We start from the raw sequence: 144,179 nt of genomic DNA on the forward strand, positions 1-144,179 counted from the left end.
ACAGTTCATTTGATATCTGTTGACACATAATGCCATTCGGGAGTGAGTTCCAAGATTTTAACCCAGCAATACAACAAGGAAAATAACGTACAAAGGCAGGAAGCCTTCTTGTAAAATACAGAGCATCGCTACAACCATTTCTGTTGACTGTCATGATGACAGACACTAAATATTTCTTTATTGTCTCTGCAACCTCATTATTCTGTTTTATCATTTCCCTAGCCCCTAACGTACCTGCATTTACTACAATTGACTGATGCCTCTTTAATTAATAATAAATTTTAACTCAATATAAACCAAGAGTTACGAGCTACCTCCTGTCGGTTTTCATAAAATGCACATGGTTCCTCAATACACTTTAGGGAAAGAACTCTAGCACCTTGCTGATCTAGCCTACATGTGACCTCACAGCAATGAAGTCAAAGAGGTCTACAGCACAGAAAAAGTTCCTTTGGCACATCGAGTCCGCGCTGGTCAAAAACAAGTGCCAAGCTGTGGGGTTGACTCCTAACAGCCCCCTGGGCAATTGAGGTTGGGCAGCAAATGGCAGTCTAGCCAATGACACCACCATCCAGTGAATCGATTATACAGTCAGCTGAAGAGCTGGGTTACAATTTGCTGAGAATCATGGATTTCTTCCTTAATCTAAGACTATTTTTGACTCTGCATGTTAATCGCAGCTAGACCATTTTCTCACAAGCTATAAATTGCAAAGGGCATTCGCATTTGTCTGCAAGTAATGCATTAATTCTTTAAATGATAACTAGTGCTTGTCCATCATAATATGTTTTTGTGTGTATTTTTTTTTCCCAATCTACTTTAGCTAGTTTGCCACTCAGATTTCACTTTGTATTTTGTATTTGAATTTGAAACAGAATCACAGCAAACTTACCATGCAGAAAGGGGCCATTTGTCTCATTGACTGACTCTCCAAACAGCAAACTAACCACACCCACCCCCTTCACCACATACCCATAGACCCCATAGGGTTTTTACCATGGCTAACCTACCTGTACATCGGCTAACGCTACAGAGCAATCCACTTTTTGGCCAATCCACTGACCTGCAAATCTTTGGACAGTGCGAGGAAAGCCATTTGCAAACACCACAGTCTGGAAATTGTTGGACTCAATGTTGAATCCTGAGTGCTGTACTCACCCATTGCAGGAATCGAACTTGGGTCCCCTGGTGTGTGAGTCAGCATGGGAACCGGACCTTCAGCCCAACTTGTCCATGCCGCCCAGTTTACACAATTAATCTAGTCTCACTTGCCTGCACATGGTCCATATCGTTCCATACCTGCCGCATCCATGTACCTGTCCAAATGATTCTTATATTACAAATTTGTACTCACTTCCACCACGACCTTTAGCAGCACATTCCAAAAGCTCAGTACCCATTGCATGAAAAAAAATGCTTCTCTGGACTCTTTTGTATCTCTCCCATCTCACCTTAAACCTGAGCCCTCTAGTTTTAGACTCTCCTACCCTAGGCAAAAGCTCCTGGCTACCTACCTTATCTATGCCTCTCGTGATTTTACAGACCTCAATAAGGTCATCCATCAATCTCCCATGCTCCAATGAAAAATATTCCAGTCTATCTAGCTTCTTTTTATCACTTAAACCTTCCAGTCCAGGTAGCATCCTAGTAAATATTTTCTGTATTCTTTCTAGTTTAATTATATCCTTTCAGTCGTAGGGCGACCAGAACTGTACACAGTATTTCAAATTCAGCCTTACCAATGATTTGTACAGGTGCAACAAGACGTCCCAACTCCAATACTCAATGGCCTGTCCGTTGAAAACAAGCATGCCGAAAGCATGCTTCACTGCCCTGTCTACCTGTGACTCACTTTCAAAAAGCTATGAACCTGTATCCCAAGATCTCTTTGTTCTCTAACATACTATAGGCCGCTACTCAGTAAGTCCTCCCAAGTTTGGCCCACCAAAATGCAACACCTTAACTGAAATTAAACTCCAGCAACATTGGCAACTGTTCAGACTTAACAAATTTATGTTCAAATTCAATCTGAAATTCTATGTTTTTTTAATAGTCTCTCTTCCTTGGAAATACCATTGCTACAATTAATCCTCCCACACTTTGCAGCACCACGGTGAAAAATGAATTGGTATAAATAGATGCTCGTTTTTGATTTGATGGTCGAAAAGCATTTTGCTGTGTGTACATCTCTGTGATGAGGACCAAAATAGTCATATCCTTAGTTGCTAATTGCATGTATTAATGTGTCAATATCTGCAAACATGACAAAAATGATTTCCTCAATCATTACAAAGATCAAGAATATGGTAATTACAGTATTACCCTTAATACATGAGCACTGCATTTCCTAAGTTGTGCACTGCCCAACATTATAACTACCATGTGGGTACTGACTTCCATGTCCTTCCAAAACTCACCCCTTAACAACCCCTTCATCTTCCAGTGGCCTGTCAATCCAACACAGCATTATTCTATCCTATGTCTACAGTAGTGTCCCAGCAAAGCCCAACACAAGATGATGAAGCAGTAACTCATCGTCCAGTTACAGCATTCATGACTCAGAATTGAGTCCAACAATTTCCAAGCATGCGTTCAGGAATCCATTTTGATTACCTCCCCATTCCTCTCCCAGTGCCTTATCTGAAATTGTTTTCTCTTTGCAGGGCTCACATATTCTCTGCTGTTAACACCTACTCTTCATCTATATTGCTCCTCTACAAAATTAGTTTGTTTTTCACAGTGGGCACCTTGCCTTCTGTTCCACTTATTCCTCCTCCCCCTTTTGCAACAACATAAAAACCATCGCTTTCCCAGCCCTCAACAGTCTTGAAGGATGCACAACATTAACTTTGTTTCTCTTTCCGCAGATGCTACTGGACCTGCTCAGTTTCTACAGCACTTTCTGTTTTTGTTCCAGCCTTAAAAAAAATGAGCCGGTGGAAGCCATTCATGCCTGCCCTGCTAGTCTATCAGATGAACTGCCCGTGTCTTCAACTAGTCATAAGAGTCCTACAGCACAGTGAGAGATCTTTCAGCCCAAAATGGTCAATGCCAACCAAAATGTCCATCCATGCTAACCCCATTTCCCTGCAGTTGGCCCTTACCCTTCTAAACCTTTCCTGTCCATGTATTCACCCAAGTGCCTTTTAAATATTGTTGATATCCCCTCCTCAACCACTTCTATTGGCAGCTCATTCCATATGCGTACCAAGCTCTGTGTAAAAAAGTTGCTTCTCAGTTCCCATGTATTCTTTCCCCTCTTATCTTAAGCTGATGCCCTCTAACCCTCAATTGCCCAACCCTGGGAAAAAGACTGAGTGCACTCACCCTATCCATGCATCTCATGATCTTACACACTTCTACAGGATCCCCCCACAGTCTCCTACACTCATGTCATAGCTTGTCCAACCTCTCCCTATAACTCAGTCTCGAGTCCTGGCAACATGTAAATTTCTTCTGCCCTCTTTCCAGTCTAATAACATCCTTCCGATAGCAAAGAGACCAAAACTGAACACAATACTCCAAGAGCGTCCTCACTAATGTCCTTTACAACTGCACCATAACTTCCCAATTTCTATACTCATTGCCCTGACTGATGAAGGCCAGTGTGCCAAAAACTTTCTTCACTGCCCTGTCCACCTGTCACTCCACTTTCAGAGAAACGAGCACCTGAACTCCAAGGTCCCTCTGTTCCACTACACTCCTTAAGGCTCTAACATTCATCATGAAACTCTACCTTGATGTGACTTTCCAAAAAGCAACACTTCACACATCTATATTAATCTCCATTTAGCATTTCTCAGCCTACTTACCCAGCTGTTCAAAATCCTGCTTCAATTTCTGATGACTTGGCACATTAAGCTGCCAGTCTTGTCCCTCCTTTAGAAATATTTCTGTAATGGTTATAATATCCCAGCCCCATGTGCCTATCTACACCCTGAGTTCATTGGCCTTACCTGTCAGCCCTAAAAGAGGTGCAATTTAATTTAATAGGCACTCCTCGCTCCCTTTCTTGTTCCAGCCTGATCTGTCTATTTCTGATTTTTGTATCTCCTTTTAGTCTTGCACTTACATCCCTGCTATTAAGGATCTCTCTCCTCTTCCCAATCCAGTTTAAACCCTCCCTTGCAGCGCTAGCAAATTTGCCTGCCAGCATACTGGTCTCCCTCCAGTTCAGATGCAATCTGTCCATCTTAAACCGGTCACCTCAACCCCAGAAACGATCTCAATGATCCAGGTCCTCTGCACCAACTCTTTAGCCAAGCATTCATCCGCTATTTCCTCCTAACCATATCCTAATCTTTCAAGCCAGCTTCTAAGAGCCCCTCAACTGCCAAATATTTCAATAAATCTAGCTGCCTCCTGTCTGAATATATTCAGTGACATAGCCTCTGCAACTCTCTGGGGCACAGAATTCCAAACATTCACTCCTCTCTCGGAGAAAAGATTCCTTCACATCTCAGTTGTAAAGTGAGTGTCTCCTCATTAGAATCCCAACAGTGTGGAAGCAGGCCAATTGGCCCATCCCACTAACTCTGCATTTCCTGTGGCTAACCCACCTAGCCTACACACTATGGGGCAATTTAGCATAGCCAATCCACCTAACCTGCACATCTTTGGACTACAGGAGGAAACCAGCACTCAAACACACACAGTTGCCTGAGGTTAGAACTGAACCCAGGTTCCTAGTGCCCTTAAGGCACCAGTGCTAACCACCAAACCACCCCATTCTGTAACTATATCCCCAGGTTCAAGATTTGCCTGATACTGGTAACACTGTCTCAACATCCACCCTGTCAAACTCCTACAGAATCTTGTATGTTTCAGTAAGATCACCCCTGATTCTTCTAAGTTCTAATGTGTAAAGCTCCACACTGTTTATAGGATAAGTCCACTCCTAAATCCCAGGAATTAGCTGAATTCTTTCTCCTTCATGATGCATCTTGTTGCATCCTGGCCCTTGCGTTTCTGACCAGTTATCCTCTCACTCTGCTGTTGTGACCCCATGTCTATTTAACAGAGTCCATAAAACCGTAAAAAATAGGAACTGCAGTAGGCCATTCTGCCCCTTGAGTCTGCTCTGCTATTCAACAGGATCATGACTGATCTGACATTCCTCGCATCCACTTTCCTGGCATTTTCCCGTAACCCTCAATTCTCCCCGCATCTGTGTGGGTTTCCTTCCACAGCTGTGCAGGCTAGGGTGGATTGGCCAGAGTAAATTGCCCCATAGAGTCTGGGGTGGAAAATGCAGGGAGAGGATAAGGAGTGGGTCTGGGTGGGATGCTCTTCAAAGAGTTGGTGTAGACTCAGTGGGCTGAATGGCCTGCTTCCACACTGTAGGGATTCAATTCTGTTATATCAAGTTGGGGCACTGGAAGCAGCTTGAATATGTGTGGCCAGCTCTCACTGAATCAGATTTCAGGGGTTTGTTTTTTTCAGTAACTCTCAGAAGCTGCTGGGGTCTCAAAACAGTTGAAAGCTTCATTGAGTGTTTCCTGGCCGAATTTTCTCTGGATGTTTGTTCCTCCTGGACTGGAGAACTGCATGTAAGAATCTGCAGAGATAGTAGGAACTGCAGATGCCGGAGAATCTGAGATAACAAAGTGTAGAGCTGGACGAACACAGCAGGCCAAGCAGCAACAGAGTTGAAGGAGGGCTTACATTTTGGGCCTAGACCCTTCTTCAGAAAATTCTTTCCGAATTCTTTCTGAAGAAGGGTCTAGGCCTGAAACGTCAGCCTTTCTGCTCCTCTGATGCTGCATGGCTTGCTGTGTTCATTCAGCTCTACACCTTGTTATGTAAGAATCTGCATCTAAATTTACATTTCTGCAAAGGGGTCTGTTTATGGCATGATAGTATATTGAAACAATTAATTAGTAATAGCTACTGTATCTATTATTTGATTAAGTTTTCCAATGGTTAAGTTATTCTAAATTCCTCTTTCTTTTGTTTGTTTTTTTTTAACTACAGCATTTAAATAAATCATGTTTTTCTTAATGTCAAGTAGTTTGGCCAGTCTCATTGCATCTGGAACACTGCACTTCACATCTATCTTTAAAACAAGAAGGAGACAAGAGTCTAGGCTACACTCTTAAAATATACTGAGGGCGTGCGGTCTGGTCCATAACAATATCCCTTCTAAGAGATAAGTATCTTGGAAACTTTCACTTGTGTCTCCTTAATGACAAGAAGAGCAAAACAGTCTGTGCTACTAAACTCAGGAACAAGGGGAGACAGATTTAAGGACAAATGAAAGCAACATAAAGAATACGCTGGAGATCTGAAATAAAGAAAACAGAAAGTGCTGGAGAAACTCAGCAGGTTTTGTGGTATCTGAGGAGAGGAGGAACTGAGTTAATGTTCTGAAAAAGATTTAAGAGTACGGCCGAGAGCTGCAAGGAGGATGTAGGTTGGAGGCAGAACATTTTGATGTAGCAAAGTGATAGCGACTCGAAAGCCAACACTCTTGGCGCCTGGTGGAAAGTGAGCCAAAAGTCTGATTTAAAATGAACACTTGTTGGACACTTGAAGAAAATAAACTGTGAGTGCTGGAGAGATGGAGCAGCTGATTGAAACTGTGTGAGTTGCTCCCAGAAAACCAACCCCAGATGCATATGGGCTTCATCTTGTGCCATTCGCAAATTTAGACACTGTGTTTTTCTCAAGTAGCTCTAATTAGGGGCTGCTTCTAAATTTGAAATCTGGTTCGCTACTTCCTGTTTTAAAGGCAGTGCTGTCAGCTGAATCGCTATTGTTGATAGCTCGATCTACATGCTAACAGCAACATGTCCCAAATGGCTGAGGAACACAGGGAACACGGAGCACAGGGATCTCTGGGCAACTGAGGATAATCTGAGGATAAGACAGGTAAGAACAGAACCTTAAAACCAAGGTCATTGATCAGATCAATGCTGCACTGAGACGGATGATGAAGATAGAGATTTTTGCCTGCTCAAGATGCAATTCAAATTTCTTCTAACAGCCCTTGAGAGATATAGAGGCTTTTTGGAAAATTCATTGACCGTCCTCCAAAGGGCCATGTTTGTGGGAAGCAATCCTGACTTACATCTTTGGGGGTTCTTAAGTAAATTTCATTTGTACACAAACTGATTCTGACCCTGCTTACTTCCAATGATATGCTGCCACTTAAACCTCCCTTAGCTCTGCAAGGAATCATAGAAGTCAATAAAAGTGGGCAAATTTTCGGCTGAAAAGTGTTGACAGGCTAAACATATCTTATTTCCCCATACACTGTGAATTACGAGCCATTCGACAGTGTATCTTGGCTGACAGCAAACTTCTTGAACTCATTGTCTTGGGAAATATCCTGTTCTTTCTCGATGATGTGCAACAGGGGTAAACCGCAGAAACACAGTTGGTCAAACAGGAAACCAGCTGGTGGAATTCTTTCAGGACGTCTGAGATAAGATGGGCGATGTTTGATCAGTCATATCCTTCAGGTAAAAAAAGACAAGGCAATGCATGTAAGTTGTCTTGGTACATAAAGTGGGGAAAATGAGCTCTTGTGAAAAAGTGGTAGTGTCCCTATCTCTGAGCCAAGAGGCCTGGGTTCAAGTCATAGACTCATAGAGACAGACTTTTCTGTCCAACTCCTCTGCGCTGACCAAATACCCCAAATAAATCTAGTCCCATTTGCCAGTGTTTGGCCCACGTCCCTCTAAATCCTTCTTATTCAAGTACCCATCCAAATGGATTTTAAATGTAATAATTGTACCAGCGTCCACCACTTCCTCTGGCAGCTCATTTCGTACACGCACCACTCTCTGTGTGAAAAAGTTGCCCCTCAGGTCCCTTTTAAATCTTTTCCCTCTTACCTTAAACTTATGCTCTCTAGTTTTGGGCTCTCCTAACCTGGGTAACAGACCTTGACTATTCACCCCATTTATTCCCTCAGTATGAAACTCTATGAGGTCACCCCTCAAGCTCTGATGCTCCAGGCAAAATAGCCCCAGTCTATTCAGCCTCTCCCTGTAACTCAAACCCTCCAACCCTGGGAATGTGCTTGAAAATCTTTTCTGAACCCTTTCAATTTTCACAACATCCTTTCTATAGCAGGGAGGCCAAACTTGCATGCAGTAAGGGCCTAAGTCTTACCTATTCCAGAGGTATGTCATAGCATACATTAACAAGTTGATAGTGAGTATCCAAGAATAGGGAGCAACTGTGTCTCCACAGGTGGGAAGTCAGTTGTAAGATTGAGGGAGTCAACAAACTCTTTTCCCCAAAAAAAGTTTAATTTTTAATTTCGCCCTCATAGTTGGCTTGGCTTGGCTTCGATTGACAGTGCAGCAGATACACCATACATGGACCTTTGAATGCATTTAGAGTGGGCATTAAGGCTGGTATCCCAGCTGGATGGTTGTTGGGTAGTACTCACAGGTTAGCTCCTGTCCTGGAATGTCAGATCCTTACAATGATTTTCAGATAGGGTCAAAGTTAAGGTCCAACTGCAGACTTAACACAAACCGAAATGAGAAAATGATGCTGTGGATCAGAGCAAGTCGAATGAGAATGCTGATAAGATGGGGCATTAAGTGACAAGTAGCATAACAAGTGTAAGATAACATAACTTGGTGCATAAGAGTGGTGACTTATATTTGAATTAGGCAGCTAAGTATTCTGTAAGGGTAGAATTAGTGACAGGCAATAAACACTGCCAGGGAGGCCCAGTGAGAAAAAGCAGAAATTGGAACTTCAGACGAATATGATGTAAAAAAAATAAAAGAAAAACTAATGGATTACTGACAGTACAGTAAGATTGGATGGTAGATAAGGCTGCAGATTTGTGCTTGTAATTTTGGGCTTTACAATATAGAAAGGTTATTGTGATAGAGGTTGTGAGAGACAAGCGCATGGAAATCGCAAACAGGCGGCGAGACTCATCAAAAGCTGCTCCTGTTAGCATCACAAATGGAGAGAAGTGGCACAGTGATTAGCTCTGCTGCCTCACAGTGCCACGAGCATGGGTTCAATTGTACCCTTGGGTGACTGGGTGGAGTTTTCACGTTCTGTCCATGTTTGCTCTAGTTTTTTCCTACAGTCCAAAGATGTGCAGGTTAGATGGACTGATCAGGCTTAAACTGCCCTGTACTGTTCATCATGTCCAGCGTGAATGGATTAGCCATGGTAAAAATGTTAGGGCAGAGGGGTGGCGTGGGGCTGGGAGAAAGGGTTGGTGCATTCTTGATGGGCTGAACAGCCTCTTATTGCATTATAGCGATACTATAATTCGTTCAACCCATTGTTTCTGGGTTAGAAATTTGAATGCGATATCCAGAAGCAACAAAAACCACGCCTTTTACCTTTCATGTCCAGTAGCTGTTGTTGTCTATCCCTAAATGCCCTTTGAACTGAGTTGCTTGCTCAGACCATTTCAGTGGACAGTCAAGTATCAGTCCTATTACTATGGTTAGGATTCACATGCAAGTCCAGGCGGTTAAGTGTGACACATTTCCTTCACTGAAGTGCATTAGTGAACCAGATGGGTCTTTTTTTTTCTTTAGCAATTGATGATAGAGACCGTGAAACTATCTCTAGTCCTAGCTTCTACTTCTACACTAACATAACTGAATTGAAATTCTATTAGCTGCTTCAGTAGAATTTCAACCTACATCCCCTCAAAAATCAACTAAATTCTTAGTGAAATTACCACGGCATGACTGACCCTTCTGTTGTTTTGCAAATTGCTCCAAATCTATTAACAGCCTGAAATACTGCCTGTAAATGTTCCCCCAGCCTTGATAATATGCTGACAGACAAGTGGTTTTTCAGTTTTTCTCCTGCTTTTGTTGGATAAGGAAGAAACATTTTCAAATCTCCAGTCCACTAGCATTGTACTTTCATGAACATTAGACAACGGTGGTCAGAGCATTTGTATATATCCACTTCATCCGTAATCAGTCATTCAGAAAGCAAGCAAATTGCACTATTTCTTTGCTTGCTCATTTATTATCCATACATCGACTTGTTAATGATACATTTGAGCGCTGAACATCACAAAATGACTGGATAAAGGCAGTGTGCTTGAGTCTGTGTGTATTATGTGTGTGTGAGAGAGAGAATCTGTGTGAGTGTGAAACTGTGCATGTGAATCTAGGAGTGTTAGCATCTCGCATCTGCGATTATGTGGATCTGCAAGGCATGACTGTGCGTTTGTACATGTGTGTCTATTTGTGTGAATGTGTATCTGGGTTGTGTGTATGAGCATTTGACAGTGTACGTGTGTACGTCAGAATGTGTGTGTATACGAGAGTGGACATGTGAGTGCACGTGTGTGTGTATGGTCAGTCTAAGTGTGTGTGTAAGTGCATGTACGTGAATATGTGTTTATGCATCTGTCTGTATGTGTGAAGATGTGAGCTTGTTCGTAGGTGTGAGCATGTCTGTGCATGTCTGCATGCCAGAGCGTGTGCATGTTTGCAAATATGTGAGTGTCTTTCCTCCACTACGTTTGCCTTACCCAAATCATTACCACCCCCCACCACTTCTCTAGATTGAATTCCATTTTCAGCTCTTCCACTCAGTTCATCAATACCATCCTGCTATCTCCAACTTCCTTCTTCAATATTAACTATACAGTTACTCTGTATCCACTGCAAACTTCTTAATCATGGCCCTTCATCTAAGTCTAAATCATGGGTATCCATACCAGAGAAAGCAAGGGCCCCTAAATTGAACCCATTGAAAATCATGTCCAGTTGGACACTGGCTGTAACCCTTTCTTGATCCACAACTGAACAAAACTTGCATTCAACATGCCCCTGCATTCCATGGGATCTTACTTCCACAAAGAAATAGAAAATATCAGTTAGAGCTCTTGTTATCTCCTTCCTTGCTCTTCTGAGCTAAGTGAATATAAGAACATGTGAAATAGCTGTAAGAGTAGGCCGTTCGGCCCCTCAGTCATGCCCTACCAATCAATCATTTCACAAATCCTTGATTGTGATCTGAACTACACTTCTTTGTCAACCAAAACCTGGTCTAGCTTTGCTTTGATTATGTTAATTACCCCTAGCCTCTAATAGGAGGAAAATTTCATAGACTGGCGACATTTTAAGAGTAGAAATTCCTCTTCATCCCAGTCTTAAATGGGAGCTATGCCTACGTTCTACATCTGGGCCATGACAGAAGCTCCCAGCGTCTCCCCTGTCAAGCCCTCTTAGAATTTTAGCATCATTTTAAATGGCACGGCACTTTGGCCCATTTGTCTGCACTGGTCAAAAACCAAACTATTCTAATCCCATTTCCTAGCGGTTAGCCTATAGTCTTCTGTGCTTCATTGCCCACCTAAATACCCCTTAAATGCCTTAAGATCTCCTGCCTCTGCCACCTTTTTAAGCAGTGATACCATCTCTGGGTGTTTTTATTCTAATCAAATCCTATCTAAATCTACCTTAAAGTTGTACACCCCTGATCACTGACCTCCCCATTGAGCAGAAAAATCTTCTCCCTATGTGTACGCACCTCCCAACTTTGTACACCTCAATCAGATCTCTGCTCTAAGTAAAGTTTTAAAGTGTTCTTTAAGGCCATCTTGTAAGGGTCTTCTAGCATCGCCTTATGTAGGATATATAGGCCTTGGAAGGTGTACCAGATAGGTTTACAAGAATGATACCTGGACTTCAGGCGGTTTATGTTATAGGGATAGCTAATCTCCAAGTTAGAACTGTTTTCTCTAGAATTTAGAAGGTTACGAATAATTTGCTCAAAATCTTCAACAGGACAAAAGATAAAGGTAGATAAAGGCAGATAAAGATAAACTGGATAGGCTGAAGATCAGCCAGGATCTCACTAAATGGTGGAACAGGCTGTAGGGGCAGAATGGCCTACTTCTGTTCCTATGGAAGCTGGTGATTTATGCAATTTCAATCCCTTTCATATTTTCGATGTTGATCTCGTTCAATACTTCACATTCTTTGGTACAACGTCTGCGCCAGTCCTTATCTTTAGACTAGACCCAGATGTACATAACTTGTTAAAATCTGAAACAGAAACAGAAGTTGCTGGAAAAGCTCAGCAGGTGTGGCAGCATCTGTGAAGAAAAAAAATTCAGGTCCGGTGACCCTTCCTCAGAACTGTCTTTTTTTGGTTTTTATTTTGTTAAAATCTGAGCCCACATATTCACTGTCCCTTACCTCTTGGCTCTCTGGACCCTTTGTTTAGAATCATAGAATCCCTACAGTGTGGAAGCAGGTCATTCAGCCCAATAAGACAAAAAAGAACCTCCAAAAAGCATCCCATTCAGACCCTTCTCCCTACCCTAACTCTGCATGTCCCTTGACTAATACACCTAACCTACGCATACTTGGATACTATGGGTAATTTAGCATGGCCAATCCACCTAACCTGCACATCTCTATGCTGTGGGAGGAAACCGGAGCACCCGGAGGAAACCCACACAGACACGGGGAGAATGTGTAAATTCCACACAGTCACCTGAGGGGGAATTGAACTGGGATCCCTGGGGCTGTGATGCAGCAGTGTTAATCACTGAGCCACCACCTTTATCCTCAAGATGTATATTTATAAACACTGAAATATTGCAATCAGTACAAATTGATACATCGGCTGTTTTTTTTTATTATTCACATGTCAAGGGCATCGCAGGCTGGACCAGCAGTTATTGCCCATTCCTAATTGCCCCTGGAGAAGATGGTGGTGAGCTGCTTTCTCGAATGACTGCTGTAGGTTGATCTGCAATGCCCTTAGGCAGGGAGTTCCAGGATTTTGGCTAACAACACCGAGGGAAAGACAATATAATTCCAAGGCTGGATGGTGAACTCGTAGGGGTTTTCCCATGTATGTGCTGCCCTTGGACTTGCTACATGGAGGTGGATGTGGGTTTGAACGGTGTTTGTAAGGACCCTTGGTGAATTTCTGTAGTGCATCTTGGAGATAGTACACACTGCTGCTCTGAACATTGATGGTGGAAGAATGGATGTTAATGGTAGTAGCGCCAATCAATGGTCTGCTTTGTCCTGGATGGTGTCGAGATTCTTGAATGTTGTTAAAGCTGCACCAATCCATGGAGCATTCTTTAATACTCCTGACTTGTGCCTTGTCGATGGTGATCAGGTTTCAGGGAATCAGGAGGTGAGTTACTCGCCACAGTATTCCCAGCCTCTGGCCTGCTCTTGAGGTCATTGTATTTATGTGGCAAGTGCAGTTCAGTATCTGGTCGATAATAAACTCCAGGATGTTGATAGTGAGTGATTAAGTAATGGTAGTGCTGTTGAATATTAAGGGCAATGGTCTGATTTTCTGTTGTTGGAGATGGTTATTGCCTGCTGCACGTGTGGCACAAATATTACTTCCAGTTGTCATCCAAAATATAGATATTGTCTAGATCTTGCTGTATTTGGACACAAACTGCTTTCGTATCTGAGGACTCACAAATGGTGTTGCACTATTGCTATCCTTTCATAAATGCACATCTCAGAATTCTACTTAATTTACACTCCACACTCTCGCGGGTCATTTGGGAGTCCGTAGCAATTTGATTGTCCCAGCAGTATGATTGTTCCTCCTTCTGAGGTTTGACTGTGTGTCCTCATTTGATGACATTTCAAACCTTTGGACCGCAGAAAGGTTTTACATCACAGAAATGGATCATTCAGCCCCTCAAATCTGAATGAACTGTCCACCTGGGCTCATCCCAATTTCCAGCACATGGTCAGTAGCCCTACAGGTTCCAGTCCTCCAAGGGACATCTCAGGTTCCTTTTTAAATGTGTTGCTTGTTTCTGTCTCAACCATCAGCACCTTTGGTTATATTGCTCATTGTCACACAGCAATACTCACTTCAACTGTTAAAGTAACTCTCTCAGTCCATAAGTGTTGACACTATATCTTGACAACAGTCCCAATAAATAAATGTGAAGTTTGAACACCACATACAGGTAAAGACAGTACATTTATGGAGAAAAGAAACAGACACAGAAGCTTAGCTCAGGTATTCTTAGATGTTCTTAAAAAATAAAGATGGAGATCTCATCTCCATTGATGGTATTCGCAACAACCTTCAGCCATGCCCGATAACCCCACAAAATTGACACGTACAGATTATAGATAAACATTCACTTATACTTAAAAACCATACACTTCAGAATGAACGCCACATTCATCTACAAGTTGCACATCAGTCTGCAGCCACTGATTGAAAGGCATTGCAACATGATTAAACTGACCACTTCAAACTTACCTGGGAACATGAGACAGTAACCAACATGGTCAGTTGTAGTGTTTAACACACCAATCAAAAATTACCAATTTAGCCAGTCATTGAGAAACCAGTACAAACAGTCAGTAAGGAACCAGTATAGCCAGTCACTGAGTAACGAGTATAAACAGTCAGTAAGGAACCAGTATAGGCAGTCACGCAGTAACCAGTAATAAACAGGCAGTAAGGAACCAGTATAGCCAGTCACTGAGTAACCATTATAAACAGTCAGTAAGGAACCAGTATAGCCAGTCACTGAGAAAACAATACATTCCATCACTGAGGAACCAGTACAAAAAGTCAAGAAGGAAGCAGTACAACCAGGCACTGAGCAACCAATCACAAAGTAACAAGTACACCCCTCATTAAGTAACTAGTACAATCCTTCACTGTGTAACCAGTACAACCAGTCATTGAGTAACCAGTACAATCCTTCGCTATGTAATCAGGACAACCAGTCATTGAGTAACCAGTACAATCCTTCGCTGTGTAACCAGGACAACCAGTCATTGAGGAGCCAGCACAATCCTTCACTGAGTAACCAATACAACCAGTCATTGAGTAACCAGTACAACCAGTCACCAAGTAACCAGTACAATCCTTCACTGAATAACCAGTGCAGCCAATCACTGATTAACCAGTACAACCAGTCATTGAGTAACCAGTACAATCGATCATGAAGTAACCAGTACAATCCTTCACTGAGTAACCAGTACAACCAGTCAGAGTAACCAATGCGGCCATCACGAAGTGGTCTGAACTGATTTCTGGTTTGAAGTCTGTCATGTTTTATTCAATTTTTGTCATATTCTTTTCCATTCAAAGGGAAACACCAGTGCTGAGCAGCAATGGTGGCCCAGTGAATTCTGAAAGTGGAGATATTGTCAGTGGCAATGGGGGAATGGCAGACATAACTGAAAAAATTACTTTGCCTCAGTAGTTACAGTAGAAAAAGTGGACAGCTTACAGGAAGTCCCAAGGACATGAACAGCAGACTGGGGACAGGGAATGGATAAAATGACCATAAATAAAACATAGTTATTGAGGAAATTACTGGAATAGTGACAAATTTCCAGGACCTGACAGTTTCCATTTGAGGGTGTTAAAGAACATAGGGGAGCACATTGTACACAGCCTAATTACAATCTTTAAGAATTCCCTAGATACAGCAGTCGTCCATCTGGATTGGAAAATTACACTTTACTCCGCTACTTAAGAGGAAAACCAAGGAATTACAGATGAGTTAGCCTACTGGAAATTGTTGGGGTCTATAACAAAGGATAAAGTAACTGAATACCTTGGAAATTTTCAGTTAATCGGGGAGAGCCAGCGTGGATTCATGACACATCTGTGATGCTTGATAAGTCTCAGTGAACTTTTAGAAGAGGTGCGTAACATAGCGGACAGGGCTATGTCAATGGTTGTTATTTATGTTGACTTCCAGAAGGCATTTGATACAGTCCCACATAAGAAGCTACCAACTAAGATGGAGTTTAATCTGGGTAACTGTGAGGCACTGCACTCTGGGATATCAAATGTTAAGGAAAAGTGTACAGTTAATGGCAGGGCCCTGAATGGCATTGACATACAGAGTGATCTTGGGATTCATGCCTCCTGTAGCTCCATGAAAATGGCTGCACAAGTAGATAAGATGGTAAAGCAGGCATAGGGCATGCTTGCCTTTATCATTCGGGCAACGGAGTACAAGAGTCAGAATGTCATGTTACAGATCTATTAGACTTTGGCTTAGCCACACAGAGTATTGTGATCAATTCTGGTTGCCACATTTCAGGAAGCATGTGGAGGCTCTGGGGAGGGTGCAGAAGAGGTTTACCAGGATGCTGCCTGGATTAGAGGGTATGAGCTATAAGGAGAGACTAGAAAAACTTGAGTTATTTTCTCTGGAGCGGCGGAGACTGAGGGGAGACTTTATCGAAGTCTATAAAATTATGAGACACATATATAAAGTTGACAGTCAGAATCTTTTTCCCAGAGTTGAAATGTGTAATACTAAGGGGTGTGCATTTAAGGTGAGAGGGGGTAAGTTCAAAACAGATGTGAAGAGAAATTTTATTTTTACACCGAGAGTGATAGGAGTCTGGAATGTGCTGTTGGTGCGGTGGTGAAGGCAGATACGATAGGGATATTTAAGGGACTTTCAGACAAGCACATGGAGGGATATGGACCAAGGTTGGCAGAAAGGATTAGACTAATTTGGCATCATCTTCTGCACAACATTGTGGGCCAAAGGGGCCTATTGCTGTGCTGTACAGTTTTATGTTCTATGTTCAACTCCTAAGAAAGAAGCCCATGGAATTGAGGGGAAATACTGATGAGGCTGGGAAATTTGGTGACAGACAGAAAGAGGGATAATTGGTAGGTATTCAAACTGTGACAAGTGGTGTCCTACTAGCGTGTGTGCTAGAATCTCAATTATCCAGCTTCTTTACTAACGGCTTGGGTAATGGCACAGAAAGTCGTATATATCCAAATCTGCTGATGACGATAAAGTTAGGTGGCATTACATACAGTGTAGATGATAGCATAAAATTGCAAAGGGATATTGACTGACTAAATGAATGGGCATGGTTGTGGAAGATGGAGTTCAAAGAAAACACCCGTGAGGTTATCAATTTCACACCGAGAAAGGATAGATCAAGGTAGTTTCCAGTTGTTATCAAGTTAAAAACAGGGCAAAGAGACTGTGGGTTAAGGTGCATACATCTTTAAACTACCAATAACAGGTGCCGACAGCACTCAGGAAAACTAATAGAATGCTGGCCCTTTTATGTAGAGGGCTAGACTATGAGGATGCAGAAGTTAATCTGCAGCTGTACAAAATCCTAGTTGGATTGCACATGGAGTGTTGTGAGCAGATCTGGGTGCCACACCTTAGGAAGGATGCATTGGCTTTGGGAGAGAACACACTGTAGGTTTCCAATGATACCCAGACTTCAGAGGTTACATTATGAGGACTATCTCCAAATTAGGCCTGTTTTCTCTAAAACTGAGAAGGTTTTATGGGCTGATCTAAACAAAACTGTAAAGATAATAACAGGAAAAAGCAGAGTAGATAAAAAGAAACTATTTCCATTTGTTGGAAATTCTAGGAAATTCTAGGAAGTAGTCTGAAAATAAGGCAAACAGTTCAGGAGAAATGTTTGGAAGAACTTCTACACACAGTGGATGATGGACCAGTGCTTTCCTTTAAATCTGAGAGAGATCATTTTATTGGATAAGCAGAGGTATTAAGGGATATGGGTCAAAGGGTATGGAGTTAGGCTACTGATTAGCCATGATCTCATTGTATGGCAGAACAAACTCAATGGGCTGAATGACCTCAGAGATATTAGGAACTGCAGATGCTGCAGAATCTGAGATAACAAGGTGTAGAGCTGGATGAACACAGCAGAACAAGCAGTACCATAGGAGCAGGAAAGCTGACGTTTTGGGCCTAGACCCTTCTTCAGAAAATTTTACGAAAAAGGGTCTAGGCCTGAAACGTCAGCCTTCCTGCTCCTCTGATGCTGCTTGTCCTGCTGTGTTCACCCAGCTGTACACCTTGTTATCTCGGTTGAATGACCTACTTTTCTTCCTATGTTTTACATGAACCCTTACATTTATCAGTTTAAGAATGACTGGATTTGTGGTGAAGGCTGTTTGCCAGTCACTCATTTAGTGACGGGTTATTATCAAATTATTTATGAGGGCGCAGGGCATGTGCATCACCAAGATGATGGGCATATCAACCAGTCAATTGCTGATATGTTTTGTGGTCTCCTGTTACCAGCAGTGCCTCCTGGCACATGGCTAGTCACTTTGACTAACCAGGTGAAGCACTAGGTTATCCTCAGAAACAGCTAGGCTGAGAAATGAGTTCAAGAAGGCAATAAACCACTGCCCAACTTCTCCACTGCAATTCGGGACGTGGCCTGAATTCTGGGCCAGACAATAAAGAAAATAAATTTGTACAATGGAGGTTTAAATTTGGTCTAACTGAAACCACAATGACATTTTTAACTCTCCCGTGATACATGGGCAACAAAGCTGGCCCAGCATTCATTACCCGTCCCTAGTTGCTCCTTGAGAAGATGGTGGTTGAGCTGCCTTCTTGAACCACTGCTGTTCTCCTGCTTTGAGTTGACCCACAATGCCATCAGGGAGGGGATTCCAGGATTTTGACCCAGCAATGGTGAAGGAAAGGCAATATATTTCCAAGTCATCACGGTGAGGGGCTTGGAGGGGATGTTGCAGGGGTCGGTGTTCCCATGTATCTGTTGCCCCCTTGCTCTTCCAGATGGAAGTGGTTGTGGGTTTGGAAGATGCTTTTTAAGGATCTAGGGTGAATTTCTACAGCCTATCTTGTAGATGGTACGCACTGCTGCTCCTGAGGTTTGGTGATGTAGGGAGTGGATGCTTGTAGATATGACGCCAATCAGGTATTCTGTTTTGCCTTGGATAGTGGCACGCTTCTCAAGTGTTGTTGGAGCTACAGTCATCCAGACAAGTCTATCACACTCCTGACATGTTCGCTGTAGACGGTGGCCAGGTTTTGGGGAGTCAGGAGGTGGGGCACTCGTCGCAGAATTCCTAGCCTCTGATCTGTTCCGGTACCCACTGTATTTGTATGGCAAATCTTTTTAGTTTCTGATCAATGGTTAACCCCAGGATGTTGATCATAGGAGATTTAGTGATGTTAATGTCACTGAATGTCATGTGGTGGAGGTTAGATTGTCTCTCATTGATAACAGTCATAGCCTGGCATTTGTGTGGCGCAAATGTTACTTGCCACTTGTCAGCTCAAGCCTGGATATTTTCCAGGTCTTGTTGCATCTGAACTGCTTCAGTATCTGCCAAGTTGTGAATGATGTTGAATATTGTGCATCGGCAAACTGCCCCATTTCTGATCTTATGGTGGAGGGAAGGTAATTGATGAAGCAGCTGAAGATGGTTGGGCCTAAGACACTACCCTGAGGAACTCCTGCAGAGATGTCCTGGAGCAGAGATGACTGACCTCCAACGATCATGACCATCTTTCTGTGTCAGGTATGACTCTAATTGCTGGTAAGTTTGGCCCCGATAACCATTGATTCCAGCTTTGCCAGGGATCCTTGATGTTACACTTTGTCAAGAGCAGTCTTGATGTCAAGGGCTGTCACTCTCACCTCACTTCTGGAATTCAACTCTTTCCGTCCATGTTTGAATCAAGGCTGTAACGAGATCAAGAGCTGAGTGGCAGTGGCAGAACCCAAACAGCGTCAGAGAGCAGGTTATTGCTGAGCAGATGCTGCTTGATAGCGCTGTTACTGACATCTTCCATCACTTTATTGATGATTGAGAGTAGACTGATGGGGCGGTAATTGGCCAGGTTGGTTTTGTCTTGCTCTTTATATACAGGACATACTTGGGCAATTTTCCACATTGTCGGGTAGATGCCAGTGTTATAACAGTACTGGAACAGCTTGGATAGGGAACAGCAAGTTCTGGAGCACGAGGCTTCAATACTATTGTCAGAATATTGCCAGGGCCCATAGCCTTTGCACTATACGCCTCCAGTCATTTCTTCATATCACGTGGAGTGAATTGAATTGGCTGAAAACTGGTATTTATGATGCTGAGGACCACTGGAGGCAGCCAAGATGGATCATCTACTAGACAATTCTTGCTGAAGACTGTTACAAATGCCTCAGCCTTATCCTTTACACTGATGAGCTGGGCTCTTCCATCATTGAGGATGAGGATATTTATGGATCGTCCTCCTCCAGTGAGTTGTTTAATTGTCCACCACCATTCGCGACTGGATGTGGCAGGACTGCAGAGCTTAGATCCAAACCGTTGGTTGTAAGATTGTTTAGCTCTGTCTATCACTTGCTGCTTATTTTGTTTGACAAGGCCTGTTTGGTAGTTTCGGCATGTCGATGACTCATTTTTAGGTCTGCCTGGTACAGCTCCTGGCATGCCCTCCTGCACTGTCCATTGATATAAATGGTTGAAAAGTTCAGTATTTGACAGGAGGTTGGAGGCACTTGGAAGAATATAGGTTCTGTGGAGTGTACATGAGGAACTTTAGCCCTATTAGAAGTAGCTAGAAACATACTGGCCATGCACTAAATTAAAGGCTACGGGAGAGGACATGCTTTCAGAATAGTTGGGATGGTATCTGAGTATATACTCGAAGAATAAGGAACCAAGTGTATCTGAGCAAGTTCAGTTACAGCAAGCAGTATAGGAGGTATGCAGATGGGAATAAATTTCAGAAGTCAGCAGAGTTCAGGCACATGGTAGTTTATCTGAGCAAGGACTGGTATCTTGCAAGGAGAGGAATACTGAGATACAGGCTACTAGACTAGGTGGGATTGAGGTTCACAAGGAAGAGTTATTAGAAATCCTTCAGAAGGTGAAGCTAGATAAGTCCCCTGGGCCGGATGGGATTTATCCTCGGATCCTCTGGGAAGCCAGGGAGGAGATTGCCGAGCCTTTGGCATTGATCTTTAACTCGTCATTGTCTACAGGAATAGTGCCAGATGACTGGAGGATAGCAAATGTGGCTCCCCTGTTCAAGAAGGGGAGTAGAGACAACCCTGGTAATTATAGACCAGTGAGCCTTACCTCAGTTGTTGGTAACGTGTTGGAAAAGGTTAAAGGGATAGGATTTATAATCATCTAGAAAAGAATAAATTGATTAGGGATAGTCAGCACGGTTTTGTGAAGGGAAGGTCGTGCCTCACGAACCTTATTGAGTTCTTTGAGAAGGTGACCAAACAGGTAGATGAGAGTAAACCGGTTGATGTGGTGTATATGGATTTCAGCAAGGCGTTCGTTAAGGTTCCCCACAATAGGCCATTGTTCAAAATGCGGAGGAATGGAATTGTGGGAGATATAGCAGTTTGGATCGGAAATTGGCTTGCTTAAAGAAGACAGAGGGTGGTAGTTGAAGGGAAATGTTCATCCTGGAGACAAGTTACTAGTGGCGTACCGCAAGGGTCGGTGTTGGGTCCACTGCTGTTTATCATTTTTATAAATGACCTGGATAAGGGCATAGAAGGATGGGTTAGTAAATTTGCAGATGACACTAAGATCGGTGGAGTTGTGGATAGTGACGAAGGATGCTGTAGGTTGCAGAGAGACATAGATAAGCTGCAGAGCTGGGCTGAGAGGTGGCAAATGGAGTTTAATGCAGACAAGTGTGAGGTGATGCACTTTGGTAGGAGTAACCAGAAGGCAAAGTACAGGGCTAATGGTAAGTTTCTTGGCAGTGTAGATGAGCAGAGAGATCTCGGTGTCCATGTACACAGATCCTTGAAAGTTGCCACCCAGTTTGACAGGGCTGTTAAGAAGGCATACAGTGTTTTAACTTTTATTAATAGAGAGATCGAGTTCCGGAACCAAGAGGTTATGGTGAAGCTGTACAAAACTCTGGTGCGGCCGCACTTGGAGTATTGTGTACAGTTCTGGTCACCGCATTATAAGAAGGATGTGGAAGCTTTGGAAAGGGTGCAGAGGAGATTTACTAGGATGTTGCCTGGTATGGAGGGAAGGTCTTACGAGGAAAGGCTGAGGGAATTGAGGCTGTTTTCATTAGAGAGGAGGAGGTTGAGAGGTGACTTAACTGAAACATATAAAATAATCAGAGGGTTAGATAGGGTGGATAGGGAGAGCCTTTTTCCTAGGATGGTGACGGCGAGCACGAGGGGGCATAGCTTTAAATTGAGAGGTGAAAGATATAGGACAGATGTCAGAGGTAGTTTCTTTACTCAGAGAGTAGTAAGGGAATGGAACGCTTTGCCTGCAACAGTAGTAGATTCACCAACTTTAGGTACATATAAGTCGTCATTGGACAAGCATATGGACGTACGTAGAATAGTGTCGGTTAGATGGGCTTGAGATCGGTATGACGGGTCGGCACAACATCGAGGGCCGAAGGGCCTGTACTGTGTTGTAATGTTCTATGTTATCTATTAACAGTGGACCACATAATGTAGGATTAGCCAACAGCACCCCACCCCACCCCACGCCCCCCCACCCCCTCCCCCCCCCCCTCCCCCCCCCCCTCCCCCACCCCCGAGGGAAAAGACTGATCGTTTTCAGAAACACAAACTCATCACTAATTTCTACCAAAACAAACAGCTCTCAAAATTGTTTTCACTGGAATATCCAGAGGGTAGTAACTGAATCCTGGTTAGCGTTCCCCATACTTCCCTTCCTCCCAAGAATCAATCATTTAAGACTGAATTAATAATCACTTAGGAAAATGTAGATGAGTTGGCACGGGATCGTCCAGGGAAATTGTGTCCAATGAAATTTCTGGAGACTTTGGAAGAGTTAATGGAGAGGGTTGATGAAGGTAGTGCTGCTGATGTGGTGTACGTAGACTTCCAGAAGATGTTTGACATAGTGCCACATAACAGTCTTCTGCAGAAAGTTATGAGATATGGAATAAAAGGGACAACAGCAATATGTGTTCAAAATTGGCTGAGGGATTGGAAACAGAGGGTACATAGAACATGGAACAGTACAGCATAAGAACAGGCCCACGAGGTTATGCCGAGCATGTTGCCAAATTAAAATAATCCCTTCTGCCTGTCCTTGGTCCCCTCACGTCTCCTTTGAACTTTCCCCCTCTAACCTTAAATGCATGTCCCTCGTATTAGATGTTTCAACTCTGGGAAAAAGAATCTAAACATCATTCCTAACTATGCATCTCATAATTTTATAGACTTCTATCAAGTCTCCCCTCAGTGTCCACCACTCCAGAGAAAATAACACAAGTTTTTCCAGTCTCTCCTTATAGCTTATACCCTCTAATCCAGGTAGCATCCTGGTAAACCTCTTCTGCACCCTCCCCAAAGCCTCCACAGGCTTCCTGTAGTGTAGCAATCAAAATTGAACACAGTACTACAAGGGTGGTCTAACCTAACTCATATAAAGCTACAATATGACATCCTGACTCTTGCACTCAGTTCCCCACCAATAACGACAAGCATGCAATATGCCTTCTTTATCACCCAACGTATACTTGCGTGGCCACTTTCAGGGTACTTCAGTGCTGTCCAGGGTCCTGCCATAACCGTATACTTTTCCTTGACATTTTATCTTCCAAAGTGCAGTGCCACACACTTGCCCAAATTTAGCTCCTCCTGCCATTTCTCTACCCATACCTGCAGCTGATCTATATCTCACCTGGTAAGTGGATATTTGATAGGTTGAAGGAAGGTTTGTAGTTCAGGTTCCCAAGTTAGCGTTTGGGATCCTTGTTATCTCGGTGGGCAAGGGACATTACAAAGTTTTCAGATGATACAAAACTTGGGAGAATTATAAACTGTGATTAGGACGATGTGGAGCTCTGAAAGGAAGTCGGTAGATTGAACTGAAAGGTAGGAGATGAAGTTCAATATAATGAAGTGTAAAGGAATACAATTTGTTAAAAAGGACAGAGAGGGAGTTTAGGATAAAGTACCCAGTTGTAAGAGCTGTGCAAAAGTACAGAGACCTGAACGTAAAAGTACATAATTTACTGAAGATGGAAGGACATATGGAGAGTGACGCTAGTAAGACACACAATGGCTTTATTAACAAGGGAATAGGGTACTAAAGCAGGGAGATTACATGAACATATATAGGATACTGGTTAGATCTCACCTGGTGTATTGGGTGCAGTTTTGGGTGCCACATTGTCAGAACAATATGAATGCATTGGGGAGGGTGCAGAAGAATGATTCGGGGTAAGGAATTTCAGTCATGAGGATAGATGGGAGAAGTTGGGATTGTTTTTCTTGGGGAAGAGAATGTTGAAGGGAGATTTGGTAAATGTTTTCAAAATCATGAGCGATCTAGGCAGCGTAGTTAGGGAGAAACTGTTCCCACTTACAAATATCTTAACTGTAAGTCTAAATAAGCCTTATCTTCAGGACAGCTTCTTCCGGCTGCTCAGAGAAGCTATGTTCTTGCACCTTTAATATAATTTAATCAACCACATGATATTTACACAGCAATGGTAATCTGTTAACTGATAAATAGTTCACTTTATCGCATCGAATTTACTGGAGCTGTTTTAAATAGAAAATGCAGAAACACATCCAGAACGAAAAGAAGCATCACAGGACTCAAATCGTTAACACAGTTTCTCTCTCCACCTGCTGAGTTTCTCCCAACAGTTTTGGTTAACGTTGGTTTTATATCCCCAGCATCTGCAGTTTTTGCTTTGTTAAATTTTACACCTGTGATGCAGAGAATAGTTCGAGTTTGGAATGCGCTGCCTGGAAACATGCCGGAGGCAAGTTCAATTGAGGCATTTGAAAGGGGCATTGGATGGATATTTGTACAGAAAGAATGTGCATGGTTACAGGGTGAAAGGCGCGGCATTGGCAGGAAATGAAAATGCTCTGGCGAGCCAGTACAGACACAATGGGATGAATGGCCACCCTCCACACAGCGACAATTTGTGTGCTGCTGTCAATCACTGGCTCAGACACGTACTGGTATAGCTAGAGTACAAAGTGTGAAATTTTGCATGCAGTTTTGGTCCCCTCACTAACAGAAGGAATTGATTGCACTGGAGGGAGGCAGAGCAGATTCACCAAGATGTTGCCTGGCATGGAGCATTTCAGTGATGAACAGATGTAACTGGGGCCTTTTGCCATTTAGAAGACCGAGGTGAATAAGATGTTAAAAGACATGGACAGAGTAGACATGGAATGGATGTTTCCCCTTGTGGGGCAATCTAAAACAAGAGGTCATAACTCTTTGCCATCTTGTGATAGCTAAAGTAAAAAGCCCAAGTGGCCATCTTGTCAACTTTAGTCCTGGGCCATTACAACACATAGTTTCAGGATAAAGGGTCACTGATTTAAAAAAAAATGAAGAGGAATTTCTTCTCTCACATCTGTGGAATTCACTACCTTTGGAATATGGTGCATGCGGGAGATTTAAGGAGGTTTTTAATTTGTAGTGTTAAAGGATTATGGGGAAGCAGGCAGGAAAGTAGGTTTGAGGCTGAAATGAGATCAGTCACGATTGTGTTAAATGGTGAAGCAGGCTCAAGGGGCTAAATGGCCGACTCTGCTTCTAGTTCTCACCTATTTAACCACATGTCACAGGCTGTGCCAAAAACATTTCTTTTATTCATTTGTGGGATGTGGACATCGCTGGCTGAGCCAGCATATACTGCCTGTCCTTAGTTGCCCTTGAGAAAGTGGTGGTGAGCTGACACCTTGAACCGCTGCAGTCCTCCTGCTGTGGGTTGACCGACAATGGCCTTAGAAAGGGAATTCCAGGATTTTGACCCAGCGGCAGAGAAAGAATGGCAATATATTTCCAAGTCAGGTGAGCAGCCTGGAGGAGAACTTGGAGGTGGCAGTGTTCTCATGTATCTGCTGCCCTTGTCCTTCTAGAAGGTGGTGGTCTTGGGTTGGTTAATTTCTCAGTGCATCTTGTAGATAGTACTCTGCTGCTACTGAGCCCCGGTGGTGGAGGGAGTGAATGCTTGTAGATGTGGTGCCAAGCAAGCGGGCTTCTTTGTCCTGGACAGTGTCAAACGTCTTGAGTATTGTTGGGGCTGCACTCATCCAGGCAAGTGGGGCGTATTCCCTCACACTCCTGACTTGTCAATAGTGGGCGGGCTTTGAGGAGTCAGGAGGTGAGTTACTCGCCACAGAATTCCTAGCTTCTGACCTGCTCTTGGGACAAGTGCTGCTCAGAGCAGAGAATTCCAACGCCTTATCATCATGTGTATACCACAACTGACAGCCATAAGAAAACATGATCCTTCCTATTTTTTGAGGTATGTTTTCAAACATTTCCCACCAGCTTAATATAAACATTCTGTGACTGCTGTTTTGGTGAGTGTGCAGCTCCATGGTAGAATACAGCTGTGGTTCTTTGTAAGTTAAATAACTCGAGAACTGCTCATTGTATTTTCTAGCTCAATAAAGCCACAGAACTGTTTTGGTTGCAAGATGAGTCATTGCGACCCAGCATCAGCACAAAGTGCAGGCAATCCAAAAAAGAGCCCGACCCAGGACAGTGATTTCCTTTAAGCATCATTTCCTGGCTTGTTTGTTGCATCGCTTCACACAATTTCAGCAGCTCTTGTACCCATCACCCCCTCTTATAGAGCCATAGAGTCAAATAGCACAGAAACAGACTCTTCAGAAAAACCTGTTCATGTTGAACATAATCCCAAACTAAACTAGTCCCGCCTGCCTGCTCTTGGGCCATATCCTCCCCAAACCATTCCTATTCATGTAATTAACCCAAACTCTATTAAATATTGTAATTGTGGCCATATCATCATTACATCAGAAAGCTCATTCCACATTTGAACCACGCCGTGTGTAAAAAAATTGCCCCTCATGTCTTTTGCAAATTTCTCTCCTCTCACCTTAAAAAGTGCTTCCTAATCTTGAAACCTCCCATCTTGAGGCAAAGCCAACTGCCATTAACTCTATCTACACCTCTCAGAATTTTATAAACTTCTACAAGGTTGCCTCTCATCCTCCTACGCTCCAGCGAGAAAGGTCCCAACTAAACAGCCTTTCTTTAAAACTCAAACCTTACATACCCAGCAACATCCTGGTATATCTCTTCTGAACCCTCTTCAGCTTAATAATACCTTGAAGTCTCCCCCTCTGGCCTAAATCCAAAAATATTTCTTTATCCAATGCCGATATATCCAATTATAAATTCCGACTGCACTTGCTTCCTCTGATTTTTTTTGCAAGATGCCACGTCAAAGGTTAATGCTGAAAATAACAGCTCTTGGAGTGGGCAATAGCATACTGGCAAAGGTTAACTGGAGGCAGACAGTAAGAATTCAGTGTGTCTATTCTGACTGATGAAATATAATGAATGGAGCACACAGGGGCCAGTTATGAGACCTCACCTGTCTACCGCTTATAGACGTGACTCAGAAGAAGGGCCCGAAGGTATGGTAGCTACATTTGTTGGCGACACAAAGATAGCTCGGAAAGTGAGCTGTGAAGAAGAGGTAAGGAGACTACAAAGGGATACAGACTTGACTTTGGCAAATGTGGGAAAGTTGCCATTTTTTGCAGGAAGAATTTAAATAAAAAGAAGTGTACTGTTTAATTGGCTGCAAAGTTCTGAGATCCAGAGTAATCTGGGTGCCCTACTGCATCTCACAAAAGGTTAGTCTGCAGGTAAAGCAAGCAGTCCATAAAGCTAATAGAATCCAAATTTTTATTGCAAGGAGAATTGAATACAGAAGTAGAGAGGTTATACGCAGTTATACAGGGCAGTGATGAGAGTACATTTGGAATACTGTGTCCAGTGTTGGTCACAGTGGCACAGTGTTTAGCACTGTTGCCTCACAGCACCAGTGATCTCGGTTCCATTCTACCCTCAGGCAACTGCCTGTGTGGAGATTGTATCGTCTTCTTGTGAGTGTGTACGTGCCTGTTTCTGTTGTGTTCTCTGGTTTCCTCCCACAGTCCCAAGATGTGCAGATTATGTGGATTAGCCATGCTAAATTGTGCAGGCTAGGTGGATTAGCCTTGGGAAATGCAAGATTACATAGATAGGGTGGGATGTTCTTCTGAGGATCAGTGTAACTCAAAGGGCTGCATGGCCTGCTTTCACGCTATAGGGATTCAATGGATCTTATTTAAGGAAGGATGAAAAGACACTAGAGGCAGTTTAAACACAGTTTCACAAATGAACACCTGTAATGGGGACGTTGCCTTACGAGAAAAAATTGAACAGGATGGAGTTGTATCTGCTGAAGAGTGAGAGGCAATTCGATTAAAACATATATGGGTCTGAGGGTCCTTGGCAGGGCAGATGTGATGATGACGTTTCCCATTTGGGGAGAATCTAGAACCAAGGAACAGTGTTTAAAAATCTGGGCTCACCCATTTAAAACAGAGATGAAGTGGAAAAAAAATTGTCTGTAGGGGTCATGGCGGGTTCAGCTCAAGGGGCTGAATGATTACATCCGCTCCTGATTTGTATGCATGCAGGCATATTTAAAAGACATGAAACCTCACAGTTCTTGAAAGGGCCAAGAGACACATCCTTTTTTCTGCAGTTTGATGTTGGTTTGCAGATTAAGTTTGGTCAATGAAAGATTTAATTTTGATCAAAGGATGAGTGATTCTTGATTCACAATGAAACTCAATTAACACTCTTTCACAGTAACAAATGAAGCACGGTAATAGAAATAGCCTGACATACAGTACAAGGTAAATATAGTTTTCACTGTTCATTGGAGATAATTCGCCTTGATGACCTTTCATAGGTACCCAGGCAAATGCTGGAATTAGAGAGTGTGGGAACTTGTGGTTCCCGTCTTAAGTAATCCGTTATAGAACACCTATAATGTGGAATTCATGTAGGCATTCAGCCTACACCAACACTCTGGAAAGTATCCCACCCAGCTACCCAGTCCCCATAACCCAGCATTTCCCCATGACTAATCCATCTAGTTTGCACATCTCTAGTCACTGTGGGCAATTTAGCATGGTTCATCTACCCTTCACTGCAAATCCTCAGACTATGGGAGGAAACCCATGCAGACATGGGGTGAACGTACAAACTCCACACAGACAGTCACCCAAGGCTGGAATTGAATCCAGGTCCCTGGTATGATGAGGTAGTAATGCTAACCACTGAGCCAAACTGCCACTCTGATAACAGCTAGTATGGGATTCCATGGAGTTGGAAAAATGGAAACTTCCAGGAGCTTAAGACATCTTCTAGGAATGTAGGAGCAGGAGTAAGCCTTCAGCCCCTTGAGCTTGTGCTTTCATTCAAAGAGATCACAGTTGCTCTGTGGCCTAACTCCATATACTTTGGCCCACACCCCTTAATGTCTTTGTTTAACAAAAATTTATCTAACTCAGATTTAAAATTAACAACTGATACTGCACCTACCTCCATTTGTGGAAGCGAGTTCAAAACATTTACCACCCTCCATGTATGGAAGTGCTTCCTGACATCTCTCCTCAATGGTCAAGCCTTAATTCTTAAGACTTTATCCTCTTATTCCAGATTCTCTAACCAGTGGAAATCGTTCTTTTTTTATCTCCCATGTCCTTTCCTGTTAATATCTTGAAAAATCCCAGTCTTGCAATTGCAAAAGTCAGATGATCCTTTGGCGGCCAGTGTATGATCCTTCAGGTTGCATCTTAAAAAAGGAATACAGATTGTAAGAATTTGCAATGTTTTCATGTCTGCGCAGGTATAACATTGTCAAGACCTAGGTGGAAAAACTCCACAATACACTACCTAACAGTCTACCTGTCATCATGTTGCCCACTTACCTCAACTTGTCTATTTCACTTTGTAGCCACTCTGTGTCCACCCGACAGCCCACCCTTCCACCTAACTTGTAGCCTCAGTAAAATTAGCTACATTACTGTCGGTCTCTTGTACTTGTTGAGTGCTCTAACTGATCCTCTATAAACTCTAAGAAATTATCCCCATTTTGGTAAGTCCCTATTTGTAAAGCACACTCCTGAATCCCAGGTATATCACAGTGTTGATTGACCTAACCTCAGAAAATACTGACTAAATTTGTCAGGCCAGGCAGCATCGCAGGAGCAGGATAGCTGACTTTTCAAGTCGGGACTCTTCTTTAGAGGTGGCAACATTGGCAGTAGGGATAAAGGGGGCATTTTCAGGATGTAACTGACAGCAGGTAACTAAATGAGATAACAAGATGTAGAGCGGGATGAACGCAGCAAGTCAGGCAGCATCAGAGGAGCAGAAAAGCTGACGTTTTGGGTCTGAACCCTTCTTCAGAAATGGGGGAGGGGAAGGGGGCTCTGGAATAAATAGAGAGGCGGAGGAGGCGATAAGGGAAGATGGATAAAGGAGCAGGTAGGTGGAGAGAAGTCAGACAGGTCAAGGAGGCAGGGATGGAGCCAGTAAAGGTGAGTGTAGGTAGGGAGTTGGTCAATTGAGGGAAGACAGACAGGTCAAGGAGGCAGAGATGACGCTGGTAGGTAGGAAGTGGGGTGGGGAATTGATCAGTGAGATGGGAGGAGCAGATACATGGGAGGAAAGATGGGTAGATCAAGGAGGCAGGGACGAGCTGGGTTGGCTTTGGGATGAGTTTAGGGGTGGGGAGATTTTGAAGCTGGTGAAGGACTTCGAAAGGCTAGGTGAGTAGCAGACATAACACAATGTGGGAAAGCATGATATTATGCAGTTTGGTAGGAAGAATAGAGGTGGAAACTAGTTTCTGAATGGGCAAAGGCTTCAGAAATCTGAAACACAAAGTGACTTGTTAGTCCTGGTACAGGATTCTCTAAAGGTTAACTTGCAGGTTCAGTTGGCAGTTAAAAAGGCAAATGCAATTTTAGCATTCATTTCAAATGAACTACAATACAGAAGCAGAGATGTACTGCTGAGGCTGTATAAGGCTGTGGTCAGACTGCATTTGGAACACTGTCAGCAGTTTTGGGTCCTTTGTCTAAAGAAGGATGTGCTGACATTGGAGAGAGTCCAGAGGATGTTTATAAGAATGATCCTGAGGACAAAGGACTTGTCATATGAGGAGCAATTGAGGACTCTGAGCCTGCACTCAATGGAGTTTAGAAGGATGCGGCGGGATTTCAGTTGAAATTTACTAAGATGCCTGGACAGAGTGGATGTAGAGAAAATGTTTCCATTTGTAGGACAGACTACGGCCTAAGGGTACAGCATTTGGATGAAGAACTGTTCCTTCAGAACTGGGATGAGGAGGAATTTCTTTCAGCCAGAGGGTAGTGAATGAGTGGAACTCACTGCTGCAGAAGTTTGTGGGGGCCAAAGTCATTAAGTCTATTTAAGGCAGAGATAGATAGGTTCTTGATTAGTACGGGGATCAACTTTTTGGGAAAATGGGGTTGAGTATTTACCTGACAAAAGGGCAATGTTCCGAAAGCTTGTGATTTCAAATAAACCTGTTGGTCTTTAACCTGGTGTCATGTGACTTCTGACCTTGCCCACCCTAGTCCAATGTTGGCACGTCCACATCATGGCAAAAGTGGGAAGGCATGTGGTGAGATTGCTCAGAGAGGTGTAGAGACAGGTTAGGCAAGCAGGCCAAAGCTTGGCAAATGGAATATAATGTGGGGAAATGTGAGGAGATGTACTTTCGCAGCAAGAAAAGAGGAGTTGTATGTTATTTAAGTGGACAAAGACTTTGAGAGAGCCACAAAAGAAAGGGATTCAGGAGTCCTCGAGTCCTTGTCCATGAAACGCAAAAAGCAACCAGGTGGTAATAGGGAAGCCAAATAGAACATTGGTCTTTGTTTCAAAAGGAATGGAGTATAAAAATAGAGTGGTTTTGCTAAAACTATACAAGGTTATATCACATGAGTTATACCACAGCAAGAATACTGTGCACAGTTCTGGTTCCCTCATCTAAGCAAAGATACTCTGGCATTGGAGGCCATCCAGAGAAGGTTCATTGGGTTGGTCCCAGGCATTACCCTCTCTGATTTTACTTTGTCAGTACAAGGACTTCTAAGAAACCTTGGAGAAACTGTGTGGCTATGTAGATAGGTTAGAGGGAATGTTGCTTTTGGTGATGGAGGGACTATCTTACGAGATGACATTGAGAAGCCTGAGGCTGCATTCATTGGCGTTTAGGACAATGAGGGGTGACCTTACAGAAGCATACATAGTGGCTCAGTGGTCAGTGCTGCAGCACCTCACAGCTTCCGGGACCTGGGTTCAATCCCAACCTTGGGCAAGTGTCTGCACGGAGCTTGCACATTCTCTCTCTGTCTGCCTGGGTTTCTTTCCGCAGTCCAAAGACATGCGGATTAGGTGGGTTGGCCATGGGAAATGCAGGTGGGGAATGGGATGCTCTTCGGAGGGTTGGTGTGAGCCAAATGGCCTGCTTCCACACAATAGGGATTCTATGATTTGACAAGATTCTTAGGGGCCCAGGTACGATAGAAGTGGAAAGGTCATTTCTTTTTGGGAGAGAGAGTAGAACCAGAGGGCATAATCTCAGAATAAGGGGTCACACATTTAAGGCAGAGATGGGTAGGAATTTCTAATCTCAGAGGGGGATGAATCTGAGGAATTCTTTACTACAGAGAGCCGTCGAGGCTGGGTCCTTAAGTATATTCAAGGCTGAGACAGATTTTGATCAGCAAGGGAGCAAAGGGGTGGAGTAGACTCAATGGGCTGAACAGCCTACTTCTGCTCCTCTTCTACAGACTTACAAGTGAAAAACATCAAAAGCCAGTGAACAGTGGTGGACCTGAAGAAAAACTTCCCTCTCGCTCAGTGCAATCGAGCATTTCAAAGTGCATCTCTCTGAAAAGGGAAGATATACAGGGCAGCGTAGGGACAATGATGTTCGTCCAGAGGGGCCAGCACAGAAATGGTGGGCCAAACAGCCTCCACATGTGTTTTTTTAATTCTACGGGAATCATCAATTTCCTCTAATATAGACTGGGGCTAAGAGGAGAGAAAGTGACAAGAGCTAAGAGGAGGAGGAACTCCTAAAATGTGTGCAAGACAGTATCTATTTGTTGTCACTGCTTTCAGGAAGGAAACAGTGCAGTGTTTGGTTCTGAGGATGAGATTGGGCAACGGGATAGGTGTCAAGTGGGATGGGTGGAGAAGGAGATCATTTCTTGCTAACAGTCTCCACAGCTGCACGCAGTCAAGAGCAAATACCAAGCAGGACGAGGGAAGATCAAACATGAGTATACTCCGCTGGAGGAGGGCCAATCTTCACACGGTACTGAGCTGGTTTCTGAATGAAGAATTACGAGATAAAAGAGCAAGTGAGCTACTGGAGACCTGCAAAGGGTGACAGGCTGCACTCGGGCACTTTTCTTGTGAAGCAAAGAGCTGTGTTTCTGAAGTTAGAAATCTCTGGGTGGCTAAAAGTTAGGCAATTCAAATGTGCATAGTGGAGGATGAAACGAGAGGCTCAGGGAGTCATTTTAACAGCATGGAATGAGGCTCTTCAGCCCATTTTGTGATCACAGTCAGGTGAGGGGGTCAGTTGTCTGGATGGCCAGTTTGTGGAGGTTCGGTTCCCAATGATGTTACCCACTGATGTCTCTCTTTCTTCAGCCTCTCCCTTCACCTCAGGCGAGCCTAGGGCTAAACCACCACCACTCAAAGATAGCAAAAGAACAGTACTACACAGGAACAGGCCCTTCGGCTCTCCAAGCCTGTGCCAACACGTTTTTGTCCTTCCAAACCAAAAGTGTTCACACTTGGAGAGGTAGTGGGCCCTCCTAGAGAATCTGAGATTTAAAAAATTGTGTAGAGCTGGATGAACATAGCAGGCTAGGCAGCATCAGAGGAGCAGGAAAGCTGACGTTTCGGGTCTGGACCCTTCTTCAGAAAATTTCTGAATTTCTTTCTCAAGAAGGGTCTGGGCCGAAGCGTCAGCTTTCCTGCCTAACCTCATCCCACCTCCTTGACCTGTCCGTCTTCCCTGGACTGACCGATCCCCTCCCTACCTCCCCACCTACACTCTCTCCACCTATCTTCTTTACTCTCCATCTTCGGTCCGCCTCCCCCTCTCTCCCTATTTATTCCAGTTCCCTCCCCCCATCCCCTTCTCTGATGAAGGGTCTAGGCCCGAAACGTCAGCTTTTGTGCTCCTGAGATGCTGCTTGGCCTGCTGTGTTCATCTAGCCTCACATCTTATTACCATTAAGTATCAGGCTGGTCACTTCTGTGGAGAGTAAAGCTGGATGTGGAGAACACGAAGCTTGGGGAAAAAAAAGCGGGCACTAGTTTTCTATGAAACACTTGCGAGGTCTCTTCATTGACAATTTTTTTTGTCTTGTGTTTCTTTGGTGCTGGAAGAAACGAGCAACTAATCTCTCTCTCCTTCACCCCCCCCCCAACACCCAAACACCCCACACCCAAACCCCTTCACCACCCCCCACACCCAAACCCCTTCAACCCCCGCCCAACCAAACCACTTTACCCCCCCCCCCCACCTCAGGCAGGCCTCTCCCAAGCTTGAAGAGAAGCGGGAAAGTCCCGGTGGGCAGCAGAATGGGGGACGCGAACGAAACCTGCGCGAGCTCCAAGCTGTCGGACCGCTTCTACGTGACGGCCTTCAGCGTGATCTTCTTGCTCGGGTTGCTGTTCAACAGCCTCGCCCTGGTCTTCTTCTTCCGCTTCACCAAGATCCGCTCGCAGACCACGGTCTACATGAAGAACCTGGCCTGCGCCGACCTGCTGCTGGTGGGCTCCCTGCCGGTGCGGATCCTGTACTATGTCACCCGCCAGCCGCTCCCGCCTCTGCTGTGCGAGCTCACGGGCCTCGTCTTCCTGGTGAACATGTACGGCAGCATCTTCTTCCTCACGTGCATCAGCCTGGACCGCTGCGTCGCCATCTGTTTCCCGATGAAGTCGCGGCTCAACTCGCTCCGCGGCCGCGCCAAGTGGATCAGCGCCGGCGTCTGGCTGCTGGTTGTGGGCGCCAGCATCCCGCCTTACCTGGCCATCCCGAAGGCCGGCAACGAGACCGGCGCCTGCACGCTGTGCTTCGACAAGAAGCCCACCTACGTCACCAACCCGGCCACGGTGGCGCCCACCCTGCTGGTGGGCTACGGCATCCCGCTGGGCACCATCTTGGCCTGCTCGCTGTCCCTGCTGCGGGCAGTCAGGCGCAGCTCCGCCACCCGCATGGACTACGTCGACTGGCGCAAGATCCGCAACATGGTGGCGGCCAACGTGGTCATCTTCGTCGTCTGCTTCCTGCCGTACCACACGGTGCTGCTGCTGTACGTCGCGGTGCGCGCCCCGGAGCGGGAGCCGACGCTGCGCGCGTCCTACCGCGCCGCCATCGCCGTGGCGTGCCTCAACGCCATCTTCGACCCGCTGGCCTACTACTTCGTCACGGAGACCTTCCAGAAGAGCGTCGGCATGAAGGCCTTGAAGAACGCGCTGACGTCCAACACGGACAGCGCCGAGGGCAACAACCGCTCGCTGTCCCCACAGCGGGCGAAGCAGGTGAACGACGCCCGGATGATAACGACTTGAGAGATAAGAGACATTGTGTGGGTGGGGCTGCTGGGGAACGGTTTGAGCACGAAATGGCCACGCAAGGGGTGGCAGCCCTGTGTGAGGGGGTGGGCTGGGTTCGAACAAGAACAAGGTTGTTGGAAAACCTGAGCAGGTCTGGCAGCGTCTGTGACGGATAAACATTTCGTAGATAGCGGGAGATAACAAGGTGTGGAGATAGTGGGAACTGCAGACTTTGGAGATTTCTGAAGGGGCCCAGACCCGAAACGTGAGCCTCCCCGCTCCTCTGATGCTGCTTGGCCTGCTGTGTTCATCCAGCACTTGTTATAACAAAGTGTAGAGCTGGAGGAGCACAACAGACCAAGCAGCATCAGAGGAGCAGGAAGGCTGACGATTCAGGTCTGGGCCCCTTCAGAAAATCATTCTATCTGATCCTTTATCCACCTTCCATCATCACCTGCCACCTCCCCCCTTCTCTATTTATTTCAGAATCTCCTTCCCCTTTCCTAATTTAGAAAAACCCAAAACGTCAGCTTTCCCGCCCCTATGATGCTGCCTGGCCTGCTGTGTTCATCCAGCTCCACACCTTGTTATCTCTGTAATGTTTGGGGCTCTGTGACCCTTCCTCAGAACTGATGGTGGCTGTGAAAAACGCCAGTTTATATGCAGAGAGTTAGGGATGTAGGTGTATGGGGTAGTGAGTAAATGATAGGATAGGGTCCCAAAGAGAGAGAGAGAGAGAGTTGGACAGATAAAGGAGTTGCTAACAATCAGGCTGGGAGGGCGAATAGTTGTTAGTGGGGATTGTTGGTGACCAAAGCTGTTGGCTAAGTCAAGAGGACAGCCGATAAGATGAGGGGCTCTGAGATGGTAGGAACTGCTCATGCAGGAGAATCTGAGATAACAAGGTGTGGAGCTGTATGAATGCAGCAGGCCAAGCAACGTCAGAGGAGCACAAAAGTTGACGTTTCTGAAGAAGGGTTCAGACCTGAAAAGTCAGCTTTCCTGCTCCTTTGATGCTGTCTGGCCTGTTATAGTCGTCCAGGTCCACACTATGTTATCTAAGATGAGGGACTCAGCATTTTATTGTTCGGAGCTGTGGGTGAGAGAAACCCCCGTGCACTTTCAGCGCAGAAATAAAATGGTGACATCAGCCTCTTTGTCCCCTACACGGAGGGTGGAAACCAATGGAGGAAACCCTGTTCTGAGATTTTTGTTTTTCCAGTCTGTTCACAGGATGTGGGCCAGCATTTAATGCCTCACCCCCACCCACCATCCTTAAGGGCCCAGAGGGCAGTAAAATGTCAACCACGTTGTGAGTTTGGAGTCACATATAGGCCTGACCAGCTAAGGATGGCAGTCTCCTTCCCTCAAGGATATTGGTAAATCAGATGGATTTTTCGCCCCAACAATTGACACCAGGATTCACGGCCATCATTAGCCTCTTAAATCCAGATTTTTTTTTGTTTCAGGTTCAAATTCCACCATCTGCCATGGTAGGATTCAAACCCGAGCCCCCAGAGCATTACTCGGGTTCTCTGCATTAACAGTCCAGCAATAATACCACTCGGTCATCACCTCCCGCCAGGAGGAATCAGGAGAAAATTTCAGATGTAGCAAAAAAAATTCCAAGCACCTTATGCCGACTTGTTCGAAACATTCAAGCTTTTTGCTTGAAGTGGTATTCACGATTGTGGAGAATGCCCCTCAAGGCCTGAAGGGTCTTTTTTTTTGTTAGCAACGCTGTGGACCTTCATTCTCACAATCTGCCAGAAGTGGGTTTCACAGAGAGCTGAAATCGCTTTGTTGTGTTACTTCTCCCAAAATACTTTCACTTCTGAAGCTATATCTGCTAAAAGGAAAGGGCAGCTGGGTGTGGTGGCATCATATTCACTAAAGGCCATTGACAAGTGAAAACAACTTGGACTTTAAGATCCCCATTTACTAGAGTGGAAAGGGTGAAGACGCCACATTATTGTGACAGATTGAACCCTGAACCATGTGATTACTAATAAACCCATTAGACTATAACTGACAGTGTGACTTCTGACCTTGCTCACTTTAGTCCAACACTGGCACCTCCACATCAAGGCACCCCAAATTACAAACAAAGACCGCTGGAGAAATTCGACAGGTCCAGCAATATCTGTGATGAGAGAAAAACAGAGCTCACAGTTTGAGTCTGGTATAAGTCTTCTTTGAGAATCACCAAAATAATGGTCACCGTTAACTATAGGCCAACTTTTAGACAAGTAAGAAATGCTGTGATGTTCGAGGTGTGGGGTAATTAAAAATTGAGGAAATCAGTCTAGGATTCATTGAGGGAAAGTTGCATAGTGCGTAACTTTTTAGTTTATTGATCTGTCTTCAGAGAAGGTTGATGAAGGTAATGTTATGGATCCAATGTACCCAGGCTGACTTGTAAAAGGGGTTGGTGGCATTAAAGATACAGAGATTCTGATTGACCACCTCAGTACATAAGTCCTGGGCAAGAAAGTCCAGGAGTGGCCATCTCAACTCAACATTAGTGAAAGCCCTTAAGGTGTCACTTAATGTCCCCTGATGGGCCCACAACTCACCACCAACTGAATAACCTGAGGCTCCATTTGTCTCAAAGCACAGCCAAAAGGACACATTGCCTCCTATCTCCCTGACTCCCACCTCACAAGAGCCTGAAAAAAAGCATTTGCCTTCTTGCTGCTGAGGTCTGGGGCTCCAACGGTGATCTCCAACACCCACAGACTGCTTGCTTCAATTGGCTTGCAGCACCTGATGAGGTGAGGCCTCAGTATCGAGGCTCCTGATTCACTGAGAAGCTTGTCCATCCGCCCACAAGTGGCAAATTGGACCTTGATCCTGGGAACTTTCTCTCCAGTTGGGACGGGGTGTGAGCATCCCCAGTGACAAAGCGCACTAAGCCTGAGTTTAAGACTTCAGGTAGATTGGAAAAGCTGAAACAGACAAAGGGGATGCTGGACAAACTCAGCAAGCCTGGTTTCACGTGCGAACACAGAGAGAAACACAGTTAATGTTGAGATGATTTCTTCAGAACTCTTCAGTGAAACTGGACTTAAAAAGTTAAATCTGTCTCTCTCTCCACAGACCTGCTGAGCTTTTCCAATATTCTCCGTCTTTGTCTCAGGTTTCCAGCCTCTGCAGTGTTTTGCTTCTACCGCAAAAAAAAAGCTCAGATTGAGTTTCTTGGGAGAAGCAAGACTGAGGGGAGGGTTGAGACTAGAAGGTGCGTTCCTACTCCTGAGATATCCAGGCAGAGAGAAACTGTTCTCATTTACGGCAGGATTAAGAACGAGAGATAACACAGAAATGGGGAGGGGAGTGGGAACTCAGAAATAAATAGAAAGAGGAGGGGTGAGCCTGGGGAAGGTAGGTGGTGTGGTGGTAAGTGAGTGCAGGTAGGGAGTGATGGGGATTGGTCAGTGAGGTGGGAGGATCAGATAGGTGAGAGAGAAGATGGACAGGTTGTGTCTGGTGATTGTGGCAGGGATGAGAGGGAGGGTTGGTCATGGGATGAGGAAGTTTTGAAACTGGTAAAATCTACATTTATGCCATTGGGCTATAGGTTTCCAAAATGGAATATGAGGTGCTGCTCCTCCAGTTTGCGGGTGTTTAAGAATGAAAGGGCAGACTTTGAGACTTGAGTGACTTACTACTGCTACTTGATTGTATAATTGGCATTAGAACCAAGGGCAAAGAAGAGTGTGGTCAGAATTTGAATAGCACTGCTTTGTGACGGTTTGAGGGGCATATTTAATCACGGTCTCCAAAGGGAAACCTGATCATTATTTAATAAGAAAAGAAAAATTTGTCGGGGAGGAAAAAGTATGGTATCTATAGATGAGTTGATCTTATAGAAAGCCAGCATTGACCTGATGGGTTGATTGGCCTGTACCTGTTCAGTAAAGTAGCCATAGTCCTAGGGAGAATAATAGCGGCAAGTTTAAGCTGAGGGGCACCATACCTCAGCTGATGGGTTGAGAAGGAGAGTCTTTCACCTCCGCCAGTGAAGAAATCGATGCCATGCTTCCTTACTACTTGATTCCTTACTCTGTCTCATAAGCCAGAAATCTGAGCTAACCAAGCCCCTGCCTATGCATTACCTTTCTATGACTTTATAATTCTTTGATTTATGACAATCCAATATCGACTGAAGAATTTGACTGTTCAGAATTTGCAATTCATTATTATCATGCATGGGACCAGAACCTCGGCCAAGCTGTCAAATCCTCTGTGTCTCATTGGGAAACTGAGACCCACTGTTTGGAATACTTTTTTGAACATGGCTGGAACTTGTCTGTAAAACGTGTCTGAGCAGATTCCAGTCAAAACAGCTCCAACATGATTGAAAATGTGTGATGCCTAGCTGAAAGACAGGAAGACTTCACAGATGTTGCTGGAAAATGCTTAAATACCTGACTGGCCTTGCCACTCATCATCAGCATCATCACTGACAAGAAGTATGATCAACCACCTCGGAAATTCCGAGTTATTAGTCATGTGTTCTGTGGGTCCTTGCGTAACCGATGAGTCTGATTCTAGAGCCACATCTCAGACCACAGCTATTTCCGGGAGGTGGAATTGGTCCTCGGCCTTGAGTGGCAGAGGTGATTTGCTACGGTTGAAGGAACTCAGCCATCCCAATTTTGTAGCTGGCCCAACTCAGTTGATTTTGGATAATCGAGGCCTCAACACTGATATTAGCACATCCTGCTGTGGTGGAGGATCGGTCTCAAGAAGTGTTGGTGATGCGCCTCAAGGGCTTTGAAGTGGCATCTGTGTGAAGCCCAATTTTTGAGGCAAGTAGATGCAGGATGACTGCCTTATACCCAAGGATCTTGGTATCATCACAGATGACACGGTCTTCAAGAACTGTCATCCATTCAGCTTGCTACAAAACACTTCAATTCCCACCTCCAACTGCCACTACCTCTTGTGACAATTCCACAAAAATATCTATGCAATTAAATTCGGAAGCAGAAAAGATTTGTGTGATCGATAGACAATGGGACACTACTTTACAATAAAAAGTACATAAATTGTAATTGAATGGTGATGAATTTTGCAAAGCATGCAATTATTGCAGTGTATATTAAACATGTCTGTAACTGCAATCATCTGATTAGTTTTATATTAACTGTTTTATGAATGATAAGTGCAGCAAGCTTGTTATTAACTAGCACCTGTGTGGACCAGGAGTGTACTGGCTCGTCAAAATATTTGGGATAATCAAGAGTTCCATATAATTAACATAAAAACACAATCTTTAGTGATAAGCAACACAATGCAGAGGAGGGTTTTATTTACAGCACGTTTTATTTACAGTACAAATCACTTCAATAATATTGCAGCTTCGCCCTAATAAAACTTACCAGCAGAGAGACTTCTGACTGACACCCTCAACTGACTACTCGGACAACGTGAGAGACTGGTATTTGGGGAGAAATTGACTTGAAATATTTGATATTTTGTGTGGCCATTCAATTAGACAAGTATATTTACATTGAGGCAAATAAATTTTGAAAACTTAAGTGACTGGACACAACAATGTGATACATTTTACAATATTTGTGCCAGTTTATCAAGTTCACAAGGTGCTATTTAAAACAAGGTTAGAGTAAAAAAAAACTGCAGATGCTGGAATTCAAGGTAGACCAACAGGAGGCTGATCAGACACAACAAGCCAGTCAGCATCTGAATCTGGGCTTGCTGCCTTCTTCCAGCCTCCTGTTTGCCTGCCATTTAAAACAAAGCTTGCTGTACTTATCATAAAAGGCATTGTGTTGCAACTGCTCTTTCTTCTCCTTTCTACTCCCTTAAAGGAATCTGCAACCTGTTCTGATCAACCCTAACTGCATTCAGATGGGATTCACCCGATTTGACCCAACTGGATCGTTTCTTGTCTTCCAGTAGTTCTTTTTTTAAGTAGTTTGTGAGATGTGAGCATCTCAGGCTAAGGTGGCACTTATTGCCCATGCTTATCAGAGTCAGAGACTCATCAGCTGTATTGCTATGAGTTTGAAGTCTTTTAGGAAAGAAAAACCAAAATAACTGTGGATGCTGTAAATCCAGAACAAAAACAGAAGTTGCTAGAAAAGCTCAGCATCTGTGAAGGAAAAATCAGAGTTAGCGTTTCGGGTCCGGTGACCCTTCCTCGGAGCATGTCCTTTAGGAAAGGAAGTCTAGATATTTGCCAGGAAGATTTTCTTTCCTAAAGGACATTAATGATCCAGATGATAAGCCCCAGCCTGTTCAGTCTCTCCCTACAACTCAAACCCTGTTACCCTGGCAACATCATTGTTAATCCTTTCTGAATCCTTTCAAGTTTAACAACAGCTTTCTTATAGCAGGGAAACCAGAGTTGAATGCAGTATGCTGTAGGTGGCCTTTACAAGAGTGGTTACATGGCAACCATTAGGATAGCTTTTATCCTACATTTTCTTTTAAATATTGAATGCAAATTTCACCATTTACCAAAGTGGGAATTGGGATAAAAGGGTCTTTTTCCCAAATGGCAACCAGTGACTAGAGGGTACAGCAGGATTTGGTGCTTGTATTTCAACTGTCCACAGTAGACAGTGATGAGGGAACTAAATGTAATATTTCTAAGTTTACAGGCAAAGCAAAGCTGGGTGGATGTGAAGGGGATGCACTCAAGTTTCAGACAAATTCAGTGAGTGGGCAAATGCATTGAGGATTAAGTATAATGTGGACAAATGGGAGGTTATCCGCTTTGGGAGCAAGAATGGGAAGGCCAATTATTAACTGGATGATGATAGATTGGCAAAGGGTGAGGTGCCATGAGACTTAGGTGTTCACCAATCATTGAAGGTAAGCATGCAGGTGCAGCAGGCAGTAAGGAAGGCATGGTGATATTCAGAATGAGCAGATTCAAGTACAGGAACAGGGATGTTTTACTGCAGTTGTACCGGGCCTTAGTGAGACCGCACCTGGAATATTGTGTGCAGTTTTGCTCTCCTTACGTGGAGGGAGGATGTTCTGGAAATGGAGGGGAGTGCAGGAAAGGTTTGCCAAACCAAAATGTCGGATGGCAGGATTAATATTTGAAGAGAAACTGAATCAGCTTTTTCTGGATGGCAAGAAGTAACAAGTGGGGTGCCACAGAGTTTGGTTGTTAGACCCCAACTATTTAAAGTAAACATTAATTACTTGGGCACAAGGATAGGAGGCTCTGCAGCCAGATTTGCTGACAACACAAAAATAAGAGGGATGGTAAAAAGCAATGAGGAAATAAGAACCTTACAATTGGATACAGGTAGGTTAGAAAAGTGGGCCAAAATGTGGCAGATGGAGTTTAACATGGATAAGTGTGAGGTCATGCATTTTGATTGGAAAAATGGGAAGGCGACCTACTGTCTAAATGGGGAGAGACTTTGAGCTGCTTTGGTGCAGATGGATCTGGGTGTCCTCATTCATGAGTTACAGAAAGCTGTCATGCAGGTACAGCAGATAATAAAGATATTGATTGGAATGTTGGCCTTTATAGAAATAGAATATAAAGACAAGGAAGTATTGTTGCAACTTTACAAGGCATTGGTGAAACCACACCTGGAGTATTGTGCACAGTTTTGGTTCCCTTATTTGAGGAAAGATGTAGTACTTGTGGAGGCAGTACAGAGATAAGGATCACTAAATTGATCACAAAAATGAGGGATTTGTTGTATGAAGAAAGATAGAATAGTTTAGGTCTATACTGTCTGAAAATTAGAAAAAATAGGGGAGATCAAATTGAGGTATTCAAGATGATAAAAGGTATAAACAAAATAGCCGTGGAGTGGATGCTTGCTCTTGTGGGACAATTCCAGGATGAGGGGTCGTAGTCTTAGGATAAGGGGTAGAAAATTTAAAAGTTAAAGAGAAACTACTTCTCCCAAAGGTTAGTGAATCTGTGGAATTTGCAACCCCAAAGTGCAGTGGATGCTGCGACAGTGAGTAAATTTAAGGAAGAGTTAGACAGATTTTTCATTGGTAATAGGAAGGGTTTTGGGGAGAAGGCAGGAAAATGGAGGTGAGGGACATATCAGCCATGATTGAATGGCGGGGGAGCCTTCAAAGGGCCAAATGGCCTAATTCTGCCCCTTTTTTTATGAATTTATATTCTGAAGAATGGGGGGAGTCTCACTGAAACAAGGACTAGACAGCATATGTGCAAGAAGGATGTTCCTGATGACTGAGAAGTCCACAACGAGAGGCCACAGTCTTAAGGGTGCAAGGTAGGCCATTTGGGACTGAGTTGAGGAGGAATATCTTTACCCAGAGAGTGGTAAGCCTGCGGAATTCTCTACCACAGAAAGCAGTTGAGGCTGAACGTACTGCATCCACTGTACCCGGTGCGGCTGCCTCTACATTGGGGAAACCAAGCGGAGGCTTGGGGACCGCTTTGCAGAACACCTCCGCTCGGTTCGCAACAAACAACTGCACCTCCCAGTCGCAAACCATTTCCACTCCCCCTCCCATTCCTTAGATGACATGTCCATCATGGGCCTCCTGCAGTGCCACAATGATGCCACCCGAAGGTTGCAGGAACAGCAACTCATATTCCGCTTGGGAACCCTGCAGCCCAATGGTATCAATGTGGACTTCACCAGCTTCAAAATCTCCCCTTCCCCCACCGCATCCCTAAACCAGCCCAGTTCGTCCCCTCCCCCCACTGCACCACACAACCAGCCCAGCTCTTCCCCTCCACCCACTGCATCCCAAAACCAGTCCAACCTGTCTCTGCCTCCCCAACCTGTTCTTCCTCTCACCCATCCCTTCCTCCCACCCCAAGCCGCACCTCCATCTCCTACCTACTAACCTCATCCCACCTCCTTGACCTGTCCGTCTTCCCTGGACTGACCTATCCCCTCCCTACCTCCCCACCTATACTCTCTCCACCTATCTTCTTTTCTGTCCATCTTCGGTCCGCCTCCCCCTCTCTCCCTATTTATTCCAGAACCCTCACCCCATCCCCCTCTCTGATGAAGGGTCTAGGCCTGAAACGTCAGCTTTTGTGCTCCTGAGATGCTGCTTGGCCTGCTGTGTTCATCCAGCCTCACATTTTACTATCTTGGATTCTCCAGCATCTGCAGTTCCCATTATCACTCACACCCAACAATCTCTTCCTATTCCCACAAAGTTCTGGGAAACAACTGATCAAATCCCAGGGATTTATCCATCTTTACACATTTTTAGGACATCCAACACCTCGTCTTCTGAAATATGGACACTTCTTGAGATTTCCTCAAGTTCTCTGGTTTCCCTGTCCTTCACAGCAAATACTGACACGAAATACTCATTTAGTATCTCGCTCGTTGCCTGCGGTTCCACGTTGCTGATCTTTAAGTGGCCTTGCTGATCTTTAAGGGGCCCTATTGTCTTCCTACTTACTCTTTTATTTGTAGAATCTCTTTGGATTCCCCTTTACCCTATTTGCCAAAGCTTTCTCATATCCTCTTTTTGCCCTCCTGACTTCCCTCTTGACTATATACCTACTGTCCCTGTACTCCTCTAGGAAGAGAAGACTGAAATAAATCTCCAGGCTGAATGGTTTCCTCATATTTTGTGGTTACTGTTTTTATAGGTCTCCCTCAACATAAGGCATTAAAACACCCAATCCCCTCAGCTCCTTTAACCATTCTTAAACATCTCAATAACCTCAACATTGATAACTTCACCCAATTTTTTTTCTCAGGTTTCAACCATTTACTTTCTGCAGAGCATTTCAATCAATCTGCATTGTAGCCCCTCCAGGATCGATTAACCCTTCCTGTGGTATGATTTCTAACATTAGAAACATCGAAAATAGTAGCAGTAGTAGGTCATTCGGCCCTTTGGACCTACTCTGCCATTCATAGAAACATAGATAAGTACAAAATAGGAACATATAAAAGCCCTTGGTGCCTTGGCCCTCCTTCATAAACACATCCTTCATGTGTTCGGTTCAGATTGCTTCTTTGTAGGAAGGATGTGGAAGCTTTAGAGAGGGTGCAGAGGAGATTTACAAGGATACTGCCTGGACTGGAGGGCAGGTCTTATGAGGAAAGGTTGAGGGAGCTGGTGCTTTTCTCATTGGAGGGAAGAAGGATGAGAGGTGACTTGATAGAGGTGTACATGATGATGAAAGGCATAGATAAAGTGGATACCAGAGGCTTTTTCCTAGGGCGGAAATGGCTATCATGCAGGGACATAATTTTAATGTGATTGGAGGAAGATATAGGGGAGATGTCAGAGGTAAATTCTTTACACAGAGAGTGGTGAGTGCATGGAGCGCACTGTCGGCTGTAGTAGGGGAGTCAGATACTTCAGGGACATTTAAGCAACTCTTGGATAGGCACATGGATGATAGTAAAATGAAGGGTATGCAGGTTAGTTTGATCTTAAGAGTAGGATAATAGGTCAGCACAACATTGTGGGCCAAACAGCCAGTACTGTGCTGTACTGTTCTCTGTTCTATAAAACCCTAGAAAATAGGATCAGGAGGAGGCCAAGCAGCCCTTTGAGTCTGCTGTGCCATTCATAGAAATGTAGAAACATGCAAAATAGAAATGGAAATTGGCCCATTCAGCCCGTCCACTCATTACGACATGGCTGACCATCCAGGACTACAGTCTTGTCCCCCATTCCCTTTAGCCCCAGCTGGATCATTACCAGGTTGTGGGTTGGGATTTCTTCGAGCTAGGCAAGGGTGGCCTGGAGGAGGGAGACCTCTGAAGGACAGCTCAGCAAGGAAGCTATCATCCTAAACATTGACTCTCCTCGGAGACCTGCTTTTGTTTGCTGCTGGGTTAATTTTAGAAATTGCAGTCAGAGCTGATGAGAAACGAATATTTGAACAGTATCTATAAACCAAGCTGTGGGTGTAGGCTGTTGTTTCTCGGTATCTTTTCGCAGATGCAAAACAGAAAAACCTAAACCCCAAACAAGTTGTTTGTTTTATCACATCCCCTGTTGCTCAAAGCCAAGGTCACACTGAAAGCAAAGGGAGAACCGCACTGATCACGCTGCAGTTGTGCACTGCAGTCTTCACTCGGAGATTCTGTGTAATGTGTGTGGGATATTCCTACAACTTGCACTCAAGTGGCACATTTCACAATTGCAGTTCCACCTCAGAAGTGTTTTCGGAAGCAGCGCAGGACGGTTGACGTCCCTGCGTTATTTAACTCAGGAAACAGCAAGGTCAGACAAACAGCTGTGTGGCCAGCAACCAATACCAAAGCATTCCTCTCTCCAATCGATTTTTTTAAAAACTTTTCAGAATTCACCAATCCCTCCTCAATTGAAGCAGGATCCCAGGGATCTTCAACAAAAACTGAAAGAACTGCAGATATTCTAAATCAGAAACTGAAACAGAAGTGGCTAGAAAAAGCTCAGCATGTCTGAGGAAGGGTCTCTCAACTTGAAACGTGAATTGATTGATTGCTTTTATTGTCACGTACCAAAATACAGTGAAAAGCTTTGTTTGTGAGCGGTACAGGCAGATCACAGCAAGCAAAGGATGTACAGATCAAAAAGACTTAGAAGCTTACAGGTTACGTTACAGGTTATTTTATTTGAGGCTGATAATGGCCAGAAAGAAGCTGTTCCTGAACCTGCTTGTGCATGTGTTCAGGCTTCTGTATCTTCTGTGTGGTGGAAAAGACTGTAGGAGATCATTACCAGGGTGCAATGGGTCTTTGATGATGTGGGCCACCTTTCCACAGCAGCAAGTCCTGTAAATGGAGTCCATGGTTGAAAGGTTGGCTTCTGTGATGGTCTGGGCTGTGCACATGACCTTCTGCAGTTTCTTACAGTCCTGGGCAGAGCAGCTTCCATACCAGGCAGTTATGCACCCAGAAAGTGTGCTTTCAAAGGTGCATCTGTAGAAGTTCCTGGGCCACCTGAGGAAGAGACATTGTTGTGTCTTCTTGACTGTTGCATCTACGTGGGAAGTCCATGACGTGTCGATTATCGGGGGAGCATGATGCTTTTTGCCCTCTCAACCTCAGTTTCGTTGATGTAGATGGGGGCGTGTTCTACTCCTTTCTTTTTGAAGTCTGATTTCTCTCCACAGATGCTGAACTTTTCCAGCAATTCCTGTTTTTGTTGTCCATGGGATCTTCCATGCCCATGCAGGAGGCCAGATGGAACCTCCTTTAGGTGAACATCCCACCTGAAAAAAACACCTGTGACAATTGGCATTCCATCGGCTCTGGCCAGGGAACTTGGCCTAGATGATAAACCTAACCTCCAGTGGACCTGAGGTTGCCCATGCATTAAATCAGAGAGCATCCCATTCTCTGATTCCTTTCTGCATTTGTCCCTCAGTCAAGCAATTTTAAAATGTTCCTTTAAAATCCCTGCACAGTCTCGCCCTTATCTTGAACTGTAATCTCCTTCAACCCCACAATCATCCAAGATATTCTTTGGGATGGCTCTACTTAAAATCTCTTGGAGACTGGTGAACACAGGGAATGCTGGAGAAACTCAACAGCATCCGTGGAGTGCTAGAGAAACAAAGGCACTATTTCAAGTCTGGTGTCCCTCTTCTTCACGGTGAGTTTCCCTGTGTTTGTTTCAGATTTCCAGTATCTGCAGTCTTGAGTCTTTATTGAAGTTCATGCTGCCTGGTCTGTAACGTTACAGAAATCCATGCCTGTATTTCTCTACTGCACTTCCTCCCTTGCATAACTCTTTTCAAAGTCCCTTTGTTCAAGCTTTTGGTGACCTGACCTAATGCCTCCTTTGTGTTGATCAGTGTTCTCCTTTAAAGAGCTAACTTATTTTTCTCACAACCAGTAAAGGTAGTCAGCACGTACTGTTTTCTCGTGAGATAGAGAGACAATTTGTAGTGGTTTAACCTGTATCTCAAGAGGATTGGTTCATTCAGCTGGCTGGCTTGTGGTACAGATCCCAATTCTCACAACAGTTGAGGTTACAACCAAGGCCCCACCTCCTCAACCTGTCCCTATATCTGAGGCACAGGGACACTCAGCTTAAGCTCACCACCAATTGTCTCTCTCCAATGAGAGACTGGGATAATGGTGACTTTCACATCCACTGAAGAACTCAAAGCCATCTGGAGGAAATTCGCTATTATTTTCCCCCCGGGTGGTGTGATGGTTCAGTAGTTAGCACTGCTGCCTCACAGTGCCAAGGATCTGAATTCCAAATCCAAACAAGACAGCTATCAGTGAGATTAGGAGAAACTTTTTTACTTGTTTGGATTTGGAATTTGCTGCCTGGAATGTTCATTGGAGGCAGATTCCACTAGAGGCTTCAAAATTATGAGAGGTGATGGCCTAGTAGTATTATCAGGGTCTTAGAGACCCAGATAATGTTCTGGGGACCTGGGTTCAAATCCTGCTGTGGTAGAATTTGAATTCAGTTTTCTTTAAAAAAGTATCTGGGAACCAAGAATCTAATGATAACCATGAATCCATTACTGATTTTTGGAAAAACCCATCTGGTTCACTACTGTCTTTTAGCGAAGTAAACTACCATCCTTACCTGATCTGGCCTACACGTGACTTCAGACCTGCAGCAATGCAGTTGATTCTGAACTTCCATCTGGGCAATAAATGATGCCCCAGTCAGCAATGCCCTCACCCCATTGAAGAATAAAGGGAAAAAAAACTGGAGCTGGATCTATGTTTGAAAGAAATGAATTTACAGAGCTACGGAGATAGGACCGGAGAGCGAGGCTTGCTCTTTTGGGAGCCAGCACAGACGTGACAAGTCGAATGACCTCCTGTGCCGTAAATTCTAGGATTTCATAAGTTTCAGCTGGATGGGTGAAAGTGCCGGATTGTTAACTTCCTGGTCGCCAATACGTGGAACTGACCAAAAAGAATATGAAGCAGCTCCTTTTGCGAAGCGTAGCCTTTGTATTCACAGTCACTGTGTGGCTCATTTTCATTGGCTCACTGCATGAGGGGCTTTAGGGGTCAGATGCTGGTCAAGGGCAACTGGTCACATGCCTTTCATTTTTAGCAAATTGAACCTCAGACTCTCAGTCATTCCAAAATGACCTGCAACAGTCTGTGCTAGCCAGTGAGAAATCACAATTAGTACCTCCAACAGGTTTGAGTCCTCATCTAAGTTGACAATCGCATGAAATGCAATATGAGAATCAGCGATAATGGGAACTGCAAATGCTGGAGAATCCAAGATAACAAAGTGTGAAGCTGGATGAACACAGTAGGCCAAGCAGCATCTCAGGAGCACAAAAGCTGACGTTTCAGGCCTAGACCCTTCATCAGAGAGGGCAATGGGAAGAGGGTTCTGAAATAAATAGGGAGAGAGCGGGAGGCGGACCGAAGATGGATAGAGGAGAAGATAGGTGGACAAACCCCACCTCTTCCTCCGCTACATTGATGACTGTATCGGCGCCGCCTCTTGCTCACAAGAGGAGCTCGAACAGTTCATCCACTTCACCAACACCTTGCACCCCAACCTCACCTGGACCATCTCCAACATATCCCTCACCTTCCTGGACCTCTCTGTCTCCATCTCAGGCAATCAGCTAGAAACTGATGTCCATTTCAAGCCCACCGACTCCCACGGCTATCTAGAATACACCTCCTCCCACCCACCCTCCTGCAAAAATTCCTATTCCCAATTCCTTCGCCTCTGCTGCATCTGTTGCCAGGATGAGGCATTCCACTCCCGCACATCCCAGATGTCCACGTTCTTCAAGGACTGCAACTTCCCCCCTGCAGTGTTCGAGAATGCCCTTGACCGTGTCTCCCGCATTTCCCGTAACACATCCCTCACACCCCGCCCCTGCAAGAACTGCCCAAAGAGGATCCCCCTCGTCCTCACATACCACCACACCAACCTCCGGATACAACGCATCATGCTCCGCCACTTCCGCCATCGACAATCCAACCCCACCACCCAAGACATTTTTTCATCCCCACCCTTGTCTGCCTTCCAGAGAGACCACTCTCTGTGTGACTCCCTTGTCCACTCCACACTCCCCCCCAACCCCACCACACCCGGCACCTTTCCCTGCACCTGCACGAAGTGCTACACTTGCCCCCACACCTCCTCCCTCACACCCCATCCCAGGCCCCAAGATGACTTTCCATATCAAGCAGATATTCACCTGCACATCTGCCAATGTGGTATACTGTCTCCACTGTACCCGTTGTGGCTTCCTCTACATTGGGGAAACCAAGCGGAGGCTTGGGGACCGCTTTGCAGAACACCTCCACTCGGTTCGCGATAAACAACTCCACCTCCTAGTCGCGAACCATTTTAACTCCCCCTCCCATTCCTTAGATGACATGTCCATCCTGGGCCTCCTGCAGTGCCACAATGATGCCACCCGAAGGTTGCAGGAACAGCAACTCATATTCCGCTTGGGAACCCTGCAGCCCAATGGTATCAATGTGGACTTCACAAGCTTCAAAATCTCCCCTTCCCCCACTGCATCCCAAAACCAGCCCAGCTCACCCCCGTCTCCCTAACCTGTTCTTCCTCTCACCTATCCCCTCCTCCCACCTCAAGCTGCACCTCCATTTCCTACCTACTAACCTCATCCCGCCTCCTTGACCCATCCGTCCTCCCGGGACTGACCTATCCCCTCCCCACCTTTACTCTCCTCTCCACCTATCTTCTCCTCAATCCATCTTTGGTCCGCCTCCCCCTCTCTCCCTATTTATTCCAGTTCCCTCTCCCCATCCCCCTCTCTGATGAAGGGTCTAGGCCCGAAATGTCAGCTTTTGTGCTCCTGAGATGCTGCTTGGCCTGCTGTGTTCATCCAGTTTCACACTTTGTTATCTATGAGAATCAGCGTTTGATGTGGGTGTATCACTGGCTGGGTGAAGTAGCACTGCAAAAATCCCCTATTCACTGTCATGCAATGGTTACTGTATGTCACCTCCAACACACACTGAAGTGGTTCCTTGGTGCCGGCTGCAGTCTTGTCTTTCCAGGGCCAAAAGTGCTCAGATACTTGCCCAATACAGGCCAAACAATGGCTTTAATAAAATAAAACAAAATGAGAAGTTGTTGGAGAAAGTCAGTTCGTCTGGCAGCGAGACAGAAACAGAGTTAACATTTCAAGTCTAAAGCCTCTTGTTTTGAACTGCAGGAGCAAATTACTGCAGATGCTGGAGTCTGTGCTAAAAGCAACAAATGTTGGAGATCCCACCCGGTCAGACAGCATCCATGGAGAGAGAGCAGTCTGGATGACTCTTCATCAGAGCTGAAGTGTGGAGGGGGACAGCATTTATGCAAGACTTGCAAGGGGCGGGGGTGTAAGGGTGGTGGAGTGTAGTGTGCTGGTGGAGGAAAGATACTGACAGTTCAGATGAAGTGATGGGAATGTGAGAATGGCGGAACAATAGAGTGTCTAACTGCCAGACTTGAAAGAGGAGGCAGTCCCACTGGGGTTGGGGAGCAGGAGATAAAGGACATGATAACAGAATATAACAAGTAAAGCTAAAAATAGGGAAGGAACGGGAGTGGGTTCACAATATGAGGGTGTTGAACTCAATATTAGGTCCTAAAGGTTGTAAAGTGCCTTGTCTGAAAATGAGATCTTATTTCTCCAGTTTAGAACATAGAACATTACAGCGCAGTACAGGCCCTTTGGCTGTCAATGTTGTGCCAACCTGTGAAACCAATCTGAAACCCATCCAACCTACATTATTCCATGATCATCCATATGTTTATCCAATGACCATTTAAATGCCCTTAAAGTTGGCGAGTCTACTACTGTCGCAGGCAGGGCTTTCCATGTCCTTGCTACTCTCTGAGTAAAGAACCTACCTCTGACTTCTGTCCTATATCTATCACCCCTCAATTTAAAGCTATGTCCCTCATGCTAGCCATCACCATCCGAGGAAAAAAGCCCTCACTGTCCACCCTATCTAATCGTCTGATCATCTTGTACGTCTCTATTGAGTCACCTCTTAACCTTCTCTCTAACAAAAACAGCCTCAAGTACCTCAACCATTCCTCGTAAAACCTTCACTCCAGACCAGGCAACATCCTCGTAAATCTCCTCTGCACCCTTTCCAGTGCTTCCACATCCTTCCTATAATGCAGCGACCAAAACTGAACGTAATACTCCCAAGTGTGGCCACACCAGAGTTTTGTACAGCTGCAACATGACCTCATGGCTCCGAAACTCAATCCCTCTACCAATAAAACCTAACACACCGCATTCCTTTTTAACAACCCTACCAACCTGGGTGGCAAGTTTGCGCTGTGATTCACTGGAATGCTGCAGTATGCTGAGGACAGGTAAGTGGGCAAGCGAACAGGACGCTGTGTTAAAATGGATTGTTACAGTGGTTTGTCAGCAGAGTTGTATCCTTCATAAATTTCTGCTTCTCCAAATCTGTCGTGCCCACATTCCAACTCTGAAAAGATCTCGTTTTCCCATCACGTCTGTAATCCACAATCTATGTCGCCCCATCATATGGGAGTGCCCCAGCTTTCACAGTTTTATCCTGATTTTCCAAACTTTCCATTGTCCTGGTGAACCCGCACTGCACCTCGTTGAGAGGTTGAGTTTAACCCTTTATTCCCTGTTTCGGCTGTATGAGATAAACGTTTGGTTAAACATTTATGTAATTGAGAGATTTACACATCTAATAATGGTGCACAGCTCAAACCTTCATGACAAGTACAAAAGTTTTATTCTATTTTCACAAGCTTCCAATCAAATATTCCTATAGATAATGGTTTCCAATGGAAAGGTTACACGTTTTTGCCCCCCAAGTCTCCATCGAACCCAGACCCTTCCAAGCCTGCAACCACTACCATCCGGAAGGACAAGGGAAGCAAATGTGTAGGAATATCATCCCCTGCAGGTTCCCTCCATCCTGACAGAATTGTAGAAAATAGGTGCAGAAGTAGACCGTTGAGACCTTCAAGCCTGCAGCGTCATTCAATATGATCATGGTTGATCATGCAATCTCAGTATCCCATTCCCGCTTTCTCTCCGTACCCCATGATCACATCAGCCCCAAGGGCCACGCCCAGCTTCCTCCTGAGTATATAGAACAAACTAGCCCCAGCTGCTTTCTGTGGTACAATTCCACAGGTTCACAATTATGTGAAATTCTTCTTCCTCTCAGTCCTGAATGGCTAACCCCTTATTCTTAGATCTCACACCCCACCCCGCCTTCGAGTTCTGGACTTCCCTAACATCAGAAACATTCTTCCTGCAGGCCTGTCAGTCCCATCAGGGTTTTATATGTTTCTACAAGATTCCCCCCATTCTTACAAAACTTGACACTGTTTTTTGCTCATCCTCTGTTGCTGAGTCACAAGCCTGGAACTGACTTGCAAACAGCACTGAGTGTTAGTGTGTGTGTTGCGGGGGGGGAAAGTATGAGTGTGTGTGTGCCTGTATGTGTGTGTGTGCGGGGGTGGGGATGGTGTGTGTGTGTGAGAGTGTATGTGCGTGAGTGTGTGCCAGCAACAGTGGAATTACAGCCAGTCAGGTACACACTGCCACCTTCTGAAGAATGGGCAACAAATGCTGACCTAGCCAGCAGTGCTCACGTCTTATGCTTGAATGAATATAAGTCTCGATCCTTCTTAACTCCTAACTTTTAGCTGTTTCAAAAATATCATCTATTTTATCGAGTCACAGAGTCATACAACATGGAAACATACTCTTCAGTCCAAGCAGTCCATATCGATCGCAATCACATAATAAGCTAGTCCCACCTGCCTGCTCCTGGCCCATATCCCTCCAAACCTTTCCTATTCATGTGCATAACCAAATGTCTTTTAAATGTTATAATTGTGCCTGCATCCACCACTTCCTCTGGAAGTTCATTCCACACGCGAATCACCTTCTGTGTAAATAATTTGCTCTTTGTGTCTTTTCAAATCTTTCTCCTTTCATCTTAAAAATGTGCCCACTAATCTGGAAATCCCTGATCCTCAGGAAAAGACACCTGCTATTAACTCTAACTATACCCGTCATTATTTTATAAACTTCTTTCTGGTCACCTTTCAATCTGGTCCAAATTAGATGAGTTCATGCTTTGGGTCGAGCAATCCTTCTTCAGAACTCCCAACTCTGAGGAAGGTCACTCCACCCAAAACATTAACTCTGATTTCTGTCCACAGATGCTGAATGTTTCCAGCAACTTCTGTTTTTGTTTCTGATTTATAGCATTGGCAGTTCTTTCAGGGTTTTAGGTAAGTTCATGCTTGATTATGGATCTACAGCACAGAAAAATGGCCCTTCGGCCTATCATTTGCCCACCATTAATCTTCTTCTGCTACTGTTTTGTCCACTCTTTAAATATATCAGCATCTCTCTGCTACGATCAATACATCTTTCTTTTATCAGCTATCAGTTAGTTTGAAGATCCTGAGGAATGCCGAGAATTTTTACCAGATTAGATGCTGATGGCAACAAAGGAGGGAGAGCAGTTGAACACAGGAGTGGGGAGGCTGTGCTTCAGTCAAATAGGGCACTGGTGAGACCACATCTGAAAAACATCTTCAGCCCAAAAGTGGTGAAGCTATGGAATTCACTGCCACAGAAGGTTGTGGAGGCCAGGTCATTGAGTACATGTAAAACTGAGATAGATAGGTTGTTGATTCTCAAGGGTTATGTGGTGAATGGGGTTGAGGAACTTATCATCCATGATTGAATGGTAGAGCAGAATCGCTGGGCCAAATGGCCTAATTTCTGCTCCTGTATCTTAACTGCACATAATAGTGGTTATTTTATTTAAGGAAAGGAAGCCACTCGGAGAAGATTTACTACATTAATACCCGGAATAAGTCAGAAAGGTTGGACAAGCTAGCCTTGCATCTGCTGGAGTTTAGATTAAGAGCTGACTTATTTGAAACATATTAAGGTGTCTAAGGGGACCTGGTGGTATACATGTGTGGAGAGAAATTTTCCTCTTGTAAAAAAATCTAGAATTAGGGGTCACTTTTTAAACAATACTTTTAAAACGAGGCAAAAATATTGCTTCTCAAAGGGTTTCAGAGATAGTAGGAACTGCAGATGCTGGCGAATCTGAGATAACAAGGTATAGAGCTGAATGAACACAGCAGGCCAAGCAGCATCAGCATCTTCTCCTCTGATGCTGCTTGGCCTGCTGTGTTCATCCGGCTCCTCAAAAGGGTTGTGGGTCTTTGATACGTCTTCCTGTAAAGGTGCTGGGAGCAAACTCCTTGAATATTTTGTGACTGGAAGTTAACACATGAAACAAAAATAGAGTTTTAGGGAAACACAGCAGGTTTGGCAGCATCTGTAGAGAGAAAAAGAAAGTTAGAGATTGGAGTCTTCAGAACTGATTGATGGAATCTTGTTAAACCAGGGGTGGGGTGAGAAGTCATAAGGAGTAGGCAAGAAAGAGGATTTGAGGTTACAAGCAGATCAGCTATTATTTTATTGAAGGGCCTCGGGTGCTCTTCGTTGACCCGTGCAAGTGTGAGAAACAGGAAATGCGTATGTTGTCCTGAACACATTTGAGAGAAATTGGAGGTTGGATGGGTAAACCATTGGCAAATCCTCAGTCTAAGAATCTGAGATGATGTTATTTGAGGAGAATATTTGGGGAATACGTTCATCAGAGTGCGCTAGGCACAGAAAACATCTCGAATTGCTGGCAAAATTTGCTGAAAAGATAGCCGTCTCAGTGATCATAACCGCAAGATGAATGATGTTCCCTGCACAAAATTCCCTTTCCTCAGGTTTTCAGCTGTTTACAGAGGATCCATTCGCACCTCAAGATAAACAGACCGTTTGTTTTATTCGAATGCATTTCCTTTTCGAATTTGCTCTGGTTTTATTTGTGGTTACAGTCTCAAGTTATGTATCAGAGCTCAGAAAGCAACTAGAGAGGAACTGAGAATCTTCTATTGAACATGTGTGGGATAGCGCACGGGGCTTCTGTTATTAAAGGAAGCAAAACAATACTGTATCCTTGTGATAGGGAAGTAACTATACTGACTTGTCCTAAGTCAGGGCACATGAATATCTGTGTTCAACAATTCAGTGTCAAATCTAACTGAAACCCATTTAGCATATGGCGCATTGAGGGAATAATCAGTCAAATCAGGGCACACTTAAAAGGAACAACAGACGGACACACTCCCTTTCCTTGACCATAATTGGCCACTAATGGGTTTTCAACTTTAGTTATCAGCCACTTAGTCACTGGTCAAAACACACAGCCTTTGGAAAACTTTATACACAGTGAGTTTGACGTTGTTAACAATCTTGTCAATAGAGATTGAACTGCCTCAACTTTGGATGTTCGACACATTATAGCACAGCGCTCATTCAGAGAGCTGGCGCAGACATGATGGACTGAACGGCCTCTGACTGAACTGACAAGTGGGTGGTAAAGACAACACCGTTAAGCCTAAAAAAATGTGATTTATCTTAAATTACCCTAGGAAGCAAAGTATGTCAAGATTTCCCACTACCAACATCCTAGAGGGTACCATCGACCAGAAGCTCATTTGGACTCATCATATAAATCCAGTGGTGACAGAGCAGGTCAGTGGCTAGGAATACTGTATTTGCATAATTCCCGTTCTGACTCCCCGAAGCCTGTCCACCAATGTCACAAGTCAAGAGTGTGAAGGAATACTCCCCACTTTGAGTCACAGAGTCCTACAGCACAGAGAGAGGCCCTTTGGTCCAAACTGGTCCTTGCCAACCAAAATGTCCATCCATGCAAATTCCATTTCCCTGCACTTGGCCCTTATCCTTCTAAATCTTTCTTAAACATGTATTCATCCAAATGCCTTTTAAATATTAATATACCCACCTCAACCACTTCCGCTGGCAGCTCATTCCACATGCGTACCACCATCTGTGTAGAAAAGTTGCCCCTCAAGTTTCCATTTATTCTTTCCCTTCTCACCTTAAACTGATGCCTTCTAGTCCTTGATTCCTCAGCCCTGGGACCCTGAATGTGTGCAGCTCCAACAACACTCAAGACCATGCAGGATACCCATCTCCACAAACACCCACTCGCTCCACCACTAACGCTCAGTAGCAACAGTGTGTACAATCGACAAGATGCACTGCAGGAATTCAGAAGCCACACAACACCAGGTTATAGTCCAACAGGTTTATTTGAAATCACAAGCTTTCGGAGTGGATGCACTTCACCTGACAAAGGTGGTGTCATGTGATTTCTGAATTTGTCCACCCCAGTCCAATACCATCCCCTTCACATCACTGCAAAAATTCACCATGGCTCCTTAAACAGCAAGCCTAATTCCATCTCAAAGGACTTGGACGGCAGGTGTGTGGGAATACTTACTTCCTACAAGTTCCTCTCCTACTTGGAAATGTATTGCTGTTCCTTCAGTGTCCCTGGGTCAAAATCTGGAATTCCCTCCCTAACTGCCACAGTCTACATGCTGTAGGTTGACCCACAATGCCATTAAAGAGGGAATTCCAGGATTTTGACCCAGGGACACTGAAGGAACAGTGATACATTTCCAAGTCAGGATGGGCGAGTAGGCCAAAGGGTAACTTTTATCGTAGGTTGTCAACTGCAGATATACATTTCCTAATTCACAAGTTTACATAAGGCAGGCCCTTCTGCAAGTATCTCACAACATTCAAACGGATCATGTCCAACTCTTCGATGTGTTGAGGAATGAGTATTAACTGAGTGGAAATCTCCACTAGGGTCAAGGGAATGCTTATGTTCATCTGGGAGGTGGGATCACCGCGCAAAGGCAGGCCTTTTGCTCCATCATGCTGGTGCTGGCTCTCTGCAAGAGCAATTTGGCTAGTCCTACTCTCCTATGCCTCCTCCCCCTTTTTATCTCTTTTCATGAGCTTTTATTGCTTGACTGGAAAATAGTCAGCGCCTTACTTTTTGACATGATGATGCTACCAGTGAAATTACCCATGAACTCAAAACCTCAAGGGCTTGTGAACTAAAACAAGGGACTCAGAAGGCAGAGATCCAAAACAAATTGCTGGAGACCTGGCAAGAGAAAATAGAATTAATGTTTTGAGTCTTGTGACCCTATTTTTGAGATTTCAGCTTAAGTTAGAACACATCAAACTTAGATAGATTCTCTTAGTGAGCCAGATGGGTTTTTCCTCTGACAATCAGCAACAATCATCATTAGAAACTTATTTCCAGATAGGTATTGAATTTAAATTCCACCATCTGCCACAGCAGGGTTTGAACCCAGATTCCCAGAGGTTATCTGGGTTTCTGGATTAACAGTCCAGGAATAACATCATTAGGCCATATCTCCCCATGTCTTACTTTGGGCTATTTCAGAGGGCAGCTAAGAGTTTACGGCATAGTGGGTCTGGAGTCACGTGTAGGCCCAGAATGGGTACGGTGGCAGATCCCCCTTCCCCAAGTGGAGCAGAGGGATTTTTACGAAAATAGCTTCATAATGAGCATGAGACTTTTAATCGGAAGTTTGACAAAGAAAAATCGAGTTTAAATTCCAATGAATGATACAAACCCAGATCTCCATAAGAACACAAGTCTGAAAATTACAAAGCCAGTGACAGAAGAACGGAGCTATTGCCTCCACACATACAGAAGTCATCTAGTTGGTGCAATAATGCTGATGTTCCCCACTGAAACACAACTTGTGAGTTAGATAATAGCAAAATCACATGTACCGTGTTAATTCATAAGGATTGCACAACCTCAGCCATCATAATGCCATTGGGAGGAAGGATGCAATATCTTCAAAGCTTTATGTTGCTGATTGCTAAAATTCAGAAATGACTTACAGGAAAGTTGCACTTCGTGGCAGACCCGAACAAAAATACTTGCTGCTCTGAAGCAATTCAGCAAACCATGTGACCAGAAGGCAGGTCACTCGGCATCAAGTCGCTGACACTCAGAGAAAGAAATATAATCAACGGCACTGCCTCACCACAACACTGTGGCCCTCTCTCAGCACTGAACTCCAACAGCACGGCGCTCCCTCAGCACTGACCGTCCAACAGCACGGCACTTCCTCAGCACTGACCGTCCAGTAGCACGGCGCTCTCTCAGCACTGACCGTCCAGTAGCACGGCGCTCACTCAGCACTGACCGTCCAGTAGCACGGCGCTCCCTCAGCGCTGACCGTCCAGTAGCATGACACTCCCTCAGCACTGACCGTCCAGTAGGACGGCACTCCCTCAGCACTGACCGTCCAGTAGCACGACGCTCATTCAGCACTGACCCTCCAGCAGTGCAGAACTCTCTCACCACTGACGCTCCGACAGTGCGGCGCTCCTTCAGCACTGACCCTCCAGCAGTGCAACACTCCCTCAGCACTGACCCTCCGACAGCGCGGCGCTCACTCAGCACTGACCCTGCAGCAGCGCGGCGCTCACTCAGCACTGACCCTCCAGCAGTGCAGAACTCTCTCACCACTGATCCTCCAGCAGTGCAGAACTCTCTCACCACTGATCCTCCGACAGTGCGGAACTCCCTCAGCACCGACCCTCCGACAGTGCGGCACTCCCTCAGCACTGACCCTCCGACAGTGCGGAACTCCCTCAGCACTGACCCTCCGACAGTGCAGAACTCCCTTAGCACTGACCCTCCACCAGTGCAGAACTCTCTCACCGCTGACCCTCCGACAGTGCAGAACTCTCTCACCGCTGACCCTCCGACAGTGCAGAACTCCCTCAGCACCGAGCCTCCAACAGTGCAGCCCTCCCTCGTTGCTGAGCCTCCGACACTGCGTCGCTCCCTCAGGACTGATCTTCCAACAGTGTGGTGCTCTGTTACGACTGAACATCTGATAGTACTAAGGTAATGAGCCTGCTCTACACTTCAGAATTTAGTATCAGTTGGAGGAACAGTTTTTATCAATATACAACACTCTTGGCATCACGTGAATGATTTAACAGTATTATAATTGTTCCAATGTTCATTCAGCTCGTTAACATAATGATTTTTTTGTGTGTGTGAAGAAGAGAAACACTGTCATTATCTTATCAGTTTGTAAGGTCCAAAAAAGTTTAGAAATGGAGCAGACTGACATTGACAGCCGGAAACCAGCCATTCATGTGTTAATAAAAAGGCATTTTCTCCAGCAAAATGTCCTTTCAATATGAAATCATTTAATTTTTTTTCAGCTGGAAGAACAGCATAAATTTCGATTTAAAAAGGAACTTCCTGTGAAACGAAAAGAATCCAATCCTACTATAACTTGCTTTTAAATTCCGACTGGGCTCTGTGACAGCAGATCCACCATTCTAAAGTGAAAGGAAACATTAGAGTAAGAGTAGGTTTTTGGGGGATGGGGAAATAAAAGGGAGGGAAGAAACTGGTGAAAGTTATGATGTTAAAGAAAGGAATACATTAACTAAGCTGTTCTGGCAATCCTTGATGTGGATATAGAGGGAGCTTTTCTCTGTATCTAGCCCCTGTTGCTCTTGGCTTGATTGATTGATTGATTTTATTGTCATGTGTTTATCTGACTCCACCATCTCCTGGCTGCAGATTCCAAACACTTCGCACCTCTGCATTAAAAAAATGTTTCCTCTCACATCTCCTTTAAACTTACCCCATTTTTACCTTCAACTTATTTCTCTTTGCCTCCCTCAACATTCTGGGAATGGATCCCATCAGATCCTGGGAACTTAGAACATAGAACAGTGCAGCACAGGAACAGGCCCTTCGGCCCATGATATTGCGCTGAACAAGATGTCAAATTAAACTTATCCCTTCTGACTCCTCTTGATCCATACCCCTCCATTTCTTGGATATTCATGTGCTATCCTAAAAGTCCCTCAAATGCCCCTATTATATTTGCCTCCCCCACCATCCCCTGCCAGCGGGTTCCAGACCCTTACCACTCTCTGTGGAAGAAACGTGACCCTCAAAATTCCTTTGAACTTTCCCCCTCTCACCTTAAATGCATGTCCCCTAGTTTTAGACATCTCAATGCTAGGAAAATAGATTCTGACCGTCAAACCCAACTAGGCATCCCGTAATTTTATGGACTGCTATCAAGTCTCCCCTCAGCTTCCACCGCTCCACAGAAAAGAACCCGAGTCTGTCGGGCCTCTCCTTATAGCTCATACCCTCTAATACAGACAGCATCCTGGTGAGCCTCTTTGGCATCCTCTCCAATTCCCCACATCCTTCCTGTAATGTGGTGACCAGAATTGAATGCAATACTCTGTGTGGCCTAACCAAAGTTTCGTAAAGCTGCAAAATCACTTCCTGACTCTTGTACTCAATTCCCTGATCAATAAAGGCAAGCTTGCTGTATGCTTCTTTACCACCCTATCTACTTGCATGGTCACTTTCAGGGAGCTATGGACTTGAACCCTGAGATTCCTCTGTACATTAATGCAGTTCATAGTTATATATGTTTCCTTAACATTTGATCTCCCAAAGTGCAACACTTCACACTTGTCTAGCTTAATGCTTTTCAAAACACCCAACACCTTTTTAATATCAACATGCCCTAGAATATCAACACACTCACTGTCTACCATGTCCTTTTTCTACAGTGTCCATTTTGACTCAGCATCTACCAAATCCTTCTTCTTTGTGACCTTTGTTTCCTTTAATGACCCCAACAATTTCATACCCACCAATATACAATGCATTTGGATTTTGCTCAAGCCTGTTTGCCAAGGACATTCTATAGCCCTTTTTAGCCCTCCTAACTTTTTTTTTGAGTTCTTTAACATCGTATTCTTTAAGGGCTTTGTCTGTTCCTAAACCTTATGCATACCTCCTTTTTCTTTCTGACTAAACACTCAACTTCTCTTGTCATCCAAGTTTCCTGAATCTTGTCATCCTTATCCTTCATTTTTGCAGGAACATGCAAAAGGGGCATGGGGGCATAGCCACAGGGGACTCCTGCACCATCTGCCTGTCTCTTCTAGAAGTCACAGATCTATCTGCCTCATCATTGTGTGTGACTGTGTCTCTAAAACTCCTGTTTATGATGCTTTCTGCCTCCTGCATGCTCTTAGGTGTGTCGAACTGTCACTCCAACTCACTCACGTGGACTGACAGGAGCTGCAATTGGACACACTTCCAGCAGACAAGGGGATATTTAAACTGTCTATGATTTCCCACAGGAGCGGCAAAGAAATGTCCCACCGTCTGCCATTTTAACCCTCCAGCAACTCCTTAATTTGAAACAAATCCCTACTAGTTTGTTGGTGAGAGAGATGCAGAATATGATGAAACAGAGAAAGGGATGGTGGACTGTGTGTCACCTCAGTTCTTCAAGCGAGAAACAAGCTAAACATAGTCAGATGAGAGGGGATTTGAAGAGAACATAGCTGCCAAATGATACGAGGAACACGGTGTAGAGCTTCAAAAGGGCATTGATGTTCAGGTGGAATGGGTGGAAAGGTGGACAGTTAAAGCTCAGGGTGAAGATGAATTTGGTACAAAGAACACAGAGAGACAATATAAAACAGAAGGGACTATTATAGAGGGTGTACAGGAACAGAGAGACCTGGGCTACATGCACACAAGTCATTAAAAGTGGCAAGACTATTCGAAAGAGCTGTTAAAAAAAAGTGCATAATGGGCTAGCCTTCATAAATGGGACCTTGGAATTCAAGAGCATGGAGGTTATGCTGAACTTGTATGAACTTTGTTTGAGAAACTGCTTAAATCCCAACTGGAGTATTGCATACAGTGCCTGGTGCCAGGCAATCAGAAAGATGTGAAAACATTGGAGAAAGTGTCGAAGAAGTTTGCAAGAATGATTCCAGGGATAAGAAACTTTAGCCCATAAGGAAGACTGAAGAGGATGGGGGTATTCTCCTGGCAGAGAAGTCTAAGAGATTTACAAAAGCATGCGGTACATTGGATAGGAAGAAACTGTCCCAGCTTGTAAAAGACTAAAGAACTCTGCAAGTTGTTAGGGTTTGAAATACACAGTCATAAAGTGTCACGGAGGAAAGCTCTGCTGAGGCATTCAAAGGTTTTCAGACAACTATTTGAATTAAAACAGTGTGGGGCTTACAGAGAAATGACAGGAGATTGGCACTTAGTTAAAATGCTCAGAGACATAACAGGCTGAAAAGCCTCCTTCAGCCCAGTAAAAATTCCGATAAGCAATGGCCTTGATAGTAGGCTCACGCATTCCATGAGAAGGAAAAGAAAACATGGAAATTTGGAGCAGTCAATATAAAAGGGGACTCAAAAATCTTCTACCAGTTAGTTAGAAAGAGGCAGTGTGGGTCCTAATCATGATAAGAAGCTAGTACATGCTTAAGATGTGAGGGTAAGGTTAAGATTAAGATACTAAGTGCACATGTATTGGTGCTTACTAAGGAAGCAACCTGAAGGATTTGACAGATATATGAATAGGCAGAGAATAGAGGGATACAGACTATGTACAGATGTAGTTTAGAAAGGCATCATCTGTTGACACAGTCTTGGTGGGTCAAAGGGCCTGCTCCTGTGACTGTACTGCTCTTTGACTCACTATCTCAACCTCTTCCCTCACCTGAGGCATGGTGAACCGCCAGTTAAACCATCACCAGTTGTCTCTCCCATAAGAGGTTTTTTCTTTATTCATTAATGGAATGAGGGTGTTGCTGGCTAGGCATTTATTGTCCATCCCCGATGGGGAGGGGGTTCAGAGTTAACCATGTTGCTTTACGTCTGGAGTCACATGTAGGCCAGACCAGATAAAGATGGCAGTTTCCTTCCCTAAAGGACATTAGTGAACCAAATGGGTTTTTCCCCCGACAACTGACAATAAATTCATGTTTGTCATTGGATCCTTTACTCCAGATTATTGAATGCAACTTCCACCAGCTACCATGGTGAGATTTGAACTCATGTCCCCAGAATGTTATTAGGTCTCTGGGTTAAAAGTTCAGCAACAATACCACTAAGCCATCATCTCCCCTATGGTCCAATGGGCAACTTTTATTTTTACAAAGGATGTGGATGCTAATAGAATATGGTGCTAGGGACCAGACCAGGTCCTCTCAAAATATTTTAAAGTTATTTTGTCGTGTTTTTTTTCCCTGAAGAGAGGTTTTAAGGCAGAGGTGCCAAACTGTGAGGCCTTCAGTGTGGTTTTTAAAGTTGGAACAATGGAAGCAGCCTGAATGGGTTGAATAGACCTGAATTTTTTTTCTTATTTTACAGGTAGACGGGAAGTGCAAGGTGCAAGGTGAAACTTACTAAAGCTTCCAACTCTTTTGAGACCCCAAAGGCTTCTAATGGTGGTGCTAATCGGGTGAAAATTGACTGACAGGATGCAACAGAAAGGCTAATTGTGCTAAGGACTGGAAATGTTGTTTTGTCCGGATTGAGTGCATCCCAAATATTGGGGAGTTGGGGAGCTGTGCAGTTGGGCTTGCTTTATTAATCCAATCCCATCTTCCAAAATGGGGAGGTCCTACAGGAATGGAGAGGCAAAACATGACACCCTTATTCAGGAAGAATTATCGTGCCATTTCTCAGACTAACAGGACACCAGCTGAAAAGGGTTTTAGATTCAGTAATCAGGAGAAGGGGTTTGGAAATCAGCTGACAGTTTGGACTGTATTGAAGTTAATTCAGGTGTACCAGCTTGGATCTTATAGAAAGCCCATCAAAGTGGAGAGTCACAGAGCTGTACAGCACAGAAACAGGCCCTTTGGTCCAACTTGTCCATGATGGCCAGCTATCCTAAATTAATCTTGTCCCATTTGCCAGCATTTGATCCCATATTGCTCTAAACTCTTCCTAATCATGTCCCCATCCAGATGCCTTTTAAATGTTATAATTGTACCAGCCTCCACCACTTCCTCCGGCAGCTCATTCCAGGCACACACCACCCTCTGCATGAAAATGTTGCTCCTTAGTTCCCTTTTAAATCTGTCCTCTGTCACATTAAACCTCTGCCTCTCCAGTTTTGGACCCCCTACCCTGGGGGAAAGACCTTGCCTATTCACCCTATCCATGCCCCTCATGGTTTTATGACCTTCTATAAAGTCGCCCCTTAGCCTCTGAAACTCCAGGGAAAATAGCCCCAGCCTATTCAGCCTCTCCCCGGAGCTCAAACACTTCAAGTCTGGCAACATCCTCGTAAATCTTTCTGAACCCTTTCAGGTTTCACAATATCTTTCCTATAGCAAGGAGACCAAAATTGAACACAGTATTCCAAAAGAGGCCTAACCAATGTCCTGTACAGCCACAACTTGACACTCCCAGCTCCTACACTCAATGCACTGACCAATGAAGGTAAGTGTCCCAAACACCTTCTTCATTATCCTGTCAGCCTGGGACTCCACTTTCTGAGAACTGAGAGCCTGCACTCCAAGGTCTCAGCAACACTGCCTTACTGTTCAGCATATTAGTCCTGCCCTGATTTGCCTTTCCATAATGCAGCACCTCTCATTTATCTAAACTTTATTTTGATGAATTAACTGCAAAGAATGATGAAGGAAATGCACTCAATGCTACCTGTATGGATTTTAAGTGTTTGACAAGGTGTTTTTTATGGAAAGGCAAATTGCAGGGGCAGTTGGCTTAAGGATCAAAAATATGAATCAGCTACAAGTTTGCTTTTTATACCAAAGCCAGTGATGTCCCATTGAGTCAGTGCTAGGATCACAAAGTTCTTCTTTTTGGGTTACATTTCAATGTCTTATTCTGGAACTCAGGCCAAATTTTCAAAATGTGACTATCAGACCAAACTTGGAAGTGTAGCAAACAGTGAGGATGATTAAAATCTTTTGCAACACTAACACAGTTACAACAGCAGAAAGGTCAGATGAGTTGACAGATAAGAGAATTAGAAAGAGATTTTATTGTCACGTACTCAAGCGCAGAAGTATATGAGTGTATTGAAGAGTGTACAATGTTGCCATTCCCAGCACCATCTCAGTTACAAACGTACCTAGGTACTAAATCGAAAAATAAAGAAACAAAATTAAAAGTTAAACATTACTGTCCTTCTCAGTATTAAGTCGGAAAATAAATAAATAAGGTTAAAAATTCAACAAAATAAAAACCAAAAGAACTGCGGATGCTGTAAATCAGAAACAATAACAGATGTTGCTGGAAAACCTCAGCAGGTCTCGCAGGAACTGTGAAGATAAGGATCAGAGTGAACGTTTCAGGTTCAGCGACCCTTCCTCAGAACTGCGTGTTAAAAATTCAACAGCCTTTCTTAGTCACACTCCCTACAAATTGCTACAAACAAACTCCCTGCAAACACGCCCTCAAAATCCTCCGCATTGGCCTGGTCTCCAGGCGCTGCCCACTCTTGCCACTTTCAGATGCCAGAGGGACATCTTCAGCCACAGATCACAGGGTAATTGAACAGAGTGAGACATGCAAGGTTACAGCTGCACAGGAGGTGTACAAAAGCAAGGCCAACATTCGATTTCAAATTCAAGATCCATTCAGCGATCTAATAACAGCAGGCAAGAAGCCAGGGGGATATCTCCCGCCACTATGTTAGGCTCGCTGATCCCTACAATTGCTCAAACTTGCTCTCCATAGAAGGTAAAGCAGATCAAAGTATGAAAAGTGAAAGAAAGGAAAAAAAGTAAAAGCCAACAAAACTCCAGGAAGAAGCCCTCATGCTGTGCTGCTACCCTGCCTCCATCTTGAGAATTTCTGAATTGGCAATTGACATATCCATAAGGGCCCTCACTAACTTTGAGAGATGCATCATAGAAAGCATTCTGTCTGGATGCATTATGGCTTGGTACGGCAACTGCTCTGCCCGGGACCGGAAGAAACTACAGACAGTTGTGAACACAGCCCAGACTATCATACAATCCAACCTCTCATCCATTGACTCCATCCACACTTCTTGATGCCATGGAAGCGCGGCCTACATTATAAAAGACCCCTCCCACCCCGGTTATAATTTCTTCCAACCTCTTCCGTCAAGCAGAAGATACAAAAGCCTAAACACACCCGCCAACAGCTAATGAACAGCTTCGTCCCTGCTGTTATTATTTGGCTGAACGGATGTCGAATTGCAAATCTCAAGTTGGCCTTGTTTTTGGACACCTGATGTGTAGCCGTAACCCTGCATGTCTCACTCTGTTCAATCTCCCTATGATCCGCATGTCCTTGTATATTATGATCCGCTTGTACTGCTCACAAAACAGAACTTTTTGCTGTACGTGTGACAACAAAAAATAGAATCTAAATAAATCAGAAATCAAAATTAAATCTGAATTTAATACTCTAGGAATCTATCTAATGTATTTTCGGAAAAGGGACAAAAGATGCAATGTAGACTTAATGGCAGCATTCTAAAAAGTGTACAGGCACTGGGGGATTTATGCATACAGGCCTTTGAGAGTAAGGTGAGCATGTGGGACCGTAGGCTTCATAGACACTAAGCACCAAAGCAGAAAACTGTTTTGGAAATACACAAACACCTGGTTAGGCTGCAACCTGGAGGTTTGCAGCCAGTTCTGGTCAACTAATTTTCGGAAGGATATGAGGGTGCTTGGGTTGAGCAGTTTTTGAATTCATCTGTCGGAAATGGGTCTCGCTGGCTGGGTCAGAATTTATCCCAATGTCGAGTTGCCTCTTTGAAACACGACAGGGTCCTTGTGCTATAGGTACAGCCACAATGGAGGGTGGGAATTTGATACAGGTAAGAGCTCATAGGATCCAGGATACCTCAGCAAGTTGGACCCAAAATTGGTTTAGAGACAGAAGACAGAGGGTGGTGATAGAAGGCTGTGTGACTGGAGCCCAGTGTGCCAGGCATACCACAGGGATTATTGCTCTGTCCATTATTGTTTGTGATATTCATGAATGATATAGACGAGAATGTGGGTAGGCAGGGTGTGGAATGATAAGTTTGCAGATAACACAAAGATTGACTAGGTAGTTGACAACGAGGTGGAAAGTGCTAGGCTACAGGATATAGATGGGCAGCACGGTGGCTCAGTGGTTAGCACTGCAGCCTCACAGTGCTAGGGACCTGGGTTCGATTCCAGCCTCGGGCGACCGTCTGTGTGGAGTTTGCACATTCTTCCCGTGTCTGCGTGGGTTTTCTCCAGGTGCTCCGGTTTCCTCCCACAGTCCAAAGATGTGCAGGTTAGGTGAACTGGCCATGCTAAATTGCCCGTAGTGTTCAGGGATGCGTGGGTTATAGAGGGATGAGTCTGGGTGGGATGCTTCAAGGGGCGGTGTGGACTTGTTGGGCCGAAGGGCCTGTTTCCACAGTGTAGGGAATCTAGTCAAATATAAACAGTTTGGTCAGAAGGACAAGAATTGGCAGATGGAATTTAACCCTGATTAATGCGAGGTGATGCATTTTTATAAAGGAGGACCAAGACAAAGGAGTACTGAACAAATGGTAATTTACTAGGAAGCTCAGAATAGAGGAATCTGGGATGCTTGTGTATCAATCTTTGATGATAGCAGGACAGGTTGATACAGTAGTTCAGAAGGCATTCGGGATACTTGTCACTATTAGTTGTGGTATAGTTATAGCAACAGTTAGGTCATGTTGGAACACTCCAGGACTTGGGTTAGACCTCAGCTGGAGTGCTCTGTGCATTTTTGGTCAGTGTACTACAGGAAGGATATGATAACATGGAGACGGTGTGAAGGAGATTTACTGGGTTGTTGCCAGGGATGGAGGAGTTCATCTATGAGGAGAGGCTGGATAAGCTCAGGTTGTTTTCTTCACAGCAGAGAAGGGGGAAACGTAATTGAAGTGTGTAAAAATATAAGGGCCATGGACAGGATGAATAGAAAGCAGCAGTTCCCCTTAATTGAAGGGACAATAACAAGGGGAGACAATTTTACAATGAAAAGCAGGTGGTTTTCACAAGGAGTGCAGGGATATGGATCCAGGGCAGGCAGAAGGGATTAGTTTAATTTGGTGTCGTGTTCAGTACAACATCGTTCCTGTGCTCTTACTGTTCTATGTTTTATGGTTTAACAGGAGATTTGAGGAAGCTTCTTTCACTCAGAATGGTGGGGACCTGGAATATGCTGCCTGGAAAGGCAGTAAACATGGAAAACGTCACAACCCTTTCACAGAAAAGTGTGTGCAAGAATACCTGATAGCATCACAACGTTCAAGGCTATAGGCCTAATGAAGGAAAGTGAGACTACTATAGGTAGCAGCCTATCTTTGGCAGCACAAACTGAATGGGCCAAAGGGGCTTTTCTGTACTGTACAATTCTGAGATTCTGGGAACTCTGCAGAAAGCAGAGATGGACCATCCACTCAGCATTTCTGTATGAAGATCATTGCAAAATGTCAGACTGAAGTATTTGCATCGAGGTGCTGGACTCTTCCATCGAGGACAGGGATATTTGTGAGTTGGACGTGACAGGACTGCAGAGTTTCGAGCTGAACCTTTGGTTGCAGGGTCACTTTGCTCTATCACTCTAATGCACACAAGTCGTCCTGTGGTAGCTTCACCAGGTTGAACCCATTTTTAGGTCTGTCTGGTGCTGCTTCTGCACTCTCCGTTGATTCCCCTGACTTGATGGTAACAGTAGGATAAGAGTTACACCCAGCAGAGAGGTTACAGATTGTATTGGGGTACAAACCTGCTGCTGCTGATGACCAGTCTTCAGTTAATAGATTTGTTCACTTTCTCCCATTTAGCATGGTGAGAGTGCTACAAAACAACATGAAGATGGACTGTGTGTTCATAATGGCTGTGTAGTCCTCATTCCTGCATACCGTAATGGATAGATTACTGAAGATGAGGTGCAATTTCATGTTTTCCTCACCACCTACCTTGGACAGGGTGTCCCAGCTACGTTCTTTACAGCCCCACTAGCTCGATCAGTAGCTGCTGCCAAGCCACTCTTGGTGGTGGGATGCTTTAAGTTTACACCTTCAGTGTATCCTGTCTTCACCACCCTCAGTGTTTCCTCCAAGCATTGTCAAATATGGAACAGTACTGACTCACCAACAGAGGGAGGACAGTACATGGTAATCAACAGGAGGTTTCCTTGCCTGTGTTTGACCCGATGTCATGAGACCTCACTGTGTCCAGAATTAATGTTGAAGGCTCCTAGGAGAATGGCCTCCTGACTGGATATTACTCTGGGTCTATACTGCGAATGGGACAGGTAACACCTAGGGGTGGTGTTGTTGAAACACTGCACGTAGCCTATGGTTCTGATTTTACATCAGTGAGTCAGCTCTCCCAATGTTCAGCACTACCAGCGGCTACAGGGATCGAACAAGAGAGCCAGACTGTCTCAGCTACATTACAGACTAACAGGCCCCTCGTTTCTAGAGGCAATCATGGGGTTTCTACTGGCACGGTGAAGGATTTTTGAGACTCGTGGACACTACAGGGCCCGAGGTATAACTTCATCCTAGAGAACGGGATGTTGATTTCAGTTTCCATTACTGCACACTGCTTCTGTTATACTGCACCATGGGGGCTGTTTAACCCAGATAATACAACCTCCACTCAGCCCCCTCCTTCTCCCTCACCCCAGGGTTAATCTCCCACCCTCTCCCTCACGCCAGGATAAATCTTCCCCTCAACTCAGGAGTAATCTACCACCTTTCCCTCCCTCTAATGCTGGGGTAATCTCCCTCACTTTAACCCCACAGAAATCTCCTCCCCCTTCTCTCAACCAAGGTTAATCTTCGCCCTTCCCTCTAACACTGGGGTAATGCTCCCCCCACCCACCCCATTGCTGGGGTCATCTCCCCACCTTCTCTCTAACCACCGTGTAATCTCCAGGCCCCTCCCCCAAACTAAGAGTAATCTCCCAACCACACGGTAATTTGCCCCACCACACCACCACCATTTCCCCACCCCCCCGTCCCGATTCCAACCACTGGATAATTCCCCCATACTCTAAAACCACTGTAATATTCACACTCTGATCACAGATAATCACACACATCTCTCTAATCCTGCATAATCTCTCCCCTCTCTCTCTACTGTCTGTTGGGGTCAAGTTTGAGTTGGGGGATAACTTTTAATTGCTGTAAACTCCTTTATTTCTGCTATAACACTGATCATTTTTGCAAACAACAGGACAGACCAAAAACTAAAAGAATTCATAACAAATTTTAAAATCGAACACCGAAGCCATCTGGACATCTTACAGCTTCAGTACAAGCTCCAAAGGTAAAGAAACCACTTCCTCAAGACCTGCCAAATCAAAATTAAAACTCTCTCAGGGCCCTACGCAAGGGCTTAGGAGTTAATCCTCTGCTATCCTGAGAGGAGGTCAGCAGATCAGTGGGTCAGCCCCGGCCTCGTAAGAGTTCAATGGGTCAGGGCTGGGCTCCAGGAGGTCAGCGTTGGGCTCTCTGGGAGAGGTAAAAGGTCAGCGATTGACTCTCAGGAGAATGTAGTAGTGATCAGGGTCAGTGGTGTACCAAGGTCAGTATTGGGCCCTCTGGAAGTCAGGACTCAGGGCTCGGCTGGTTCAGTGTTGGGTAACTGGCAGGAGGTCGGGGGTTAGCGCTGGGCTGGGCTGCTGTAGACAACGAGCCTGGTAGGTAGTCAAAGGGTCAGCACTGAGCTAGACACAGGTCACTGCTGCATCCTCAGGATGAAGTCAGTGCAGGGCTCTGGGCCCTTAGGAGGAAGTTGAGGGTGAGCGGTGGGTTGGACAGGAGTCAGTGTTGGGTAACTGGCAGGAGGTCGGGGTTCAGCGTTGAGTCACTGGCAAAAAGGTCGGGGGTCACTGCTGGGTTGGGGGGTCAATGTTGAGTTGGACAGGGGTCAGTGTTAAGTCACTAGTAGGAGGTCGGGGGTTAGCACTGGGCTGGACAGGGGTCAGTGTTGTGTCAGTGGCAAAAGGTCGGGGGTCAGTGCTGGGCTGGACAGGGGTCAGTGTTGGGTAACTGGCAGGAGGTCCGGGGTCAGGGCTGGGCTGGACAGGGGTCAGTGTTGCGTCACTGGAAAAAGGTCGGGGGTCAGTGCTGGGCTGGACAGGGGTCAGTGTTGGGTAACTGGCAGGAGGTCCGGGGTCAGGGCTGGGCTGGACAGGGGTCAGTGTTGGGTTACTGGCAGAAGGTCGGGGGTCAGGGCTGGGCTGGACAGGGGTCAGTGTTGGGTTACTGGCAGGAGGTCGGGGGTTAGTGCTGGGCTGGGCCGCTGTAGAAAACAAGCCTGGTGCTGATGTTCCCAGATCAGCAGTGGGACCCTGAGAGGCAGTAGGTGCCTCACCTCTGACCAATAGCTTTACAGGGAGGCGGAAGGGGTTCAAAGGGCACGGCCTGGGCCAATCAGATTCCAGAGCTGGCACAGCAGCATTGCTGACCGTAGACTTTGACTGGCTGGGCTGAACTGTGTGGGGACTCTGCAGTTGGTGGGTCTGGGTTGCAGGGAGGGGTTGAGCAAGATGTGCAGGCAGGACATTTTGTCCTGAGGCCTGGACCTGCCCTGTCAGAATGACACTGGCCTGCGCAGATGGGGGGCCTGTCCGAACTGGGCGAGCAGGTTGCGAGGGTTCCTGATCATGCCAGCTTGAAGCAGTCTGGGTCAGCTGGCTGTAGGTGGCGTTCATGTGGCTCCACAGTTCCTGGCAGTTCAGAACTTGTATCTGGTCTGGGAGAGACATCAGCAGGTCGAGGATAATTGCAGATTCTAGAGGAGAAGGAAGAGGGTCAGTCGAGGCATGCACACATCTCATGCGCAACAACATAGGAATAGGAGTAAGCCATTCAGCCCCGTTCTACCATTCAATGAGATCATGGCTAATCTGTGGCCTAACTCCATATACCTACTTTTGGCCTGTATCTCTTAACACCTTAGCTTAATGAGAATTTATCTATCTTAGATTTAAAATTAACAAGTGATCCAGCATGTGCTGCTGCGTGTGGAAGAAAGTTCCGAATATCTACAATCCTCTGTGCGTAGAAGTGCTTCCTAATATCTGCAAGGTTTCAGTTATAAGGAGAGGCTGGGACTTTCTTTCCCTGGACATCGAAGACTGAGGAGTGACCTCAGAGGGCTATAAAATCATGAGGCGCGCAGATAAGGTAGACAGCAGACAGCTTTTCCCCACGGTAGGGGAGTCTAAAATAGAGGGTATAGGTTTAAGATGAGAGGGGAGAGATACAAAAGGGTCCCGAGGGGCAATTCTTTTTCCCTCACAGAGAGGGTAGTGAGTCTCTGGTCTGCCAGAGGTAATGGTGAAACGAGTACAACTTTGTCATTTAACAAACATTTTGGCAAGTCCACAGACAGAATAGGTACAGAGCAATATGGTCCAAACGCAGGTAAGTGGTACTAGACTAACTGTAAAAACCAGCCAACATGGGCAAATTGGGCCGAAGGGCCTGGTTCTGTGTTGTGTACCTCAATGACTCTGGTGAACGGTCTGGCCCTAATTTTCAGGCAATATCCCCTAATTCTAGAACACCCAACCAGTGGAAGCAGTTTATTTCTACCTGCTCTATCTTTTCCTGTTGTTATCTTGAAGACTTGGATACATCGCCTGTTAGCCTTCTAAATTCCCGTGGAAACAGGTCTAATTTGCACGATCGATCCTCAAAATCCATCCCTGAATGACATCCAGCTGTCATTCTTAGACAGACAACGAAACATTGAACATTTTCAAGAAGTTAACTGCATTTTTCAGGATGAAAGGGATCAAAGCGTGTTGGAAGAAAAGTGAGAACAGGGCACTGAGTTGATGAGCAGACATAATCACACTGAGTGGGGCAGCAGACTGAAAGGGCTAAAAAGCCTACTCCTCTTCCTGTTCCCTTTGTTTCTACATAAGAGGGTTGTTCAAACATGATACAGGAGAGCTAGTGCTGGGTGATACATACCAGTAGGGTGGTGGGGTGTAGGGAGACGGGGTCGAGAAAGACCGAGAGGGGAACAAGGTTCGAGAGGGAATTCTTAGGATCGACATGGGGAGGGGTGGGTCGGGTAGGCAACTGGTTGTGCAGAGGCATGCAACAAGACAGGGGAGGGGACAGAAGCAGTGTATGAAAGATGGGGTCAAGAGAGGCATGGCCAGGGAAATGAAGGGGTGTAGGTGTGGAGAAGAAGGGAGAGATGGACTGGAGAGGGGAGGGAGAGGGATGGGGTAGTAGGAGTGGGGGGCAGGAGTGAAAGGAGCGAAGTAGGGAGACAAGTGCGAGGGGGAGGAAGAGAAGAAGAGAAACACCATCCTCCACTAGATAAACTACATTTCGTAAAGACGACTGGCAGCTCAAATGTCAGACAGCATCATCATTATTTTAACTCCTGATGAATGAAAGGTATCCGAGAGGCTGGGAGGGGGTCTGGGGTAGAGCTGTGGAGAGGGGGACGGGACAATTGGGTAGGGGTTCATTAGTGCAACGGGGTGGGGAAAAGGGTGATCATGTCGCCATGAGCAGGCTCGAAGGATCGAATCGCCCACTCCTGCTCCTATTTTCTACATTTCTATGGCAGAGGAGAGGGTTGGGTGTGATGGGGATGTATGTATGCACATTTCTAATCAGTCAGTCCAGAAAACCCTGCCTCACCCTCTCTTTGGGCAATGAACAACTTCACACTGGCTCACATCTGCCACCTGCTGGTGACCCCATGCCAGATTAAGCATTCAGTACCTCACGTCCCAGATTTCCCTTACCAGTTAGCAACCGGTGATCCCATGCTCCCTCAACCCAACACTAATCAGTTTTCAATGGTTTGCTGACATGGCAGCACGAGTATACACAGAAGTACCTGCTGCACTCCCCATCCTGACCCAGGAATATATCGCCATTCTTTCAATGTCGCCGGGTCAAAACCCTGCAACTCCTCTCTCTGTGCGGCACACAAACTGGAATAATACAAGAGGGCAGCTCACCACCACCTTCTCCAGGACAATTTGGGATGGACGATAATACTGGCATGGCCAATGAAACTGAGATCTGCCAATGGTTAATAAGAAAAGAAAATATAGAAGAGGACATTCCACCCTGTCAATCTCCTGGAACTGCTGTTATTTTTTCCCATCTCCTGCTGTCAGCTCCAGATAGTCTCCTTTTGTTGAGCAAGAGGTCCGATTTCTTTCAGAGTTACAACTAAACCCAGTTCCCACAGAGCATCCCTCTCAGAGGGCAGTGAGGGATGAAGGCCACATGGGATTGGCAGGATCTTCCTGACTGGTGGGGCAGTCCCACAGGGTTGAATGGTCTATTACTGGCTTCTCCTTGGACCATTCCAACATCTCAAAGCATTGTCAGATAGGCACAGGCTGAATCCAATACTCACCGAAGGGTGAGAGCTGTGGCAACGTTGAGCCCCTCGCAGTCGCCGACAAATACTTGTAGATTTTCGTGAAGTCTACAGGTGCGTCCGGGGCCTGGCTCTCCCCTGCTGATGAGGCACTGCCTTCGGTCACGGGGATCACAGAAGGTGGTGCGCTGGACACCGAGTCGGGTTGGGAATCTCCAGGTAATGTTCCATCTCCCGAAGTTTGCAATGTCGGATCAGTTGGCGCCACCTGGGATGCCCTGCACCTGGGTTCAGTGGCTGCAATCATCAGGGTCTGTGAACAATCAGCAGAGTTATTATAATAAGGGTCAGGCACTGAGTGAGGGGGCAGAGCGAACATCTCCATGGAGCCTCACTGCATGAGGGTATATGGTGGCAGAACTGTCTAGTGATAGGAATGCTGGGATAAGGGTGGTGGTCTGAATCATGTCATACTGTGTGTTTGAGTAAAGATTCTGGAATTAGTATCAGTAAAGGTGACCACAAAACCATTGTAGTAAACCACTTCCTGAAACTACAAAGGTCACTGTTGCAAGGCAAGGGACTTGGCAAGGGACCTACCCACTTGGCACAGAGATGAGGGGCAGGGGAAGTGAGGGGGAAGAAGGAACAGAAAGTAGGGGCAGGGCAGAAGGTAGGAGGGAAAGCGAGAGCAGGGGCAGAGAGGGAGGGGAGAGGATGATAAGGTGGGGGTGTGGTGTGGATGAAGTGGGGCTGGGAGAACAACAGGGGAGAATGTTTGAGGCCAAACCATGCAGCGGGGGGTGGGGGCAAGGTCACATCAACAGATGGCAGACGGGTACAGTCTGTAGATGGGGTGGGAAGAGTTAGTGACAAGGAGTCATCACCTTCATTCTCCGTAAGACTCCTGACCCTCTATGCCCACCTCCAAACTCGGTTGGCAGCCTCTCTCTGTTCAGCGCCGCCCTCCCCTCCCCACAGATTCCTGATCCCCCCACCATGATACTCCCTCACTTCACCTCACGGGTTTGGCCCCCATGATTCTCGCCATCGCCCCATCCCCTTCGATTTCTCGTTTCACACCCCCATGATTCATCCTCCCCCTCACTCCCCTGTGATAGCTTTCTCATCTCACACTTCTCCAATTCCCTCACTCCCTTTCTCCCAAACCTCAATCTCTTTTCATTCTCCCACACTCGCTCTGCCATTTCCCCCACACTTATTCCACTCCCTCTGTAAATCCATCCTGTTCCCCCCATACTCCCCTTCCATTTCCCCTCCCGTCAGATACCCCACATCCCCCTTTCCACTCTCCCCCCAACAGCGAGCAGTGTGCACGACCCTCCCAGTGCCATCTACCTGTGAGAATGCTGCTGAAATCACTTTGCCCAATTCCCCCGTCATTTCCTCAGCGAGCTCCGTCCAGATCTGCAACAGATGCAAACAACAGCACCCTTCACGTGAATCGTAGCTTATTGCCGACTTACATCAAACTCAGACAACTTAAGAATCTTCATTATCTGCAAGAGTATCACAACTTAACCTTCAAGGAAATACCATTTTGAGTTTGTGCCATGTGTCTGAACAACTTCACCCTCATAGTCACTGTATCATTTCTGTGAATCTCCACTTCTCTTCTTTAAATCTAGTGTATACTTCTTAAAGTTTTGCTCAGAATGTGAAGATACTAAAGCTGACACAAACTGGAGCTTAATGCAAGCTTGAAGTTAACATTCATCCCTTCAAAGCCCAAGCTTCTCAACTGCTTACACAACATTGTCAATCTCCTCAGCATGCTGGGTTTTGCCAATCAGTCATTACTTCTACTTATTGATGGAATCTCGACGGTTCCTCCCAGGTTTATTTTTGCTTCTCTGTTATTTTAATTCTCATGCTTAGTGGTGAAGGGCAAGAACATTACAGGCAATCAGGAAAACTTGTTGTAAGTTACGATTTATTACGATGGGAACTGAATCCACAGTGGGAAGGCTATGCTTCAGTGATACAGGGCAATTGTGAGATTGCTTCTGGAGTGCTGTGTACAGTACTGGGTCACTATAACGTACAGGAGGATGGTAATGCATTGGCAGCAGTTCAGAGAAGGCTTACTGAATTAATACCTGGAATAAGCAGATTGCCTTATGAGAAATGGTTAGACAGGTGAGATTACCAGCCAAGACCATCAAACAAGCTAACCTCCCATCCATGGGCTCCATTGCCACGGAAAAGCTACCAGCTCTCTTCCAATCTCTTCCGTCAGACAGAAAATAAGGAAACTTGAACATACAAGGTTTAAGAACAGCTTCTTCTCTGCTGTTATTACACTGCCTCTCTAACTTCAAATAATGTTGATCTTGTTTTGTACACCTCCCATGCAGTGTAACCTGTACGCCTCACTCTGTCTAAGCAGCCTGTGATCTGTATGTCTTTATTTGCTATGATCTGCCCATACTGCTCACAAAACAAAAAAGCTTTTCACTGTACTTAGGTACATGTGACTATAGTAAATCAAATCAAGTTAAAGGTGACTGAATTGAAACATGTAAGATCCTGAGGGGCCTTGACCTGACAAGTTCTTCAACTGAGGCCTAGCAGGAAACAGGGTAGGCAGGAATGTGAATTTGAGGGCAGAGATGAAAGGGGGCCACTGTGAGGATAAGCAAGAGGAGGGCACTGTATGAGAGAGAATAGTTGGCTATAAACACAATAAATAATTTCAAACCTGGCAGCAAAGGAACACTCAATTAGCCTTTAAGGAAAATAATTTGATGCGAATCAAACAAAAATCTTCAAAATCTTCAAAAAACTTCTACAAAGTCACCTGACCATGCAGACTTAGGTGTGTGGCAGAGACATAGACTCTTAAAATACTTTAATTTGGAAGGAGGTGTGAGAATTCCAGCTTCAGAGAGAAACAACTTGAAAGAGCTTCTGCATAATCAGCTTTGCTCGGTGATTCCTTAAAATTAACAATACCATTTTGAGCTTTGAATGATACATATTTTTATTAAAAGCTGGCTAACAGCTCATGTGCAAAACTCCAAGAGGATAACTTTGAGGAGCATCCTCCAAGGAGAACAAAAAGGTCACATGCACAGTTCTGTTGTAAAACTAAGTGCTGAAAATACAGAATGAGTGAAGATGGAGAACCCTTCTCCTGCCTAAAAATCTGCTGCCTTGCAGATTCACACGTAGAAGAAAACACCAATTATCTAATAACAGATAAGATCTAAGCTGCTAAATCAGACTTGGTGTGTTAACCTCTCTGTTCCAGAAAACAGTGGTCTTGTTCTTCCCCTCCCGAGTACTTGTTTCCAACTTTGTAAGTATCTGTTCATGATTCTGCTTCTTTATCCATAAGGAACCAACAACTTGTTTGAATAAAGCTTTGATCCCTTTTGCTCCAAGAGCTATATCTAAGTACACTCCGAAATACATTCAATGTTTGGCATCAACGACTTCCTGTGGTAACGAATTCCACAGGCTCACCACTCTTTAGGTGAAGAAATGTCTTCTCATCTCCGTTCTAAATGGTCTACCCCGAATCCTCATACTGTAACTCCTGGTTCCGGACACACCCGCCATCAGGAACATCCTCCCTGCATCTACCCTGTCCAGTCCGGTTAGATTTTTACAAGCCTCTATGAGATGCCCTCTCATTTATGTGAACTCCAGCGAAAACAATCCTAATCAATCTCTCCTCAAACATCAGACCTGCCATCCCTGGAATCGGCCTGGTAAACCTTCGCTGCACTCCCTCAAAAGCAAAAGCATCTTTCCTCAGAAAAGGAGACGAAAACTGCACACATTATTCAAGATGTGGTCTCACCAAGGCCCTGTACAATTGCAACAACACATCCCCGTTCCTGTATTCAAAACCTTTCGCAATGAAGGCAAATATACCACTTACCTTCTTTACCGCCTGCTGCACCTGCATTCTTACCTTCAGCAACTGGTGCACAAGGACACCCATGTCCCACTGCATACTCCTCTCTCCCTTCTTGTTTTTGCTTCCAAAGTGAATAACCTCACGTTTATCCAAATTATACTGCATCTGCCATTGGATTTCCCACTCACCCAACCTTTCCAGATCATGTTGAAGGATCTCTGCATCCTCGTCACCGTTCACCCTCCCACCCAACTTGGTATCATCTGCAAACTTTGAGATATTACATTTTGTTCACTGATCAAAATCATTAATATATATTGTGAACAGCTGGGGTCCCAGCACCAATCCCTGTGGCACCCCACCATTACTGCCTGCCAGTTTGTAAAGGACCATTAATTCTACTTTTTGTTTCCTCTCTGTCAACTGGTTTCCTATCCATCTCAATACGATAAGACCTTGATGTTCAATTTTGGTTGCCACATTACAGGAAGAATGCAGCAGCTTTGCAGAGGGTGCAGAAGAGGTTTACTGGGATGCTGCCTGGATTAGAGGGTATAAGCTATAAGTAGAGGCTGGACAAACTAAGGTTGTTTTCTCAGGAGCAGTGGAGGCTGAGGGGAAACTTGACAGAAGTCTATAAAATTATGAGTTGCACAGATAGGGTTGACAGTCAGAACTTTTTTCCTTAGATTTCAAATCTCTGATACTAGGGGGCATGCAATAAGGCAGGAGGGAGAAAGTTCAAAGGAGATGCGAGGGGCGGGTTTTGTTTTACACTCAGAGTGGTAGGGGTCTGGAACACACTGCCAGGGAATGGTGGTCAAGACAGATACACTAGGGGCATTTAAGGGACATTTAGATAAGCACATTAATATGCAAGGAATGGGGGGGCGGGGGGGGGGGGGGGGGGGGGGGAAGGTGGGATACGGACCAACAGCAGGCAGAAGGGATTAGTTTAATTTGGTATCATGTTTGGCACAACATTGTTGGCCAAAGGGCCTATTCCTGCACTCTACTGTTCCAAGTTCTAGAAGACATGAAACTTGGAGATGGACTGATGAATTGGACAAGGGAGGGATAATGGGACCAGGCAGTCAGGGGTGTGAGGAAATGTGGGGGTGGGGTGGAGGGGAGAGTGGAACAGAACAGTCTGGAGAGTGGGTGTTTGGAACAGAACAGGCAGGGGGGGGGGGTGCATGTAAAGAGAGAAGGAGGGGCAGAGAAGGGAAGAAGACTGGGGAGAGATACTCAGGCAGTCAATCATGCCCCATCCTGTACATTCTCTGTCTAATGTAAGCTGCTGAGACCCCCGCCCCTCTGTCCATTCTCTTCTGATTTCCCTCTCCCCAATATGCATCAATTCTCCGCCCCTGCCCTATCCAACAACCATTTCATGTTCACACCTGTTCTGTTCACACACACACGGTATGGACCTTTGCACATCACAGAACATACTGGGCCCAGAGGTGTTTGTGTGCATTCCGTGTGAACGTGTGTGCACAGTCATCTCAAAGTTTATAACATACGTAGTCAATCAGATGTGATCATGTGGACAATTTATCTGCTGAAATTTGCAATATGTATGTAACAGAGCTCAGTATCATACAACTGACTGGATGACATAAGAGAGATGACAATTTACATTATTGTTAAGACAAGACATGAATGTTTTTCCAAGTAGAGACAGGAAGTCTTAATGGGTTAGTTAATCAAACTGACGTGGAAAACATGGTGGCCATTTGCAGGAGACTGGAACATGCCAAGACCGTGAATGTGCAGCATCTTGATATGGAGAGCAGTTGGCTCACAGTAAGAATTTAGCAAGCTCCGGGAGAGGAGTTATTTGATCAATGATGAGAAGTTGAGACAGAGCAGGCTGATCGCCTGATGATCTTCGGTTACAAATCAGAGTTGTACAGCACGGAAACGGTCCCTTTGGTCCACGTCTTCCATGCTGACCAGATAGGTAGAGTCCCATTTGGCCCAATATCCTTCTAAACCCTTTTTATTCATGTACCCATCCAGATATCTTTCAAATGTACCAGCCTCCGGCAGCTCATTCCACACACGCACCACCCTCTGTGAGAAAATGTTGCCCCTTAGGTCTCTTTTATACTTCGCTCTCAAACCTTAAAATCTATGTCCACTAGTTTTGGACTCTCCTACCCTGGGAAAAAACCTAATCCATGCCCCTCATGATTTTATAAATCTCTATAAGGTCAGCCCTTAGCCTCCAATGCTCCAGGGAAAATAGCCACAGCCTCTTAAACCTCTCCCCGCAGCTCAGGCCCTCCAACCCCTGCAACATCCTTGTGAATCTTTTCTGAACCCTTTCAAACTTAACAACATCTTTCCTACAGCAGGGAGACCAGAACTGAACGCAGTATTCTGAAAGTGGTCTAACCAATGTTCTGCACAGCCACAACACGACCTCCCAACTCCAATACTCAATGCACTGACTCGAGATTGTAAGCAATGCATAGTTAAAAATGTTGCAGATTTTTTTGTGGTATTTTGGATGTATTCTACTACCTCAGATTATTGGTATCCAGAATAAACTTGACGGGCCAGGAATAGTAGGAATTAAAGCCTACAGCTTATTGGTGAGGCTGCCTGGAGGGATGAATATAAGGAAAAAACTAGGCCAGGTAATGGAAGAAACAGTTGAAATCTACATGGCAAAGAAGGTTCCTCTAAACAATAGGTGGGTTCATACTAGTTTGAGCAGTGGGGACCCAGACCAGGAAGCCAAAGAGTGGACTTAGGGGTCTACCTGTAAGGCTTGAATGACAAAGGCCATTTGGTCACTGGCATTGTAAGAAAATAATTCACAATAAAAGGTTCGGGAATTAAACCAAAAATTAGGAGAGGAAGGCAGGAAAAGTTGTCGAGACAACTTGAGGAGGACATGTCAGCAGGGACAAATAGAGGAATCAAACAAACAGGGAGTCAGAAAGGGGGATGCGGTGCTTGTTGAAAGTCAGTCTGTCAATAATTATCAGCAGTGCAACAGGCTGAGCGAAAGGTAAATTAAATGCTGTTGCACAGCTGAGGAAGCAAACAACAGTGTGCAGACCTGACAATAGCTCAGTGCCTGAGCAAAGAAATACTCCAACGATTGTATCAGACAGAGAATTGTCTCTCACGTCAGGATAAAACAGACAGGCTATGGGAGGTTGAAGGCAAGGGAGATACTAGCGATTGTGAGTCAGAGGATGAAATTGTTGACTTGCTCGTCGAGCTGGCTTATCTTTGTTCAGATGTTTCATCACCATGCTAGGTAACTACCCAGGACCACTAGGAATCATGGTAGTACACAAGCCCACAGCATGCTACGACAAACAATCAAGGATAAATGACCCCACTCCCACAACATGCTGAACAAATGTAGCTTATAAAGACTGCCACAAACATTACATCGGACAGACAGGAAGGAAACTAGCCATCAGAATACATGAACATCAGCTAGAAGCAAAACGACACAACAAAATTTCCCTAATAATCAGTTCATTCAGACAATGAAGGTCGTCAGTTTAACTGGGACAAGGTAACCATAGAAGCCCAAGCCAAACATAGACACGCACAAGAATTCCGAGAGGCATGATTCTCAGCCATAATATAATCAACAGAGAGAATTGGACCCTACATACAAACCCACACAGAAGAAAACCAGAAATGACACAACTCACCACAACGGACCGGACTGTATAAATTCCAAGCGGAGTAGAACAACATCACTCCATTGGAGGGAACGTCTGAACAAAAACAAGCCAGTTCAGCGAGCAAGTCAACAACCTCACCCACAACCCGAGCTACAGATCTTTGCTAAACCTTTGTTCAGTCGAGTGGGCAGTCCCCCACTACTTCAGACTTCCTCTAAAAATCCCCTCATGAACCCTAAGGTATAGAGTTGACATAAGCTGGGTGTGAAAGAGGCAGAACAGGAGATGGGTGGTAAATACATGGTACTATTCTTCCCCAGACCAATTAAGGGAAATGGCTGTAAAATATGCTAAATTAGGCTTTGGGAAGGATTTCTGTGAGTTGGATCATACCTTCCATAATTTGGATAGGGAACCTGAGAGTAGGATGGAAAGCATTGTTACTGACCCTAACCAGTTACATGCTTGTTGCCCTCTCCACTATACCTGAACGGGAACGAGGAGAATACCCTGCTCTTTAAAATCATGTGTTAGTTGCCGAGGGTGGTACTCAAAGGACAAACAGACCAAAGACCTGAGCTAATCTCTGACAAGGACCTAAATGAGAGCCTGAGCCTTGTACACAGATCAACTGTGAACAGTGTAAACATACATAACATAGCCGTTCCTGTGGTTCAGAGGCCACCTTAACTTCCTGGTCAAAGACTCTGATAGGCTAATCCTTCCCATACTCAGGCAACGTTTGGAGGAATTCCACCCTGCAACCACAGATAATATGGACGCTGCAAAGTTGAGGAAAATGATCTTTTGTTTCAAACAGACAAGTGGATACGAAGGTGGGGCCAGAACAGAAGCCTAGGGGGAAGGTGTACGCAGTGAAAAACTCTATGCTGAAGGTGGGGGGGGGGGGGGGGGGCGCAGGGCAAGGAACACATTTAGTGGTCGTACATTGCCATGGTTTCAGTGGATCAATCTCCCCTCTCCAGTGGGCAACCAGACCAGCTGGAGGGGTTCACTGGTGATGATTTCAAACCTCCGAGTCTCAGTGGATTTTTACAAAACAGAGAGAACGAACTAATTGAGCATTACAGCCAGTTAGCTCAGTGCTAACGGTGTAAAAGAGCATTACGGCCAGTTGGCTCACTGCTAACAGTGTAAAGGAGTATTACAGCTAACTGACTCACTGCTAACTGTGTGGCAGTGCATACGATCAATGACTGTCTCCTGTGGGGGATATGGTGGAAGAATGAGGGATTGTGACCATTCCCTGCCTTGTGGATGAAACCACCTGATTTGCAAGAACTCTTAGCCAAGGTCCCAATGCAATGGCAGACACAAATTGAGGAAAACAAAGAGGATTCCCCACAGGGAGTGATGCATGGAAGCCCAGGTGCAGGACATTGAGGAAGTGAGGGAATTAGGAACGGTTTGGGCTGGTGGCTGGGGAATGTGGTGGCACGTGGATGCCCATGTGAACAGAAGTTTGGGCTTGTCAGCAGAGTAACTCAGGACGGGAAGGTTGAATTGGGGGTTAACGGAGGGGTAGAGGGGTCATGGTGATCTATACAGATCAACTTTATCTGCTAACAACTAAGAAAGGGAACATTCATTGCTTGGTCAGGCACAGTTAGTGGGGGCTTTCTCCTGTAGATCAGCCATACCAGTGTGGGCAGCAAGAACCCTCATAAAGGAAGTGTTTGAGGTGAGGTTTGGATACTAGATATCATGGCATCAGATCAGAGTAGTCACTTTACGAAACTGGTGAAGCAACCCCCCCTTGAGATTGCTGGTGATACAGGGGGAATGGCAAGTGTCCCACGGTCTTTAGGAATAGCGGAAGACACGGGAACAGGATTGCTAACATGGTTCGGCATAAAGAATACCTCAGAAACAACAGAAATCTACACTCCCCACAATCTAGCATCAAGGCAGGCTCACGGGGCACTGTCGGTCCAGCCAGATAAACAAACATCAATTCACTCGCAATCTGTGGGAATGGTCACAGCAATTGCACAGGCAAGCTGCCTGTGACACTGCAAAGAGGTACCAAAGTAAATTATCGCAGATGCCAAACAAAACACACAGGAGTCGGGTCCCGACCCGAAACGTTAGCTTTCCTGCTCCTCTGAAGCTACCTGGCCTGCTGTGTTCCTGCAGCTCCACACTACGTTAACACAGGAGTGGGATACTGGGGATCATGAGACGATATGGGACCACGGTGGTAGTGTTTGAGGCCTTAGATACGGGCCAAGGCTGATCTCCCACAGCCTATGCCGTCCAAATGCCAAAGAATGCCACATGGGTCCATATTAACTAAGCAAAGAGGATGCCTGCACTGCCCTCAGAGCAGAGGACGAGGGGGGCTGGCTGCAGGCTCCTAAAGGAAGCTGACTCTCCCATAAGCTCAGTGATTTGGGCCAAGGAGAATACACCCCTCCAACCTTCCCAAAAGACAGGAGGGGGACAGGTAAATCCCAACTATACTTCCACCCGAAGCAGTGTCCAGAAATGAAGACCACCTCTGAAATTGTGGAGCCTGCTCAACCAAAATTTTATTCTTAACTGTACAGTGAGGCTCACGCTATGAGGCCTTTAGACGGTGTCGGTGTTTCTTTGTATGAGCATGAAGTTGACCCACGGATTCCTTCCACACAGCATGTAAAATGACAGGAGCAGCAAGGTGGCACACTGGTTAGCCCTGCGGCCACCTGCATCGGGGACTCAGGTTTGTTTCCAGCCTTGGGTCATGGTTCTGTGTGGAGTCTGCATCTTCTCCTTGTGTCTGCATGGGTTTGCTCCCACAGTCCCAAGGTGTACAGGTTAGGGTGGACTGGTCATGCTAACATGCCCCATAGTGTTCAGGGATTTGCAGGCGTGGTGGATTAGCCGTGGAAAATATAGGGGAATTGGTGGGTCTGAGTGGGATGCTCTCTGGACAGGCAGTGCAGACCCAGTGGGGCAAAAGGCTTCTACCTGCACTGTATGATTTCAAGTCCTACCAGACTGTAGTGATAGAAATGGCAGGGATGAATCTGGCTGAAGAGGAGGATTTGGCCAGAGTTTGAATTTCCCAATGAGTGTGTCAGAATGATTGGATTTGCATTAACTCAAAAGGGAACGGCTCATGTCCAATGCCAGACTGAACAGACAGTGGAACTCAGACTCCCAAAATTCAAAGTGCACGCCCAATCTTTTGATCGCTGCCAAGGTGGAGTCGGAGGTCAACAGTTGTCACATAGCTTCAAGACAAAAAAAAAAATCGCAGACACAATACCAAGGGGACCAAGGCTAAGTGCCATGCACAGGTCTGGCATTATTCCGGAACTGAACAGTTACTGTTTCTTGGGATCCACCACAGCTTACCCTGGGTTACACTGACCCATCATGATGGTCAGTGAATGAGGTTGTAGACTTGTACGATTATGGATGCGTTGTCCCAGTCGAATTCATGGCCCTCTTTGTCCATGCATAGCCACTAAGATACATCACCAATTCTCACTTGTCTCACTATGCACAGACAAAGAGGGACACAAATTCGAATTGGACAACACGTCCATAATCGCACAAGCCAAACAGAGATATGCCAGGGAATTCCTGGAGGCCTGGTATTCTAACTGGAACTCGATCAACAAACACTTTGAGTTAGACCCTGTGTACAAACCACTGAGAAACAGAACCGGAAGTAATACCAACTATCCCAAACAAACTGAGGCATATAAATAACAAGCAGGACAAAACAGCAACTCTTCACTGGAGGCGCACTGACAATGTTACTTAGCAGGGCAACAAAACATTTGCAACCAAACCCACCAGCTCAGTGGGCAAATCTACAACCTCATCCACAACCTGGTCAGGACTCAGTTTGATGTATAAAACAGATGCCTGGGCTGCAAAATAGTCCGATTTTAGTGAAAATCGGTATATGACGATGAACACCATTATTTGGCACCTGTCTTCTTGAATGTCTCAAAAACCCAACAACTGACTAAACTGCTCTTATTGGGAACAGCTGGAATAATTAGTTAGGTTAGAAATTCAGATTACAGGCTGCGATCTGGTCTGGGGAATCCGCATTGAGGCAAATTAAGGGAAGGAAACGAAAGTGACAAAAAAGTTGCGCATTCATTAATGATCTGATGACTGTGTTTGATACAGGAGTAAGAGTGGTTAACTCTAGGCCAAAAGATCAGGACATTCCCGGCCATGTTAAAGCAAGCCCTGATGTCAAGGCCAACAAATCCAGACAAAGGGATGGCGGAACTCCCAGGATCTAGCTGGAGAGGTCCAGATGTTGATCCCTACCCTGGAACTGTACGCAACAGCTTCATTGTGGGGAGTTCCCTTCTGGATTACCATTGACCAGCTCAAGAACTTAACATCTGGATCAATGAATTTGGCTGGCTGTCAACCCAGTGGTTTAGCGTATTGTATATTTGCTCAAGGGTAATTCTGTGATTAGTTATGGAATGTTGTTACGAGCAGTGCTGACCACTCCCATTATGACAAGGAAAGAGAAACCTCAAAAGAATCCCAAGTAGAAAATACTGAAGTTAGGATGGGAGATGTTATACAATTGTACAACAATATTCACCCCACAGTTTAGTGTCACCTAAGTGATTTCAGAGTACACCCTGATAGGCTATAGAATGGGGAAAGTAACTGTTGTCTGCCCCCACCCCATCTACAATGCAGAGGTAGTTTTGTCTGGTTTCAGATGGCACCGTGGCTCAATGGTTAGCACTGCAGCTGCACAGCGCCAGGGACCCAGGTTCGATTCCAGCCTTGGGCAAGTGTCTGTGCAGAGTTTGCACATTCTCCCCATGTCTGCATGGGTTTTCTCCGGGTGCTCCGGTTTCCTCCCACAGTCCAAAGACGTGCTGGTTAGGTGGATTGGCCATGCAAAATTACCCGTAGAGTTCCAGGGTGTGTGGATTATAGGGGGATGGGTCTGAGTGGGATGCTCCAAAGGGCGGCGTGGACATGTTGAGCCGAAGGGCCTGTTTCCACACTGTAGGGAATCTAATCTTAAATGCTAGTGTTAATCCTACCATGCAAGTAACCAACGGGCATTAGTGAGAAGTGACTGTACTGGATTCTGGGAGAAGTCGAGCGAAGCAGGAAAAGCCGTGGGAACAAAAGCCAGGCCTAATGTGAGAGCTGCACAGAGTGAAGCTAACTGTGGGAGTTTGGGGGAAGCAGGGAAGGAGTGGAGCCAGGAAATCGAGACCCAGAAAAAGAGCTTAAAGGAGCTGGGAGGAGCAGCAGTCAGAGGAGGAGGGGACTACTGCAGCTACAGACATGAGGCCAAAAGGAAAAGTAGAAGGAAACTGAAACATGGTGTCACAGCCAGCAGTTAAGCGAGTGGCTGGTGACTGATATGTAGTTTCTCCTTTATTTTCTCTTCACATTGTTGTTGTTAACTCAAGGATTAAGGCATGGAAGGAGATTCCAGATCTGTGCCATGCTCATCCTGTGCGATGTGGGAATGCAAGGACCTTTACAATGTCCCTCACTCTTTCACGAGCAGAAAGTGTCCCCAGCTGCAGCTCCTGTCTGACTGCTCGACAGCTCTGAAGCTGCGGCTGGATCCACTTTGAAGCATCTGCAAGGCTGAGGGAATTGTGGATAGCACGTTCAGTAAATTAGTCACACTGCAGATAAAAATTACCGAGGAAGACAGGGAATCGGTGACCAACAAACAAAAGAGGTGCAGGAAGGCAGCGCAGGGGTCCTCTGTGGTCATATCTCTCCAAAACAGATACACCATTCTGCTTCCTGCTGGGGGAGATGGCTCAGCGGGGGAAGGTGGCAGCAGCTCAGTGTGTGGCGCTGTGGCTGGCCCTGCTGCCCAGGGTGGCATGAAAAAAAGAGTGCCAGAGCTATAGTGATAGTATATTCCCCTTTCAGTTAAATCTGAAAGGGGAATAGATTGGCGATTGTGCAGCCCCAAAACAAGAGTCCAGGAGTGTATGTTGGCTCCCTGGTGCAAGGGTCAACGATGGCTCGGAATGGCTGCAGGACAGTCTCTAGGTTTCAAGGGTTGCGGGGTGGGGGAGGGAAGAGAGAGAGAGAGAGAGAGAGAGAGAGAGAGAGAGAGAGAGAGAGAGAGAGAGAAAAAAAGAGAGAGAGAGAAAAAGAGAGAGAGAGAGAGAGAGAGAGAGAGAGAGAGAGAGAGAGAGAGCTGTCACTGTGCACTGTGCTTACAGGCAACAACAATACAGGTGAAAATGACAGGACGAGGTCCTACAAGCTGCATTTAGGGAGTTAAGAGTTAAACTAAAAAGTAAGAACTCAAAGGTAGTCATCTTGGGATTGCTGTCAGTACCACGTGCTAGTCAGAGCTGGAGTGACAGGATAGCTAAGATAAATGCATTGCTTGAGGGATGGTGTAAGAGGGAGGGATTCAAATTCCTGGAACATCGCAAACGGTTCTTGGGGAGGTAGGGCCAGTACAAACCAGACAGTCTGCACCCAGGCATGACTGCAAGTGTTTGCTAATGCTGTTGAGGAGGGTTTAAACTGATACAGCAGGGGGATGGGAACCAATGTAGGAAGTCAGAGGGAAGTAAAGGGGAAACAGAAACAAAGGACAGTAAAGGGAAAAGTTAAAGTGGAAGGCAGAGAAACCAAAGACAAAAACCACACATGATTTTAAAAGGACAATAAATTTTTTTAAAAAAATGAGCGTGAAGGCTTTGTGTCTCAATATGGGGAGCGTTTGTAATAAGGCGGATGAATTAACTGTGCAGGCAGGTTATCAATGGATATGATATAACTGGGATCACAGAGACCTGGCTCCAGGGTGACCAAGGATGGGAACTGAACATCCAGGGGTATTCAATTTTCGGGAAAGATAGATGGAAAGCAAAGGGAGGTGGGGTAACATTGCTGGTTAAGGAGGAGATTAACACAACAGCAAGAAAGGACATTAACCTGGACAATGTAGAATCCATAGGGGTGGAGCTGCAGTACACCAAAGGGAAAAAATCGTTAGTGGGTGTTGTGTACAGATCACCAAATAGTAGCTGTAATGTTGGGGATGGCATGAAACAGGAAATTAGAGAGGCCTGCAGTAAAAGTACTGCAGTTCTTACGGGTGACTTCAATCTGCATATTGACTGTACTAACCAATGTGACGGATGTGATGGAGGAGGATTTCCAGAAATGTACAAGGGATGGTTTCCTCAACCAATGTGTCAAGGAACCAACTAAAAAGTAGGCCATCCTAGACTGGGTGTTGTGTAGTCAGAGAGGGTTAATTGGCAATACTGTGGTGTGAGATCGTTTGGGATGAGTGACCATAATTTAGTAGAACTCTTCATTTATATGGAGAGTGACAATTAAATCTGAAACTATAGTCCTAAACTTATAGAAAGCTAATTTTGATGGTATGAGACATGGATTGGCTAGGATAAGCTGGCCAAGGGTGTTTAAGGGGTTGACCACAGACAGACAATAGCAGACATTTAAAGAACACACAGATGAACTTCAACAATTCTACATCCCTGTCTGGCATAAAAGAAAAATAGAGAAGGTGGCTGAACCATGGCCAACAAGGGACATCATGAATAGTGTTAAAGCTAAAGAGGAGATGCATGAATTGGCCAGAAAAAGCAGCAAACCTGTAGGCTGGGAGAAATTTAAAAACCAGAGGAGAAGGGTTTAATTTGAAAAGGAAAAATAGAAATGACAGTAAGCTTGCAGAAAGCATAAAAACTGGCCACAAAAGGTATTTGAAAAGAAAAGGACTGGTGAAAATAAACGTAGGTCCCTTACAGGTGAATTCATAATGGACAACAAAGAGATAGCAGACCAGTCGAGCAAATACTTTGAATCGGTCTTTGCTAAGGAGGATACAAATAGCCTTCAGGAAATGCCAGGAGACAGAGGGTCAAACATGAAGGAGGAACTGAACGAAATCCTTATTCGTCAGGAAATGGTACTGGGGAAATTGATGGAATTAAAACCCGAAACACCCCACACTCTGTGCCGGTGGTGGTGGTGCGGGGGGGCGGGTGTTGGTGGCACGGTGGCTCAGTGGTTAGCACTGCAGCCTCACTGCACCAGGGACCCAGGTTCGATTCCAGCCTCGGGTAAGTGTCTGCGTGGAGTTGGCACATTCTCCCTGTGTCTGTGTGGGTTTCCTCCGGGTGCTCCAGTTTCTTCCCACAGTCCAAAAAGATGTGCAGGCCAGGTGAATCAGCTGTGCTAAATTGCCCGTAGTGTTCAGGGGTGTGTGGGTTATCGGGGGATGGGTCTGCGTGGGATGCTCCAAGGGGCAGTGTGAACTTATTGAGCCAAAGGGTCTGTTTCCACACCGTAGGGAATCTAATCCCAGAGTACTAAAGGAGGTGGCCCAAGGAGATGGACACATTGGCGATCATTTTCCAGAAATCTATAGAATCCATGAGACTTTCAATGGACTGGAGGGTAACATAAGGTAACCCTACCCTTTTAAAAAAGGAATCAGAGTGAAAACAGGGAATTATGGGCTGGTTCGCCTGACATCAGTGGTGGGGAGAGTGCTGGAGGCAATTATTAAAGATGTAATAACTGAGCATTTGGAAAGCGGTGACAGAATCTGTCCTAGTCAGCATGGATTCACTAAAGGGAAATCATACTTGACAAATCTTCTGGAATTATTTTCCAGGATGTGACCAGAAGAGTGGACAAGGGTGAATCAGTAGATGTTGTGTATCTGGACTTTCAAAGGGCTATTGACAAGGTTCCACACAAGAGATTAGTAAATAAAATTAAAGTTCATAGTATTTGGGGGTAATGTATTGAAATGGATAGAGAACTGGTTGGCAGAAGGGAAGCAGAGAGCTGGAATAAACTGCTCCTTTTCGGAGTGGCAGGCAGTGACGAGTGGAGTGCCGCAGTGCCAAGACACCAGCTCTTCACAATATACATTAACAATTTAGACAAAGGAACTGAATGCAATATCTCCAAATTTGCAGATTACACCAAGCTGAGTGGTGGTGTATGCTGCGAGGAGGATGCTAAAAGGCTGTAGGGTAACTTAGGTCGGCAGGATGAAGGGGACAATACTTGGCAAATGCAATATAATGTGCATAAATGTGAGGTTATCATTTTGATCACAAAAACAGGAAGGCAAATTATCATCTGAATGGTGGTAGTTTAGGAAAAGGTGAGGTGCAATGAGACCTGGGTGGAACACTATGGTGGAACAGTCTCGGAAGGTTGGTGTACGGGTGCAGCAGGTGGTGAGGAAAGCTAACAGCACATTAGCCTTCATAGTGAAAGAATTTGAGTATCAGAATAAGGATGTCTTGCTGCAATTATACAGTGCCTTCTTGAGACTACACCTTGAGTATTGTGTGTAGTTTTGGTCTCCTAGTCTGAGCAAGGACATTCTTGTCATTGAAGGAGGCCAGCAAAAGTTCGCCAGACTGATTCCTGGGATGGCAGGACTGATATATGAGGGAAGACTGGATCAACCGGGCTTTTACTTATTGGAAATTAGCAGAATGAGGGGGAAAATCAGAAACATATAAAATCCCGATGGGACTGGACAGGCTAGATGCAGAAAGAATGTTCCCAATGTTGGGGAAGTCCAGAAAAAAAGTCTAAGGAGGAAGCCATTCAGGACTGAGAGGAGGAAAAGTTTCTTCACTCAGAGTTGTGAACCTGTGGAATTCTCCCCCACAAAGTTATTGGGGCCAGTTCATTAGTTACATTCAGGAAGGAGCTGGGTGTGGCCCTTGCAGCTAAAGGGATTAAGGAGTCAGAGAGAAAACAGCAATGCGATACAAAAATTGCATGATCAACCACGATCATATTGAGTGATGGTACAGGCTCAAAGGGCTGAACGGCCTACACCTGCTCCTATTTTCTATGTTTTTACATGGGAGTGATTCAAGTGGAATACGTGGGGAGAGGAGCGTATTGGGTAATAACAGAGGAGTATTGGATTCTATGTGGAGAGCCCCTGTGGCCCATCGAGAACCGCAATGTTTGTTTCAGTTCTACCCTTTTCATGTGGAATTAGTAGATATCCAGAGGCAGAAGTACAAGCACATGCTGTCTTTCACCGACACATGAATCAAATTTCTTCTCCTCTACCACATCTACTCAAATAACTAACCAGGGAAATGCAATGTTGAAGGTATGGAAGGCATGGCACAGCCTGCAGCTCACCACGTGAGTAGGTGCAGTGGGGGGCTCAGAGAGATTAAGGAGACCAAAAGGCAGATGATTAAGGGTTGAATGTCCAGCTGCACCCTGGGGTCTATATTGGTCCCAAGACTTGGTGCTAATCTAACGTGTCGTCCAGCTATTGTGGATGGTTCTGCTGTGGTGTACCTAATGCGCCTTAAGGTGGAAATGATGGCAGGACCAAAGTTTCTGAGACAAAGATCGTCAAAGGGGGAACGAGAATGCTTGTGTTTCTTTCAATCTTCAATACTCAGGAAGAGAATTTAAAGGGTGGAACGTATAGGTATTAAACTGAATCTTGCTGGGTTGGCCAAAACAAAATTGAATTAGAATGAAATCAAGAGTGTGTTGGTATTGACCTGACGATTAGAAAGGTGGCAGATTTTTAAAAACATTTTAGTTTAGGCTGAGGGGATGGGTATTGGTTTACATCAAGCTTTATAACTCAAGTCTGTTGTTGAGCTTCAGGCTGAAGATGGCACTTATTACATGCGTATACACGGAGACCAAATTTCAAACTAACGCTGCTGCATTCACATGACAGGAAAGGCCTTAGGCAAGTACTCATCCACTTTAGCAGCAGGAACAGAAAAAGCAGAATATTATTTCATTGGAGATAGGCTGCAGTACAAACTGATCTACTTCACGCTGCATATGATTTATAAAAGGTTAACATGCAGCCACAATAGTTAGCAACTCTGAACCTCACTGGAATGTTGACCTTTATTGTTAACGGGCATGAAGTATAAAAATAAGTACCTCTTGCTGAAACCTTACAGGCCATTGGTGAGGCAACATCAAGAGCTCACACAAGATTTTGGTCTCCTTTTTGATAGGGTTGTATATTGCATCGCAAGCCAATCAGGCATGGCACACCAGGCAGATTCCTATGATGAAACTTTGGGATAAGGTTGAGTCTTCTGTGCCTAAACACAATGGAATTTAGAAGAACGAGAGGTGATCTTATTGAAACAGGCACGATTCTGAGAGGGATTTGACAGGAAACCTGCTTCCCTGCTGATTTCAGGTAATCTAATAACTCGTGACACAGTTACAAAGTCTTCCTTTTAAGACAGAGTTGAGGAGGGCTTTCTTTCTCACAGTTGATTGTGAGGGCTTGCAATTCCCTATCCCTCAGAGCAGCAGAGGCTGGGTTTGGCCATCTTTGATCACCAAGGAGTGAAGGGTTAGGGGGAGAAGCAGCATTACAGAACTGACTCCACAGTTAGATGAGCCATGACCTTACTGATGATCAGAGCAGGCTGGAGGGCCAAATGCAGCTATTTCTAACGGCCTTATTGCATGGTGATATTCTTTTCCAGATCCCAATTAGGCACTCATGGCTTTTTTTGCCTCCACTTTGGCATCAGGAGTTCAACATTTTACACAGTATTTAGCAACGCTACCAGTTTCCAGTGTCCAATAATAACACAGTCCATGTCACGCGTAAACTGGGCATGTTTCTCTTAACTCACATCTTTTTGGAATACTCAGCTGTGTCTGATAATTTCCCACACAGGCTGTTCTCTTTCTCAAGCTCTTCTCGCATTCCTACATCATGTTGTCGTCCTTTCCATCCCTCACATACCTGAGATCTCTGATGTGCTGCGCATTCCTGTGAAGCCATTTATCCAAACACTGGAATCTACAGTTGATCCAATTGTTTAATTTGGCAATTAAATACATTACACTTCAGGAAGGTCAGTGGGTCACTGCCCTTCCACAACTCTCTCTATTAACATAACAGCCCAGTCAATGATGATCAAGAGCTGAAACATTCCATCAAATACCATCTTAACTAAATCTCACAGCAGGGTTCGTACATGGAGAGACAGCCTTTGGTACGGCCTGCTGGCAAGGTGGCATAAACTACACTATAATCGACCAGTCCAGCACAATGTCAGGGTGGGTGGCACAGCCCACAGTATAACTCCCTGACAGTTCATCGCAACCACTGGCTGGTTTTTAAACTGACCTGCAGCGGGGCACGGAGTTGTCGCTGACGCAGGTGTTTCTCCCGGAGGCGCTCCAGATAGTTCCGCTGAGACATACTCCGGATGGAGCTCACTTTCAAATCCTCAAGGTAAGCGGCAATCTGAGGACACAGGAAACAGGGTCAGTGAACACAGAACAGGGCCATGATGTTGTGCTGAACTTTACCCTAAACCTAAGATCTACCTAACCTCCACCCCCTATCTTATACTATCATCCATACGGCGATCTAAAAGTCACTTAAATGCCCCTAACGAAACCGACTTCAATGCCCTCTCCTGCAATGCATTCCACACTGCTACTACTCTCTGAGTAAAGAACCTACCTCTGATATCAACCAGTGTTACTGGTAAACCCAGGATTGTTTTGGGGGAGGGGGAATGGGGTGAAGTATTGGAGGGGGTTGTCTTTACAAGGGGGTGGGGAACAGTGCATACATGAGGACCCCAGGCCTCCTCTGTCCCCTCCTTGCTCGGTGCCCACCTGTTCACGGGTCTTCCCAGGCACCTCGCTCTCAATGCTGCTCAGATCTGGCTCCCTGCTTGCACTCTGCTTCTTCAGCGCCCTCAGCAGAAGTCGCTTCTCTTGAGGGTTCCACTCCACAACCTCGCCATCGACATCCACGCACTCTGTCTCCGACTCCACCCCATACCGGCGCGGGGCGGCTCGCAATCTCACCGGGGGCTTCATCCCCTCGCAAACGGCTCTGTACGGAGCGGGAGAAAATGCAGGGGGGGAGGAAGGAGATAAGGAAGGAAGGAAGGAGGAGGGAAGGAAAGGAGGGAGAACGGGAGGGAGGGAGGGAGGGAGGGAGGGAGGGAGGGAGGGTGAGTGACAGAAATATAGAAGAAATGGGAGGGAAAGCAGAACACTAACTCCCCCCAGGCTCCCAGTGCCTTAGGGGTGAATGAGCCAGAGAGATTCAGTGACAGCATGTCCCTCCACGCACTGTCAACTCACGCACCCCAACACCTGTTAATCACAGGCGCAACGCCCAAATATCACCCCCACACCCACTAATCACAGACACACCCCAAATATCACCCCTGCACCTGCTAATCAGGCCCCCCCAAAATATTACCAACTAATCACAGACCCCCCCAAATATCACCCCCACTCCTGCTAATCACAGACCCCCTCCCCAAATATCACCCCCACACCCGCTAATCAAACATGCCCCAAAATATCACCCACACACCCGCTAATCACAGACACCCATATAAATTAGCCCCAAACCCACTAATCACAGAGACATCACATATATCACCCCGACATTGGATAATCACAGGCCCCCTCCCCCAAATATCACACCCACAACCGGTAATCACAGACACCCACAAGAAACACCACCCAAACCCGCTAATCACAGTGACCCCACATATATCACCCCCACACCCGCTAATCACAGACCCCCCTCCCAAATATCACCCCCACACCTAATCACAGAACCCCCTCCCAAATATCACCCCCACACCTAATCACGGACCCCCCTCCCAAATATCACCCCCACACCCGCTAATCACAGACCCCCCTCCCAAATATCAACCCCACACCCGCTAATCACAGACCCCCCTCCCAAATATCACCCCCACACCCGCTAATCACAGACCCCCCTCCCAAATATCACCCCCACACCCGCTAATCACAGACCCCCCCCCAAATATCACCCCCACACCCGCTAATCACAGACCCCCCCCAAATATCACCCCCACACCCGCTAATCACAGACCCCCCTCCCAAATATCACCCCCACACCTAATCACAGACCCCCCCCTCCCAAATATCACCCCCACACCTAATCACAGACCCCCCCTCCCAAATATCACCCCCACACCTAATCACAGACCCCCCTCCCAAATATCACCCTCACACCCGCTAATCACAGACCCCCCCTCCCAAATATCACCCCCACACCTAAACACAGACACCCCCTCCCAAATATCACCCCCACACCTAATCACGGACCCCCCTCCCAAATATCACCCCCACACCCGCTAATCACAGACCCCCCCCCCAAATATCACCCCCACACCCGCTAATCACAGACCCCCCCCAAATATCACCCCCACACCCGCTAATCACAGACCCCCCTCCCAAATATCACCCCCACACCTAATCACAGACCCCCCCCTCCCAAATATCACCCCCACACCTAATCACAGACCCCCCCTCCCAAATATCACCCCCACACCTAATCACAGACCCCCCTCCCAAATATCACCCCCACACCCGCTAATCACAGACCCCCCCCTCCCAAATATCACCCCCACACCTAAACACAGACCCCCCCCTCCCAAATATCACCCCCACACCTAATCACGGACCCCCCTCCCAAATATCACCCCCACACCCGCTAATCACAGACCCCACCTCCCAAATATCACCCCCACACCTAAACACAGACCCCCCCTCCCAAATATCACCCCCACACCTAATCACGGACCCCCCTCCCAAATATCACCCCCACACCCGCTAATCACAGACCCCACCTCCCAAATATCACCCCCACACCTAAATCACAGACCCCCCCTCCCAAATATCACCCCCACACCCGCTAATCACAGCCCCCCCTCCCAAATATCACCCCCACACCCGCTAATCACAGCCCCCCCCTCCCAAATATCACCCCCACACCCGCTAATCACAGCCCCCCCTCCCAAATATCACCCCCACACCTAATCACAGAGCCCCCTCCCAAATATCACCCCCACACCTGCTAATCACGGACCCCCTCTCCCAAATATCACCCCCACACCTAATCACGGATCACCCCTCCCAAATATCACCCCCACACCTAATCACGGACCCCCCCTCCCAAATATCACCCCCACACCCGCTAATCACAGACCCCCCCCCAAATATCACCCCCACACCTAATCACAGAGCCCCCTCCCAAATATCACCCCCACACCTGCTAATCACGGACCCCCCCTCCCAAATATCACCCCCACACCTAATCACGGACCCCCCCTCCCAAATATCACCCCCACACCTAATCACAGAGCCCCCCCTCCCAAATATCACCCCCACACCTAATCACAGAGCCCCCCCTCCCAAATATCACCCCCACACCTAATCACAGAGCCCCCCCTCCCAAATATCACCCCCACACCTGCTAATCACGGACCCCCTCTCCCAAATATCACCCCCACACCTAATCACGGATCACCCCTCCCAAATATCACCCCCACACCTAATCACGGACCCCCCCTCCCAAATATCACCCCCACACCTAATCACAGAGCCCCCCCCCCCAAATATCACCCCCACACCTAATCACAGAGCCCCCCCCCCCCAAATATCACCCCCACACCTGCTAATCACGGACCCCCTCTCCCAAATATCACCCCCACACCTAATCACAGAGCCCCCCCCCCCCCAAATATCACCCCCACACCTAATCACAGAGCCCCCCCCCCCCCCCCCCAAATATCACCCCCACACCTAATCACAGACTCTCGCCGCCCCCCGAGACTCACCCGGTTTCCTCTAAACTTCCGCCAACTGCCGTTTTCGGTGACCTACAAACCCGGAAATAAACAACCGTCTGAGCCCGCCAGGAACAAACATGGCCGCGCCCATAGTGGTCACGTTGCTGCCATCTTTCAGACTCGCTGAGAACATTTCAGTTTTAAAAGAGCGCCGCACTGTCGGAGGCTCAGCGCCGAGGGAGCGGGCACTGAGCTGTTACTACTCTTTCAATGAGTTTAGAGTTTAAACAGAGAGCCACTCTGTGCATTTCCTACAAAGTGAATTGGAGTCCACACTGTTCTGAAGACAGTTGTGGACAGTTCTTCCCAGTTTCCTGTTCAGTCAATATTTATCCTTCAAACATACCCTCTCAAGTAGATTATCTGGTCATGTTTATGCTTCAGAATTTTGTTCTGACATTACAACACTAACTGTGCTTCAAATATGTCTTCCTGAACTGTTGACATATCAAATACATGCTATCGGTGCTGTTGTCTCCTCTGTCAGTCATCTTCAAAGCATGTACAAGAGCAAATGTAGGCCACTGAAGACCCTCAAGCCTACTGCTTCATTCAATAAGATCATCCCTGATCTGGTTCCTCCACATATCTTTCTACCCCATGTAATTTTTTTTGACACCCTTGTTCATAAAGAACCTACTCTTCTCTGCTGTAAAAAAAATTCAAAGTTTCAGTTTCTAGTACTGTTCGAGGAAAACAGCTTCAAAACTAACTGCCCCCCTCCGAGGGAAATACGTTACCTCTGTCTTTGGTCAGTGCTTATTTTTCACCAAGGCCACCTAATTCTAGAGGAAACTTCCAGAATCACGTAATTGTTACACTCGACCAGTGGCACTTGCGATGGCTGCACTATTTTGTGTCGATGGGGAAAAGGTCAGGCAATGTCCCTTCTCGTGATTTCTATCCAAATAACTATCTAATGTCCTCTTGGATGCCTCCATTGAACCTGCCTCCACCAAATTACCAGGCCATGCGTTGGACACACTGACGACTTGCTGTGAAGAAATTTTTCCCTCGTGTCACCCTTGCTTCATTAGCACATCAGTTTAAGCCTATGTCCCTCTTAATTTTCAGAGTTATAAGAGATGCACAACACAATAGCAGACTCTTCAGTCCAAATCGTCCGTGCTGACCAGATTTCCATTTGGCCCAAGTCCCTCTAACCCATCTTATTCATATATCCATCCAGATGGATACCTGATCCAGAATTTTTGACCGTGTCAATACTCCCTGCAGGATTCGGGTAGGAATGTGAATAAATTTTACAAATGCAGGGTAAATTGGATATTTTACCAGCTTTCTTGGATTGGTGCCCGGAATGAGTGGCTTATCTCATGGGGAAAGGCTGGATAGACTAGGCTTATTTCCACTGGTGTTTAGAAGAACAAGGAATTACTTGATTGAATGGTATAAGATGCTAAATGGTCTTGACAGGGTAAACCTTGGAGTGATGTTTCGTCTTTTGGGTTGGCCCAGACCCATTAAAAGTGAGAGAGTTATCCTTCTTGGATGGGGTGGGGTCGGAGGTGCGGGAATTCTGTTTCTCTCAGGGGGTTGGAGTGAGCTGGGAAATATCTGCCGCAGAAAGCAGTAGAGATGTGACCATTAAATATTTCTAAGCCGAATTTGGATAGATTTTTGTCAGGAAGGGCCACCAAATTTTTATCAGGGATGGATGGGGATGTGGAATTTGAAACACAAACAAAGTATTATTTAAAATATTGTCTTTTCTGAGAGGCTCTGGAGCAGGTGGAAGTTGAACCCAAGTCTCCTGATTCAGAAGGAAGGACACTACCACTGCACCTCGCGCTCTCCACGTTCAAATTATTGGCTGTCAGAGAAGGCTTGAGGGATAGAATGGCCAACTTGTGCCCCTAGTTCTGGACTTCTCACCATCAGGAACATTCTTCCCATATGTGGCCTGTCCAGTCCCACCAGCATTATATATTAGATATAATCCATATCTCCACAGCATTAGCTTCAGGATTGGTTATACAGGGCAGTTGTTGAAGCCACACCTAGAATTTTAAAAAAATTCATTTGTGGGTTGTGGGTATCGCTGGCTGTGCCCAGCATTTCTTGCCCATCCCTAGTTGCCCCTTAAGATGGTGGTGAGCTGCCTTCTTAAACCACTGCAGTCCATCTGCTGTGAGTTGACCCACAATGCCATTAGGGAGGGAATTCCATGATTTTGACCCAGCGAATGACTATATATTTCCAAGTCAGGATGGTGAGTGGCTTGGAGGGGAACCTGAATCTGATGGTGTTCCAATATATCTGCTGTCCTTGTCCTTCTGGATGGAAGTGGTGGTGGGTTTGAAAGGTGCTGCCTGAGGATCTTTGGTGAATTGCTGCAGTGCATCTTGTAGATAGTACACACTGCTGCTTGTTGGTGGTGGAGGGAGTGGATGCTTGTGGATGTGGTGCCAATGAAGCTGCTGCTTTGTCCAGGATGGTGTCAAGCTTCTTGAGTGTTGTTGGGGCCGCAATCATCCAGGCACATGGGGAGTATTCCATCACACTCCTGACTATGCCTTATAGATGGTGGATAGGGAATCAGGAGGTGAGTTACTCGCTGCATTATTCAGTGCAGTTTTGTTCCCTTATCTCCTTATCTGAAGACTGGTGTTCTGGCTATAAGGGGTGCAGCAAAGGTTTACCAAATTGATTCGTGGGGTTGCAGGACTGAGATATGAGGAGAGATAGTCGGATAGGATTGTGCCCCTGAAGTTTAGAAGAATGAGGGGCTATCTCGTTGAAACCTATACAATTCTAACAGGACTAGAGACCATGATTCTATGCCTAAACAGGTTAGATTCAGGAATTTTTTTTCCAGATGGTGAAGGAGCCCAGAACCAGGGACCATAGTTTAAGGACAAGGGATAAGCCTTATCTGTTTGATTTTTATAAACTTCAATAAGGCCATCCCTTAACCTCCTACATTCCAGTGAAAAATGTCCCAGTCTTTCCAGCCTATTTTTATATCTCAAACTCTCCACTCTCGGCAGCATTCTGGTAAATCTTTTCCGAATCCTGTCCAGTTTAATAATAATCTCCCTGTAACAGGACAACCAGAACTGCGCACAATACTCCAGAAAAGGCCTCACCAACATCCTGTACAACATTCAATATCATGTCCCGACTGCTATACTCAAAGGTCTGAGCAATGAAGGCAAATGTGTTGAATGTCTTCTTAACCATCCTGTCTACTGGTGATGCAAATTTCAAAGAGTTATATACTTGAACCTCTAGGTCTCTCTGTTCTATAACACTGCCCAAGGCCCTACCATTAATTTTATAAGACCTGTTATTGTTTGTTTTACCAAAGTGCAATACCTCACATTTATCCAAATTAAACTCCACCTGCCACTCCCTAGCCCATTGATTCAATTGATCAAGGTCTCTTTGTAATCATAGGTAACCTTTTTCACTGTCAACTATACACCAAATTTGGTGTCATCCGCAAACTTGCTAACCATGCGTCCTTTCTTCTCATCCAAATCGTGTATATATAAATGACAGACAAAAGTGGAACCAACATCAATTCCTGTGGGATCACTACTGATCACAAGCCTCCAGTCTGAAAAACAGCCCTGAACCAATGCCCTCTGTCTCCTACCACTTATCCAATTGGCAAGCTCACCCTGAAGCCCACGTGATCGAACTTTTAGTCTACCATACAGAACCTTGTCAAAGGCTTCACGAGAGTCCTCTTAAGTATCGCTGCTTAGTGATAAGCAACCCCGAATTCTGCAACCCCTCCCCAGGTCTAGGATCCAGAATCATTTGTAGTAACCTCTCCAGTGCTTTGATGGACTTGATGTGGAACAGAATGCTCTGGCTAAGGCAGCTGTATGTGTACCTTGCCTTTAAAAGAGTTCACCTTTAAAGACTCCATATTCCTTGGGTAAATACCGTTGCGACTCTGCCTGACAGTTCTTGTGCTCTGTGTCTGCAGACTGCATCACTCAAATGATCTGGGGGCTTGGGTTTGAATCCTACTGCAGCAGATGATGAAATTTGAATTCAATAAAAATCAGGAATTAAGAGTCTAATGGTGACCATGCTGTCACTTGATGAGGAAAACCCATCTGGTTCACTAATATCCATTAGGGAAGGCTGTCCCTGTTTGCCCTGACCCACATGTGACTCCAGACCACAGTTGAAAGTTCACTGCTATTTGGGCAATTTGAGATGTGCAATAAAAGCTTGCCTAGCCAACAGCACCCACAAATAAAAACACAGCCCCCTTGTCCCTGTCTGCCCTGAAGCTAGCAGGGTCCAGGGTGGGGTGCAGTCGAGGTGAGAGCCCTCCCTTTCACCATTTGGTAAGGGAGAGTGTCACAGCTCGCATCTGAAAAGTTAATAACAATTAACAATGAGGCACATTATAAAGCCTCCTACTTTTAGCCTATTTTATGAAATAAGTTGTTCAGCTTGGAGAGGGAGAGCAAAAGAATAGGGTATTATTTGAACAGAGACAAACTGCAGAAAGCTGCAACACAGAGGGACTTATGCATGAACCACAGAAAGCTGGCACACAGGGGCAGCAGGTAATCAAGAAGAGTCATAGAATGTTGGCCCTTATTTCAAAGGGGTTGGAGTGCAATAGTAGGCAAGTCTTTACTGTACAATGTCCTGGTGTGAACCACATCTGGAGTATTGTGAGCAGTTTTGGCCTCCTTATTTAAGGAATGATATTATTGCATTGGAGGCAGTTCCAAGGAAGTTCTCCAGGATGATCCCAGTGTGAAGGGATTGTCTTAGGATCAAAGGCTAAACAGATTGGGATTTTAGTCACTGAAGTTTGGAAGAATAAAAGCTGATCCCTGGGAGCATATCAGCTTCTTAAGGGGCTTGACAGAGTACGATGCTGAATGCTTCCCTACATGGGAGAGTCCAGGACCAGTGATCACAATCTCAGAATCAGAGGATGCCAACTTGAGCGGGAGATGAGGAGGAATTGAGAGTTGAGAATCTTTAGAAATCCTTGCCACAGAGAGCTGTGAGGACAGAGTCCTTACTTTTATTTAGGGCTGAGAGAGATGGATTCTTAATTAATCAAGGTCAAGGATTACAAGGAAAGGCAGGAAAATGGACATGAGGATTATTGGATCAGCCATGATCCTGTTGAATGGCGGAGCAGGCTGAAGGGGCTGAATGGCCTACTCCTGTTCCAATTTCTTATGGTCTTTTCTCTGGTGCAGATGGGACATGAACCCAAGCCTCCTGGCTCGCATGTAGGGACAGGACCCTAGTGCCAGAAGATTCCTCGGGATGAATTATGTGTCAGGTTGTTATGATCCTGCTTGAAGGTGAAGGAAGTGTGTTCAATACAGCTCTGAAAAAAGATTTAGATAAATTTTCCAGAAGGAACATTAGGTGTGAAGTTATCTCAAGAATCGATATTAATGGACCCCAATTTTATCTCTGCAAGTTGCTGGGCTTTAAGCGAGTTAAAAAAACTCACCCAAATTGACTTTAAAAAGTGACTTTGCTTGGAGTGTTGGCGTGTTTATTTTTAATTGTTTCTTGAAATATGGCATCCTTAATGTCTGTAGGAGTCCTGCTTCAATCCCTAATTTTCCCAGAACTGTCAGCCAACAGCTAGGGCTCAGAGCTTTCACTCTGTGACCTGAAGATCCTGACCCTATCCTTCTGCACAGATTCTCTTACACCACCGATGCTCAGCACAGCCATGTGTTGCTGGAATTGGGCCGTGACCCTCTGAGGTTACACTTTGCTGTCGAGCAGGCCAACTTGAAGCCCCTCCCATGCCTTTGGTGGGACGGATACTGATCTGCGTTAGATGGGACTCAAAGACATCGGCCTGGGTGAACAGGAACAGAACAGCAACCAAGATTCTCAGCATGAGCAAGGAGGTCAGGGCTGGTTGGGTGGTGATTCTAGGGGAGAACCATGGTAAAGACGGAGGGGGCTTTTCCAAGGTAAAATGTTGACTCAAATGAGTCTGTGGAATTTTGTGTGGCCTGGTCTGAAATCCCAATGAGGAGAGAGGGAATGTGATTGGACGAAGTTCAAATATGAGATAAAAGGCTGAGTGTTCATTGAGGGGCTGAATGAGGAGGACAGTTGCTTTGTGCCTCTGTTCCCAGGTCTGAGGAATGGTGAACAAATCAACTGGTTCATTCAAAACATGTGACCTGCCTCCCCTCAGCTCTGTCAGATCAAATGGGAACTGACCATGGACCTCGGTTTAAGTCAACAAAGTATGTTAAAGTCCCTCATTTCCTTTGGCGTGTTTTATGTTTTTGGAAAAAGAAATTAAGTGCAGCAGTAGGCCTTTTGGCCCTTCAAGACTGCTCCACCTTTCCATATGTTCATGGCCGCATCCAACTCAATAGCCTGTCCCTGCTTTTCCCCTATATCCATTGATCTCTTTCACCCCAACAACTATATTTATGTCCTTTCTGAAATCGTCCACTGTTTTGGCCTTAGAAAGCACAGTGCGGAGCTGGAGGAACACATCAGGCCAGGCAGCATTAGAGGAGCAGGAAAGCTGACGTTTCGGGTTGGGACCCTTCTGGCCAGGCCTGCTATGATCCTCCAGCTCCACGCTGTGTTGTCTCTGACTCCAGCATCGGCAGTTGTAGTAATCTCTGACTGTCTTGGCCTTGACTCCTTTCTGTTGTAGAGAATTCCATGGAATCACCGCACTGTGGGGGAAGAAATTCCAGCCTAAAATAATTTACCCCATATCCATGGGCTGTGACAGTCATCATCTACACAGTGTAGGGTCATTGGGATTACTAATGAAATTACTGATGAAAACACTACTTTGTCCCAATCAACTCTTGCCCCCTCTCATTCAAAATTCTCACCCTCAACCCTATCGCCAGAACAAGTAAGCAAATCGCTGAGACAAGAACAGAAATTCCTGGAGAAACTCAGCAGGTCAGGCCGTATCTGTGGAGAGAGAGAAGACCGAGTTAATGTTGCAAGATTAGTGACCTTTTTATTTCATATCTCCAACATCTGCAGTCCTTTTTTCTTTCATCCAATAAGTCGCTGAGGTATCTTCGCAACTTGCCTCCAAACAGAACAACTTCTCATCCTCTTTGAATTCAGCCTCTGTCTGAACCACCATGCTTGTTCCTGCCTCCTTAGCGTTCTTAAATCTCTTACTGTATGTAAGTTCATCAACTCATATTTGTAGGCTTCTTGCAATCTTCCTGCCTTCATCATGCCAGTCACACGATCAACGCTATTTTTGAACGAATTTTCAGGTAATCCCTTCCAATCACCTACATCCTCTCGTCCAAATGCTACATAACTGCGAGAAATATCTTTGCCATTAGCTACCACCCCCCATGAACCAGGTCACTTTGGAATGTATTTTCTATTAAAGGTTTAACTCTATAGATCATAGAATCCCTACAGTGTGGAAACAGGCCCGGCAGCCCAACAAATCCACACCAAACCTCACAGCATCCCTCCCAGGCCCATCCCTCTAATCTACACCTCCCTGGACACTGGGACAATTTAGCACAGCCAATCCACCCTATCCTGCATATCTTTGGACTGTGGGAGGGAACCCACGCAGACACGGGGAGAATGTGCAAGCTCCACACAGACAGTCACCCCAGGCAGGAATCGACCCCAGGTCCCTGGTGCTGTGAGGCAGCAGTGCGAACCACTGAGCCACCGTGCCACCCAAGTGTTCACTATGTTCACTCTGGCTGCCTGCAGTTGACGATTAGTCCAACTTCACCCTTACCTGCACGCGGGACAGTCCAGTAAAGTTTTCATCCATTTTTGTATTCTTTTTATTCTTTTTTGGGATTTGTGCTCTATCAAAGCCGAAAGCTTCCCACCTTTTTACTTCCCTATGAACTGAGTGAAGTGCGTTGCTGTGGGCCTGCAGTGACAGATTGAGTAAGGACGACAGGTATCCCCCGCCCACAAAAAAAAGACACAGTTGAACCAAAATTAGTTCTTATATCAAAAGCAACAATTGTGTTGTAATCACTATTGCCGAGACTAATGCCAGATGTGTTCATTGAAGTTAAAATTAAGTAGTGACCATGATGGATTTCAAACATATGTGTTTAGGTTGTCGGTATTACCAGTCTAACTATCACTACCACTGCATCACCACTTCCCCATTGCTCTTTCGACCCTCCTTGTTCCTTAAATCCATGGGAGGGATGGCTCAGTGGTTAGCACTGCTGCCTTATAGCGCCAGGGACCCGAATAGTGGACAATTATACTAATCTTTAATTATGAGACTTGGCTGGACTACGTGGACTGTCCATCTTCTATCTACAAATGTGGATTATTTCCAGGACCAGCCTGACATGCATAAACAATAACTGCCTTCATTCTTCTACAATGAGCTGTCTTTGTAGACGCCTTTCCCCTCTCTCTCCCACTGGAAGGATCCCGTGCACTTATTTGCCACAAGAATATCCTCATCAGTCCTTCCATTCACTAGTCCACAAAGCTAAATTAACTCAAAGGTTCACCGTGTCTTCACCTTAAAGTCACACTTTCTTGTATTTCATTGACTCACGACCTCCCCATGCTCACCTTGCCCCTGAGAGGCACCTTCTGCTAATTGGACTAACTAACTTCCCAGAAACAAGGAGCAGGAGTAGGCCATTTGGCCCTTTGAGCTGCTCTGCCATTCAGTATGACCGTGGCTAAACATCCACATCAGCCCCTTGTCCTCACTTCCTCCCCATGCCCTTTGATCCCTTTAATTTTAAGAGCTTTATCTAATTTCTTGAAGATGCTCGTTGTTTTGGGCTCAACTACTTTCTGTGGCAGAGAATTCCATAGGGTCACCGCTCTCTGGGTGAAGACATTCCTTCTCATCTCTGTCTTAAATGGTCTGACCCATATCCTTAGTCTGTGAATCCCTGGTTCTGGATTCCCAGGTCATTGGGAACATTCTTCCTGCATGTATCCGGTCAAATCCTGTTAGACGTTAATAAGTTTCTGTGAGATTCTACACCCCCATCTCGTTCTACTCAAACCCAATGAACATAATCCTAACCCACCCAATCTGCCTCTTCATGCATTAGTCCTGCCATCCCAGGAATCTATCTGGTTCCCTACAAGGAGTCCCTTCTACACTGATGTTGCGACCATTTTTTGCTCTCTTGGGTGAGGTACATTTTCCCCTGCAACTCCACCCACCATCTTTCTCTTCAAACAAGCTCTGAGCCCATCGTCCTGGGCCGTTGTCAAGCTCCTTGTTTTCACAAGTCATTGAGCCTGTTGTGGCCATTCCCAGAGACCACGTTTGAATCGCTCAAGTTGGGTTTCTGCCCTGTCAGGGAGACGTAAGATATAAGAGCCAAAGTAGGCCATTCAGCTCATTGAGGCTAGCCCATCATTCAGCAGCTACTCTGATAATCCTCAACTCCACTTTCCTGCCTTTTACTCATAACCGTTGATTCCCTTAAACATCTAGCACAGCCTTGAACAATCTGAATGACCCAGCCTCAGTAACCCTTTGCAGGAAGGAACTCCACACACATTTGTCTCCCCTGAAAGAGGAAACAAAGCAGGTGTGATCAAAGTCACAAATATTATCCTGCAAAACTCACAGTTCCAACTCTCTCCATCACCCTCCCCATCTGCCTGTGATGCGGTTAACAAAGTTCTATGCTTCCCACACCTTTGTAAGTTTGTAAAGCTGGGTGGGATAACTGCCTGAAACGTCAGCTTTTGTGCTCCTGAGATGCTGCTGGGCCTGCTGTGTTCATCCAGCCTCACATTTTATTATCTGGGATTAATCTTGCCTGCTCCCACTTGTATCTATTACAAATAACTAGCAATAATCTTTACTTCCCAATCCCACACCATTACCTCTGGTGCCCCACAAATGTCCTCTGGCCTTCCTCCTCACTGCCAAGGACATGGGCCCAGTTTTGTGATTTTTCCTGGCTAAGTCCAAGTTGTGTTGAGTGTTTGTTTTGTAGAGATTGTCAGTGTGAGGCTTTGTTAGACTTCTCGCCATATCTTACCATACATACTAAAACTACCATCCCTACATCAATGGTGTATGTCCCTCCAATTCCAGTGTCGTCTTCTTGACAAAATTTGCCACTGCTAGATATCCCAGAATTCACTGGCATCCTTTGTGCCAGTACTATCTTTAAAGGCCAGGATAAACCCCGTCAAGTCCTGAGCTGCTCTGCGCAGTGCCTGACTTTTCTCCCATACTTGGCAGACAGGGGGAAGTCAGAGGCCCAAATTATGGGCAGGTTCCTGGAAGCCTTGCTGTATGGATTGGTGCACAGATGGGACTTACTCTGGGACCAGTAGCGATGGCCGTGACACCAAAAGATCTCAGCCTAATCTGTGGTTGCCACCCAGGTAAAGCGCACTAAGCCACCAGGAAGAATGCCAGTACTTTCAGAAGATGGTCAATGACATATATTCTGACATTGTCTCAAAGCATTATCAATAATTCAATCCAGAACAGCACAGTGAGTTGGACGGTCAGCCATGATCATATTAATTGGTGGAGCAGGCTCAGTGAGTCGAAGGGCCTACTTCTGCTCCTCTTTTCCATCTTTCGACGAAAGTAAGAAATGAATCAGCCAGAACAAAACTCTGTTAAAAGAATGCAAAGTGTGAAGCTGGATGAACACAGCAGGCCAAGCAGCATCTCAGGAGCACAAAAGCTGACGTTTCGGGCCTAGACCCTCTCTGATGCTGCTTGGCCTGCTGTGTTCATCCAGCTTCAAACTTTGTTATCTTGGATTCTCCAGCATCTGTAGTTCACATCAGCTCTGTTAAAAGAATGTTTGCTCCAAAGTAAGAGCTCTGTCAGACATTAACTGCTTTGCCTTTAAGCTTTTCATCATTTAACAGCAACACTGCATTTCTTGCCATTGACTGATTTTTCCGAAATTAAGGTGTCTTTTGTGTGAGCAGCAATGTGATTCTTGTTAGTTCTTTACTTATAAAGAAAATTATTCAAATAACTTAAAAAGCAAACATGGCTTCACACATGGCATAAATGAAGTAGATTCTTTCAAAAAAAAACACTGACCCATCTCTCGCGATAAAGTAATTATTTATTGTGCAAGAAAAGTGCAGCTGTTTGTCGACAATTAAATTAGGAAAACATTTAAGTTCAAAGTAAATCACCTGACCATACATCTGAGAGTTTGTCTTAATCTGTCCAACAGTAAGAGTTGACTCAGCTCATCCCACCCCATGACATGTCAGCATTTCTCTACATCTTTCCAATCAAGAGATGTGCAAAACCGAACTGATCTCAATTTACCCATTAGAATTCAATTTAGCACAACATAATTGGGCTCTCAACAAAGAACGAGGAAAGTCTTCATATACAATTAACTTCCAGCATTGGTTAAACGCAGCCAGTAGAGGAGGTAGCTTTGACAGGATAAAGTTGATCCTGCATTTTTAGTTTGCTATGCTCTCGTTTACACTGAGTGTAAATCTTCCAAAATAGAAAGAATGCAAATTAGACCTTTTTGTTTTGGTTGTAGCAAATGTTTATTAAGTACCAAAGTCTTAGAGCATAATAACTAGCTTTAGTTGTTGGAATTAATGCTTGTTTCCTTCTACAGCCAGTTTGAAAGTATTGTCTCGAGGTGTGCTGTAAGCATGAATTCTACCAATGTTTCACTTTCGACCTCAAAAGTGGATGGCACCACCTACTTATTATGAGTTGTAGTAGGTGGCTTGTTCAGATGTTGAGATTCTCATTTTACACTTCCACTTCTTCATGACTTATCGCTGCAGTTAAAGAAAGGTAGCTTTCGCATCCAATCTGCACGAGTACCACATTCAGGAATGGTTCTTTTCTCTCTCAAAGAACCAGAATAAGAATATTCTAAAGTATGTAAAATGTGAAAGAACGTGCTTTTTATACAGCGTTGCACTTCAACAAGTCCTTTTTAAAAAATTAAGGCAGGCAAATGTTGCAAATTTTCAAAGTCAAATTTCTCCTTTTAAGATAGAACAGAAGTTGACAGTTAACTGTGGCACTCCAGGATTCTCCAACCACGTCAAACAAGAAAGGATTATTTTCGCCCTCTCAAAGAATGTTGTCAAAATTGGTTCTCATGACAGTTGGATTCAGTTCAATTCAGAGCCGTGAGTCGTAATCATCTCCTTGGGGTTACTGATTGAGCAATTTCTGAAATAATGCTAAGTCAAATCTCTGAAGCAGGTTCTAAGTGAAGACAGCAACTACGTTTGTAAAGATACACAGCAGGGCAAATGGATGTGCTGAAATGAAGGAAAAATAAATAAATGGATTTTCTTGTAATTGTTCCAACTTACAAAATGGTAAGTGCCATGAGTGGCACAGTGGCTCAGTGGTTGGCACTGCTGCCTCACAGCGCCAGGGACCTAAGTTTAATTCCAGCCTCAGGTGACTATCTGCGTGGGTTCCCTACGGGTGCTCCGGATTCCCCCCTCAGCCCAAAGATGTGCAAGTTAAGTGGATCGGCCATGCTAAATTGCCCATGTGTCCAGAGATGTGTAGGCTAGATGGATTGGCCATGGGAAATGCAGTGTTATAGGGGTTGGGTGGGCTGCTGGATGGAGTGTTGGTGCAGCCTTTTCACACTATGGGGTTTCTATGATTTTAAGGAACAAAAGCAGATGTTGCTGGAAAAGATCAGCAGGTCTGGCAGCATCTGTGAAGAAAAATATCAGAGCTACTGTTTCAGGCCTGGTGACCCTTCCATAGAACTCTTAAGTACAGGACAAATGTGATTTGAGGGAAGTAGTTAACTTTGAGGGAACTTTAAAAGAAAGATTATAATAGTTCTGAAGAAGAGATACCAGACTCTAAACGTTAACTCCTGATTCTGTCTGCACAGATAGCATCAGGCTTGCTGAATTTTTCCAGCATTCTGTGTTTGATTTTAAAACGTGACTATCACCACCTTACTGTTATGTTGTTAAGGCAATGCCTTAGTATGCTCGGCTATGCTGACACAGTGATAGGCTGTACAATTGGGAAATGATCCAGCTTGTAAAGGAATTGCAATGAGATTTTACTTGGCTGATACCAGGGTTAGCAACCCTGTCTGAAGAAGAGAGGTTAGCCCTTATTCACTGTAGTTTAGAAGGGTAAGATAGAATCTGATTGAAGTTTTTAAAATATTAATAGGATCGGATGGCCTAGATGCAGGGAAGATGTTTCCCCTGGTTGGGGAATCTAGAACCTAGAGTCACAATCTCAGAATACAAGGTAGGCCATTCAGGATTGAGATGAGGAAACATTTCTTCACTCAGAGGGTGGTCACCCTGTGGAATCCTCTATCACAGAAGGCAGTGAAAGTCAAGTCATGGAATACATTCAAGAAAGTCATTGATATATTTTTTAGATTTTCAAGGCATGAAGGGATATGGGTAGAAAGTGAAAATGTGATTTTGAGATAGAGGATCAGCTATGATCAAATTGAATGGCTCGAACAACCAAATGGTCTATTCCTGTCCCTTGTTTCTATGTTTCAGTCTGATATTCCTATTGAAAAGACGATGATAAAAATGATTGCAATCTCCCCAAATGCCTCATACTTTGAAATTGTCTGCTAAAATAGCCATGTACAGTATCTAAAGCCCTGCATTCCGTAATTCCTATAAATGGAATGATCACTTGAACTCAGGCCAAATTGAAGATGTCCCAACATCTTACTATTGATCTTGCTGTTGAACCATCTCCCAAACTTTCTAAAGCCTACATGCAGTTCTGAAGATGGGTCACTGGATCAGAAGCATTAACTCTGTCTCTGTTTCTCTCTCTTCCCCCACCACTCCACCCCCATGGATGTTGCCAGACCTGCTGCGTTTTTCTAGCACTTTGCTGGTTTTTTTTGTCTCAGATCTCCAGCAACCACAATTCTTCTTTTCATTTTTAATCCAGAGGGGCCCAGATAATGTTCTGGGGACCCAGGTTCACATCTCGCAATGGCAGAAAGTAGAAATTGAATTCAGCAAAAATCTGAAATTAAAAGTCTTATGATGACCATGAAACCATTGCCAATTGTCTGGGGAAAATTCAGCTGGTTACTTCATCTCCTTTATGACCTGCTGTCTTTACTCAGGCAGGCCTGCCTATGATTCCAAACTAATAACAATGTGTGGTCAACTCTTAACTGCCCGCTGGGAAATTAGGAACTGTGCTAGCCAGCAACATCCACATACCATGAAACAAATAAATAAAAAAAAATGCTTATCATGACTAACATCATCGAAATCTATCATATATTTTCCATTACTAGACAGATGCCCTTTGTTAAGATGAATGAAATATAAAGCCTGATGTGTACTTTGGTCCTGTCCAATTTTTGTTTTCTTTTCTCTTGACTCCTGGCACTTCTCTTTTTTGGAATATTGGAATTACAAAGAGTTTCCCACTTTCTTATCAGACCTGCCTATTCCACAGGGGTTACCGCAGATAAGCGCTAACTGTGGAGAGGGCATTTCTCCTTGTGGGAGAGTTTAGGACCAGGGAGCATTATCTCAGAATAAAGGACCCCATATTTAAGACAGAGATCAGAACTCTGAGGAAGGGTCACCGGACCCAGAACGTTAACTCTTTTTTTCCCTCCTCCACAGATGTTGCCAGACCTGCAGAGCTTTTCCAGCAACATGATTACTGATAGCTTGCCACAAAGAAATAAACATTAATGAAATGTGGAGTAGCAGGATGAGACATTTGTCTCCAACCATGGTGTGCAAAGTTTTTGACTGTGATTATCTGTAATCATTTTTTGTAATTAACTCAACATGGAAAATGAACAGACTATCTGCTAGAGATAATGGGAACTGCAGATGCTGGAGATTCCAAGATAATAAAATGTGAGGCTGGATGAACACAGCAGGCCAAGCAGCATCTCAGGAGCACAAAAGCTGACGTTTCGGGCCTAGACCCTTCATCAGAGAGGGGGATGGGGGGAGGGAACTGGAATAAATAGGGAGAGAGGGGGAGGCGGACCGAAGATGGAGAGTAAAGAAGATAGGTGGAGAGGGTGTAGGTGGGGAGGTAGGGAGGGGATAGGTCAGTCCAGGGAAGACGGACAGGTCAAGGAGGTGGGATGAGGTTAGTAGGTAGCTGGGGGTGCGGCTTGGGGTGGGAGGAAGGGATGGGTGAGAGGAAGAACCGGTTAGGGAGGCAGAGACAGGTTGGACTGGTTTTGGGATGCAGTGGGTGGGGGGGAAGAGCTGGGCTGGTTGTGTGGTGCAGTGGGGGGAGGGGATGAACTGGGCTGGTTGAGGGATGCAGTGGGGGAAGGGGAGATTTTGAAACTGGTGAAGTCCACATTGATACCATATGGCTGCAGGGTTCCCAGGCGGAATATGAGTTGCTGTTCCTGCAACCTTCGGGTGGCATCATTGTGGCAGTGCAGGAGGCCCATGATGGACATGTCATCAAGAGAATGGGAGGGGGAGTGGAAATGGTTTGCGACTGGGAGGTGCAGTTGTTTGTTGCGAACTGAGCGGAGGTGTTCTGCAAAGCGGTCCCCAAGCCTCCGCTTGGTTTGACTATCTGCTACTTGTTCCTGGAACAAGACCCCAGCACTGCAGTGAGCTTTACATAACTGACTAGCAGCAACTTTTTCATAGAATCCCTACAGTGTGGATACAGGCCATATGGCCCAACAAGTCCACACTGCCCCTTGATAACAAAGTGTGGAGCTGGATGAACACAGCAGGCCAAGCAGCATCTTAGGAGCACAAAAGCTGATGTTTTGGGCCTAGACCCTTCATCAGAAAACAGCTCCTTCTCTGATTTTAAGATGAGATTTACTGCTTATGTTCTGGGGAGGCACTGAGCAATCCAAAGGGGTTTCTTTTGTCCACTGCTTAATTCATGGAGCTGGAGGAACACGGCAGGTCAGAGAAGCAGGAAAGTCCATGTTTCGGGTTTACAACCTTCATCAGGGCCCATGTGTTGTTATTTTTCTATTGAGAACATTTTCTACCTAGCTTTTACACTCGCTGTCTCATTTGCTGTGAAACACTGGATATTTCATGTGACAGATGAACAACTTTCTATCCAAATAGGTTAGAGAAATGAAGGACAAGGAAATCACCGGAGCTATGTATTTACCTTATTACTGATAATTGTCTTAACCTGTGGAGAAATCAGAGTGGTGTTAGACTTAACTGATGCTTTGCAAGGGAACATATTCAAGAGCTAAAGTGCATCACCTACAACACACAACCTTTCTCATTAACCTATCAACATTCCTCTTAGACTTTAAAAAAAGTCACTTTCCACTGAATATTTGTTGTTGTTCTTTCAGATACAAAGTGCATACACTGACATCAAAGAAATGTGAGAGCATTTTGCACCAGTTTTTTTTTAGTCCTGACAATTTATAGCAGATTAGTGACCAAATCATCTCAGTGATCTACTTTGTAAATGGTGTTTCAAAGGATTGACACACTGGGGTGAATATAAAATAAAATATTTCCACATTGTCTCTCTCGGTTCATTACAGTTCTCTTAGGTGGTCAGTATGGTCACACTGATAGAGTCAGTGGCCCATATAGCTGGAAACAGACCCTTCAGCTCCACCAGTCCATGCTGAACATAATCCCAAACTAAACTAGTCCCAACTGCCTGCTCCTGACTCATGCCTATCCAAACCTTTCCTGTTCACGTACTTAACCACACGTCTTTTTAAACATTGTAGTTGTAATGGTGCCCTTTCCCACCACTTCTTCAGGAAGTTCATTTCACATGTGAATCACCTTATGTGTAAAAAAAATTGTCCCTCATATCTTTTTTGAGTCTCTCTCCTCTCACTTTAGAAATATTCACTATCCTAAGGGAAAAAGGCACCTACCATTAACTTTATCGACACCTCTCATGATTTTATAAAACTTTACAAGATCACCTTGCAACTTCCTATGCTCCAGTGGAAAAAAGTCCCAGCTCATCCAGCCTTTCTTCATAACTCAAACGTCCCACACCTGGCAACATCCTGATAAATCTCTTCTGAACCCACTCCAGCTGAAATAATATCCTTCCTGTAAGGGGGCAACCAGACTGGACACAGTATTCGTTGAAATTATTCAACATTCCATAAGCATCAACATCCTTACACTTAGAAAACTGTATCTTAATAACCATTTTTCCATGTGACAATATACAGCCCAGAACCTTCAGAAAAATACTATGAAATGGGACCATTGCATTCTTTTAACCTCTTTTCTCGGGTTTGGAGGGTGAGAATATTTGCATTGAGCTTATTTTGTCAGCTGTCTTTCAATATACACACAAACATTTCACAAAAAGGAAAACACTGTTGTTTCCTGCTCACGTTTGTTCCCTCATTTATTACAGATTCATTAACAGACAGACCCCTTGTGAGATAAATGCTGCCAATGTCCAATTTCAATGCCCTACCATCTTTAGCCATGTGAAACTATTTCAACAGGCCAGATTACTTCAGCTCAGGGCCAAATTAATGATTTATAAATAATCAACGTCAATTTCTAAAACCTATGACCATGTACACATTTCACACAAACCCTTCCACAACTTGTTCTGTGTGTAATCAGTATCTTGTTTGTAACAAACAATAATAAGGTAATTGAAGTGATATATTTACCAGATTAATCATAATCATTAACTTCTGTGGGAGAAAGAGATTAGGTGTTAGCACATCAAGAGACAACAGTTTAATGGTCAACATTAACAAGACCCTGAGCTTCTAGTTTTCTGCCACTTTAACACACCACGCTGTTCCCGGCCGACATCGCTGTCTCAGGCTTGCTGCAGGACTCCAGCAGAAGCTCATTTCAAGTTGGAACAATAGCACCTCATTTTCCAGTTGGGCACTCTGCAGCCTTCTGGACTCAATATCGAAATTCAAAACTTCAGGGCTTGAATTCTGCCACGCCCTTACCCCAACTCCCACACAGCAGGCCTTGTTATCACACTGGCTTATTGTTACACACTACCTGTTGTTAGTTGCTAACAGTACCCATTAACAGCTATTCACTGTCCTGGCCAAATTTCCATCAACTCCTTTGTCCAACTATTCTTTACTGTTTTTTGGGTTCTAACCCCACCTATCATTCGCTCCTTACACCCCTCCCCTCACACTATCTTCTGCATATAAAGCAATGCTTTCTGAGTCACCGTCATTTCTGAGGAATGGTCACTCGACCTGAAACATTAAGTTTGATTTCTCTTGACAGATGCTGCCAGACCTGCTGAGCTTTTCCAGCAATGTCTATATTTGTGTCTAGAAAAACTCCAGTTGTTTTCTCTGAGCAGAGGCTGAGGGGAGACTTGATGGAAGTCTATAAAATTATGAGCTGCATTGATGGTCAGAACCTTTTTCCCAGAGTTGAAATATCTAACACTAGGGGGCGTGTGTTTAAGGTGAGAGAGGGAAAGCTCAAAGGAGATTTGAAAGGTACTTTTTTTTTATACAATAAGTGGTAGGAGTCTGGAACATGCTGCGAAGGATGGTGGTGGAATCAGATACAATAAGGAATGGAAGAATGCGGACCATGGGCAGGCAGAAGGGATTAGGTTAAATTGGCACCACGCTTTGCAGCATGTTGTGGGTCAAAGGACCTGTTCCTGTACTGTTCTAAATTCTATGGACAAATAATCAGGTTAGGTGGATTTGCCATGCTGAAATTATAATGTTCAGGGATATGTAGGCCAGTTGGATTATTCTGGGTAGATACATGTTCAAGGGATATGGGGGAGGTGCGGAGCTTGATCTGGATGGGATAGAATGTTGATGTGGGCTTGATGAGCCAAATGGCCTCCTTCTGCACTGTAGCAATTCTATGATTCGCTAACCAATACATCTATAGCTGCAAGAGCAGCCTAGCCTTTACATATGCTGTCCCTCTTTCTAAGGCCTATGAGATGATGGACATTTTTCAGTTCATGGTTAAGAAACTTGCTGTCCATGAATGTTAGAGAAATGAAGGAAATAGAAATATAGTGAGGCCATATATTTAACACAACCCCCGTAACTACCTTTGCAAACAGCTTGGTGTTAACCATGACTGGAAAGGATGCTTTAGAAAGCAAATTGTGGTCTACAGTACCGAGAAAGGCTCTTGAGCCCATCGACTCTGGTCAGAAACAAACACTTAGCAATTTACTCCCATTTTCCTTGGCATCTCAAGTCCACATCTAAATACTTCTTACATGTTATCAGGGTTTGTCTCGATGAGCCTTACTATCACTGAGTTCCAGATTCCCACCACATTCTGGGCAAAAATGGGATTCCTCACATCTCCTCTAAACCTTAAAGCCTCTTACTTTAAAGCTATGCACTCTATCCATTGATTCCTCCATCAAGAGGAAAAGTTTCTTCCTGTCAACTCTGTCTATGCCCTCGTAATTTCATATATGTCAATCAATTGTCTGCTCCAAGGAAAACAACCCCAATCTGTCCAATCTCTCTTCATTACTGAAACTCTAAAGTTTTTGCGAAGATTTGTAGCTTGTGGGTGAGGTTGGTGACTTGCTCGCTGAGCTGGCTTGTGTTCATTCAGACATTTTGTCACCATACTAGGTAACATCATTAGTGAGGCCTCTGATGAAGCAATGTTATTCTACTCCGCTTGGAGTTTATACTGTCCTGTCCGTTATGGTGAGTTGTGCCATTTCTGTTTTGATCTGTATGGGTTTGTATATGGGGTCCAATTCTATGTGTTTGTTGATTGCATTATGGGTTGAGAACCATGCCTCTAGGAATTCCCATGTGTGTCAATCTTCAGTCAATGAGTAAAAACAAGGCAAGGCAAGTGTATCATATGCCTTATGAACATCAGCCCTGATACCTTAAAGGTCTGGTAAATTATAAATATTTAATTAATGATCCTTACTTTTGAATCATTAGCATCAATTTTTAGAACCTATGACCATGTACACTGCTACGGACCAGAGCAGATCTCCTCAAAATATTTTAAGAAAGTAGCCTAGACCCTAACTCTTTCTTACTTTAAAAACAAATGGGAAGTGTCCGTTCCTGATGCATTACGACTGGTCAAATTACTTACGCCAAGCAAAACACAATTTATTTAAACACTGTGGTTAAAGTACAACCAAAGAAAAATGAATTGAGAATAACAATTATTGGAAAACTTAACAGAGTCATCAATACTGTAACTATCACTAATAAACTGTTCCAATATAGTAACATCTCATAAACACACCCCTTGACAAAATAAAAGGAAAATTCAGACACATTTTCACATGCAGTTCTCCAATTCACGAGGAAAAGAAAAATTAAGAGAAAATTCAGAGAGAGTATCAGCCAGGAGACACTCACTGAAGTTTCTAACTTCTTGAGACCATAGTAGCTTCTGATGCGACTCAGAAATCAGCTGGCTACACCCAGTTAAGCTGTTTAAAAAAAAACCCAAGCTGTTTACTCAAGTGGTTTCAGTAGCCAGCTCTATACCTCTGCTTTACAACCTGTCTTCAAAGCAAAAGGTCCAGGACAATATAACCTCAAAGTGACAGCACTGTCTGAAATCATGTACTTACTGTAACCAACAGTATCGTAAACTCCTGTAAATCAAAAATATTTGTGTTAGTGTGTCAGGAGACAATAGTTTGAGTTTTACATACAATCGTGTCCATTGATTTGCTTATTTTAAGCTCCACAAATTAGTCCTTGTTCAAAGGGGAATGCATTCATAATAGTTTAATCTGTCAGAAAAGTGTAAATCCTCATTTTAATTATCGTAGCTCTACCCAGTGGCAGAGGAAGACTTGATTCATGTCCAATGTGCAATATTCCTAGCTTGCAGCATTGTCAGTGATCAGAAAGCCTCAAATGTCTTCATACAAAACCAGGGAACTGGTCAGCAGCAGCACTCCTGCTGTTGAGAATAACTTTGTGAATAATTAGTGGCCCATTCAAATGACTCCAACCTCTTGAAGATTTAAAATGTGGAATACAGGTGCAGATTTGAGACATTCACTATCTCATCATTTAGATCCTGGCTGTAGGAAGTGCACAGAGGGAATAGAACTGGGCAGACAGAGGTTGCTTCCCTGGGAGCAGAGGAGACTGAAGTGACACATGATTGAAATATTAAGCCTTGTGAGCTCTTAGTTTTGAACTCAAGCAGAATTTACCAAATCTGAGTGTTTCAGTCTGATAAAGACTTTAGAACAAAAATTGGGCAGCACAATGGCTCAGTAGTTAGCACTTCTGCCTCACAGAGCCAGGGACCCGGGTTTGATTCCACCCTTGGGTGCCTGTCCGTGTGCAGTTTGCACATTCTCTCTGTGTCTGTGTGGGTTTCCTCTGGGTACTCTGATTTCCTCCCATGGTCCAAAGATGTGCTGGCTAGGTGGATTGGCCATGCTAAATTGCCTGTAGTGTTCAGGATGTATAGATTAAGTGGGTTATAGGGGGCTAGGTCTGGGTAGGATGCTGTGAGGGTAAAATTATTAATGACTTGGATGTGGGGATTGAAGAATGGGTCAGTAAGTTTGCAGACGACACGAAGGTTGGAGGTGTCGTTGACTGTTGTAGGCTGCAGCGGGACATTGACAGGATGCAGAGATGGGCTGAGAGGTGGCAGATGGAGTTCAACCTGGATAAATGCGAGGTGATGCATTTTGGAAGGTTGAATTTGAAAGCTGAGTACAGGCTTAAGCTTAGGATTCTTGGCAGTGTGGAGGAACAGAGGGATCTTGGTGTGCAGATACATAGATCCCTTAAAATGGCCACCCAAGTGGACAGGGTTGTTAAGAAAGCATATGGTGTTTTGGCTTTCAATAGCAGGGGGATTGAGTTTAACAGTTGTGAGATCTTGTTGCAGCTCTATAAAACTTTGGTTAGACTGCACTTGGAGTACTGCGTCCAGTTCTGGGCGCCCTATTATAGGAAAGATGTGGATGCTTTGGAGAGGGTTCAGAGGAGGTTTACCAGGATGCTGCCTGGACTGGAGGACTTATCTTATGAAGAGAGGTTGACTCAGCTCGGACTTTTTTCATTGGAGAAAAGGAGGAGGAGAGGGGACCTAATTGAGATGTACAAGATAATGAGAGGCATAGATAGAGTTGATAGCCAGAGACTATTTCCGAGGGCAGAAATGGCTAACACGAGGGGTCATAGTTTTAAGCTGGTTGGAGGAAAGTATAGAGGGGATTTCAGAGGCGGGTTCTTTACACAGAGTTGTGAGAGCATGGAATGCATTGCCAGCAGCAGTTGTGGAAGCAAGGTCATTGGGGTCATTTAAGAGACTGCTGGACATGCATATGGTCACAGAAATTTGAGGGTGCATTCATGAGGATCAATGGTCGGCACAACATCGTGGGCTGAAGGGCCTGTTCTGTGCTGTACTGTTCTATGTTCTATGTTCTAAAATGCACTGAGGCTTCATTATCCTGACACTTTTTAGCCAGACCAGCTCTGTGGTATACACTGACCCTCTGTAAATCAGGTACAAATGGGTTGGCATGTGAGGGAGAATCTGCAATCTAAATTTCTGCTCTTGTAAATTAGTTTAACATTGTCCCAGAGCTTGGCTCTGGCGGGGGGGAAATATTTAAAGGGGGCCTAAGGGGCAACATTTTTACACGGAGGGCGGTGTGTGTATGGAATGAGCTGCCAGAGGAAGTGGTGGAGGCTGGTACAATTACAACATTTAAAAGGCATCTGGATGGTTACATGAATAGGAAGGGTCTAGAGGGATATGGGCCAAATGCTGGTAAATGGTACGAGATAAATTTAGGATATCTGGTCAGCATGGACGAGTTGGACCGAAGAGTCTGTTTCCATGCTGTACATCTCTATGACACTAAATGGATTTGAACCCAATGGTTTAAACAAGTCACATTTGTTTTAAATCCTCTGTTTTGTTGCAACTGTTTGGGGCAGTAATTTTGAATTCACTTTTTTCACATCACAGATTCATAAATCGGAACATTGTTTAACATTCCGAAAGCCACAGTGTTTGCCAAAGTGCTATGACATGTAGCTATTTGTCTGCTATTCTCATGACATCAGAGTGAGACTATCCTTCTTAGCTATTTTGAACAGTATGAGCAGTTTTGGCCCTCTTATTTAAGCAAACTTATTGTTTCATTGGAGACTGTTCAGAGAAGGTTCATGTGGATGATCCCTGGTATGAAGAGATTGTCTTCTGAGCAAAGATTAAACAGGTTGGGACTCTACTCATTGGAGTTTAGAAGAATGATCTCATTGAAACATATTGGATTTTTAAAGGGCTTGACATGATAAATGCTGAGAGGATGTTTCCCCTCAAGCGAGAGCCAGGGACCAGAGGGTACAGTCTCAATCTCACAATAAAAGGGCACCATTTGAAAACTGATACATGGAGAAGTTTCTTCTCTCTTAGATAGCAAGTTGTGGAGCTGGATGAACACAGCAGGCCGGGCATCATCAGAGAAGCAGGAAGGATGACGTTTTGGGTCTGGACCCTTTCTAACGTTTTTGGAACTCCTTGCCATATTGAGCTTATTTACAAATAAATAACATTATTTATGTTGGCGTGGGGATGGAGACAGGTGGAGGTGGAGCTCAGAAAGAAACACAGATATAAGCAAGGAGTTAATAGATAGCGGACAAGAACAGAAGAAGATCTAGTGTGTCTGAAGGCAATGGTTCCACGTACAATATATAATATTCCTAACTTGCAGTGTTGTCGATGATCAGAAAAGCTCTGGGGTCTCTATGTAAAGGCTGTGAGCTGATCAGCAACAGCTGGTATCTTCAGATTGGAGGCTGAGTTTTTCTTTAATGTTCTGGGGGAGATACTGAATGGTCTACACAGTGTTCTATTGTCTTTGTTCTGTTAAGAACATATTCCACTGCATGATAGCAACATCGAAAATTGTTTACCCTCACTGTGTTATTTCAACATAGACAATTTACATTGCCCTTCAGAAACAAGCAAATATGGCCAAATGTTGAAAAAGTGAACAGGTAACCTTCACCCTTATGGCCAAACATATCACCCATTCCTCCATTGCCATCAAGCCAGGGAATCAAAGCCAGCTCAATGAAGAGGCAGGAGGAAGTGCCAGGAGCAGCGAAAGGCTTACTTAAAATTGAGACATCAATCTTGTGAAGCCACCAAACAGGACTACTTACATGCTAAAGAGCATAAGGAGCAAATGATAGATAGAACTAAGTGATCCTACAGCCAACAGGTCAGATGTAAGCTCTGCAATCCTGCCACATCCAATTGTGAATAGTGGTGGACATTAAACAACTCACTGGAGGAGGACACTCCAAAAAAACCCCATACTCAATGATGGAAGAGCTCAGCATTATCAGGGCAAAAGGTAATGCTGCAGCATTTGCAGCAATCTTCAGCCAGAAGTGCTGAGTGCATGATCCATTTCAGCCCCCCCAGCAGTCCCCAGAGTTACAGATACTCAGTCTGCAGCCAATTTGATTCAATCCACGTTAAATCAAGAAATGGCTGGAAGACACTGGACACTGCAAAGGCTATGGGTCCTCATAACATTCAGGCAACAAACTTCTGCTCCAGAACTTGAAGTTCCCGTAGCCAAGCTGTTCCAGTACAGTTACAATATTGGCACCTACCCGGCAATATGGAAAATTGCCCAGGTATGCCCTGTACACAAAAAGCAGGACAAATCCATTTCAGCCAATCATCGCCCCGTAAGCCTCTTCTCGACATCAGTAAAGTGATGGAAGGTGTCAGTAACAGCGCTATCAAGCAGCACCTGCTCAGCAATAACCTGCTCAGTGACGCCCAGTTTGGGTTCCGCCAGGGCCACTCAGCTCCTGACCTCATTACAGCCTCGGTTCAAACATGGGCAAAAGAGCTGAATTCCAGAGAGGGACAACCTTTGTTATCACAGCTCCATTTGACTGAGTGTGGCATCAAGGAGCAAATAACTCACCTGCTGACTCCACAAAGCCTGCCACCACTGACAAAGTACAAGTCAGGGGTGTGATGGAATACTCCCCATTTGCCTGGATGGATACAGCTCCAATAACACTCATGAAGGTCAACAAAATTCAGGACAAAGCAGTCCGCATGATTGGCACCACATCCACATACACCCACTCCCTCTACCATTGACGCTCAGTAGCAGCAGTGTGCACCATCTACAAGACGCACTGCGCCAACTCACCAAGGCTCCTGAGACATACCTGTTACTATTACTATCTAGGAAGGAAGGACAGCAGATACATGGGAATACCACTGCATGCAAGTTCCCTTCGAAGCCACTCACCATCCTGTCTTGGAATTATAGCATCATTCCTTCAGCGTTGCTAATTCAATATCCTTACACTCCTTCCCTCAGAGCATTAGGGGTTAACCCACAGCAGGTCACTTGCAGCAGATAAAGTTGGCTGATCAGTGACCAGGACAAACCTTGATCTAACTCTCTATATTTTATTCCAGCTTCTCAATTGGATTGAACACCTTCAGACATGGCCAATTCAACTCGAGCTCATGTGTACGATGTTCAAAGACTTTGATTCTTCCCGATATGTGACTGTTCCAGTTGAAGTCATGAGTTCACTGCTGGTCAGGAGGAAGCTCAGGGCAGACATGTATGATTCTCTGAAGGTGGCCAGGCAAGTTGAATCAGTCATTAAGAAGGCTTTTCGATTCCTTTGGTTTATAAGTAAAGGCATAGAGTAGAGAAGTAAGGAAATGATGTTACACCTCTACAAATCATTGGTCAGACCAGATTTGCAGTATTGTGTTCAGTTCTGAGCACTTTAACATAGTCCTGAATAGGATTCAAAGGAAATTTATGAGAATAATACTAGGAATGAGGGATTTTAGATACAAGGAAAGATTAGAAAAAATAAGGTTATTTTCATTGGAGCAGAGAAGATTAAGAGGTGTCCTTACTGAGGTGTTTAAAATTATTGCCAATTTTGACAGGGTAAAGAAGGAAAGTCTGTTTCTATAAGTTAGTGTGTCTGTAGCTAGGAGTCACACAGTTTCTCAGCAAGAGTCATAAAACTGTATAGCATGGATACAGATGCTTGAGTCCATCTCATCCATGCCGACCAGATATCCTAAATAAATCTAGTCCCATTTGCCAGCATTTGGCACATATCCCTCTCACTCCTTCCTATTCATACATCTATCCAAATGCCTTTTAAATATTGTAATTGTACCAGCCTCCACCACTTCCTCATTCCATGCATGTACAAATCTCTGTGTGAAAAAGTTGCCCCTTAGGTCCCTTATAAATGTTTCCCTGCTCACCTTAAGCCTCTGATGAACGGCCTGGTCCCGGAACGTCAGCTTTTGAGCTCCTGAGATGCTACTTGGCCTGCTGTGTTCATCCAGCTTCACACTTTGGAGGCATAGGCTTAAGATAACAGTTTTGGAGTCCGCTACCCTGGGGAAAAGGCCTTGGCAGTTCACCCTATCCATGCCCCTCATGATTTTATAAACCTCTGTAAGGCCTCCCTTCAGTTGAGAACACTCCAGGGAAAATAGCCCCAGACTATTCAAGCCTCTCCTTCTAGCTTCAACCCTCCAACCCTGGCAACATCCTTGTAAATCTTTTCTGAACCCTTTCAAGTTTCACGGCATCCTCCCTATAGCAGGGAGACCAGAACTAGATGCAATATTCTAAAAGTGGCCTAAACAATGTATTTTTCTTTGAACCAACTCCAATGTTTAGAGAATCAAAAGAATCTGTGGATGCTGTAAATCAGGAACAAAAACAAAGTTGCTGGAAACACTCAGCAGGTCTGGCAGTATCTGTGGAGGAGAAAACAGAGTGAATGTTTCAGGTCTGGTTCTGAGGAATGTTCTGAAATGTTAACTCTGTTTTCTCTTCCACAGGTGCTGCCAAAACTGCTGAGCTTTTCCAGCAACTTTGTTTTCATTTCCAATGCCCAGAGATACTTGTAACTAAACAGCAGAGTCTGTACAGCTTTGCTGCTGAGTCAGACAGCTGTATGGATTACTGCTGGGTCATACAGCTGTGTGGATTCACTACTGGATCAGACAGCTGTATGGATTACTGCTGGGTCATACAGCTGTACAGATTCACTGCTGAGTCAGACAGCCGTATGGATTCATTGCTGGGTCACACAGACATATGGATTCATCGCTGTGTCACACAGCCGTATGGATTCACTGCTGGGTCACGCAGCCGTATGGACTCACTGCTGGGTCACACAGCCGTATGGATTCATCGCTGCGTCACACAGCCGTATGGATTCACTGCTGTGTCACACAGCCGTATGGATTCACTGCTGGGTCACGCAGCCGTATGGATTCACTGCTGGGTCACACTGTCGTATGGATTCATCGCTGGGTCACACAGCCGTATGGATTCACTGCTGGGTCACGCAGCCGTATGGATTCACTGCTGGGTCACGCAGCTGTGCAGGTTTAATGCTGATTTATTTGACCTGCTATGTGGTATTAGCTTTCTCTCACTTCCTCCTTTTTTCAAGTGCCATTGTATTGATCTTCTTTTACCAAAGTTCCAATACAATGCTGCAGTTTATTAAACAGTAATTACTGCTCCAAACATTCGAGGAAATCAGCTCTAAGGAAGAAAATACCTCAAAAAGAGGAGCAGCTCTTACAGCCATAGCTTTTTCCCATCCTCCATCTGGATTTACCCAGAATCCTTCTCAGAGAGCTGGGAGTGGGATAGAGAGACACATCTTTATGCAAATAGTGTTGTTAGGATTTGGAATGTGCTGCCTGCAAAATTGGTGAAGACAGAATTTATATTCCAAGAGAGATCTGGATATATTTTTGAGAGAGATGAAGTGAGAAGGCAATGGAGATGGGGCTAGAGCTTGGGACCAGCTTCATATCTCTTTCAGGAGCTAGTACAGACATGATGTGTCCAATGGCATCCTTTGTACTATAAAACTCTATGATCCTACGGTTAAAGATACATGCCTCTGAGATCATCTTAGCTCTTACATTTGCTGTCTCACTTTCTAAAGCCAATGAAACAATAGACATTTTGGCATCATGCTTAAACAACTTGCTTTCCACTGTGTTACAGAAATGAATGACAAGAAATTCACTGGAATCATATATTTATCGTAACCACCTTTCCCTGTGGAGCAAACAGATTGGTGTTAATCTTAACTGGGTAAGGATTCTTTAAAACACAACATTATAAATGGCTGTTACAGAAACATTGCGTTACAGAGATCAGGTGTACCCAAGAAATTTGTGGGAAACTGGGCCCTTTGTTGAGAAATTTGTATCATTAATAGCCACAGGTGAGGTGCCAGAAGACCTGCCTAGGGTAGGGTAGTGGAATCGAACACTAGAGTATAAGTTTAAGGTGAGAGGGCAGAGAAGGGTCCTAAAAGGCAACTTTTTTACATAGAGGGTGGTGCGTGTATGGAATGAGCTGCCAGAGGAGGTGGTGGAGGCTGGTACAGTTCCAAGATTTAAAAGGCATCTGGATGGCTACATGAGTAGGAAGGGTTTGGATGGACATGGGCCAAATGCTGGCAAATGGGACTAGACTTAGGCTATCTACTTGGCATGGACGAGTTGGACCAATTGGCCTGTTTCCATGCTACACATCTCTATAACTCTATGACTCTGTCTACAGCTCAGAAAAAGGCTGTGATACTGTGCTGATCAAGAACATGTAGCAAACTATTCTAATACCATTTTCCAGCAGTTGGCTCATAGCCAAATATACCTTTTCATTGCAACATCTAAATACGTCTTAAATGTTAATGTTTCTGGTCTACCACTGTTATGTATCGTGATTTATAGATTTCCATCACCCTCTGAATGAAAACTGAAAGAACTGCGGATGCTGTAAATCAGGAACAGAAACAAAGTTTCTGGAGAAGCCCAAGATAATAAAATGTGAAGCTGGATGAACACAGCAGGCCAAGCAGCATCTCAGGAGCTCCTGAGATGCTGCTTGGCCTGCTGTGTTCATCCAGCCTCACATTTTATTATCTTGGAATTCTCCAGCATCTGCAGTTCCCATTATTTCTGGAGAAGCCCAGCAGGTCTGGCAGCATCTGTGAAGGAAAAAGCAGAGTTTCGGGTCCAATGACCCCTTTCTCAGAGCTAACGGATTAATGATCAGCATTTTGAACTGAATCATGTGCATTGATTTGCTTTTTTGAGCTTTGCAGATTAGTTGTTGTCTTGGTCTTTATGTCAAATGTCTCACAATTACTCTCCGCAAATGAACTTTGTTTGCTCCATGTTTTGTTTAGTTCACCTGTTCCAAGACATAAATACATTGTGAAGGTGTTACTCATTGGATGATCTTATTTTGACAATATGGACCAAGTAATTTCCCATCGCTGTTCCATCAGATCATCTCCTGATTCTGGCTGTGACTTGATGTCTTCGTGGATTGATGAGCTTGATTGAATTTAACTGATTTATTTCCATATTTGTGGAGGTGGGATGTTTACACATGCCATTAACTCTGCCAAAGAGCTAATATTTCTTCTCCAAAGGGCAGAATGTTAAAGAATGTGAACTGTCAGGAATGTTATAATTCTCATTTCCTTAGCCTGTTTCTCTCCAGTGGAAGAATCCAGGCCACAAACAGAAGTCCAGAGGCAATGTGAGGATCATTGCCCTGGCTTAATTAATGAGTGTGACCAAGGAGCCCTGTTAGAATCAAGCTCTGGGGGAATTAGGGAGAAAGGTCTCTGTTCGACTAGTAATTCTGCATGAGTACCTTACTACCTGATTCCCCAAAACCACTCCACAATCTACATGTTGCAAGGCAGCAATGTGATGGACTAGTCCTCACTCCCTGCCTGTATGAGTACAGTGAACATAGGTTCACATTCAGCCTGTTCAAAGACATTATTTCACACCACTAGACCAGGTGGGCATTGAACATAGGTCTCCTGGTGCAGAGGTAGGGACATAGCACTGCACCACCAGAACTCTCGCACAGAAGTTATGTCCTATGCAACGTACTGAAGCAATTAAAGCAATCAGTATTTTAATGTCATTCACTAGCGCAAACAATGACCTGACCCTTCCTGTTTTGTTCCAGTTTCTGCACCGAACTGGAAACTCTCTGGCTTAGCAAACTTCGCTCAAGCTCACACATAAAATGTTCAAAAGTTTTTGATCTTCCCAACATGTGACTGCTCCAATCAGAGAGATTACCTCAGTGCTGCTCTAATAACTGATGTGTTCGTGTCGCTGAGATCATCCTAGCTTTTACACTCGCCTGATAACTTTCTCAAGACTTTAGGATGATGAATATTTTGTTTTCACAGTTTAACAACTTCATGAATGTCTTTAAGAAATGAAGGACATGAAATTCACTGGAATCATATATTTCCCACAATCCCCATAACCAGTTTTCCCTGTGGAGCAAACAGATTGGCGTTAACCTTGATCAGTAAGGATTCTGTGATTAGATTAGATTCCCTACAGTGTGGAAACAGTCCCTTTGGCCCAATAAGTCCACACCACCCTTTGGAGCATCCCACCCAGACCCATCCCCATATAACCCACACACCATTGAACACTAGGGGCTACTTAGCATGGCCAATCCACCTAACCTGCACATCTTTGGATTGCAGGAGGAAACTAGACCACCCGGAGGAAACCCACGTAGACACAGGGAGAATGTGCAAACTCTGTTCAGACAGTTGACGAGGCTGGAATCGAGCCCGGGTCCCTGGAGCTGTGAGGCTGCAGTGCTAACCACTGAACACTGTGCCTCCAACAAAACCTACATTTTATACGCTTGATGTTTGCCAACTGTAAGATAGTGTCTTAGAGTAATAGATCTGTACAGCATAGAAACACACACTTTGGTTCAACCTGTCCATGCCAACCAGATATGCTAAATAAATCTAGTCATGTTTTCCAGCATTTGGCCTGTATCCCTACCAACCATTCCTATTCAGAGAGGCAATCAGATATCTTTGAAATGCTGTAATTGTACCAGCCCCCACCACTTTCTCTGGCAGCTCGTTCCATGCACGCACCACAATTAGTGTGAAAAGAGTTGCCCCTCAGGTCTGTTTTAAATCTTTCCCCATCGTCTTAAACCTGTGCCATCTAGTTTTGGACTCGCTCATGGCCAGCCTGGGGAAAAGACCTTGTCTTTTACTCTCTCTTTATATCGCACAATTTTATAAACTGTATGAGGTCACTTCACAGCCTTCCACAGTTCAGAGAAAACAGACCCAATTTATTTAGTCTCGCCCTTTAACTCAAACCCTCCAACCGTGGCAACATGCTCATAAATCTTTTCTGAAGCGTTTCAACTTTCACAATATCCGTCGAAAAGCAAAAGTCCAGGATTGCATACAGAATTCCAAAAGTGGCCTGACCAATGTCCTGTACAGCTACAACTTGATCTCCCAACTCCTATACTCAATGCACTGACCAATAAAGGCAAGCATATCAAACACCTTCTTCATTATCCTGTTCACCTGGGACTGCACTTTTAAGGAACTGTGAGCGTACAGATCCAGGTCACTTTGTTCAACAACACTTGCCAGGACCTGACCATTAAGTGTATATGCCCAACAACTCACGTTTATCCAAATTAAAGTCCATCTGCCATTCCTTGATCCATTGACCTATCTGATCAAGATCCTTTGGCCCGTATCCCACTCAACCCTTCCTATTCGTGCACCCCTTAAGACATCTTTTAAATGTTGTAATTGTACCAGCCTCCACCACTTTCTCTGGCAGCTCGTTTCATGCACACACCACAATTAGCATGAAAAGAGTTGCTGCTCAGGTATATTTAAAATCTTAACACCATGCCCTCTAGTTTTGGACTCGCCCATGATCTGATAAATTGAAATTTCCACTCTTGTAAATTAGCTTAACGTTGTCCCAAAAACACGGCCCTAATGTCTTACAAATGTGTTTGAACCCAATGGTTTGAACAAGTCAGTTTTTGTGTAGAAATAACATAGCGTGGAGCTGGAGGAAAGCAGCAGGTCAGGCAGCATCAGAAGAGTAGGAAAGCTAACATTTCAGATCAGGGTAACAAAGTATGAAGCTGGATGAAGACAGCAGGCCAAGCAGCAGTCAGGATCACAAAAGCTGACGTTTCGGGCCTAGACCCTTCATCAGAGAGGGGGATGGGGAGAGGGTTCTGGAATAAATAGGGAGAGAGGGGGAGGCAGACCGAAGATGGATAGAGGAGAAGATAAGTGGAGAGGAGAATATAGGTGGGGAGGTGGGGAGGGGATAGTTCAGTCCGGGGAAGGAGGACAGGTCAAGGAGGTGAGATGAGGTTAGTAGGTGGGAAATGGAGTTACAGCTTGAGGTGGGAGGAGGGGATAGGTGAGAGGAAGAACAGGTTTGGGAGGCGGGGACGAGCTGGGCTAGTTTTGGGATGCAGTGGGGGGAGGGGACGAGCTGGGCTGGTTTTGGCATGCAGTGGGGGAAGGCGAGATTTTGAAGCTTGTGAAGTCCACATTGATACCATTGGGCTGCAGGGTTCCCAAGCGGAATAAGTGTTGCTGTTCCTGCAACCTTCGGGTGGCATCATTGTGGCACTGCAGGAGGCCCAGGATGGATGAGGAATGGGAGGGGGAGTTAAAATGGTTCGTGACCGGGAGGTGCAGTTGTTTATTGCGAACCGAGCAGAGGTGTTCTGCAAAGCGGTCCCCAAGCCTCCGCTTGGTTTCCCCAATGTAGAGGAAGCCACAACGGGTATACTGGATACAGTATACCACATTAGCAGATGTGCAGGTGAACATCTGCTTAATATGGAAAGTCATCTTGGGGCCTGGGTTGGGGGTGAGGGATGAGGTGTGGGGGCAAGTGTAGCACTTCCTGCGGTTGCAGGGGAAGGTGCTAGGTGTGGTGGGGTTGGAGGGGAGTATGGAGTTGACAAGGGAGTCCCGGAGAGAGTGGTCACTCCGGAAGGTACACAAAGGTTGGGATGGAAAAATGTCTTGGGCGGTGGGGTCGGATTGTGGATGGCGGAAGAGTCGGAGGATGATGCGTTGTATCCGCAGATTGGTGAGGTGGTATGTGAGGACAACGGGGATTCTCTTAGGGCGGTTATTGCGGGGACGGGTTGTGAGGGATGTGTTGTGGGAAACGCAGGAGACACAGTCAAGGGCGTTCTCGACCCCTGCTCGGGGGGAACAGATGCGGCGGAGGTGAAGGAATTGGGAATAGGGGATGGAATTTTTGCAGGGGGCTGGGTGGGATGAGGTGTATTCTAGGTAGCTGTGGGAGTCGGTCGGCTTGAAATGGACATCAGTTTCTAGCTGGTTGCCTGAGATGGAGACAGGAGGTCCAGGCTCGTCCCCGCCCCCCATTGCATCTAAAAACCAGCCCAGCTCGTCCCCGCCTCCCGAACCTGTTCTTCCTCTCACCTCCCACACCTCCCACCTCAAGCCGCACCTCCATTTCCCACCTACTAACCTCATCCCACCTCCTTGACCTGTCCGCCCTCCCTGGACTGCCCTATCTCCTCCCCACCTCCCCACCTATACTCTCCTCTCCGCTTATCTTCTCCTCAATCCAGCTTCGGTCAGCCTCCCCCTCTCTCCCTATTTATTTCAGAACCGCTAATGAAGAGGAGACCGCATTGTCAGCAGCAAATATTTCGGTTACAATCCTTGCCTTTGAAAGCTCAACATCAATTTCTAAAGCCTATGACCATGCACACATCTCGCAAAAAACACTTCTCCAACTTGTCCTGTATGTTATCAGTGTTTGTTCACAGCAAACCATAACAAGGTAATTGAAGTGATATATTTACCGTAGTAGACATAATCATGAGGTCCTGTGGGAGTAACAGGTTTGTGTTAGTGAGTCTGGTGGCAACGTACAACATACAATATTCCTAACTTGCAGCACTGTCAATGATCAGAAAAGCTCTGGGGTCTCCATGTGAAGCATGTGGGCTGATCAGCAACAGCTGTCATCTTCAGGTAGGAGTGTGAGTTTTTCTTTAATGTTCTGGGGGAGATACTGAACGGTCAACAGGATGTGGAGGAGAGGATTGGCAAAACAATTCTGGGCAGGAGTGAAAGGAACAGTGTGGTCATTATGGGAGACTTTAACTTCACTAACATTGACTGGAATTGCTGTAACTCTAGTACGTCAGATGGATCAGTTTTTGTCCAATGTGTGCAGGAGGGTTTCCTGACACAATATGTCGAACGGCCGACAGGAGGGGAGGCCACACTGGATCTGGTACTTAGTAATGAACCAGGCCAGGTGTTTGATTTAGTGGTAGGTGAGCACTTTGCAGGGAGTGACCATAATTCAGTTGCGTTTAATTTAGCGATGGAGAGGGATAGGAATATGCCACAGGGCAAGAGTTATGGATGGGGAAGGGTGATTATAATGCGATTAGGCAAGACTTAAGAGTCATAGAATGGGGTAGCAAAATGCAGGGGATGGGGACAATCGAAATGGGGAGCTGGTTTAAGGAACAGATATTGCGTGTCCTTGATAGGTACGTCCCCGTCAGGCAGGGGTCAGTGATAAGGTAGGGGAACCGTGGTTTGCTGAAGAAATTGTATCTCTTGTTAAGCGGAAGAGGGAGGCTTATGTGACGTGGAGACAAGGTGGTTCAGATGAGGCGATGGACAGTTACAGATTAGCTTGGAAGGATTTAAAGTGTAAGTTAAGAAGAGCAAGGAGGGGACATGAGCAGACATTAGCAGGTCAAATAAAGGAGAACCCTAAAGCTTTCTATAGGTATGTGAGGAATAAGAGGATGACTGGGGTAGGAATAGGGCTAGTCAAAGACAGAAGTGGGAATTGTTTCTGGACCCTGTGGAGATCGGAGAGGTCCTAAATGAATATTTCTCATCTGTTTTCACTCAGGAAAAGGAGAATATTGTAGAGGAGAAGACTGGATTACGGGCTATTAGAATTAAAAGGATGAGGTTAGCAAGGAGGAGGCGTTATCAATTCTAGAAGGTGTGAAGGTAGATAAATATCCCTGGGCCAGATGGGATTTTTCCGAGGATTGTCTGGGAAGCTGTTGAGGAGATGGCAGAGCCTTTGGCCTTGATCTTTCAGTCCTCATTGTCTACAGGTTTAGTGCCAGAGGACTGGAGAATGCAAATGTTGTGACGTTGTTCAAGAAGGGCAGTAGGGATGACCCAGGTAATTATAGACCTGTGAGCCTTACGTCTGTTGTAGGAAACGTTTTGGAAAGGATTACAAGAGATAGAATTTATAATCATCTAGAAAGCAACTTTTTGATTAGAGATAGTCAATATGGATTCGTCATAGGCAGGTCGTGTCTCACAAACCTCATTGAGTTTTTTGAGAAGGTGACCAAGCATGTGGATGAGGGTAGGGCAGTTGACGTGGTGTACATGGACTTCAGTAAAGCCTTTGATAAGGTTCCACATGGTAGGCTATTGGAGAAAATACGGAGGCATGGGATTGAGGGAGATTTAGCAGTTGGATTAGAAACTGGCTTTCTGTAAGAAGGCAACAAGTGGTGGTTGATGGAAAATATTCAGCCTGGAGTCCGGTTACTAGTGGTGAGCCTCAAGGATCTGTTTTGTCATTTTCATAAGTGACTTGGATGCAGGCATAGTTGGATGGGTTAGTAAGTTTGCAGATGACACTAAAGTCGGTGGAGTGGGTGACAAGTGTGAAAGAATGTTGCAGGTTGCAGGGAGACCTGGATAAACTGAAGAATTGGGCTGAAAGGTGGCAAATGGAGTTCAATGCAGATAAATGTGAGGTGATTCACTTTGGGAAGAATAATAGGAAGGCAGAATACTGGGTCAATGGAAAGATTCTTGGTAGTGCAGATATGCAGAGGGATCTTGGTGTCCATGTACATAGATCCCTGAATGTTCCCACCCAGGTTGATAGTGCTGTTAAGAAGGCTTACAGTGTGTTAGGTTTTATTGGTAGAGGGATTGAGTTCTGGAGCCGTGATGTCATGCTGCAACTGTACAAAACGCTAGTGCGGCCTCACTTGGAATATTGCGTGCAGTTCTGGTCGCCCCATTACAGGAAGAATGTGAAAACATTGGAAAAGGTGCAGAGGAGATTTACCAGGATGTTGCCTGGTCTGGAGCGAAGGCGTTATGAAGAAAGGCTGAGGGACTTGTGTCTGTTCTCATTGGAGAGAAGAAGGCTAAGAGGGGATTTAATAGAGACCTACAAGATGATCAGAGGATTAATTAGGGTGGACAGTGAGAGTCTTTTTCTAAGGATGATGACGTCAGCTTATACAAGGGGGCATAGCTACAAATTGAGGGGTGATGGATTTAAGACAGATGTCAGAGGCAGGTTCTTTACTCAGAGAGTGGTAAGGGCGTGGAACACCCTGCCCGCCAATATAGTTAATCCAGCCACATTAGGGGCATTTAAGCAGTCCTTGGATAAGCAGATGGATAATGATGGGATAGTGTAGGTGGATTGGTTTAGATTATTTCACAGGTCGGCGCAACATCGAGTGCCGAAGGGCCTGTTCTGCACTGTATTATTCTATGTTCGATGTTCAAGACATTGTTCTATTGTTTTCTATTTCTTCTGTTAACAACGTATCCTGTTCCATGATTGCAACATCAAAAATTAGCACACAGACTGCTTTAACTCCCAATTGCTACTCTTATCTCATCCAAATTCTGGTGAAAAACCAACATGTACACATCCAAAATGAGAAGTGATTTTCCTTGTGGCAAATAATGATTCACAAAGAAATCCAGAAATATCCTTTCATTATCTGTGTACTAACGATATCGAATAATAGTGAAAGTATCACACCTGCTCTTGGATTGCATGTTTAAGTTCCTACGCTGATATTTTAAAATGTTAAACTATTCAATTGGTGCAATCATTTTAATGGTGTTCACTCGTACAAACAATGGTCTGTCTCTTTCTGTTTTGTTCCAGTTTCTCCGCCGAACTGGAAACCCTCCGACTTGGCTAATTTCGCTCAAACTCACACGTACTACATTCAAAACCTTTTGATCTTCCCAACGTGTGACTGCTCCAATCGGAGACATTACCTCAGTGCTGCCCTAATAACTGATGTGTCTGTGTCTCTGAGATCGTCCTAGCTTTTACACTCGCCTGATAACTTTCTCAAGACTTTGGGATGATGGACATTTTGTTTTCAAAGTTAAACAAATTCTTGAATGTATTTGAGAAATGAAGGACACAAAATTCACTGGAATCATATATTTTCCATAATCCCAATAAGCGGTTTTCTCTGTGGAACAAACAGCCAGGCGTTAACCTTGATCAGCAAGGAATCTTTGGAAAGCTATATTTCACATGTTTGATGACTGTCAACTGTAAGATAGTGTCTTCGAGTGGTATAGCTGTGCAGCATGGAAACACACCCTTCAGCCCAACTTGTCCATGCCAACCCGATACGCTAAGTAAATCTATTCCCGTTTGCCAGCATTTGTCCCATATCCTTACTAACCCTTTCTATTCATGTACCCCTCCAGATAGCTTTGAAATGCTGTAATTGTACCAGCCCCCACCACTTTCTCTGGCAGCTCGTTTCGTGCACGCACCACATTTAGCGTGAAAAGAGTTGCCCCTCAGGTCTGTTTAAAATCTTTCCCCATCGTCTTAAACCTGTGCCGTCTAGTTTGGGACTCGCCCATGGCCAGCCTGGGGAAAAGAACATGTCTTTTACTGTCTCTTTGCCCCTCATGATTTTATAAATTCTATGAGGTCACCTCACAGCCTTCCACAGTCCAGGGAAAACAATCCCAGTTTTTTTTCACCTCTCCCTGTATCCCAAACCCTCCAACCCTGGCAGCATCCTTACAAATATTTTCTGAAGCAATTCAAGATTTACAATATCCTTCCGAAAGCAGGGAGACCAGGGTTGCATACACAATCCTGTACAGCTACAACTTGATCTCCCAACTCCTATACTCAATGCACTGACCAATAAAGGCAAGCATACCAAACACCTTCTTCATTATCCTGTTCACCTGGGACTCCACTTTCAAGGAACTGTGAACCTGCACTCCAAGGTCACTTTGTTCAGCAACACTTGCCAGCACCTTACCATTAAGTGTACAAGTCCTGCCCTGATTTGCCTTTCCACAATTCAACAACTCACATTTATCGAAATTAAACTCCATCTGCCATTTCTTGATCCATTGACCCGTCTGATCAAGATCCCTTTGTACTCTGAGGGAACCTTTTTTCGCTGTGCACTATAAAGCCAATTTTGTTGTTATCTGCAAAATCTTTAAACGTGCCAGCTATATTCCCCTCTAAATCATTTACATACATGATGAAAAGTAGTCAACCCAGCACCCATACTTGTGGTACACAGTGGTAACAGGCCTCCAGTCTGAAAAGCAACCCTCCACCATCAGCCTCTGTCTTCTACCTTCGCGCTAGCTCTGTATCCAAATGGCTAGCTCACCCTGTATTGCGTGTGGTCTAATCAATCTAACAGGAGGAGCCTTGTTGAACGCCTTACTGAAGTCCATAGAGACCCAGCCCACCATTCTGCCCTCATTAATCCTCTTTGTTACTTCTTCAATAAACACAATGAAGTTCATGAGACCATGACTTCCCACACACAAGGACATGTTGACAACCCCTAATCAGTCCTTGATTTTCCAAATGTTTGCAATTCCTGCCTTTCACATTTCTTAATTGTTAATCATAGATTTTTTAAAAAGCCACATTTCAACACATGCATATGGGTAGTCTTTCTTTTGACAATATGGCCTAACACAGTGACATCAAAGGATGGGAAGGTAACATGCACTGTGCCTTCATTATCCTGACATTTTATAGCCAGACCAGCTCTGTGGTATATATTGAGCCTCTGTAAATCAGGTACAAATGTTGTAGTTGGCAGCTTGGGGTGAATCGTGAATGTGTTTGAGAGATGAAGGGCCCGAAATTTACTGGAATCTTATATTTACCATAATCTCCATAACCGGTTTTCCCTGTGGAGCAAACAGATTGGCATTAACCTTGTTCAGTAAGGATTCCTTGGAAAGCTACATTTTACATGCTTGATGTTTGTCAACTGTAAGATAGTGTCTTTGAGTTATTTAGCTGCACAGCATGGAAGCACACCCTTCGGCCCAACTTGTCCATGCCAATCAGATATGCTAAATAAATCTAGTCCCGTTTGACAGCATTTGGCCCATATCCCTCTCCACCCTTCCTATTCAAAGAGACATCCAGCTATGTTTTGAATGTTGTAATTGTACCAGCTCCCACCACTTTCTCTGACAGATCATTCCATGCACACACCACAATTAGCGTGAAGAGAGTTGCCCCTCGGTCGGTTTTAAACTTTCCCCCGTCATCTTAAACCTGTGCCCTCGAGTTTGGACTCACCCGTGATCTGATAAATCTAATATTCTGCTCTGGTAAATTACTTTAACGTTGTCCCAAAAAAAATGGCCCAAATCTCTAACAAATGTATTTTAACCGAATGGTGTAACCAAGTCAGTTGTTGTTTGGAGAATACACAGTGTGGAGCTGGAGGAAATCGTTACTTGGAACATTGTATAACATTTCCAAAAACTGCACAGTGTTAGCAAAAGTGTTGGATCATGAGAAGCTTTTATCTGCCATTCTCAAGACATCAGAGTAAGATTTTTCTTCTTTGTTAATGAAGAGGAGACCACATTGTGAACAGCAATTATTTCTGTTACAATCCTTGCCTTTGAAAACTCAACATCAATTGCTAAAGCCTATGACCATGCACACATCTCGCAAAAACACTTCTACAACTTGTCCGATAGGTTATCAGTGTTTGTTCACAGCAAACCATAACAAGGTAATTGAAGTGATATATTTACCGTGGTAGCCATAATCATGAGGTCCTGTGGGAGTAACAGGTTTGTGTTAGTGAGTCTGGAGGCAATGTACAACATACAATATTCCTAACTTGCAGCACTGTCAATGATCAGAAAAGCTCTGGAGTCTCCATGTGAAGCATGTGAGCTGATCAGCAACAGCTGTCATCTTCAGGTAGGAGCGTGAGTTTTTCTTTAATGCTCTGGGTGAGATACTGAACGGTCGGCACAGTCTTCTATTGTCTTCTATTTGTTCTGGTAAGAATGTATTCTGCTTCATGATTGCAACATCAAAATGATCATATAGACTGCTTTAACTGCCAAATGCCATTCTTATCTCATCCAAATTCTGGCAAAAGACCTAATATGTACACATCCAAAAGGTGAAGTGAGTTTGTTTTTGATGGCAAATAGTGATCCAAAAAGAATTCCGGAAATACCCTTTCATTATCTTTGTACTAACTATACCAAATAATGGCGAAAGTATCACACCTGCTGTTGAATTGCATGTTTAAGTTCTTCCGCTGATATTTTTAAATGTTCCAAATGCGCTATCCTGTGCAAAATCCTGATCCTACTCAATTGGTGCAATCATCATTTTAATGCCCTTCACTGATACAAACAATGATTTGTCTCTTTCTATTTTGTTCCAGTTTCTCCGCCGAACTGGAAACCCTCCGACTTGGCAAATTTCTCTCAAGCTCACACGTACAACATTCAAAATCTTTGATCTTCCCAATGTGTGGCTGCTGCAATCGGACATATTACCCCAGTGCTTCTCTAATACCTGGTGAGTCCATGTCTCTGAGATCATCCTAGCTTTTACACTCGCCTGGTAACTTTCGGAAGACTTTAGGATGAGGGACATTTTGTTTTCAAAGTTAAACAATTTCTTGAATGTATTTGAGAAATGAGGGACGCGAAATTCACTAGAATCATATCTTTACCATAATCTCCATAACCGCCTTTCCCTGTGGAGCAAACAGATTGGTGTTAACCTTGATCAGTAAGGATTCTTTGGAAAGCTACATTTTACATGCTTGATGTTTGTCAACAGTAAGACAGTGTCTTCGAGTCATAGAGCTGTGCAGCATGGAAACACACCCTTCGGCCCAACTTGTCCATGCCAACCAGATACGCGAAATAAATCTGATCACATTTGCCAGCATTTCACCCATATCCCGACTAACCCTTCCTATTCATGTATCCCTCCAGATATCTTTTAAATGTTGTAATTGTACCAGCCCCCACCACTTTCTCTGGCAGCTCGTTCCATGCACGCACCACAATTAGCGTGAAAAGAGTTGCCCCTCAGGTCTGTTTAAAATCTTTCCCCATCATCTTAAACCTGTGCCCTCGAGTTTTGGACTCGCCCATGGCCAGCCTGGGGAAAAGACCTTGTCTTTACTCTATCTTTGCCCCTCATGAGTTTATAAACCCTATGAGGTCACCTCACAGCCTTCCACATTCCAGGGAAAAGAGCCCCAGTTCATTTAGCCACTCCCTATAGCCCAAACCCTCCAACCCTGGCAACATCCTGTTAAATCTTTTCTGAAGCATTTCAAGTTTCACAATATCCTTCCGAAAGCAGGGAGACCAGGGTTGCATACACAATCCTGTACAGCTACAACTTGATCTCCCAACTCCTATACTCAATGCACTGACCAATAAAGGCAAGCATATCAAACACCTTCTTCATTATCCTGTTCACCTGGGACTCCACTTTCAAGGAACTGTGAACCTGCACTCCAAGGTCATTTTGTTCAGCAACACTTGCCAGGACCTTACCATGAAGTGTATAAGTCCTGCCCTGATTTGTTTTTCCACAATTCAACAACTCACATTTATCTAAATTAAACTCCACCTGCCATTCCTTGATCCATTGGCTGATCTGATCATGATCCCTTTGTACTCTGAGGAAACCTTTTTTTTCATTATGCACTACGAAGCCAATTTTGTTGTAATCTGCAAAATTATTAAGCTTACCAGCTATATTGCCTCCTAAATCTATTACATAAATGACAAAAAGTACTGGATCCAGCACCCATCCTTGTGGCACACACTGGTCACACGCCTCTGGTCTAAAAGCAAACCCTCCACCATCAGCCTCTGCCTTCTCCCTTCGTGCGAGCTCTGTATCCAAATGGCTAGCTCGCCCTGTATTGTGTATGATCTAACCAATCTAACAGGAGGAGCCTTGTCAAACGACTTACTGAAGTCCATAAGAGACCCAGCCCACCGTTCTGCCCTCATCAATGCTCTTTGTTACTTCATGAAGAAATACAATGAATTTCATGAGACCATGACTTCTCACACACAAGGACATGTTGACGATCCCTAATCAGTCCTTGTCTTTCCAAATGTTTGCAATTCCTGCCTTTTTCATATCCTCATTATTGAGCGTAGCTTTTTAAAAAAAGTTTCATTTCAACTCATGCATATGGGTATTCGTTTTTTTGACAATATGGCCAAATGCACTGACATCAAACGATGAGAAGGTAACATGCACTGAGGCTTCATTATCCTGACATTTTATAGCCAGACCAGCTCTGTGGTATATATTGCGACTCTGTAAATCAGGTACAAATGTTGGCAGATTGTGGAGAATCTTGAATGTATTTGAGAAATGAAGGGCATGGAATTCATTGGAATCTTATATTTACCATAATCCCATAAAAGCAGGAGGAAAGCAGCAGGTCAGGCAGCATCAGAGGAGCAGGCAAGCTGTCATTAAAGGTCTGGGCCGTTCTTTATGTGTTTTACATCTTCAATTTTATTAAAATTGTGTGGGAGAGTAGATTTTTATTGACATTATGTCATCATTAATTTCAACATTGTATATATTCCAAAAACTGCACAGTGTTAGTGAAAGTACTGTATCGTGAGAAGCTTTTATCTGCCATTCTCAAGGCATCAGTGTAAGATTTTTCTTCTTTGTTAATTAAGAGGAGACCACATTGTGAACAGCAATTATTTCTGTTACAATCCTTGCCTTTGAAAACTCAACATCAATTGCTAAGGCTTATGACCATGCACACATCTCGCAAGAACACTTCTACAACTTGTCCGATAGGTTATCAGTGTTTGTTCACGGCAAACCATAACAAGGTAATTGAAGTGATATATTTACCTTGGTAGCCATAAAAATAAGGTCCTGTGGGAGTAACAGGTTTGTGTTAGTGAGTCTGGAGGCAACGTACAACATACAATATTACTAACTTGCAGCACTGTCAATGATCAGAAAAGCTCTGGGGTCTCCGTGTGAAGCATGTGAGCTGATCAGCAACAGCTGTCATCTTCAGGTAGGAGTGTGAGTTTTTCTTTAATGTTCTGGGTGAAATACTGAACGGTCGGCACAGTGTTCTATTGTCTTCTATTTGTTCTGGTCAGAACGTATTCTGCTTCATGTTTGCAACATCAAAATGATCATATAGACTGCTTTAACTGCCAATTGCTACTCGTATCTCATCCAAATTCTGGTGAATAACCTAATGTGTACACATCCAAAAGGTGAAGTTATTGTTTTTTCGTTGGCAAATAGTGATTCAAAAAGAATTCCGGAAATATCCTTTCATTATCTTTGTACTAACTGCACCAAACAATGTTGAAAGTATCACACCTGCTGTTGGATTACATGTTTTAGTTCTTCCGCTGTGAGGTGATGCATTTTGGAAGGTCGAATTTGAAAGCTGAGTACAGGCTTAAGCTTAGGATTCTTGGCAGTGTGGAGGAACAGAGGGATCTTGGTTTGCAGATACATAGATCCCTTAAAATGGCCACCCAAGTGGACAGGGTTATTAAGAAAGCATATGGAGTTTTGGCTTTCATTAACAGGGGGATTGAGTTTAAGAGTCGTGAGATCTTGTTGCAGCTCTATAAAAGTTTGGTTAGACCGCACTTGGAATACTGCGTCCAGTTCTGGTCGCCCTATTATAGGAAAGATGTGGATGCTTTGGAGAGGGTTCAGAGGAGGTTTACCAGGATGCTGCCTGGACTTGAGTACTTATCTTATGAAGAGAGGTTGACTGAGCTCGGCCTTTTTCATTGGAGAAAAGGAGGAGGAGAGGGGACCTAATTGAGGTATACAAGATAATGAGAGGCATAGATAGAGTTGATAGCCAGAGACTATTTCCGAGGGCAGAAATGGCTAACACGAGGGGTCATAGTTTTAAGCTGGTTGGAGGAAAGTATAGAGGGGATGTCAGAGGCGGGTTCTTTACACAGAGAGTTGTGAGAGCATGGAATGCGTTGCCAGCAGCAGTTGTGGAAGCAAGGTCATTGGGGTCATTTAAGAGACTGCTGGGCATGCATATGGTCACAGAAATGTGAGGGTGCATACATGAGGATCAATGGTCGGCACAACATCGTGGGCTGAAGGGCCTGTTCTGTGCTGTACTGTTCTATGTTCTATGTACAAGGACAATTTGATGATCCCAAATCAGTCCTTGCCTTTCCAAACGTGTGCAAATCCTGCCTTTCTCATTTCCTAAGTCGTAATCAAAGTTTTTGAAACCAGCCACTTTTCAACCCATGCATATGGGTATTCGTTCTTTTGAGCATACGGCCTATTGGACTGACATCAAAGGATGGGAAGGTAACATGCACTGAGGCTTCATTATCCTGGAATTTTATAGCCAGCCCAGCTCTGTGGTATATATAGAGGCTCCGTAAATCAGGTGTAAATGTTGTAGTTGGCAGCTTTGGGAAAATCTTGAATGTATTTGTAAAATAAAGGACATAAAATTCACTGGAATCATATCTTTACCATAATCTCCATAACCGCCTTTCCCTGTGGAGCAAACAGATTGGCGTTAACCTTGATCAGTAAGGATTCCTTGGAAAGCTACATTTTACATGCTTGATGTTTGTCAACAGTAAGATAGTGTCTTCGAGTCATAGAGCTGTGCAGCATGGAAACACACCCTTCAGCCAAACTTGCCCATGCCAACCAGATACGTTAAATAAATCTAGTCCCATTTGCCAGCATTTGGCCCGTATCCGTCTCAATCCTTCCTATTCATGTACCCATCCAGACACCTTTTAAATGTTGTAATTATACCAGCCTCCACCACTTCCTCTGGCAGTTCATTCCGTGCACGCACCACATTTAGCGTGAACAGAGTTGCCCCTCAGGCCTGTTTAAAATCTTTCCCCATCATCTTAAACCTGTGCCCTCTAGTTTTGGACACGCCCATGATCTGGTAATCTGATAGTTCGCTCTGGTAAATTAATTTAACCTTGTCCCAAAAACATGACCCTAATCTCTAACAAATGTATTTGACCCCAAGGGTTTGAACAAGTCCCTTGTTGTGTGGAGAGAACACAGTGTGGAGCTGGAGGAAAGCAGCAGGTCAGGCAGCATCAGAGAAGCAGGGAAGCTGTCATTAAAGGTCTGGGCCGTTCTTTATGTGTTTTACATCTTCAATTTTATTAAAATTGTGTGGGAGAGTAGATTTTTATTGACATTATGTCATAATTAATTTCAACATTGTATATATTCCAAAAACTGCACAGTGTTAGTGAAAGTACTGTATCGTGAGAAGCTTTTATCTGCCATTCTCAAGGCATCAGTGTAAGATTTTTCTTCTTTGTTAATGAAGAGGAGACCACATTGTGAACAGCAAATATTTCTGTTACAATCCTTGCCTTTGAAAACTCAACATCAATTGCTAAAGCCTATGACCATGCACACATCTCGCAAGAACACTTCTACAACTTGTCCGATAGGTTATCAGTGTTTGTTCACAGCAAACCATAACAAGGTAATTGAAGTGATATATTTACCTTGGTAGCCATAATCATGAGGTCCTGTGGGAGTAACAGGTTTGTGTCAGTGAGTTTGGAGGCAACGTACAACATACAATAATCCTAACTTGCAGCACTGTCAATGATCAGAAAAGCTCTGGGGTCTCCGTGTGAAGCATGTGAGCTGATCAGCAACAGTTGTCATCTTCAGGTAGGAGCGTGAGATTTTATTTAATGTTCTGGGAGAGATACTGAATGGTCGGCACAGTG

The 144,179-nt window shown here is 44.9% G+C and overlaps 2 protein-coding genes and 1 long non-coding RNA gene across 8 annotated transcripts in view; 2 read left to right on the top strand and 1 right to left on the bottom strand.

Annotated features, from left to right (window-relative positions):
* Nucleotides 1-6,741: 6,741 nt before the first annotated feature.
* Nucleotides 6,742-64,377, top strand: LOC125448771 (lysophosphatidic acid receptor 6-like). Of its 6 annotated transcripts, none has more exons than XM_048524294.2 (3): nucleotides 6,742-6,870; nucleotides 34,175-35,190; nucleotides 64,275-64,377. In XM_048524294.2, the coding sequence occupies exons 2-3, from the start codon at nucleotides 34,228-34,230 to the stop codon at nucleotides 64,311-64,313; spliced, it is 1,002 nt and encodes a 333-aa protein (XP_048380251.1). In that variant the 5' UTR covers nucleotides 6,742-6,870; nucleotides 34,175-34,227; the 3' UTR covers nucleotides 64,314-64,377. The 6 variants fall into 6 exon arrangements, with proteins under 6 accessions (XP_048380251.1, XP_059498637.1, XP_059498638.1 ...); XM_059642654.1 differs by lacking the exon at nucleotides 64,275-64,377 and adding an exon at nucleotides 36,675-40,282; XM_059642655.1 differs by lacking the exons at nucleotides 6,742-6,870; nucleotides 64,275-64,377 and adding exons at nucleotides 32,833-32,944; nucleotides 36,675-40,282 and having other exon boundaries at nucleotides 34,179-35,190.
* Nucleotides 64,378-71,058: 6,681 nt separating this feature from the next.
* Nucleotides 71,059-98,565, bottom strand: snapc2 (small nuclear RNA activating complex, polypeptide 2). The gene is made up of 6 exons (XM_048524205.2): nucleotides 98,458-98,565; nucleotides 95,462-95,684; nucleotides 94,962-95,081; nucleotides 76,616-76,684; nucleotides 75,293-75,569; nucleotides 71,059-72,682 (listed from the first exon to the last, which is right to left on the bottom strand). Exons 2-6 carry the CDS (start codon nucleotides 95,666-95,668, stop codon nucleotides 71,775-71,777), a joined length of 1,581 nt encoding a protein of 526 aa, XP_048380162.1. The 5' UTR covers nucleotides 95,669-95,684; nucleotides 98,458-98,565; the 3' UTR covers nucleotides 71,059-71,774.
* A 39,771-nt stretch (nucleotides 98,566-138,336) lies between these two features.
* The window catches only part of LOC125448618 (uncharacterized), a 13,354-nt gene continuing 7,511 nt past the window's right edge, over nucleotides 138,337-144,179 (top strand). The window contains exons 1-2 of the long non-coding RNA XR_007246755.1: nucleotides 138,337-138,422; nucleotides 138,818-138,954. This is a non-coding gene — a long non-coding RNA (uncharacterized LOC125448618). The remainder of the gene's footprint in view (nucleotides 138,423-138,817; nucleotides 138,955-144,179) is intronic.

The sequence above is a fragment of the Stegostoma tigrinum genome, chromosome 45 (assembly GCF_030684315.1).
Source record: "Stegostoma tigrinum isolate sSteTig4 chromosome 45, sSteTig4.hap1, whole genome shotgun sequence".
Taxonomy (NCBI): Eukaryota; Metazoa; Chordata; class Chondrichthyes; order Orectolobiformes; family Stegostomatidae; genus Stegostoma; species Stegostoma tigrinum.

Excerpts from the sequence above, each read along its gene's own strand:
- LOC125448771 (XM_059642653.1), top strand. The coding sequence starts at position 32,906 with ATGAGTATACTCCGCTGGAGGAGGGCCAATCTTCACACG. Across the intron at positions 32,945-34,178 it reads GGAGGGCCAATCTTCACACG|GCCTCTCCCAAGCTTGAAGA; the intron begins GTACTGAGCTGG and ends CACCTCAGGCAG.
- snapc2 (XM_048524205.2), bottom strand. The coding sequence starts at position 95,668 with ATGAAGCCCCCGGTGAGATTGCGAGCCGCCCCGCGCCGGTATGGGGTG. Across the intron at positions 76,685-94,961 it reads AACTCCGTGCCCCGCTGCAG|ATCTGGACGGAGCTCGCTGA; the intron begins GTCAGTTTAAAA and ends CATCTGTTGCAG. Across the intron at positions 72,683-75,292 it reads GCCACAGCTCTCACCCTTCG|AATCTGCAATTATCCTCGAC; the intron begins GTGAGTATTGGA and ends CTTCTCCTCTAG.